This window comes from Schistocerca gregaria, chromosome 10, assembly GCF_023897955.1.
Source record: "Schistocerca gregaria isolate iqSchGreg1 chromosome 10, iqSchGreg1.2, whole genome shotgun sequence".
NCBI classification, from domain to species: domain Eukaryota; kingdom Metazoa; phylum Arthropoda; class Insecta; order Orthoptera; family Acrididae; genus Schistocerca; species Schistocerca gregaria.
In genome coordinates, this window is record NC_064929.1 from 51,926,205 (window position 1) to 52,070,383 (window position 144,179).

Here is a 144,179-nt window from a genome sequence, read left to right on the forward strand (position 1 = left end):
CAGTCTACGCTTTGATCGTTCCCTGGAATACCAGTAGTAGTTTCCGATGCACATATGGAGGCATTCTGTAATCTGTGGACCTTCAAAGTGTTGATGAAACACAGAAATTGCATCGGGAGTGAAAACAACAGTCACCATCAGCACTTTCATCCATGGGTGTAACGTCTGAAACAGTCTACGTTTTGATCGTTCCCAGGAAAACCAGTAGTAGTTTCCGATGCACATCTGGAGACAATCTGTAACCTGTGGACTATCAGAGTGTTGATGAAACACAGAAATTGTATCGGGATTGAATACAACATGCACCATGCGCACTTTCCTCCATGGGAGTAATGTCTCAAACAGTCTACGTTTTGATCGTTCCCAGGAAAACCAGTAGTAGTTTCCGATGCACATCTGGAGACAATCTGTAATCTGTGGACTATCAGAGTGTTGATGAAACACAGAAATTGCATCGGGATTGAATACAACATGCACCTTGCGCACTTTCCTCCATGGGAGTAATGTCTCAAACAGTCTACGCTTTGATCGTTCCCTGGAAGACCAGTAGTGGTTTCCGATGCACATCTGGTGGCATTCTGTAATATGTAGACTATCAGAGTGTTGATGAAACACAGAAATTGCATCGGGATTGATAACAACAGTCAACATGCGCACTTTCCTCCACGGGAGTTATGTCTCAAACAGTCTACGATTTGATCGTTCCCTGGAAGACCAGTGGTAGTTTCCGATGCACATCTGGTGGCATTCTGTAAGCTGTGGACTATCAGAGTGTTGATGAAACACAGAAATAGCATCGGGATTGAATACAACAGTCACCATGCTCACTTTCCTCCATGGGAGTTATGTCTCAAACAGTCTACGCTTTGATCGTTCCCTGGAAGAACAGTAGTAGTCTCAGATGCACATCTGGTGGCATTCTGTAATCTGTGGACTAACAGAGTGTTGATGAAACACAGAAATTGCATCGGGATTGAATACAAAAGTCAATATTGGCACTTTCCTCCATGTGAGTAAAGTCTCAAACAGTCTACGCTTTGATCGTTCCCTGGAAGACCAGTGGTGGTTTCCGATGCACAACTGGTGGCATTCTGTAATCTGTGGACTATCAGAGTGTTGATGAAACACAGAAAATGCATCGGGATTGAATACAACAATCACCATGCGCACTTTCCTCCACGGGAGTGATATCTCAAAAAGTCTACGCTTTAATCGTTCCCTGGAAGACCAGTAGTAGTCTCCGATGCACATCTCTTGGCATTCTGTAATCTGTGGGCTAACAGAGTGTTGATGAAACACAGAAATTGCATCGGGATTGAATATGTCAATATTGGCACGTTCCTAAATCGGAGTAATGTCTCAAACAGTCTACGATTTGATCGTTCCCTGGAAGACCAGTAGTAGTTACCGATGCACATCTGGTGGCATTCTGTAATCTGTGGACTATCAGAGTGTCGATGAAACACAGAAATTGCATCGGGATTGAATACAACAGTCACCATGCGCACTTTCCTCCATGAGAGTAATGTCTCAAACAGTCTACGCTTTGATCGTTCCCTGAAAGACCAGTAGTGGTTTCCGATGCACAACTGGTGGCATTCTGTAATCTGTGGACTATAAAAGTGTTGATGAAACACAGAAAATGCATCGGGATTGAATACAACAATCACCATGCGCACTTTCCTCCACGGGAGTGATATCTCAAACAGTCTACGCTTTGATCGTTCCCTGGAATACCAGTAGTAGTTTCCGATGCACATCTGGTGGCATTCTGTAATCTGTGGACTATCAGAGTGTTGATGAAACACAGAAATAGCATCGGGATTGAATACAACAGTCACCATGCTCACTTTCCTCATTGGGAGTTATGTCTCAAACAGTCTACGCTTTGATCGTTCCCTGGAAGACCAGTAGTAGTCTCAGATGCACATCTGGTGGCATTCTGTAATCTGTGGACTGTCAGAGTGTTGATGAAACACAGAAATTGAATCGTGTTTGACTACAACAGTCAGCATGCGCACTTTCCTCCATGGGAGTAATGTCTCAAACAGTCTACGCTTTGATTGTTCCCTGGAAGACCAGTAGCAGTTTGCGATGCACATCTGGTGGCATTCTGTAATCAATGGACTATCAGAGTGTTGATGAAACACAGAAACTGCATCGGGATTGATAACAACAGTCACCATGCGCAATTTCCTCCACAGGAGTAATGTCTCAAACAGTCTACGCTTTGATCGTTCCCTGGAAGACCATTAGTACTTTCCGGTGCACATCTGGAAGCATTCTGTAATCTGTGGACCTTCAAAATGTTGTTGAAACACAGAAATTGCATCGGGAGTGAAAACAACAGTCACCATCAGCACTTTCATCCATGGGAGTAACGTCTGAAACAGTCTACGTTTTGATCGTTCCCAGGAAAACCAGTACTAGTTTCCGATGCTCATCTGGAGACAATCTGTAATCTGTGGACTATCAGGGTGTTGATGAAACACAGAAATTGCATCGGGATTGAAGACAACAGTCACCATGCGCACTTTCCTCCATGGGAGTAATGTCTCAAACAGTCTACGCTTTGATCGTTCCCTGTAAGACCAGTAGTGGTTTCCGATGCACAACTTGTGGCATTCTGTCATCTGTGGACTACCAGAGTGTTGATGAAACACAGAAATAGCATCGGGATTGAATACAACAGACACCATGCGCACTTTCCTTCATGTTAGTAATGTCTCAAACAGTCTACGCTTTGATCGTTCTCTGGAAGACCAGTAGAATTTTCCGATGCACATCTGGTGGCATTCTGTAATCTGTGGACTATCAGAGTGTTGATGAAACACAGAAATTGCAACGGGATTGAATACAGCAGTCACCATACGCACTTTCCTCCATGGGAGTAATGTCGCAAACTGTCTACGATTTGATCGTTCCCTGGAAGGCCAGTAGTAGTTTCCGATGCACATCTGGTGGCAATCTGTAATCTATGGACTATCAGAGTATTGACTAAACACAGAAATTGCATCGGAATTGAATACAACAGTCACCATGCGCACTTTCCTCCATGAGAGTAATGTCTCAAACAGTCTACGCTTTGATCGTTCCCTGGAAGACCAGTAGTGGTTTCCGATGCACAACTGGTGGCATTCTGTAATCTGTGGACTATCAGAGTGTTGGTGAAACACAGAAAATGCATCGGGATTGAATACAACAATCACCATGCGCACTTTCCTCGACGGGAGTGGTACCTCAAACAGTCTACGCTGTGATCGTTAAGTGGAAGACCAGTAGTAGTCTCCGATGCACATCTGTTGGCATTCTGTAATCTGTGGACTAACAGAGTTTTGATGAAACACAGAAATTGCATCGGGATTGAATACGTCAATATTGGCACTTTCCTAAATCGGAGTAATATCTCAAACAGTCTACGATTTGATCGTTCCCTGGTAGACCAGTAGTAGTTTCCGATGCACATCTGGTGTCATTCTGTAATCTGTGGACAATCAGAGTGTCGATGAAACACAGAAATTGCATCATGATTGAGTACAACAGTCACCATGCGCACTTTCCTCCACAGGAGTGTTATCTCAAACAGTCTTCGCTTTGATCGTTCCCTGGAATACCAGTAGTAGTTTCCGATGCACATCTGGTGGCATTCTGTAATCTGTGGACTATCACAGTGTTGATGAAACACAGAAATAGCATCGGGATTGAATACAACAGTCACCATGCTCACTTTCCTCCATGGGAGTAATGTCTCAAGCAGTCTACGCTTTGATCGTTCCCTGGAAGACCAGTAGTAGTCTCAGATGCACATCTGGTGGCATTCAGTAATCTGTGGACTAACAGAGTGTTGATGAAACACAGAAATTGCATCGGGAAGGAATACAACATTCAATATTGGCACTTTCCTCAATTGGAGTAATGTCTCAAACAGTCTACGCTTTGATCGTTCCCTGGAAGACCAGTAGTAGTTTCCGATGCACATCTTTTGACATTCTGTAATCTGTGGACTATCAGAGTGTTGATGAAACACAGAAATAGCATCGGGATTGAATACAACAGTCACCATGCTCACTTTCCTCCATGGGAGTAATGTCTCAAGCAGTCTACGCTTTGATCGTTCCCTGGAAGACCAGTAGTAGTCTCAGATGCACATCTGGTGGCATTCTGTAATCTGTGGACTGTCAGAGTGTTGATGAAACACAGAAATTGAATCCTGTTTGACTACAACAGTCAGCATGCGCACTTTCCTAAATGGGAGTAATGTCTCAAACAGTCTACGCTTTGATCGTTCGCTGGAAGACCAGTAGCAGTTTCCGATGCACATCTGGTGTCATTCTGTAATCTGTGGACAATCAGAGTGTCGATGAAACACAGAAATTGCATCATGATTGAGTACAACAGTCACCATGCGCACTTTCCTCCACAGGAGTGATATCTCAAACAGTCTACGTTTTGATCGTTCCCTGGAATACCAGTAGTAGTTTCCGATGCACATCTGGTGGCATTCTGTAATCTGTGGACTATCACAGTGTTGATGAAACACAGAAATAGCATCGGGATTGAATACAACAGTCACCATGCTCACTTTCCTCCATGGGAGTAATGTCTCAAGCAGTCTACGCTTTGATCGTTCCCTGGAAGACCAGTAGTAGTCTCAGATGCACATCTGGTGGCATTCCGTAATCTGTGGACTAACAGAGTGTTGATGAAACAGAGAAATTGCATCGGGATTGAATACAACATTCAATATTGGCACTTTCCTCCATGGGAGTAATGTCTCAAACAGTCTACGCTTTGATAGCTAACTGGAAGACCAGTATTACTTTCCGATGCACATCTGGAGGCATTCTGTAATCTGTAGACTATCAGAGTGTTGATGAATCACAAAAATTGCATCGGGATTGAATACAACAGACACCATGCGCACTTTCCTCAATTGGAGTAATGTCTCAAACAGTCTACGCTTTGATCGTTCCCTGGAAGACCAGTAGTAGTTTCCGATGCACATCTTTTGACATTCTGTAATCTGTGGACTATCAGAGTGTTGATGAAACACAGAAATTGCATCGGGGTTTTAATACAACAGTCACCATGCGCACTTTCCTCCATGGGAGTAATGGCTCAAACAGTCTACGATATGATCTTACCCTGTAAGACCAGTGGTAGTTTCCGATGCACATCTGGTGGCATTCTGTAATCTGTGGACTCTCAGAGTGTTGATGAAAAACAGAAATTGCATCGGGATTGAATACAACACTCAATATTGGCACTTTCCTCCATGGGAGTAATGTCTCAAACAGTCTACGCTTTGATAGCTAACTGGAAGACCAGTAGTACTTTCCGATGCACATCTGGAGGCATTCTGTAATCTGTAGACTATAAGGGTGTTGATGAATCACAAAAATTGCATCGGGATTGAATACAACAGACACCATGCGCACTTTCCTCCATGGGAGTAAGGTCTCAAACAGTCTACGCTTTGATCGTTCCCTGGAAGACCAGTAGTAGTTTCCGATGCACATCTAATGGCATTCTGTAATCTGTGGACTATCAGAGTGTTGATGAAACACAGAAGTTTCATCGGGATTGAATGCAACAGTCACCATGCGCACTTTCCTCCATATAACTAATTCTCAAACATTCTACGCTTTGATCGTTTCCTGGAAAAACAGTAGTAGTTTCCGATGCACATCTGGTGGCATTCTGGAAACTGTTTACTATCAGAGTGTTGATGAAACACAGAAATTGCATCGGTCTTGAATACAACCGTCACCATGCGCACTTTCCTCCATGGGAGTAATGTCTCAAACAGTCTACGCTTTGATTGTTCCCTGGAAGACCAGTAGTGGTTTCCGATGCACAACTGGTGGCATTCTGTAATCTGTGGACTATAAAAGTGTTGATGAAACACAGAAAATGCATCGCGATTGAATACAACAATCACCATGCTCACTTTCCTCCACGGGAGTGATATCTCAAACAGTCTACGCTTTGATCGTTCCCTGGAATACCAGTAATAGTTTCCGATGCACATCTGGTGGCATTCTGTAATCTGTGGACTATCAGAGTGTTGATGAAACACAGAAATAGCATCGGGATGGAATACAACAGTCACCATGCTCACTTTCCTCCATGGGAGTTATGTCTCAAACAGTCTACTCTTTGATCGTTCCCTGGAAGACCAGTAGTTGTCTCAGATGCACATCTGGTGGCATTCTGTAATCTGTGGACTATCACAGTGTTGATGAAACACAGAAATTGCATCGGGATTGAATACAACAGTCAATATTGGCACTTTCCTCCATGTGAGTAAAGTCTCAAACAGTCTACGCTTTGGTAGCTCCCTGGAAGACCAGTAGTACTTTCCGATGCACATCTGGAGGCATTCTGTAATCTGTGGACTATCAGCGTGTTGATAAAACACAGAAGTAGCATCGGGATTGAATACAACAGTCAGCATGCCCACTTTCCTCCATGGGAGTGATATCTCAAACAGTCTACGCTTTGATCGTTCGCTGGAAGACCAGTAGCAGTTTCCGATGCACATCTGGTGGCATTCTGTAATCAATGGACTATCAGAGTGTTGATGAAACACAGAAATTGCATCGGGATTCATAACAACAGTCACCATGCGCACTTTCCTCCAAGGGAGTAATGTGTCAAACAGTCTACGCTTTGATCGTTCCCTGGAAGACCAGTGGTAGTTTCCGATGCACATCTGGAGGCATTCGGAAATTTGTGGACTATCAGAGTGTTGATGAGGCACAGAAATTGCATCGGGATTAAATACAACAGTCACCATGCGCACTTTTTTCCATGGGAGTAATGTCTCTAAAGGTCTACGCTTTGATCGTTCCCTGGAAGACCAGTAGTAGTTTCCGATGCACGTCTGGTGGCATTCTGTAATCTTTGGACTGTCAGAGTGTTGATGAAAAACAGAAATTGCATCGGGAGTGAATACAACAGTCACCGTCCGCACTTTTCACCATGGGAGTAATATCTGAAACAGTCTACGCTTTGATCGTTCCCTGGAATACCAGTAGTAGTTTCCGATGCACATCTTTTGGCATTCTGTAATCTGTGGACTATCAGAGTGTTGATGAAACACAGAAATTGCATCGGGGTTTTAATACAACAGTCACCATGCGCACTTTCCTCCATGGGAGTAATGTCTCAAACAGTCTACGCTTTGATCGTTCGCTGGAAGACCAGTAGCAGTTTCCGATGCACATCTGGTGGCATTCTCAAATCAATGGACTATCAGAGTGTTGATGAAACACAGAAATTGCATCGGGATTCATAACAACAGTCACCATGCGCACTTTCCTCCACAGGAGTAATGTCTCAAACAGTCTACGCTTTGATCGTTCCCTGGAAGGCCATTAGTACTTTCCGATGCACATCTGGAAGCATTCTGTAATCTGTGGACCTTCAAAATGTTGTTGAAACACAGAAATTGCATCGGGAGTGAAAACAACAGTCACCATCAGCACTTTCATCCATGGGAGTAACGTCTGAAACAGTCTACGTTTTGATCGTTCCCAGGAATACCAGTACTAGTTTCCGATGCACATCTGGAGACAATCTGTAATCTGTGGACTATCAGAGTATTGACTAAACACAGAAATTGCATCGGAATTGAATACAACAGTCACCATGCGCACTTTCCTCCATAGGACTAATTCTCAAACATTCTACGCTTTGATCGTTTCCTGGAAGACCAGTAGTAGTTTACGATGCACATCTGGTGGCATTCTGTAATCTGTGGACTATCACAGTGTTGATGAAACACAGAAATAGCATCGGGATTGAATACAACAGTCACCATGCTCACTTTCCTCCATGGGAGTAATGTCTCAAGCAGTCTACGCTTTGATCGTTCCCTGGAAGACCAGTAGTAGTCTCAGATGCACATCTGGTGGCATTCTGTAATCTGTGGACTAACAGAGTGTTGATGAAACACAGAAATTGCATTGGGATTGAATACAACACTCAATATTGGCACTTTCCTCCATGGGAGTAATGTCTCAAACAGTCTACGCTTTGATAGCTAACTGGAAGACCAGTAGTACTTTCCGATGCACATCTGGAGGCATTCTGTAATCTGTAGACTATAAGGTGTTGATGAATCACAAAAATTGCATCGGGATTGAATACAACAGACACCATGCGCACTTTCCTCCATGGGAGTAATGTCTCAAACAGTCTACGCTTTGATCGTTCCCTGGAAGACCAGTAGTAGTTTCCGATGCACATCTAATGGCATTCTGTAATCTGTGGACTATCAGAGTGTTGATGAAACACAGAAGTTTCATCGGGATTGAATGCAACAGTCACCATGCGCACTTTCCTCCATAGGACTAATTTTCAAACATTCTACGCTTTGATCGTTTCCTGGAAAAACAGTAGTAGTTTCCGATGCACATCTGGTGGCATTCTGCAATCTGTTTACTATCAGAGTGTTGATGAAACACAGAAATTGCATCGGTCTTGAATACAACCGTCACCATGCGCACTTTCCTCCATGGGAGTAATGTCTCAAACAGTCTACGCTTTGATCGTTCCCAGGAAGACCAGTAGTAGTTTCCGATGCACATCTGGAGACAATCTGTAATCTGTGGACTATCAGAGTGTTGATGAAACACAGAAATAGCATCGGGATTGAATACAACAGACACCATGCGCACTTTCCTTCATGTTAGTAATGTCTCAAACAGTCTACGCTTTGATCGTTCTCTGGAAGACCAGTAGAATTTTCCGATGCACATCTGGTGGCATTCTGTAATCTGTGGACTATCAGAGTGTTGATGAAACACAGAAATTGCAACGGGATTGAATACAGCAGTCACCATACGCACTTTCCTCCATGGGAGTAATGTCGCAAACTGTCTACGATTTGATCGTTCCCTGGAAGGCCAGTAGTAGTTTCCGATGCACATCTGGTGGCAATCTGTAATCTGTGGACTATCAGAGTATTGACTAAACACAGAAATTGCATCGGAATTGAATACAACAGTCACCATGCGCACTTTCCTCCATGAGAGTAATGTCTCAAACAGTCTACGCTTTGATCGTTCCCTGGAAGACCAGTAGTGGTTTCCGATGCACAACTGGTGGCATTCTGTAATCTGTGGACTATAAAAGTGTTGATGAAACACAGAAAATGCATCGGGATTGAATACAACAATCACCATGCTCACTTTCCTCCACGGGAGTGATATCTCAAACAGTCTACGCTTTGATCGTTCCCTGGAATACCAGTAATAGTTTCCGATGCACATCTGGTGGCATTCTGTAATCTGTGGACTATCAGAGTGTTGATGAAACACAGAAATAGCATCGGGATGGAATACAACAGTCACCATGCTCACTTTCCTCCATGGGAGTTATGTCTCAAACAGTCTACGCTTTGATCGTTCCCTGGAAGACCAGTAGTTGTCTCAGATGCACATCTGGTGGCATTCTGTAATCTGTGGACTATCACAGTGTTGATGAAACACAGAAATTGCATCGGGATTGAATACAACAGTCAATATTGGCACTTTCCTCCATGTGAGTAAAGTCTCAAACAGTCTACGCTTTGGTAGCTCCCTGGAAGACCAGTAGTACTTTCCGATGCACATCTGGAGGCATTCTGTAATCTGTGGACTATCAGCGTGTTGATAAAACGCAGAAGTAGCATCGGGATTGAATACAACAGTCAGCATGCCCACTTTCCTCCATGGGAGTGATATCTCAAACAGTCTACGCTTTGATCGTTCGCTGGAAGACCAGTAGCAGTTTCCGATGCACATCTGGTGGCATTCTGTAATCAATGGACTATCAGAGTGTTGATGAAACACAGAAATTGCATCGGGATTCATAACAACAGTCACCATGCGCACTTTCCTCCAAGGGAGTAATGTCTCAAACAGTCTACGCTTTGATCGTTCCCTGGAAGACCAGTGGTAGTTTCCGATGCACATCTGGAGGCATTCGGAAATTTGTGGACTATCACAGTGTTGATGAGGCACAGAAATTGCATCGGGATTAAATACAACAGTCACCATGCGCACTTTTTTCCATGGGAGTAATGTCTCTAAAGGTCTACGCTTTGATCGTTCCCTGGAAGACCAGTAGTAGTTTCCGATGCACGTCTGGTGGCATTCTGTAATCTTTGGACTGTCAGAGTGTTGATGAAATACAGAAATTGCATCGGGAGTGAATACAACAGTCACCGTCCGCACTTTTCACCATGGGAGTAATATCTGAAACAGTCTACGCTTTGATCGTTCCCTGGAATACCAGTAGTAGTTTCCGATGCACATCTTTTGGCATTCTGTAATCTGTGGACTATCAGAGTGTTGATGAAACACAGAATTGCATCGGGGTTTTAATACAACAGTCACCATGCGCACTTTCCTCCATGGGAGTAATGTCTCAAACAGTCTACGCTTTGATCGTTCGCTGGAAGACCAGTAGCAGTTTCCGATGCACATCTGGTGGCATTCTCAAATCAATGGACTATCAGAGTGTTGATGAAACACAGAAATTGCATCGGGATTCATAACAACAGTCACCATGCGCACTTTCCTCCACAGGAGTAATGTCTCAAACAGTCTACGCTTTGATCGTTCCCTGGAAGGCCATTAGTACTTTCCGATGCACATCTGGAAGCATTCTGTAATCTGTGGACCTTCAAAATGTTGTTGAAACACAGAAATTGCATCGGGAGTGAAAACAACAGTCACCATCAGCACTTTCATCCATGGGAGTAACATCTGAAACAGTCTACGTTTTGATCGTTCCCAGGAATACCAGTACTAGTTTCCGATGCACATCTGGAGACAATCTGTAATCTGTGGACTATCAGAGTATTGACTAAACACAGAAATTGCATCGGAATTGAATACAACAGTCACCATGCGCACTTTCCTCCATAGGACTAATTCTCAAACATTCTACGCTTTGATCGTTTCCTGGAAGACCAGTAGTAGTTTACGATGCACATCTGGTGGCATTCTGTAATCTGTGGACTATCACAGTGTTGATGAAACACAGAAATAGCATCGGGATTGAATACAACAGTCACCATGCTCACTTTCCTCCATGGGAGTAATGTCTCAAGCAGTCTACGCTTTGATCGTTCCCTGGAAGACCAGTAGTAGTCTCAGATGCACATCTGGTGGCATTCTGTAATCTGTGGACTAACAGAGTGTTGATGAAACACAGAAATTGCATCGGGATTGAATACAACAGTCACCATGCGCACTTTCCTCCATGAGAGTAATGTCTCAAACAGTCTACGCTTTGATCGTTCCCTGGAAGACCAGTAGTGGTTTCCGATGCACAACTGGTGGCATTCTGTAATCTGTGGACTATAAAAGTGTTGATGAAACACAGAAAATGCATCGGGATTGAATACAACAATCACCATGCTCACTTTCCTCCACGGGAGTGATATCTCAAACAGTCTACGCTTTGATCGTTCCCTGGAATACCAGTAATAGTTTCCGATGCACATCTGGTGGCATTCTGTAATCTGTGGACTATCAGAGTGTTGATGAAACACAGAAATAGCATCGGGATGGAATACAACAGTCACCATGCTCACTTTCCTCCATGGGAGTTATGTCTCAAACAGTCTACGCTTTGATCGTTCCCTGGAAGACCAGTAGTTGTCTCAGATGCACATCTGGTGGCATTCTGTAATCTGTGGACTATCACAGTGTTGATGAAACACAGAAATTGCATCGGGATTGAATACAACAGTCAATATTGGCACTTTCCTCCATGTGAGTAAAGTCTCAAACAGTCTACGCTTTGGTAGCTCCCTGGAAGACCAGTAGTACTTTCCGATGCACATCTGGAGGCATTCTGTAATCTGTGGACTATCAGCGTGTTGATAAAACGCAGAAGTAGCATCGGGATTGAATACAACAGTCAGCATGCCCACTTTCCTCCATGGGAGTGATATCTCAAACAGTCTACGCTTTGATCGTTCGCTGGAAGACCAGTAGCAGTTTCCGATGCACATCTGGTGGCATTCTGTAATCAATGGACTATCAGAGTGTTGATGAAACACAGAAATTGCATCGGGATTCATAACAACAGTCACCATGCGCACTTTCCTCCAAGGGAGTAATGTCTCAAACAGTCTACGCTTTGATCGTTCCCTGGAAGACCAGTGGTAGTTTCCGATGCACATCTGGAGGCATTCGGAAATTTGTGGACTATCACAGTGTTGATGAGGCACAGAAATTGCATCGGGATTAAATACAACAGTCACCATGCGCACTTTTTTCCATGGGAGTAATGTCTCTAAAGGTCTACGCTTTGATCGTTCCCTGGAAGACCAGTAGTAGTTTCCGATGCACGTCTGGTGGCATTCTGTAATCTTTGGACTGTCAGAGTGTTGATGAAATACAGAAATTGCATCGGGAGTGAATACAACAGTCACCGTCCGCACTTTTCACCATGGGAGTAATATCTGAAACAGTCTACGCTTTGATCGTTCCCTGGAATACCAGTAGTAGTTTCCGATGCACATCTTTTGGCATTCTGTAATCTGTGGACTATCAGAGTGTTGATGAAACACAGAATTGCATCGGGGTTTTAATACAACAGTCACCATGCGCACTTTCCTCCATGGGAGTAATGTCTCAAACAGTCTACGCTTTGATCGTTCGCTGGAAGACCAGTAGCAGTTTCCGATGCACATCTGGTGGCATTCTCAAATCAATGGACTATCAGAGTGTTGATGAAACACAGAAATTGCATCGGGATTCATAACAACAGTCACCATGCGCACTTTCCTCCACAGGAGTAATGTCTCAAACAGTCTACGCTTTGATCGTTCCCTGGAAGGCCATTAGTACTTTCCGATGCACATCTGGAAGCATTCTGTAATCTGTGGACCTTCAAAATGTTGTTGAAACACAGAAATTGCATCGGGAGTGAAAACAACAGTCACCATCAGCACTTTCATCCATGGGAGTAACATCTGAAACAGTCTACGTTTTGATCGTTCCCAGGAATACCAGTACTAGTTTCCGATGCACATCTGGAGACAATCTGTAATCTGTGGACTATCAGAGTATTGACTAAACACAGAAATTGCATCGGAATTGAATACAACAGTCACCATGCGCACTTTCCTCCATAGGACTAATTCTCAAACATTCTACGCTTTGATCGTTTCCTGGAAGACCAGTAGTAGTTTACGATGCACATCTGGTGGCATTCTGTAATCTGTGGACTATCACAGTGTTGATGAAACACAGAAATAGCATCGGGATTGAATACAACAGTCACCATGCTCACTTTCCTCCATGGGAGTAATGTCTCAAGCAGTCTACGCTTTGATCGTTCCCTGGAAGACCAGTAGTAGTCTCAGATGCACATCTGGTGGCATTCTGTAATCTGTGGACTAACAGAGTGTTGATGAAACACAGAAATTGCATCGGGATTGAATACAACACTCAATATTGGCACTTTCCTCCATGGGAGTAATGTCTCAAACAGTCTACGCTTTGATAGCTAACTGGAAGACCAGTAGTACTTTCCGATGCACATCTGGAGGCATTCTGTAATCTGTAGACTATAAGGTGTTGATGAATCACAAAAATTGCATCGGGATTGAATACAACAGACACCATGCGCACTTTCCTCCATGGGAGTAATGTCTCAAACAGTCTACGCTTTGATCGTTCCCTGGAAGACCAGTAGTAGTTTCCGATGCACATCTAATGGCATTCTGTAATCTGTGGACTATCAGAGTGTTGATGAAACACAGAAGTTTCATCGGGATTGAATGCAACAGTCACCATGCGCACTTTCCTCCATAGGACTAATTTTCAAACATTCTACGCTTTGATCGTTTCCTGGAAAACAGTAGTAGTTTCCGATGCACATCTGGTGGCATTCTGCAATCTGTTTACTATCAGAGTGTTGATGAAACACAGAAATTGCATCGGTCTTGAATACAACCGTCACCATGCGCACTTTCCTCCATGGGAGTAATGTCTCAAACAGTCTACGCTTTGATCGTTCCCAGGAAGACCAGTAGTAGTTTCCGATGCACATCTGGAGACAATCTGTAATCTGTGGACTATCAGAGTGTTGATGAAACACAGAAATAGCATCGGGATTGAATACAACAGACACCATGCGCACTTTCCTTCATGTTAGTAATGTCTCAAACAGTCTACGCTTTGATCGTTCTCTGGAAGACCAGTAGAATTTTCCGATGCACATCTGGTGGCATTCTGTAATCTGTGGACTATCAGAGTGTTGATGAAACACAGAAATTGCAACGGGATTGAATACAGCAGTCACCATACGCACTTTCCTCCATGGGAGTAATGTCGCAAACTGTCTACGATTTGATCGTTCCCTGGAAGGCCAGTAGTAGTTTCCGATGCACATCTGGTGGCAATCTGTAATCTGTGGACTATCAGAGTATTGACTAAACACAGAAATTGCATCGGAATTGAATACAACAGTCACCATGCGCACTTTCCTCCATGAGAGTAATGTCTCAAACAGTCTACGCTTTGATCGTTCCCTGGAAGACCAGTAGTGGTTTCCGATGCACAACTGGTGGCATTCTGTAATCTGTGGACTATCAGAGTGTTGGTGAAACACAGAAAATGCATCGGGATTGAATACAACAGTCACCATGCGCACTTTCCTCGACGGGAGTGATACCTCAAACAGTCTACGCTGTGATCGTTACCTGGAAGACCAGTAGTAGTCTCCGATGCACATCTGTTGGCATTCTGTAATCTGTGGACTAACAGAGTTTTGATGAAACACAGAAATTGCATCGGGATTGAATACGTCAATATTGGCACTTTCCTAAATCGGAGTAATGTCTCAAACAGTCTACGATTTGATCGTTCCCTGGAAGGCCAGTAGTAGTTTCCGATGCACATCTGGTGGCAATCTGTAATCTGTGGACTATCAGAGTATTGACTAAACACAGAAATTGCATCGGAATTGAATACAACAGTCACCATGCGCACTTTCCTCCATGAGAGTAATGTCTCAAACAGTCTACGCTTTGATCGTTCCCTGGAAGACCAGTAGTGGTTTCCGATGCACAACTGGTGGCATTCTGTAATCTGTAGACTATAAAAGTGTTGATGAAACACAGAAAATGCATCGGGATTGAATACAACAATCACCATGCTCACTTTCCTCCACGGGAGTGATATCTCAAACAGTCTACGCTTTGATCGTTCCCTGGAATACCAGTAATAGTTTCCGATGCACATCTGGTGGCATTCTGTTATCTGTGGACTATCAGAGTGTTGATGAAACACAGAAATAGCATCGGGATGGAATACAACAGTCACCATGCTCACTTTCCTCCATGGGAGTTATGTCTCAAACAGTCTACGCTTTGATCGTTCCCTGGAAGACCAGTAGTTGTCTCAGATGCACATCTGGTGGCATTCTGTAATCTGTGGACTATCACAGTGTTGATGAAACACAGAAATTGCATCGGGATTGAATACAACAGTCAATATTGGCACTTTCCTCCATGTGAGTAAAGTCTCAAACAGTCTACGCTTTGGTAGCTCCCTGGAAGACCAGTAGTACTTTCCGATGCACATCTGGAGGCATTCTGTAATCTGTGGACTATCAGCGTGTTGATAAAACGCAGAAGTAGCATCGGGATTGAATACAACAGTCAGCATGCCCACTTTCCTCCATGGGAGTGATATCTCAAACAGTCTACGCTTTGATCGTTCGCTGGAAGACCAGTAGCAGTTTCCGATGCACATCTGGTGGCATTCTGTAATCAATGGACTATCAGAGTGTTGATGAAACACAGAAATTGCATCGGGATTCATAACAACAGTCACCATGCGCACTTTCCTCCAAGGGAGTAATGTCTCAAACAGTCTACGCTTTGATCGTTCCCTGGAAGACCAGTGGTAGTTTCCGATGCACATCTGGAGGCATTCGGAAATTTGTGGACGATCACAGTGTTGATGAGGCACAGAAATTGCATCGGGATTAAATACAACAGTCACCATGCGCACTTTTTTCCATGGGAGTAATGTCTCTAAAGGTCTACGCTTTGATCGTTCCCTGGAAGACCAGTAGTAGTTTCCGATGCACGTCTGGTGGCATTCTGTAATGTTTGGACTGTCAGAGTGTTGATGAAATACAGAAATTGCATCGGGAGTGAATACAACAGTCACCGTCCGCACTTTTCACCATGGGAGTAATATCTGAAACAGTCTACGCTTTGATCGTTCCCTGGAATACCAGTAGTAGTTTCCGATGCACATCTTTTGGCATTCTGTAATCTGTGGACTATCAGAGTGTTGATGAAACACAGAAATTGCATCGGGGTTTTAATACAACAGTCACCATGCGCACTTTCCTCCATGGGAGTAATGTCTCAAACAGTCTACGCTTTGATCGTTCGCTGGAAGACCAGTAGCAGTTTCCGATGCACATCTGGTGGCATTCTCAAATCAATGGACTATCAGAGTGTTGATGAAACACAGAAATTGCATCGGGATTCATAACAACAGTCACCATGCGCACTTTCCTCCACAGGAGTAATGTCTCAAACAGTCTACGCTTTGATCGTTCCCTGGAAGGCCATTAGTACTTTCCGATGCACATCTGGAAGCATTCTGTAATCTGTGGACCTTCAAAATGTTGTTGAAACACAGAAATTGCATCGGGAGTGAAAACAACAGTCACCATCAGCACTTTCATCCATGGGAGTAACATCTGAAACAGTCTACGTTTTGATCGTTCCCAGGAATACCAGTACTAGTTTCCGATGCACATCTGGAGACAATCTGTAATCTGTGGACTATCAGAGTATTGACTAAACACAGAAATTGCATCGGAATTGAATACAACAGTCACCATGCGCACTTTCCTCCATAGGACTAATTCTCAAACATTCTACGCTTTGATCGTTTCCTGGAAGACCAGTAGTAGTTTACGATGCACATCTGGTGGCATTCTGTAATCTGTGGACTATCACAGTGTTGATGAAACACAGAAATAGCATCGGGATTGAATACAACAGTCACCATGCTCACTTTCCTCCATGGGAGTAATGTCTCAAGCAGTCTACGCTTTGATCGTTCCCTGGAAGACCAGTAGTAGTCTCAGATGCACATCTGGTGGCATTCTGTAATCTGTGGACTAACAGAGTGTTGATGAAACACAGAAATTGCATCGGGATTGAATACAACACTCAATATTGGCACTTTCCTCCATGGGAGTAATGTCTCAAACAGTCTACGCTTTGATAGCTAACTGGAAGACCAGTAGTACTTTCCGATGCACATCTGGAGGCATTCTGTAATCTGTAGACTATAAGGTGTTGATGAATCACAAAAATTGCATCGGGATTGAATACAACAGACACCATGCGCACTTTCCTCCATGGGAGTAATGTCTCAAACAGTCTACGCTTTGATCGTTCCCTGGAAGACCAGTAGTAGTTTCCGATGCACATCTAATGGCATTCTGTAATCTGTGGACTATCAGAGTGTTGATGAAACACAGAAGTTTCATCGGGATTGAATGCAACAGTCACCATGCGCACTTTCCTCCATAGGACTAATTTTCAAACATTCTACGCTTTGATCGTTTCCTGGAAAAACAGTAGTAGTTTCCGATGCACATCTGGTGGCAATCTGTAATCTGTGGACTATCAGAGTATTGACTAAACACAGAAATTGCATCGGAATTGAATACAACAGTCACCATGCGCACTTTCCTCCATGAGAGTAATGTCTCAAACAGTCTACGCTTTGATCGTTCCCTGGAAGACCAGTAGTGGTTTCCGATGCACAACTGGTGGCATTCTGTAATCTGTGGACTATCAGAGTGTTGGTGAAACACAGAAAATGCATCGGGATTGAATACAACAGTCACCATGCGCACTTTCCTCGACGGGAGTGATACCTCAAACAGTCTACGCTGTGATCGTTACCTGGAAGACCAGTAGTAGTCTCCGATGCACATCTGTTGGCATTCTGTAATCTGTGGACTAACAGAGTTTTGATGAAACACAGAAATTGCATCGGGATTGAATACGTCAATATTGGCACTTTCCTAAATCGGAGTAATGTCTCAAACAGTCTACGATTTGATCGTTCCCTGGTAGACCAGTAGTAGTTTCCGATGCACATCTGGTGTCATTCTGTAATCTGTGGACAATCAGAGTGTCGATGAAACACAGAAATTGCATCATGATTGAGTACAACAGTCACCATGCGCACTTTCCTCCACGGGAGTGATATCTCAAACAGTCTACGCTTTGATCGTTCCCTGGAATACCAGTAGTAGTTTCCGATGCACATCTGGTGGCATTCTGTAATCTGTGGACTATCACAGTGTTGATGAAACACAGAAATAGCATCGGGATTGAATACAACAGTCACCATGCTCACTTTCCTCCATGGGAGTAATGTCTCAAGCAGTCTACGCTTTGATCGTTCCCTGGAAGACCAGTAGTAGTCTCAGATGCACATCTGGTGGCATTCTGTAATCTGTGGACTAACAGAGTGTTGATGAAACACAGAAATTGCATCGGGATTGAATACAACATTCAATATTGGCACTTTCCTCCATGGGAGTAATGTCTCAAACAGTCTACGCTTTGATAGCTAACTGGAAGACCAGTATTACTTTCCGATGCACATCTGGAGGCATTCTGTAATCTGTAGACTATCAGAGTGTTGATGAATCACAAAAATTGCATCGGGATTGAATACAACAGTCACCATGCGCACTTTCCTCAATTGGAGTAATGTCTCAAACAGTCTACGCTTTGATCGTTCCCTGGAAGACCAGTAGTAGTTTCCGATGCACATCTTTTGACATTCTGTAATCTGTGGACTATCAGAGTGTTGATGAAACACAGAAATTGCATCGGGGTTTTAATACAACAGTCACCATGCGCACTTTCCTCCATGGGAGTAATGTCTCAAACAGTCTACGATATGATCTTACCCTGTAAGACCAGTGGTAGTTTCCGATGCACATCTGGTGGCATTCTGTAATCTGTGGACTCTCAGAGTGTTGATGAAAAACAGAAATTGCATTGGGATTGAATACAACAGTCACCGTCGGCACTTTTCTCCATGGGAGTTATATCTGAAACAGTCTACGCTTTGATCGATCAATGGAATACCAGTAGTAGTTTCCGATGCACATATGGAGGCATTCTGTAATCTGTGGACCTTCAAAGTGTTGATGAAACACAGAAATTGCATCGGGAGTGAATACAACACTCACAATCCTCACTTTCCTCCATGGGAGTAATGTCTGAAACAGTCTACGCTTTGATCGTTCCCTTGAAGACCAGTAGTAGTTTCCGAAGCACATCTGCTGGCATTCTGTAATCTGTGGACTGTCAGAGTGTTGATGAAACACAGAAATTGAATCGTGTTTGACTACAACAGTCAGCATGCGCACTTTCCTCCATGGGAGTAATGTCTCAAACAGTCTACGCTTTGATCGTTCGCTGGAAGACCAGTAGCAGTTTCCGATGCACATCTGGTGGCATTCTGTAATCAATGGACTATCAGAGTGTTGATGAAACACAGAAATTGCATTGGGATTCATAACAACAGTCACCATGCGCACTTTCCTCCACAGGAGTAATGTCTCAAACAGTCTACGCTTTGATCGTTCCCTGGAAGGCCATTAGTACTTTCCGATGCACATATGGAAGCATTCTGTAATCTGTGGACCTTCAAAATGTTGTTGAAACACAGAAATTGCATCGGGAGTGAAAACAACAGTCACCATCAGCACTTTCATCCATGGGAGTAACGTCTGAAACAGTCTACGTTTTGATCGTTCCCAGGAATACCAGTACTAGTTTCCGATGCACATCTGGAGACAATCTGTAATCTGTGGACTATCAGAGTATTGACAAAACACAGAAATTGCATCCTAATTGAATACAACAGTCACCATGCGCACTTTCCTCCATAGGACTAATTCTCAAACATTCTACGCTTTGATCGTTTCCTGGAAGACCAGTAGTAGTTTACGATGCACATCTGGTGGCATTCTGTAATCTGTGGACTATCACAGTGTTGATGAAACACAGAAATAGCATCGGGATTGAATACAACAGTCACCATGCTCACTTTCCTCCATGGGAGTAATGTCTCCAGCAGTCTACGCTTTGATCGTTCCCTGGAAGACCAGTAGTAGTCTCAGATGCACATCTGGTGGCATTCTGTAATCTGTGGACTAACAGAGTGTTGATGAAACACAGAAATTGCATCGGGATTGAATACAACACTCAATATTGGCACTTTCCTCCATGGGAGTAATGTCTCAAACAGTCTACGCTTTGATAGCTAACTGGAAGACCAGTAGTACTTTCCGATGCACATCTGGAGGCATTCTGTAATCTGTAGACTATAAGGGTGTTGATGAATCACAAAAATTGCATCGGGATTGAATACAACAGACACCATGCGCACTTCCCTCCATGGGAGTAATGTCTCAAACAGTCTACGCTTTGATCGTTCCCTGGAAGACCAGTAGTAGTTTCCGATGCACATCTAATGGCATTCTGTAATCTGTGGACTATCAGATTGTTGATGAAACACAGAAGTTTCATCGGGATTGAATGCAACAGTCACCATGCGCACTTTCCTCCATATAACTAATTCTCAAACATTCTACGCTTTGATCGTTTCCTGGAAAAACAGTAGTAGTTTCCGATGCACATCTGGTGGCATTCTGCAATCTGTTTACTATCAGAGTGTTGATGAAACACAGAAATTGCATCGGTCTTGAGTACAACCGTCACCATGCGCACTTTCCTCCATGGGAGTAATGTCTCAAACAGTCTACGCTTTGATCGTTCCCAGGAAGACCAGTAGTAGTTTCCGATGCACATCTGGAGACAATCTGTAATCTGTGGACTATCAGAGTGTTGATGAAACACAGAAATTGCATCGGGATTGAATACAACATGCACCATGCGCACTTTCCTCCATGGGAGTAATGTCTCAAACAGTCTACGCTTTGATCGTTCCCTGGAAGACCAGTAGTAGTCTCCGATGCACATCTGTTGGCATTCTGTAATCTGTGGGCTAACAGAGTGTTGATGAAACACAGAAATTGCATCGGGATTGAATACGTCAATATTGGCACGTTCCTAAATCGGAGTAATGTCTCAAACAGTCTACGATTTGATCGTTCCCTGGAAGACCAGTAGTAGTTACCGATGCACATCTGGTGGCATTCTGTAATCTGTGGACAATCAGAGTGTCGATGAAACACAGAAATTGCATCGGGATTGAATACAACAGTCACCATGCGCACTTTCCTCCATGAGAGTAATGTCTCAAACAGTCTACGCTTTGATCGTTCCCTGGAAGACCAGTAGTACTTTCCGATGCACATCTGGAGGCATTCTGTAATCTGTGGACTATCAGCGTGTTGATAAAACACAGAAGTAGCATCGGGATTGAATACAACAGTCAGCATGCCCACTTTCCTCCATGGGAGTGATATCTCAAACAGTCTACGCTTTGATCGTTCGCTGGAAGACCAGTAGCAGTTTCCGATGCACATCTGGTGGCATTCTGTAATCAATGGACTATCAGAGTGTTGATGAAACACAGAAATTGCATCGGGATTCATAACAACAGTCACCATGCGCACTTACCTCCACAGGAGTAATGTCTCAAACAGTCTACGCTTTGATCGTTCCCTGGAAGACCAGTGGTAGCTTCCGATGCACATCTGGAGGCATTCTGAAATTTGTGGACTATCAGAGTGTTGATGAGGCACAGAAATTGCATCGGGATTAAATACAACAGTCACCATGCGCACTTTTTTCATGGGAGTAACGTCTCTAAAGGTCTACGCTTTGATCGTTCCCTGGAAGACCAGTAGTAGTTTCCGATGCACGTCTGGTGGCATTCTGTAATCTTTGGACTATCAGAGTGTTGATGAAAAACAGAAATTGCATCGGGATTGAATACAACAGTCACCGTCCGCACTTTTCTCCATGGGAGTAATATCTGAAACAGTCTACGCTTTGATCGTTCCCTGGAATACCAGTAGTAGTTTCCGATGCACATCTTTTGGCATTCTGTAATCTGTGGACTATCAGAGTGTTGATGAAACACAGAAATTGCATCGGGGTTTTAATACAACAGTCCCCATGCGCACTTTCCTCCATAGGACTAATTCTCAAACATTCTACGCTTTGATCGTTTCCTGGAAAAACAGTAGTAGTTTCCGATGCACATCTGGTGGCATTCTGCAATCTGTTTACTATCAGAGTGTTGATTAAACACAGAAATTGCATCGGTCTTGAATACAACCGTCACCATGCGCACTTTCCTCCATGGGAGTAATGTCTCAAACAGTCTACGCTTTGATCGTTCCCAGGAAGACCAGTAGTAGTTTCCGATGCACATCTGGAGACAATCTGTAATCTGTTGACTATCAGAGTGTTGATGAAACACAGAAATTGCATCGGGATTGAATACAATAGTCACCATGACCACTTTCCTCCATAGGACTAATTCTCAAACATTCTACGCTTTGATCGTTCCCTGGAGGACCAGTAGTAGTTTCCGATGCACATCTGGTTGCATTCTGTAATCTATGGACTATCAGAGTGTTGATGAAACCCAGAAATTGCATCGGGATTGATAACAACAGTCAACATGCGCACTTTCCTCCACGGGAGTTGTGTCTCAAACAGTCTACGATTTGATCGTTCCCTGGAAGACCAGTGGTAGTTTCCGATGCACATCTGGAGGCATTCTGAAATTTGTGGACTATCAGAGTGTTGATGAGGCACAGAAATTGCATCGGGATTAAATACAACAGTCACCATGCGCACTTTTTTCCATGGGAGTAACGTCTCTAAAGGTCTATGCTTTGATCGTTCCCTGGAAGACCAGTAGTAGTTTCCGATGCACGTCTGGTGGCATTCTGTAATCATTGGACTATCAGAGTGTTGATGAAAAACAGAAATTGCATCGGGATTGAATACAACAGTCACCGTCCGCACTTTTCTCCATGGGAGTAATATCTGAAACAGTCTACACTTTGATCGTTCCCTGGAATACCAGTAGTAGTTTCCAATGCACATATGGAGGCATTCTGTAATCTGTGGACCTTCAAAGTGTTGATGAAACACAGAAATTGCATCGGGAGTGAAAACAACAGTCACCATCAGCACTTTCATCCATGGGTGTAACGTCTGAAACAGTCTACGTTTTGATCGTTCCCAGGAAAACCAGTAGTAGATTCCGACGCACATCTGGAGACAATCTGTAATCTGTGGACTATCAGAGTGTTGATGAAACACAGAATTTGCATCGGGATTGAATACAACATGCACCATGCGCACTTTCCTCCATGGGAGTAATGTCTCAAACAGTCTACGCTTTGATCGTTCCCTGGAAGACCAGTAGTAGTTTCCGATGCACATCTGGAGGCATACCGTAATCTGTGGACTACCAGAGTGTTGATGAAACACAGAGATAGCATCGGGATTGAATACAACAGACACCATGCGCACTTTCCTCCATGTTAGTAATGTCTCAACAGTCTACGCTTTGATCGTTCTCTGGAAGACCAGTAGAAGTTTCCGATGCACATCTGGTGGCATTCTGTAATCTGTGGACTATCAGAGTGTTGATGAGGCACAGAAATTGCATCGGAATTGAATACAACAGTCACCATGCGCACTTTCCTCCATGAGAGTAATGTCTCAAACAGTCTACGCTTTGATCGTTCCCTGGAAGTCCAGTGGTGGTTTCCGATGCACAACTGGTGGCATTCTGTAATCTGTGGACTATCAGAGTGTTGATGAAACACAGAAAATGCATCGGGATTGAATACAACAATCACCATGCGCACTTTCCTCCACGGGAGTGATATCTCAAACAGTCTACGCTTTGATCGTTCCCTGGAAGACCAGTAGTAGTCTCCGATGCACATCTGTTGGCATTCTGTAATCTGTGGGCTAACAGAGTGTTGATGAAACACAGAAATTGCATCGGGATTGAATACGTCAATATTGGCACGTTCCTAAATCGGAGTAATGTCTCAAACAGTCTACGATTTGATCGTTCCCTGGAAGACCAGTGGTAGTTACCGATGCACATCTGGTGGCATTCTGTAATCTGTGGACAATCAGAGTGTCGATGAAACACAGAAATTGCATCGGGATTGAATACAACAGTCACCATGCGCACTTTCCTCCATGAGTGTAATGTCTCAAACAGTCTACGCTTTGATCGTTCCCTGGAAGACCAGTAGTAGTTTCCGATGCACATCTAATGGCATTTTGTAATCTGTGGACTATCAGAGTGTTGATGAAACACAGAAGTTTCATCGGGATTGAATGCAACAGTCACCATGCGCACTTTCCTCCATAGGACTAATTCTCAAACATTCTACGCTTTGATCGTTTCCTGGAAAAACAGTAGTAGTTTCCGATGCACATCTGGTGGCATTCTGCAATCTGTTTACTATCAGAGTGTTGATGAAACACAGAAATTGCATCGGTCTTGAATACAACCGTCACCATGCGCACTTTCCTCCATGGGAGTAATGTCTCAAACAGTCTACGCTTTGATCGTTCCCAGGAAGACCAGTAGTAGTTTCCGATGCACATCTGGAGACAATCTGTAATCTGTGGACTATCAGAGTGTTGATGAAACACAGAAATTGCATCGGGATTGAATACAATAGTCACCATGACCACTTTCCTCCATAGGACTAATTCTCAAACATTCTACGCTTTGATCGTTCCCTGGAGGACCAGTAGTAGTTTCCGATGCACATCTGGTTGCATTCTGTAATCTATGGACTATCAGAGTGTTGATGAAACCCAGAAATTGCAGCGGGATTGATAACAACAGTCAACATGCGCACTTTCCTCCATGGCAGTTGTGTCTCAAACAGTCTACGATTTGATCGTTCCCTGGAAGACCAGTGGTAGTTTCCGATGCACATCTGGAGGCATTCTGAAATTTGTGGACTATCAGAGTGTTGATGAGGCACAGAAATTGCATCGGGATTAAATACAACAGTCACCATGCGCACTTTTTTCCATGGGAGTAACGTCTCTAAAGGTCTACGCTTTGATCGTTCCCTGGAAGACCAGTAGTAGTTTCCGATGCACGTCTGGTGGCATTCTGTAATCTTTGGACTATCAGAGTGTTGATGAAAAACAGAAATTGCATCGGGATTGAATACAACAGTCACCGTCCGCACTTTTCTCCATGGGAGTAATATCTGAAACAGTCTACGCTTTGATCGTTCCCTGGAATACCAGTAGTAGTTTCCGATGCACATATGGAGGCATTCTGTAATCTGTGGACCTTCAAAGTGTTGATGAAACACAGAAATTGCATCGGGAGTGAAAACAACAGTCACCATCAGCACTTTCATCCATGGGTGTAACGTCTGAAACAGTCTACGTTTTGATCGTTCCCAGGAAAACCAGTAGTAGTTTCCGATGCACATCTGGAGACAATCTGTAATCTGGTGACTATCAGAGTGTTGATGAAACACAGAAATTGCATCGGGATTGAATACAACATGCACCATGCGCACTTTCCTCCATGGGAGTAATGTCTCAAACAGTCTACGCTTTGATCGTTCCCTGGAAGACCAGTAGTAGTTTCCGATGCACATCTGGAGGCATACCGTAATCTGTGGACTACCAGAGTGTTGATGAAACACAGAGATAGCATCGGGATTGAATACAACAGACACCATGCGCACTTTCCTCCATGTTAGTAATGTCCCAACAGACTACGCTTTGATCGTTCTCTGGAAGACCAGTAGAAGTTTCCGATGCACATCTGGTGGCATTCTGTAATCTGTGGACTATCAGAGTGTTGATGAGGCACAGAAATTGCATCGGAATTGAACACAACAGTCACCATGCGCACTTTCCTCCATGAGAGTAATGTCTCAAACAGTCTACGCTTTGATCGTTCCCTGGAAGTCCAGTGGTGATTTCCGATGCACAACTGGTGGCATTCTGTAATCTGTGGACTATCAGAGTGTTGATGAAACACAGAAAATGCATCGGGATTGAATACAACAATCACCATGCGCACTTTCCTCCACGGGAGTGATATCTCAAACAGTCTACGCTTTGATCGTTCCCTGGAAGACCAGTAGTAGTCTCCGATGCACATCTGTTGGCATTCTGTAATCTGTGGGCTAACAGAGTGTTGATGAAACACAGAAATTGCATCGGGATTGAATACGTCAATATTGGCACGTTCCTAAATCGGAGTAATGTCTCAAACAGTCTACGATTTGATCGTTCCCTGGAAGACCAGTATTAGTTACCGATGCACATCTGGTGGCATTCTGTAATCTGTGGACAATCAGAGTGTCGATGAAACACAGAAATTGCATCGGGATTGAATACAAAAGTCACCATGCGCACTTTCCTCCATGAGAGTAATGTCTCAAACAGTCTACGCTTTGATCGTTCCCTGGAAGACCAGTAGTGGTTTCCGATGCACAACTGTTGGCATTCTGTAATCTGTGGACTATAAAAGTGTTGATGAAACACAGAAAATGCATCGGGATTGAATACAACAATCACCATGCGCACTTTCCTCCACGGGAGTGATATCTCAAACAGTCTACGCTTTGATCGTTCCCTGGAATACCAGTAGTAGTTTCCGATGCACATCTGGTGGCATTCTGTAATCTGTGGACTATCAGAGTGTTGATGAAACACAGAAATAGCATCGGGATTGAATACAACAGCCACCATGCTCACTTTCCTCCATGGGAGTTATGTCTCAAACAGTCTACGCTTTGATCGTTCCCTGGAAGACCAGTAGTTGTCTCAGATGCACATCTGGTGGCATTCTGTAATCTGTGGACTAACAGAGTGTTGATGAAACACAGAAATTGCATCGGGATTGAATACAACAGTCAATATTGGCACTTTCCTCCATGTGAGTAAAGTCTCAAACAGTCTACGCTTTGATAGCTCCCTGGAAGACCAGTATTACTTTCCGATGCACATCTGGAGGCATTCTGTAATCTGTGGACTGTCAGAGTGTTGATGAAACACAGAAATTGAATCGTGTTTGAATACAACAGCCAGCATGCCCACTCTCCATGGGAGTAATATCTGAAACAGTCTACGCTTTGATCGATCAATGGAATACCAGTAGTAGTTTCCGATGCACATATGGAGGCATTCTGCAATCTGTGGACCTTCAAAGTGTTGATGAAACACAGAAATTGCATCGGTAGTGAATACAACACTCACAATCCGCACTTTACTCCATGGGAGTAATGTCTGAAACAGTCTACGCTTTGATCGTTCCCTTGAAGACCAGTAGTAGTTTCCGAAGCACATCTGCTGGCATTCTGTAATCTGTGGACTGTCAGAGTGTTGATGAAACACAGAAATTGAATCGTGTTTGACTACAACAGTCAGCATGCGCACTTTCCTCCATGGGAGTTATGTCTCAAACAGTCTACGCTTTGATCGTTCGCTGGAAGACCAGTAGCAGTTTCCGATGCACATCTGGTGGCATTCTGTAATCAATTGACTATCAGAGTGTTGATGAAACACAGAAATTGCATCGGGATTCATAACAACAGTCACCATGCGCACTTTCCTCCACAGGAGTAATGTCTCAAACAGTCTACGCTTTGATCGTTCCCTGGAAGGCCATTAGTACTTTCCGATGCACATCTGGAAGCATTCTGTAATCTGTGGACCTTCAAAATGTTGTTGAAACACAGAAATTGCAACGGGAGTGAAAACAACAGTCACCATCAGCACTTTCATCCATGGGAAGTAACGTCTGAAACAGTCTACGTTTTGATAGTTCCCAGGAATACCAGTACTAGTTTCCGATGCACATCTGGAGACAATCTGTAATCTGTGGACTATCAGAGTATTGACTAAACACAGAAATTGCATCGGAATTGAATACAACAGTCACCATGCTCACTTTCCTCCATGAGAGTAATGACTCAAACAGTCTACGCTTTGATCGTTCCCTGGAAGACCAGTAGTGGTTTCCGATGCACAACTGGTGGCATTCTGTAATCTGTGGACTATCAGAGTGTTGGTGAAACACAGAAAATGCATCGGGATTGAATACAACAATCACCATGCGCACTTTCCTCCACGGGAGTGATACCTCAAACAGTCTACGCTTTGATCGTTACCTGGAAGACCAGTAGTAGTCTCCGATGCACATCTGTTGGCATTCTGTAATCTGTGAACTAACAGAGTTTTGATGAAACACAGAAATTGCATCGGGATTGAATACGTCAATATTGGCACTTTCCTAAATCGGAGTAATGTCTCAAACAGTCTACGATTTGATCGTTCCCTGGAAGACCAGTAGTAGTTTCCGATGCACATCTGGTGGCATTCTGTAATCTGTGGACTATCAGAGTGTTGATGATACACAGAAAATGCATCGGGATTGAATACAAAAATCACCATGCGCACTTTCCTCCACGGGAGTGATATCTCAAACAGTCTACGCTTTGATCGTTCCCTGGAATACCAGTCGTAGTTTCCGATGCACATCTGGTGGCATTCTGTAATCTGTGGACTATCACAGTGTTGATGAAACACAGAAATAGCATCGGGATTGAATACAACAGTCACCATGCTCACTTTCCTCCATGGGAGTAATGTCTCAAGCAGTCTACGCTTTGATCGTTCCCTGGAAGACCAGTAGTAGTCTCAGATGCACATCTGGTGGCATTCTGTAATCTGTGGACTAACAGAGTGTTGATGAAACACAGAAATTGCATCGGGATTGAATACAACACTCAATATTGGCACTTTCCTCCATGGGAGTAATGTCTCAAACAGTCTACGCTTTGATAGCTAACTGGAAGACCAGTAGTACTTTCCGATGCACATCTGGAAGCATTCTGTAATCAGTAGACTATAAGGGTGTTAATGAATCACAAAAATTTCATCGGGATTGAATACAACAGACACCATGCGCACTTTCCTCCATGGGAGTAATGTCTCAAACAGTCTACGCTTTGATCGTTCCCTGGAAGACCAGTAGTAGTTTCCGATGCACATCTGGTGGCATTCTGTAATCTGTGGACTATCAGTGTGTCGATGAAACACAGAAATTGCATCATGATTGAATAAAACAGTCACCATCCGCACTTTCCTCCATGAGAGTAATGTCTCAAACAGTCTACGCTTTGATCGTTCCCTGGAAGACCAGTAGTAGTTTCCGATGCACATCTGGAGGCATACTGTAGTCTGTGGACTATCAGAGTGTTGATGATACACAGAAAATGCATCGGGATTGAATACAAAAATCACCATGCGCACTTTCCTCCACGGGAGTGATATCTCAAACAGTCTACGCTTTGATCGTTCCCTGGAATACCAGTCGTAGTTTCCGATGCACATCTGGTGGCATTCTGTAATCTGTGGACTATCACAGTGTTGATGAAACACAGAAATAGCATCGGGATTGAATACAACAGTCACCATGCTCACTTTCCTCCATGGGAGTAATGTCTCAAACAGTCTACGCTTTGATAGCTAACTGGAAGACCAGTAGTACTTTCCGATGCACATCTGGAAGCATTCTGTAATCTGTAGACTATAAGGGTGTTAATGAATCACAAAAATTTCATCGGGATTGAATACAACAGACACCATGCGCACTTTCCTCCATGGGAGTAATGTCTCAAACAGTCTACGCTTTGATCGTTCCCTGGAAGACCAGTAGTAGTTTCCGATGCACATCTGGTGGCATTCTGTAATCTGTGGACTATCAGAGTGTTGATGAAACACAGAAATTGCATCGGGATTGAATACAATAGTCACCATGACCACTTTCCTCCATAGGACTAATTCTCAAACATTCTACGCTTTGATCGTTCCCTGGAGGACCAGTAGTAGTTTCCGATGCACATCTGGTTGCATTCTGTAATCTATGGACTATCAGAGTGTTAATGAAACACAGAAATTGCATCGGGATTGATAACAACATGCACCATGCGCACTTTCCTCCATGGGAGTAATGTCTCAAACAGTCTACGCTTTGATCGTTCCCTGGAAGACCAGTAGTAGTTTCCGATGCACATCTGGAGGCATACTGTAGTCTGTATCCTACCAGAGTGTTGATGAAACACAGAGATAGCATCGGGATTGAATACAACAGACACCATGCGCACTTTCCTCCATGTTAGTAATGTCTCAAACAGTCTACGCTTTGATCGTTCTCTGGAAGACCAGTAGAAGTTTCCGATGCACATCTGGTGGCATTCTGTAATCTGTGGACTATCAGAGTGTTGATGAGGCACAGAAATTGCATCGGAATTGAATACAACAGTCACCATGCGCACTTTCCTCCATGAGAGTAATGTCTCAAACAGTCTACGCTTTGATCGTTCTCTGGAAGACCAGTGGTGGTTTCCGATGCACAACTGGTGGCATTCTGTAATCTGTGGACTATGAGAGTGTTGATGAAACACAGAAAATGCATCGGGATTGAATACAATAGTCACCATGCGCACTTTCCTCCATAGGACTAATTCTCAAACATTCTACGCTTTGATCGTTTCCTGGAAAAACAGTAGTAGTTTCCGATGCACATCTGGTGGCATTCTGCAATCTGTTTACTATCAGAGTGTTGATGAAACACAGAAATTGCATCGGTATTGAATACAACCGTCATCATGCGCACTTTCCTCCATGGGAGTAATGTCTCAAACAGTCTACGCTTTGATCGTTCCCAGGAAGACCAGTAGTAGTTTCCGATGCACATCTGAAGACAATCTGTAATCTGTGGACTATCAGAGTGTTGATGAAACACAGAAATTGCATCGGGATTGAATACAATAGTCACCATGACCACTTTCCTCCATAGGACTAATTCTCAAACATTCTACGCTTTGATCGTTCCCTGGAGGACCAGTAGTAGTTTCCGATGCACATCTGGTTGCATTCTGTAATCTATGGACTATCAGAGTGTTAATGAAACACAGAAATTGCATCGGGATTGATAACAACATGCACCATGCGCACTTTCCTCCATGGGAGTAATGTCTCAAACAGTCTACGCTTTGATCGTTCCCTGGAAGACCAGTATTAGTTTCCGATGCACATCTGGAGGCATACTGTAATCTGTGGACTACCAGAGTGTTGATGAAACACAGAGATAGCATCGGGATTGAATACAACAGACACCATGCGCATTTTCCTCCATGTTAGTAATGTCTCAAACAGTCTACGCTTTGATCGTTCTCTGGAAGACCAGTAGAAGTTTCCGATGCACATCTGGTGGCATTCTGTAATCTGTGGACTATCAGAGTGTTGATGAGGCACAGAAATTGCATCGGAATTGAATACAACAGTCACCATGCGAACTTTCTTCCATGAGAGTAATGTCTCAAACAGTCTACGCTTTGATCGTTCCCTGGAAGACCAGTGGTGGTTTCCGATGCACAACTGGTGGCATTCTGTAATCTGTGGACTATGAGAGTGTTGATGAAACACAGAAAATGCATCGGGATTGAATACAACAATCACCATGCGCACTTTCCTCCACGGGAGTGATATCTCAAACAGTCTACGCTTTGATCGTTCCCTGGAAGACCAGTAGTAGTCTCCGATGCACATCTGTTGGCATTCTGTAATCTGTGGGCTAACAGAGTGTTGATGAAACACAGAAATGGCATCGGGATTGAATACGTCAATATTGGCACGTTCCTAAATCGGAGTAATGTCTCCAACAGTCTACGATTTGATCGTTCCCTGGAAGACCAGTAGTAGTTACCGATGCACATCTGGTGGCATTCTGTAATCTGTGGACAATCAGAGTGTCGATGAAACACAGAAATTGCATCGGGATTGAATACAACAGTCACCATGCGCACTTTCCTCCATGAGAGTAATGTCTCAAACAGTCTACGCTTTGATCGTTCCCTGGAAGACCAGTAGTAGTTTCCGATGCACAACTGGTGGCATTCTGTAATCTGTGGACTATAAAAGTGTTGATGAAACACAGAAAATGCATCGGGATTGAATACAACAATCACCATGCGCACTTTCCTCCATGGGAGTGATATCTCAAACAGTCTACGCTTTGATCGTTCCCTGGAATACCAGTAGTAGTTTCCGATGCACATCTGGTGCCATTCTGTAATCTGTGGACTATCAGAGTCTTGATGAAACACAGAAATAGCATCGTAATTGAATACAACAGTCACCATGCTCACTTTCCTCCATGGGAGTTATGTCTCAAACATTCTACGCTTTGATCGTTCCCTGGAAGACCAGTAGTAGTCTCAGATGCACATCTGGTGGCATTCTGTAATCTGTGGACTAACAGAGTGTTGATGAAACACAGAAATTGCATCGGGATTGAATACAACAGTCAATATTGGCACTTTCCTCCATGTGAGTAAAGTCTCAAACAGTCTACGCTTTGATAGCTCCCTGGAAGACCAGTAGTACTTTCCGATGCAAATCTGGAGGCATTCTGTAATCTGTGGACTATCAGAGTGTTGATAAAACACAAAAGTAGCATCGGGATTGAATAAAACAGTCAGCATGCCCACTTTCCTCCATGGGAGTGATATCTCAAACAGTCTACGCTTTGATCGTTCCCTGGAATACCAGTAGTAGTTTCCGATGCACATCTTTTGGCATTCTGTAATCTGTGGACTATCAGAGTGTTGATGAAACACAGAAATTGCATCGGGATTGAATACAACAGTCAATATTGGCACTTTCCTCCATGTGAGTAAAGTCTCAAACAGTCTACGCTTTGATAGCTCCCTGGAAGACCAGTAGTACTTTCCGATGCACATCTGGAGGCATTCTGTAATCTGTGGACTATCAGAGTGTTGATAAAACACAAAAGTAGCATCGGGATTGAATAAAACAGTCAGCATGCCCACTTTTCTCCATGGGAGTAATATCTGAAACAGTCTACGCTTTGATCGTTCAATGTAATACCAGTAGTAGTTTCCGATGCACATATGGAGGCATTCTGTAATCTGTGGACCTTCAAAGTGTTGATGAAACACAGAAATTGCATCGGGAGTGAATACATCACTAACAATCCGCACTTTCCTCCATGGGAGTAATGTCTAATACAGTCTACGCTTTGATCGTTCCCAGGAAGACCAGTAGTAGTTTCCGATGCACATCCGGTGGCATTCTGTAATCTCTGGACTATCAGAGTGTTGATGAAACACTCAAATTGCATCGGGATTGAATACAACAGTCACCATCCGCACTTTAGTCCATGGAAATAACGTCTGAAACAGTCTACGCTTTGATCGTTCCCTTGAAGACCAGTAGTAGTTTCCGAAGCACATCTGCTGGCATTCTGTAATCTGTGGACTGTCAGAGTGTTGATGAAACACAGAAATTGAATCGTGTTTGACTACAACAGTCAGCATGCGCACTTTCCTCCATGGGAGTAATGTCTCAAAAAGTCTACGTTTTGAACGTTCCCTGGAAGACCAGTAGCAGTTTCCGATGCACATCTGGTGGCATTCTGTAATCAATGGACTATCAGAGTGTTGATGAAACACAGAAATTGCATCGGGATTGATAACAACAGTCACCATGCGCACTTTCCTCCACAGGAGTAATGTCTCAAACAGTCTACGCTTTCATCGTTCCCTGGAAGACCATTAGTACTTTCCGGTGCACATCTGGAAGCATTCTGTAATCTGTGGACCTTCAAAATGTTGTTGAAACACAGAAATTGCATCGGGAGTGAAAACAACAGTCACCATCAGCACTTTCATCCATGGGAGTAACGTCTGAAACAGTCTACGTTTTGATCGTTCCCAGGAAAACCAGTACTAGTTTCCGATGCACATCTGGAGACAATCTGTAATCTGTGGACTATCAGGGTGTTGATGAAACACAGAAATTGCATCGGGATTGAAGACAACAGTCACCATGCGCACTTTCCTCCATGAGAGTAATGTCTCAAACAGTCTACGCTTTGATCGTTCCCTGGAAGACCAGTAGTGGTTTCCGATGCACAACTGGTGGCATTCTGTAATCTGTGGACCTTCAAAATGTTGTTGAAACACAGAAATTGCTTCGGGAGTGAAAACAACAGTCACCATCAGCACTTTCATCCATGGGAGTAACGTCTGAAACAGTCTACGTTTTGATCGTTCCCAGGAAAACCAGTACTAGTTTCCGATGCACATCTGGAGACAATCTGTAATCTGTGGACTCTCAGAGTGTTGATGAAACACAGAAATTGCATCGGGATTGAATACAACAATCACCATGCGCACTTTCCTCGACGGGAGTGATACCTCAAACAGTCTACGCTGTGATCGTTACCTGGAAGACCAGTAGTAGTCTCCGATGCACATCTGTTGGCATTCTGTAATCTGTGGACTAACAGAGTTTTGATGAAACACAGAAATTGCATCGGGATTGAATACGTCAATATTGGCACTTTCCTAAATCGGAGTAATGTCTCAAACAGTCTACGATTTGATCGTTCCCTGGAAGACCAGTAGTAGTTTCCGATGCACATCTGGTGTCATTCTGTAATCTGTGGACAATCAGAGTGTCGATGAAACACAGAAATTGCATAATGATTGAGTACAACAGTCACCATGCGCACTTTCCTCCACGGGAGTGATATCTCAAACAGTCTACGCTTTGATCGTTCCCTGGAATACCAGTAGTAGTTTCCGACGCACATCTGGTGGCATTCTGTAATCTGTGGACTATCACGGTGTTGATGAAACACAGAAATAGCATCGGGATTGAATACAACAGTCACCATGCTCACTTTCCTCCATGGGAGTAATGTCTCAAGCAGTCTACGCTTTGATCGTTCCCTGGAAGACCAGTAGTAGTCTCAGATGCACATCTGGTGGCATTCAGTAATCTGTGGACTAACAGAGTGTTGATGAAACACAGAAATTGCATCGGGATTGAATACAACATTCAATATAGGCACTTTCCTCCATGGGAGTAATGTCTCAAACAGTCTACGCTTTGATAGCTAACTGGAAGACCAGTAGTACTTTCCGATGCACATCTGGAGGCATTCTGTAATCTGTAGACTATAAGGGTGTTGATGAATCACAAAAATTGCATCGGGATTGAATACAACAGACACCATGCGCACTTTCCTCCATGGGAGTAATGTCTCAAACAGTCTACGTTTTGATCGTTCCCTGGAGGACCAGTAGTAGTTTCCGATGCACATCTGGTTGCATTCTGTAATCTATGGACTATCAGAGTGTTAATGAAACACAGAAATTGCATCGGGATTGATAACAACATGCACCATGCTAACTTTCCTCCATGTTAGTAATGTCTCAAACAGTCTACGCTTTGATCGTTCTCTGGAAGACCAGTAGAAGTTTCCGATGCACATCTGGTGGCATTCTGTAATCTGTGGACTATCAGAGTGTTGATGAGGCACAGAAATTGCATCGGAATTGAATACAACAGTCACCATGCGCACTTTCCTCCATGAGAGTAATGTCTCAAACAGTCTACGCTTTGATCGTTCCCTGGAAGACCAGTGGTGGTTTCCGATGCACAACTGGTGGCATTCTGTAATCTGTGGACTATGAGAGTGTTGATGAAACACAGAAAATGCATCGGGATCGAATACAACAGTCACCATGCGCACTTTCCTCCATAGGACTAATTCTCAAACATTCTACGCTTTGATCGTTTCCTGGAAAAACAGTAGTAGTTTCCGATGCACATCTGGTGGCATTCTGCAATCTGTTTACTATCAGAGTGTTGATGAAACACAGAAATTGCATCGGTATTGAATACAACCGTCACCATGCGCACTTTCCTCCATGGGAGTAATGTCTCAAACAGTCTACGCTTTGATCGTTCCCAGGAAGACCAGTAGTAGTTTCCGATGCACATCTGGAGACAATCTGAAATCTGTGGACTATCAGAGTGTTGATGAAACACAGAAATTGCATCGGGATTGAATACAATAGTCACCATGACCACTTTCCTCCATAGGACTAATTCTCAAACATTCTACGCTTTGATCGTTCCCTGGAGGACCAGTAGTAGTTTCCGATGCACATCTGGTTGCATTCTGTAATCTATGGACTATCAGAGTGTTAATGAAACACAGAAATTGCATCGGGATTGATAACAACATGCACCATGCGCACTTTCCTCCATGGGAGTAATGTCTCAAACAGTCTACGCTTTGATCGTTCCCTGGAAGACCAGTAGTAGTTTCCGATGCACATCTGGAGGCATACTGTAATCTGTGGACTACCAGAGTGTTGATGAAACACAGAGATAGCATCGGGATTGAATACAACAGACACCATGCGCACTTTCCTCCATGTTAGTAATGTCTCAAACAGTCTACGCTTTGATCGTTCTCTGGAAGACCAGTAGAAGTTTCCGATGCACATCTGGTGGCATTCTGTAATCTGTGGACTATCAGAGTGTTGATGAGGCACAGAAATTGCATCGGAATTGAATACAACAGTCACCATGCGCACTTTCCTCCATGAGAGTAATGTCTCAAACAGTCTACGCTTTGATCGTTCCCTGGAAGACCAGTGGTGGTTTCCGATGCACAACTGGTGGCATTCTGTAATCTGTGGACTATGAGAGTGTTGATGAAACACAGAAAATGCATCGGGATCGAATACAACAGTCACCATGCGCACTTTCCTCCATAGGACTAATTCTCAAACATTCTACGCTTTGATCGTTTCCTGGAAAAACAGTAGTAGTTTCCGATGCACATCTGGTGGCATTCTGCAATCTGTTTACTATCAGAGTGTTGATGAAACACAGAAATTGCATCGGTATTGAATACAACCGTCACCATGCGCACTTTCCTCCATGGGAGTAATGTCTCAAACAGTCTACGCTTTGATCGTTCCCAGGAAGACCAGTAGTAGTTTCCGATGCACATCTGGAGACAATCTGAAATCTGTGGACTATCAGAGTGTTGATGAAACACAGAAATTGCATCGGGATTGAATACAATAGTCACCATGACCACTTTCCTCCATAGGACTAATTCTCAAACATTCTACGCTTTGATCGTTCCCTGGAGGACCAGTAGTAGTTTCCGATGCACATCTGGTTGCATTCTGTAATCTATGGACTATCAGAGTGTTAATGAAACACAGAAATTGCATCGGGATTGATAACAACATGCACCATGCGCACTTTCCTCCATGGGAGTAATGTCTCAAACAGTCTACGCTTTGATCGTTCCCTGGAAGACCAGTAGTAGTTTCCGATGCACATCTGGAGGCATACTGTAATCTGTGGACTACCAGAGTGTTGATGAAACACAGAGATAGCATCGGGATTGAATACAACAGACACCATGCGCACTTTCCTCCATGTTAGTAATGTCTCAAACAGTCTACGCTTTGATCGTTCTCTGGAAGACCAGTAGAAGTTTCCGATGCACATCTGGTGGCATTCTGTAATCTGTGGACTATCAGAGTGTTGATGAGGCACAGAAATTGCATCGGAATTGAATACAACAGTCACCATGCGCACTTTCCTCCATGAGAGTAATGTCTCAAACAGTCTACGCTTTGATCGTTCCCTGGAACACCAGTGGTGGTTTCCGATGCACAACTGGTGGCATTCTGTAATCTGTGGACTATGAGAGTGTTGATGAAACACAGGAAATGCATCGGGATTGAATACAACAATCACCATGCGCACTTTCCTCCACGGGAGTGATATCTCAAACAGTCTACGCTTTGATCGTTCCCTGGAAGACCAGTAGTAGTCTCCGATGCACATCTGTTGGCATTCTGTAATCTGTGGGCTAACAGAGTGTTGATGAAACACAGAAATTGCATCGGGATTGAATACGTCAATATTGGCACGTTCCTAAATCGGAGTAATGTCTCCAACAGTCTACGATTTGATCGTTCCCTGGAATACCAGTAGTAGTTACCGATGCACATCTGGTGGCATTCTGTAATCTGTGGACAATCAGAGTGTCGATGAAACACGGAAATTGCATCGGGATTGAATATAACAGTCACCATGCGCACTTTCCTCCATGAGAGTAATGTCTCAAACAGTCTACGCTTTGATCGTTCCCTGGAAGACCAGTAGTGGTTTCCGATGCACAACTGGTGGCATTCTGTAATCTGTGGACTATAAAAGTGTTGATGAAACACAGAAAATGCATCGGGATTGAATACAACAATCACCATGCGCACTTTCCTCCATGGGAGTGATATCTCAAACAGTCTACGCTTTGATCGTTCCCTGGAATACCAGTAGTAGTTTCCGATGCACATCTGGTGGCATTCTGTAATCTGTGGACTATCAGAGTGTTGATGAAACACAGAAATAGCATCGGGATTGAATACAACAGTCACCATGCTCACTTTCCTCCATATGAGTTATGTCTCAAACAGTCTACGCTTTGATCGTTCCCTGGAAGACCAGTAGTAGTCTCAGATGCACATCTGGTGGCATTCTGTAATCTGTGGACTAACAGAGTGTTGATGAAACACAGAAATTGCATCGGGATTGAATACAACAGTCAATATTGGCACTTTCCTCCATGTGAGTAAAGTCTCAAACAGTCTACGCTTTGATAGCTCCCTGGAAGACCAGTAGTACTTTCCGATGCACATCTGGAGGCATTCTGTAATCTGTGGACTATCAGAGTGTTGATAAAACACAGAAGTAGCATCGGGATTGAATAAAACAGTCAGCATGCCCACTTTCGTCCATGGGAGTGATGTCTCAAACAGTCTACGCTTTCATCGTTCCCTGGAATACCGGTAGTAGTTTCCGATGCACATCTTTTGGCATTCTGTAATCTGTGGACTATCAGAGTGTTGATGAAACACAGAAATTGCATCGGGGTTTTAATACAACAGTCACCATGCGCACTTTCCTCCATGGGAGTAATGTCTCAAACAGTCTACGATATGATCTTTCCCTGTAAGACCAGTGGTAGTTTCCGATGCACATCTGGTGGCATTCTGTAATCTGTGGACTATCAGAGTGTTGATGAAAAACAGAAATTGCATTGGGATTGAATACAACAGTCACCGTCCGCACTTTTCTCCATGGGAGTAATATCTGAAACAGTCTACGCTTTGATCGTTCAATGTAATACCAGTAGTAGTTTCCGATGCACATATGGAGGCATTCTGTAATCTGTGGACCTTCAAAGTGTTGATGAAACACAGAAATTGCATCGGGAGTGAATACAACACTCACAATCCGCACTTTCCTCCATGGGAGTAATGTCTAATACAGTCTACGCTTTGATCGTTCCCAGGAAGACCAGTAGTAGTTTCCGATGCACATCTGGTGGCATTCTGTAATCTCTGGACTATCAGAGTGTTGATGAAACACTCAAATTGCATCGGGATTGAATACAACAGTCACCATCCGCACTTTCCTCCATGGAAATAACGTCTGAAACAGTCTACGCTTTGATCGTTCCCTTGAAGACCAGTAGTAGTTTCCGATGCACATCTGGAGACAATCTGTAATCTGTGGACTATCAGGGTGTTGATGAAACACAGAAATTGCATCGGGATTGAAGACAACAGTCACCATGCGCACTTTCCTCCATGAGAGTAATGTCTCAAACAGTCTACGCTTTGATCGTTCCCTGGAAGACCAGTAGTGGTTTCCGATGCACATCTGGTGGCATTCTGTAATCTGTGGACCTTCAAAATGTTGATGAAACACAGAAATTGCATCGGGATTGAAGACAACAGTCACCATGCGCACTTTCCTCCATGGGAGTAATGTCTCAAACAGTCTACGCTTTGATCGTTCCCTGGAAGACCAGTAGTGGTTTCCGATGCACAACTGGTGGCATTCTGTAATCTGTGGACTATCAGAGTGTTGGTGAAACACAGAAAATGCATCGGGATTGAATACAACAATCACCATGCGCACTTTCCTCGACGGGAGTGATACCTCAAACAGTCTACGCTGTGATCGTTACCTGGAAGACCAGTAGTGGTCTCAGATGCACATCTGTTGGCATTCTGTAATCTGTGGACTAACAGAGTTTTGATGAAACACAGAAATTGCATCGCGATTGAATACGTCAATATTGGCACTTTCCTAAATCGGAGTAATGTCTCAAACAGTCTACGATTTGATCGTTCCCTGGAAGACCAGTAGTAGTTTCCGATGCACATCTGGTGTCATTCTGTAATCTGTGGACAATCAGAGTGTCGATGAAACACAGAAATTGCATCATGATTGAGTACAACAGTCACCATGCGCACTTTCCTCCACGGGAGTGATATCTCAAACAGTCTACGCTTTGATCGTTCCCTGGAATACCAGTAGTAGTTTCCGATGCACATCTGGTGGCATTCTGTAATCTGTGGACTATCACAGTGTTGATGAAACAGAGAAATAGCATCGGGATTGAATACAACAGTCACCATGCTCACTTTCCTCCATGGGAGTAATGTCTCAAGCAGTCTACGCTTTGATCGTTCCCTGGAAGACCAGTAGTAGTCTCAGATGCACATCTGGTGGCATTCTGTAATCTGTGGACTAACAGAGTGTTGATGAAACACAGAAATTGCATCGGGATTGAATACAACATTCAATATTGGCACTTTCCTCCATGGGAGTAATGTCTCAAACAGTCTACGCTTTGATAGCTAACTGGAAGACCAGTAGTACTTTCCGATGCACATCTGGAGGCATTCTGTAATCTGTAGACTATCAGAGTGTTGATGAATCACAAAAATTGCATCGGGATTGAATAAAACAGACACCATGCGCACTTTCCTCAATGGGAGTAATGTCTCAAACAGTCTACGATTTGATCGTTCCCTGGAAGACCAGTAGTAGTTTCCGATGCACATCTTTTGACATTCTGTAATCTGTGGACTATCAGAGTGATGATGAAACACAGAAATTGCATCGGGGTTTTAATACAACAGTCACCATGCGCACTTTCCTCCATGGGAATAATGTCTCAAACAGTCTACGATATGATCTTACCCTGTAAGACCAGTGGTAGTTTCCGATGCACATCTGGTGGCAATCTGTAATCTGTGGACTATCAGAGTGTTGATGAAAAACAGAAATTGCATTGGGATTGAATACAACAGTCACCGTCCGCACTTTTCTCCATGGGAGTAATATCTGAAAAAGTCTAAGCTTTGATCGATCAATGGAATACCAGTAGTAGTTTCCGATGCACATATGGAGGCATTCTGTAATCTGTGGACCTTCAAAGTGTTGATGAAACACAGAAATTGCATCGGGAGTGAATACAACACTCACAATCCGCACTTTCCTCCATGGGAGTAATGTCTGAAACAGTCTACGCTTTGATCGTTCCCTTGAAGACCAGTAGTAGTTTCCGAAGCACATCTGCTGGCATTCTGTAATCTGTGGACTGTCAGAGTGTTGATGAAACACAGAAATTGAATCGTGTTTGACTACAACAGTCAGCATGCGCACTTTCCTCCATGGGAGTAATGTCTCAAACAGTCTACGCTTTGATCGTTCGCTGGAAGACCAGTAGCAGTTTCCGATGCACATCTGGTGGCATTCTGTAATCTGTGGACTATCAGAGTGTTGATGAAACACAGAAGTTTCATCGGGATTGAATACAACAGTCACCATGCGCACTTTCCTCCATAGGACTAATTCTCAAACATTCTACGCTTTGATCGTTTCCTGGAAAAACAGTAGTAGTTTCCGATGCACATCTGGTGGAATTCTGCAATCTGTTTACTATCAGAGTGTTGATGAAACACAGAAATTGCATCGGTATTGAATACAACCGTCACCATGCGCACTTTCCTCCATGGGAGTAATGTCTCAAACAGTCTACGCTTTGATCGTTCCCAGGAAGACCAGTAGTAGTTTCCGATGCACATCTGGAGACAATCTGTAATCTGTGGACTATCAGAGTGTTGATGAAACACAGAAATTGCATCGGGATTGAATACAACAGTCACCATCCGCTCTTTCCTCCATGGGAGTAACGTCTGAAACAGTCTACGCTTTGATCGTTCCCTGGTAGACCAGTGGTAGTTTCCGATGCACGTCTGGTGGCATTCTGCAATCTGTGGACTATCAGAGTGTTAATGAAAATCAGAAATTGCATCGGGATTAAATACAACAGTCACCATGCGCACTTCCCTCCACGGTAGTAATGTCTCAAACAGTCTACGCTTTGATTGTTTGATCGATGACCAGTAGCAGTTCCCGATCCACATCTGGAGGCATTCTGTAACCTGTGGACTATCAGAGCGTTGATGAAAATCAGAAATTGCATCGGGATTGAATACAACAGTCACCATGCGCACTTCCCTCCATGCTAGGAATGTCTCAAACAGTCTACGCATTGATCGTTCGCTGGAAGACCAGTGGTAGTTTCCGATGCACATCTGGAGGAATTCTGTAATCTGTGGACTATCAGAGTGTTGATGAGGCACAGAAATTGCATCGGGATTGAATACAACATTCACCATGCGCACTTTCTTCCATGGGGGTAATGTCTCTAACGGTCTACGCTTTGATCGTTCCCTGGAAGACCAGTAGTAGTTTCCGATGCACGTCTGATGGCATTCTGTCACCTGTGGACTATCAATGTGTTGATGAAAAACAGAAAGTGCATCGGCATTGAATACAACAGTCACAGTGTGCACTTTCCTCCACGGAAGTAATGTCTCAAACAGTCTACGATTTGATCGTTGCCTGGAAGACCAGTAGTAGTTTCCGATGCACATCTGGTGGCATTCTGCAATCTGTTTACTATCAGAGTGTTGATGAAACACAGAAATTGCATCGGTATTGAATACAACCGTCACCATGCGCACTTTCCTCCATGGGAGTAATGTCTCAAACAGTCTACGCTTTGATCGTTCCCAGGAAGGCCAGTAGTAGTTTCCGATGCACATCTGGAGACAATCTGTAATCTGTGGACTATCAGAGTGTTGATGAAACACAGAAATTGCATCGGGATTGAATACAACAGTCACCATCCGCTCTTTCCTCCATGGGGGTAATGTCTGAAACAGTATACGCTTTGATCGTTCCCTGGAAGACCAGTAGTATTTTCCGATGCACATCTGGTGGCATTCTGTATTCTGTGGACAATCAGAGTGTTGATGAAACACAGAAATTGGATCGGGATTGAATACAACAGGCACCATGCGCTCTTTCCTCCACAAGAGTAATGTCTCAAACAGTCTACGCTTTGATCGTTCCCGGGAAGACCAGTAGTAGTTTCCGATGCAAATCTGGTGGCATTCTGTAATCTGTGGACTATCAGAGTGTTGATGAAACACAGAAATTGCATCGGGATTGAATACAACAGTCACCATCCGCCCTTTCCTCCATGGGAGTAATGTCTCAAACAGTCTACGCTTTGATCGCTCCCTGGAAGACAAGTAGTAGTTTCCGGTGCACATCTGGTGGCATTCTGTAATCTGTGGACGATCAGAGTGTTGATGAAACACTGAAATTGCATCGGGATTGAATACAACAGTCACCATCCGCTCTTTCCTCCATGGGAGCAATGTCTCGAACAGTCTGCGCTTTGATCGTTCCCTTGTAGACCAGTAGTAGTTTCCGATACACATCTGGAGGCATTCTGTAATCTGTGGACCTTCAAAGTGTTGATGAAACACAGAAATTGCATCAGGTTTGAATACAACAGTCACCATGTGCACTTTCCTCCATTTGAGTAATGTCGCATACAGTCTACGGTTTCATCGTTCCCAGAAAGACCAATAGTAGTTTCCGATGCATATCTGGAGGCAATCTGTAATCTGTGGACTATCAGAGTGTTGATGAAACATAGAAATTGCATCGGGAGTGAATACAACAGTCACAATCCGCACTTTCCTCCATGGGAGTAATGTCTGAAACAGTCTAAACCATGATCGTTCCCTGGAAGACCAGTAGTAGTTTCCGATGCACATCTGGAGGCAATCTGTAATCTGTGGACCTTCAAAGTGTTGATGAAACACAGAAATTGCATTGGGATTGAATACAACAGTCACCATGCACACTTTCCTCAATGGGAATAATCTCTCAAAGAGTCTAAGCTTTGATCGTTCCCAGGAAGACCACTATTAGTTTCCGATGCACATCTGGAGGCAATCTGTAATCTGTGGACTATCAGAGTGTTGATGAATCATAGAAATTGCATCGGGATTGAATACAGCGGTCACCATCCGCACATTCCTTCATAGGAGTAATGTCTGAAACAGTCTACGCTTTTATTGTTAACTGGAAGACGAGTAGTAGCTTCCGATGCACATCTGGAGGCATTCTATAATCTGTGGACCTTCAAAGTGTCGACGAAACACAGAAATTCATCGCGAGTGAATACAACAGTCACAATCCACTCTTTCCTCCATAGGAGTAATGTCTCAAACAGTTTACGATTTGATCGTTCCCTGGAAGACTAATAGTAGTTTCCGATGCACATCTGGTGGCATTCTATGACCTGTGGACTATCAGAGTGTTGATGAAACACAGAAATTGCATCGGGATTGAATACAACAGTCACCATGCGCACTTTCCTTCATGGGAGTAATGTCTCAAACAGTCTACGCTTTGATGGCTCACTGGAAGACAAGTAGTAGTTTCCCTTGAACTCCTGGTGGCATTCTGTAATCTGTGGACCATCAGAGTGTTGATAAAACACAGAAATTGCATCGGGATTGAATACAACAGTCACCATCCGCACTTTCCTCCATGGGAGTAATGTCTCAAACAGTCTACGCCTTGATCGTTCCCTGGAAGACCAGTAGTAGTTTCCGATGCACATCTGGAGGCATTCTGAAGTCTGTGGACTAACTGAGTGTTGATGAATCACTGAAATTGCATCAGGTTTGAATACAACAGTCACCATGCGCACTTTCTCCGTTTGAGTAATGTCTCATACAGTCTACGCTTTGATCGTTTCCAGGAAGACCGGTAGTAGTTTCCGATGGATATCTGGAGGCAATCTGTAATCTGTGGAATATCAGAGTGTTGATGAATCTTAGGAATTGCAACGGGATTGAATACAACGGTCACCATCCGCACATTCCTTCATGGGAGTAATGTCTGAAACAGTCTACGCTTTGATTGTAGCTGGAAGACCAGTAGTAGTTTCCGATGCACATCTGGAGGCATTCTGTAATCTGTAGACCTTCAAAGTGTTGATGAAACACAGAAATTGCGTAGGGATTGAATACAACAGTCACCATGCACACTTTCCTCCATGGGAATAATGTCTCAAACAGTCTAAGCTTTGATCGTTCCCAGGAAGACCAGTAGTAGTTTCCGATGCACATCTGGAGGCATTCTGTAATCTGTGGACCTTCAAAGTGTTGATGAAACACAGATATTGCATCGGGTTTGAATACAACAGTCACCATGTGCACTTTCCTCCATTTGAGTAATGTCTCATACAGTCTACGCTTTGATCGTTCCCAGGAAGACCAGTAGTAATTTCCGATGCACATCTGGAGTCTATCTGAAATCTGTGGACTATCAGAGTGTTGATGAAACACAGATATTGCATCGGGATTCAATACAACAGTCACCATGCGCACTTTCCTCCATGGGAGTAATGTCTCAAAAAGTTTACGATTTGATCGTTCCCATTAAGACCAGTAGTAGTTTCCGATGCAAATCTGGAGGCTATCTGTAATCTGTGGACTATCAGAGTGTTGATGAAACATAGAAATTGCATCGGGATTGAATACAACAGTCACCATGCGCACTATCCTCCATGTGAGTAATGTCTCAAACAGTCTACGTTTTGATCGTTCCCTGGAACACCAGTAGTAGTTTCCGATGCACATCTGGAGGCATTCTGTAATCTGTGGACCTTCAAAGTGTTGATGAAACACAGACAGTGCATCGGGATTGTATACAACAGGCACCATGCAGGCTTTTCTCCATGGGAGTAATGTCTCAAACAGTTTACGCTTTGATCGTTCCCTTGAAGACCAGTAGTAGTTTCCGATGCACATCTGGAGGCATTCTGTAATCTGTGGACTATCAGAGTGTTGATGAAACACAGGTATTGCATCGGGATTGAAAACAACAGTCACCATGCGCACTTTCCTCCATGGGAGTAATGTCTCAAACAGTCTAAGTTTTGATCGTTCCCTGGAAGACCTGTAGTAGTTTCCAATGCACATCTGGAGGCATTTTGTAATATGTGGACGATGAGAGTGTTGATGAAACACAGAAATTGCATCGGGATAGAATACAACAGTCACCATGTGCAATTTTCTCCATGGGAGTAATGTCTCAAACAGTTTACGCTTTGATCGTTCCCTGGAAGTCCAGTAGTAGTTTCCGATGCACATCTGGGGGCATTCTACAATGTGTGGACTATCAGAGTGTTGATGAAACACAGAAATTGCATCAGGATTGAATACAACAGTCATCATGCGCACTTTCCTTTATGGGAGTAATGTCTCAAACAGTCTACGCTTTGATCGTTCCGTGCAAGACCAGTAGTAGATTCCGATGCACATCTGGAGGCATTCTGTAATCTGTGGACCTTCAAAGTGTTGATGAAACACAGAATTTGCATGGCGATTGTATACAACAGTCACCATGCGCACTTTCCTCCATGGGAGTAATGTCTCAAACAGTCTACGATTTGATCGTTCCCTGCAAGACCAGTAGTAGTTCCCGATGCACATCTGGAGGCATTCTGTAATCTGTGGACCTTCAAAGTGTTGATGAAACACAGAAATTGCCTCGGGATTGAATACAACAGTCATCAATCGCATTTCCCTCCATGGGAGTAATGTCTCAAACTGTCTACGTTTTGATCGTTCCCTGGAACACCAGTAGTAGTTTCCGATGCACATCTGGAGGCATTCTGTAATCTGTGGACCTTCAAAGTGTTGATGAAACTCAGAAATTGCATCAAAATTGAATACAACAGCCACCTTGCGCACTCTCCTCCAGGTGAGTAATGTCTAAACAGTCAACGCTTTGATCGTTCCCTGGAAGACCAGTAGTAGTTTCCGATGCACATCTGGAGGCATTCTGTAATCTGTGGACCTTCAAAGCGTTGATGAAACACAGAAATTGCATCGCGATTGAATACAACAGTCCTCGTTCGCTCTTTCCTCCATGGGAGTAATGTCTCAAACAGTCTACGCTTTGATCGTTCCCTGGATGACCAGTAGTAGTTTCCGATGCACATCTGGAGGCATTCTGTAATCTGTGGACTATATGAGTCTTGATGAAACACAGAAATTGCATCGGGATTGAATACAACAGTCACGATGCGCACTTTCCTCCATTGGTGTAATGTCTCAAACAGTTTACGCTTTGATCGTTCCCTGGAAGACCAGTAGTAGTTTCCGATGCACATCTGGAGACATTCTGTAATCTGTGTACCTTCAAAGTGTTGATAAAACACAGAAATTGCATCGGTATGCAATACAACAGTCACCATGCGCACTTTCCTCCATGGGAGTAATGTCTCAAACTGTCTACGTTTTGATCGTTCCCTGGAAGACCAGTAGTAGTTTCCGATGGACATCTGGAGGCATTCTGTAATCTGTGGACCTTCAAAGTGTTGATGAAACACAGAAATTGCATCGGGATTGAATACAACAGTCACCAGGTGCACTTTTCTCCATGGGAGTAATGTCTCAAACAGTTTACGCTTTGATAGTTCCCTGGAAGACCAGTAGTAGTTTCCGATGCACATCTGGGGGCATTCTATAATGTGGGGACTATCAGAGTGTTGATGATACACAGAAATTGCATCAGGATTGAATACAACAGTGACCATGCGCACTTACCTCCATGGGAGTAATGTCTCAAACAGTCTACGGTTTGATCGTTCCCTGCAAGACCAGTAGTAGTTTCCGATTCACATCTGGAGGCATTCTGTAATCTGTGGACCTTAAAAGTGTTGATGAAACACAGAAATTACATCTTGATTGAATACAACAGCCACCTTGCGCACTTTCCTCCATGTGAGTGATGTCTCAAACAGTTTACGCTTTGATCGTTCCCTGGAAGACCAGTAGTAGTTTCCGATGCACATCTGGAGTCATTCTGTAATCTGCGGACCTTTAAAGTGTTGATGAAAAACAGAAATTGCATCGGGATTGAATACAACAGTCACCATGCGCACTTTCCTCCATATGGGTAATATCACAAACAGTCTACGTTTTGAACGTTCCCTGGAAGACCAGTAGTAGTTTCCGATGCACATCTGGAAGCATTCTGTAATCTGTGGACTATCAGAGTGTTGATGAAACACAGAAATTGCATCGGGATTGAATAAAACAGTCACCATGCCCACTTTCTTCCATGGGAGTAATGTCGCAAAAAGTCTACGATTTGATCGTTCCCTGGAAGACCAGTAGTAGCTTCCGATGCACATCTGGAGGCATTTTGTAATCTGTGGACTATCTGAGTGTTGATGAAACACAGAAATTGCATCGGGATTGAATACAACAGTCTCCATGCCCAATTTCCTCCATGGGAGTAATGTCGCAAACAGTCTACGCTTTGATCATTCCCTGGAAGACCAGTAGTAGTTTCCGATGCATATCTGGAGGCATTCTGTAATCTGTGGACCTTCAAAGTGTTGATGAAACACAGAAATTGCATCGGGATGGAATACAACAGTCACCAATCGCACTTTCCTCCGTGGGAGTAATGTCTCAAATTGTCTACGTTTTGATCGTTCCCTGGAAGACCAGTAGTAGTTTCCGATGCACATCTGGAGGCATTCTGTAATCTGTGTACCTTCAAAGTGTTGATGAAACACAGAAAATGCGTCGGGATTGAATACAACAGTCACCATGCGCACTATCCTCCATGTGAGTAATGTCTCAAACAGTCTACGCTTTGATCGTTCCCTGGAAGACCAGTAGTAGTTTCCGATGCACATCTGGAGGCATTCTGTAATATGTGGACTATATGAGTCTTGATGAAACACAGGAATTGCATCAGGATTGAATACAACAGTCACCATGCGCACTTTCTTCCATTGGTGTAATGTCTCAAACAGTTTACGCTTTGATCGTTCCCTGGAAGACCAGTAGTAGTTTCCGATGCACATCTGGAGGCATTCTGTAATCAGTGCACTATCACAGTGTTGATGAAACACAGATATTGCATTGGGATTGAATACAACAGTCACCATGCGCACTTTCCTCCGTGGGAGTAATGTCTCAAACTGTCTACGTTTTGACCGTTCCCTGGAAGACCAGTAGTAGTTTCCGATGCACATCTGGAGGCATTCAGTAATCTGTGGACTATATGAGTCTTGATGAAACACAGAAATTGCATCGGGATTGAATACAACAGTCACCATGCGCACTTTCCTCCATTGGTGTAATGTCTCAAACAGTTTACGCTTTGATCGTTCATTGGAAGACCAGCAGTAGTTTCCGATGCACATCTGGAAACATTCTGTAATCTGTGTACCTTCAAAGATTTGATGAAACACAGAAATTGCATCGGGATTGAATACAACAGTCACCATGCGCACTATCCTCCATGTGAGTAATGTCTCAAACTGTCTACGCTTTGATCGTTCCCTGGAAGACCAGCAGTTGTTTCCGATGCACATCTGGAGGCATTCTGTAATCTGTGGACTATCAGAGTCTTGATGAGACACAGAAATTGCATCGGGATTGAATACAACAGTCACCATGCGCACTTTCCTCCATGGGTGTAATGTCTCAAAGAGTTTACGCTTTGATCGTTCCCTGGAAGACCAGCAGTTGTTTCCGATGCACATCTGGAGGCATTCTGTAATCTGTGGACCTTCAAAGTGTTGATGAAACACAGAAATTGCATCGGGATTGAATACAACAGTCACCATGCGCACTTTCCTCTATATGAGTAATGTCACAAACAGTCTACGTTTTGATCGTTCCCTGGAAGACCAGTAGTAGTTTCCGATGCACATCTTTAGGCATTCTGTAATCTGTGGACTATCAGAGAGTTGATGAAACACAGAAATTGCATCGGGATTTAATACAACTGTCACCATGCGCACTTTCCTCCATGGGAGTTATGTCTCAAACAGTTTACGCTTTGATCGTTCCCTGGAAGACCAGTAGTAGTTTCCGATGCACATCTGGAGTCATTCTGTAATCTGCGGACCTTCAAAGTGTTGATGAAACACAGAAATTGCATCGGGATTGAATACAACAGTCACCATGCGCACTTTCCTCCATATGGGTAATATCACAAACAGTCTACGTTTTGAACGTTCCCTGGAAGACCAGTAGTAGTTTCCGATGCACATCTGGAAGCATTCTGTAATCTGTGGACTATCAGAGTGTTGATGAAACACAGAAATTGCATCGGGATTGAATACAACAGTCACCATGCCCACTTTCTTCCATGGGAGTAATGTCGCAAACAGTCTACGATTTGATCGTTCCCTGGAAGACCAGTAGTAGCTTCCGATGCACATCTGGAGGCATTCTGTAATCTGTGGACTATCTGAGTGTTGATGAAACACAGAAATTGCATCGGGATTGAATAAAACAGTCTCCATGCCCAATTTCCTCCATGGGAGTAATGTCGCAAACAGTCTACGCTTTGATCATTCCCTGGAAGACCAGTAGTAGTTTCCGATGCACATCTGGAGGCATTCTGTAATCTGTGGACCTTCAAAGTGTTGATGAAACACAGAAATTGCATCGGGATGGAATACAACAGTCACCAATCGCACTTTCCTCCGTGGGAGTAATGTCTCAAATTGTCTACGTTTTGATCGTTCCCTGGAAGACCAGTAGTAGTTTCCGATGCACATCTGGAGGCATTCTGTAATCTGTGTACCTTCAAAGTGTTGATGAAACACAGAAAATGCATCGGGATTGAATACAACAGTCACCATGCGCACTATCCTCCATGTGAGTAATGTCTCAAACAGTCTACGCTTTGATCGTTCCCTGGAAGACCAGTAGTAGTTTCCGATGCACATCTGGAGGCATTCTGTAATCTGTGGACCTTCAAATGTTGATGAAACACAGAAATTGCATCGCGATTGAATACAACAGTCACCATGCGCACTTTCCTCCATGTTAGTAATGTCTCAATCAATCTACGCTTGATCGTTCCCTGGAGGACCTGTCTTAGTTTCCGATGCACACCTGGAGGCATTTTGTAATCTGTGGACTATCAGAGTCTTGATGAGACACAGAAATTGCATCGGGATTGAATAGAACAGTCACCATGTGCACTTTTCTCCATGGGAGTAATGTCTCAAACATTTTACGCTTTGATCGTTACCTTGAAGACCAGTAGTAGTTTCCGATGCACATCTGGAGCATTCTGTAATCTGTGGACTATCAGAGTGTTGATGAAACAAAGAAATTGCATCGGGATTGAATACAACAGTCACCATGAGCAATTTCCTCCATGTGAGTAATGACTAAAACAGTCTACACTTAGATCGTTCCCTGGAAGTCAATGTAATAGTTTCCGATGCACATCTGGAGGCATTCTGTAATCTGTGGACTATCAGAGTGTTGATGAGACACAGAAACTGCATCGGGATTGAATACAACAGTCACCATGAGCACTTTCCTCCATAGGAGTAATGTCTCAAACAGTCTACGCTTTGATCGTTCCCTGGGAGACCAGTAGTAGTTTCCGATGCACATCTGGAGGCATTCTGTAATCTGTGGATCTTCAAAGTGTTGATGAAACACAGAAATTGCATCGGTATGGGATACAACAGTCACCATGCGCACTTTCCTCCATGGGAGTAATGTCTCAAACTGTCTACGTTTTGATCGTTCCCTGGAAGACCAGTAGTAGTTTCCGATGCACATCTGGAGGCATTCTGTAACCTGTCGACCTTCAAAGTGTTGTTGTAACACAGAAATTGCATCGGATTTGAATACAACAGCCATCTTGCGCACTTTCCTCCATGTGAGTAATGTCTCAAACTGTCTACAATTTGATCGTTCCCTGGAAGACCAGTAGTAGTTTCCGATGCACATCTGGAGGCATTCTGTAATCTGTGGACCTTCAAATGTTGATGAAACACAGAAATTGCATCGCGATTGAATACAACAGTCACCATGCGCACTTTCCTCCATGTTAGTAATGTCTCAAACAGTCTACTCTTTGATCGTTCCCTGGAAGACCTGTAGTAGTATCCGATGCACATCTGGAGGCATTCTGTAATCTGTGGATCTTCAAAGTGTTGATGAAACACAGAAATTGCATCGAGATTGAATACAACAGTCACCATGCGCACTTTCCTCCATGGGAGTAATGTATCAAACAGTCTACGCTTTGATCGTTCCCTGGAAGACCTGTAGTTGTTTCCGATGCACATAAGGAGGCATTTTGTAATCTGTGGACTATCAGAGTGTTGATGAAACCCAGAAATTGCATCGGGATTGAATACAACAGTCACAATGCGCACTTTCCTCCATGGGAGTAATGTCTCAAACAGTCTACGGTTTGATCGTTATCTGCAAGACCAGTAGTAGTTTCCGATGCACATCTGGAGGCATTCTGTAATCTGTGGACTATCAGAGTCTTGATGAGACACAGAAATTGCATCGGGATTGAATACAACAGTCACCATGCGCACTTTCCTCCATGGGAGTAATGTCTCAAACAGTCTATGCTTTGATCGTTCCCTGGAAGTCAATGTAATAGTTTCCGATGCACATCTGGAAGCATTCTGTAATCTGTGGACTATCAGAGTATTGATGAAACACAGAAATTGCATCGGGATTGTATACAACAGTCACCATGTGAACTTTCCTCCATGGGAGTAATGTCTCAAACAGTCTACGCTTTAATCGTTCCCTGGAAGACCAGTAGTGGTTTCCGATGTACATCTGGGGGCATTCTGTAAGCTGTGGACCTTCAAAGTGTTGATGAAACACAGAATTTGCATCGGGATTGAATACAACAGTCATCATTCGCATTTTCCTCCATGGGAGTAATGTCTCAAACTGTCTACGTTTTGATCGTTCCCTGGAACACCAGTAGTAGTTTCCGATGCACATCTGGAGGCATTCTGTAATCTGTGGACCTTCAAAGTGTTGATGAAACACAGAAAGTGCATCGGGATTGTATACAACAGGCACCATGCAGGCTTTTCTCCATGGGAGTAATGTCTCAAACAGTTTACGCTTTGATCGTTCCCTTGTAGACCAGTAGTAGTTTCCGATGCACATCTTGAGGCGTTCTGTAATCTGTGGACTATCAGAGTGTTGATGAATCACAGAAATTGCATCGGGATTGAATACAACAGTCACCATGCGCAATTTCCTCCATGGGAGTAATGTCTCAAACAGTCTACGCTTTGATCGTTCCCTGGAAGTCAATGTAATAGTTTCCGATGCACATCTGGAAGCATTCTGTAATCTGTGGACTATCAGAGTATTGATGAAACACAGAAATTGCATCGGGATTGTATACAACAGTCACCATGTGAACTTTCCTCCATGGGAGTAATGTCTCAAACAGTCTACGCTTTAATCGTTCCCTGGAAGACCAGTAGTGGTTTGCGATGTACATCTGGGGGCATTCTGTAAGCTGTGGACCTTCAAAGTGTTGATGAAACACAGAATTTGCATCGGGATTGAATACAACAGTCATCATTCGCATTTTCCTCCATGGGAGTAATCTCTCAAACAATCTACGCTTTGATCGTTCCCTGGAAGACCTGTAGTAGTTTCCGATGCACATAAGGAGGCATTTTGTAATCTGTGGACTATCAGAGTGTTGATGAAACCCAGAAATTGCATCGGGATTGAATACAACAGTCACCATGTGCACTTTTCTCCATGGGAGTAATGTCTCAAACAGTTTACGCTTTGATCGTTCCCTGGAAGACCAGTAGTAGTTTCCGATGCACATCTGGGGGCATTCTATAATGTGTCGACTATCAGAGTGTTGATGAAACACCGAAATTGCATCAGGATTTAATACAACAGTCACAATGCGCACTTTCCTCCATGGGAGTAATGTCTCAAACAGTCTACGGTTTGATCGTTATCTGCAAGACCAGTAGTAGTTTCCGATGCACATCTGGAGGCATTCTGTAATCTGTGGACTATCGGAGTCTTGATGAGACACAGAAATTGCATCGGGAATGAATACAACAGTCACCATGCGCACTTTCCTCCATGGGAGTAATGTCTCAAACAGTCTATGCTTTGATCGTTCCCTGGAAGTCAATGTAATAGTTTCCGATGCACATCTGGTAGCATTCTGTAATCTGTGGACTATCAGAGTATTGATGAAACACAGAAATTGCATCGGGATTGTATACAACAGTCACCATGTGAACTTTCCTCCATGGGAGTAATGTCTCAAACAGTCTACGCTTTAATCGTTCCCTGGAAGACCAGTAGTGGTTTGCGATGTACATCTGGGGGCATTCTGTAAGCTGTGGACCTTCAAAGTGTTGATGAAACACAGAATTTGCATCGGGATTGAATACAACAGTCATCATTCGCATTTTCCTCCATGGGAGTAATGTCTCAAACTGTCTACGTTTTGATCGTTCCCTGGAACACAGTAGTAGTTTCCGATGCACATCTGGAGGCATTCTGTAATCTGTGGACCTTCAAAGTGTTGATGAAACACAGAAAGTGCTTCGGGATTGTATACAACAGGCACCATGCAGGCTTTTCTCCATGGGAGTAATGTCTCAAACAGTTTACGCTTTGATCGTTCCCTTGACGACCAGTAGTAGTTTCCGATGCACATCTTGAAGCGTTCTGTAATCTGTGGACTATCAGAGTGTTGATGAATCACAGAAATTGCATCGGGATTGAATACAACAGTCACCATGAGCAATTTCCTCCATGGGAGTAATGTCTCAAACAGTCTACGCTTTGATCGTTCCCTGGAAGTCAGTGTAATAGTTTGCGATGCACATCTGGAAGCATTCTGTAATCTGTGGACTATCAGAGTATTGATGAAACACAGAAATTGCATCGGGATTGTATACAACAGTCACCATGTGAACTTTCCTCCATGGGAGTAATGTCTCAAACAGTCTACGCTTTAATCGTTCCCTGGAAGACCAGTAGTGGTTTCCGATGTACATCTGGGGGCATTCTGTAAGCTGTGGACCTTCAAAGTGTTGATAAAACACAGAAGATGCATCGGGATTAAATACAACAGTCTCTATGCGCACTTTCCTCCATGAGAGTAATGTCTCAAACAGTCTACGATTAGATCGTTCCCTGGAAGACCAGTAGTAGTTTCCGATGCACATCTGGAGGCATCCTGTAATCGTTGGACTATCTGAGTGTTGATGAAACACAGAAACTGCATCGGGATTGAATACAACAGTCACCATGCGCAATTTCCTCCATGGGAGTAATGTCTCAAACAGTGTACACTTTGATCGTTCCCTGAAAGTCAATGTAATAGTTTCCGATGCACATCTGGTTGCATTCTGTAATCTGTGGACTATCAGAGTGTTGATGAAACACAGAAACTGCATCGGGATTGATACAACTGTCACCATGAGCACTTTCCTCCATTGGAGTAATGTCTCAAACAGGCTACGCTTTGATCGTTCCCTGGAAGACCGGTAGTAGTTTCCGATGCACATCTGGAGGCATTCTGTAATCTGTGGATCTTCAAAGTGTTGATGAAACACATAAATTTCATCGGTATGGAATACAACAGTCACCATGCGCACTTTCCTCCATGGGAGTAATGTCTCAAACTGTCTACGTTTTGATCGTTCCCTGAAAGACCAGTAGTAGTTTCCGATGCACATCTGGAGGCATTCTGTAACCTGTCGACCTTCAAAGTGTTGTTGTAACACAGAAATTGCATCGGAATTGAATACAACAGCCACCTTGCGCACTTTCCTCCATGTGAGTAATGTCTCAAACAGTCTACGCTTTGATCGTTCCCTGGAAGACTAGTAGTAGTTTCCGATGCACATCTGGAGGCATTCTGTAATCTGTGGACCTTCAAAGTGTTGATGAAACACAGAAATTGCATCGCCATTGAATACAACAGTCACCATGCGCACTTTCCTCCATGTTAGTAATGTCTCAAACAGTCTACTCTTTGATCGTTCCCTGGAAGACCTGTAGTAGTTTCCGATGCACATCTGGAGGCATTTTGTAATCTGTGGACTATCAGAGTGTTGATGAAACACAGAAATTGCATCGGGATTGAATACAAAAGTCACCATGTGCACTTTTCTCCATGGGAGTAATGTCTCAAACAGTTTACGATTTGATCGTTCTCTGGAAGACCAGTAGTAGTTTCCGATGCACATCTGGGGGCATTCTAAAATGTGTGGACTATCAGAGTGTTGATGAAACACAGAAATTGCATCAGGATTGAATACAACAGTCACCATGCGCACTTTCCTCCATGGGAGTAATGTCTCAAACAGTCTACGCTTTGATCGTTCCCTGCAAGACCAGTAGTAGCTTCCGATGCACATCTGGAGGCGTTCTGTAATCTGTGGACCTTCAAAGTGTTGATGAAACACAGAAATTGCCTCGGGATTGAATACAACAGTCATCATTCGCATTTTCCTCCATGGGAGTAATGTCTCAAACTGTCTACGTTTTGATCGTTCCCTGGAACACCAGTAGTAGTTTCCGATGCACATCTGTAGGCATTCTGTAATCTGTGAACCTTCAAAGTGTTGATGAAACACAGAAAGTGCATCGGGATTGTATACAACAGGCACCATGCAGGCTTTTCTCAATGGGAGTAGTGTCTCAAACAGTTTACGCTTTGTTCGATCCCTTGAAGTCCAGTAGTACTTCCGATGCACATCTGGAGGCATTCTGTAATCTGTGGACTATCAGAGTGTTGATAAAACACAGAAATTGCATCGGGATTGAATACAACAGTCACCATGCGCACTTTCCTCCATGGGAGTAATGTCTCAAACAGTCTATGCTTTGATCGTTCCCTGGAAGTCAATGTAATAGTTTCCGATGCACATCTGGAAGCATTCTGTAATCTGTGGACTATCAGAGTATTGATGAAACACAGAAATTGCATCGGGATTGTATACAACAGTCACCATGTGAACTTTCCTCCATGGGAGTAATGTCTCAAACAGTCTACGCTTTAATCGTTCCCTGGAAGACCAGTAGTGGTTTCCGATGTACATCTGGGGGCATTCTGTAAGCTGTGGACCTTCAAAGTGTTGATGAAACACAGAATTTGCATCGGGATTGAATACAACAGTCATCATTCGCATTTTCCTCCATGGGAGTAATGTCTCAAACTGTCTACGTTTTGATCGTTCCCTGGAACACCAGTATTAGTTTCCGATGCACATCTGGAGGCATTCTGTAATCTGTGGACCTTCAAAGTGTTGATGAAACACAGAAAGTGCATCGGGATTGTATACAACAGGCACCATGCAGGCTTTTCTCCATGGGAGTAATGTCTCAAACAGTTTACGCTTTGATCGTTCCCTTGTAGACCAGTAGTAGTTTCCGATGCACATCTTGAGGCGTTCTGTAATCTGTGGACTATCAGAGTGTTGATGAATCACAGAAATTGCATCGGGATTGAATACAACAGTCACCATGCGCAATTTCCTCCATGGGAGTAATGTCTCAAACAGTCTACGCTTTGATCGTTCCCTGGAAGTCAATGTAATAGTTTCCGATGCACATCTGGAAGCATTCTGTAACCTGTGGACTATCAGAGTATTGATGAAACACAGAAATTGCATCGGGATTGTATACAACAGTCACCATGTGAACTTTCCTCCATGGGAGTAATGTCTCAAACAGTCTACGCTTTAATCGTTCCCTGGAAGACCAGTAGTGGTTTGCGATGTACATCTGGGGGCATTCTGTAAGCTGTGGACCTTCAAAGTGTTGATGAAACACAGAATTTGCATCGGGATTGAATACAACAGTCATCATTCGCATTTTCCTCCATGGGAGTAATGTCTCAAACAATCTACGCTTTGATCGTTCCCTGGAAGACCTGTAGTAGTTTCCGATGCACATAAGGAGGCATTTTGTAATCTGTGGACTATCAGAGTGTTGATGAAACCCAGAAATTGCATCGGGATTGAATACAACAGTCACCATGTGCACTTTTCTCCATGGGAGTAATGTCTCAAACAGTTTACGCTTTGATCGTTCCCTGGAAGACCAGTAGTAGTTTCCGATGCACATCTGGGGGCATTCTATAATGTGTCGACTATCAGAGTGTTGATGAAACACCGAAATTGCATCAGGATTTAATACAACAGTCACAATGCGCACTTTCCTCCATGGGAGTAATGTCTCAAACAGTCTACGGTTTGATCGTTATCTGCAAGACCAGTAGTAGTTTCCGATGCACATCTGGAGGCATTCTGTAATCTGTGGACTATCGGAGTCTTGATGAGACACAGAAATTGCATCGGGATTGAATACAACAGTCACCATGCGCACTTTCCTCCATGGGAGTAATGTCTCAAACAGTCTATGCTTTGATCGTTCCCTGGAAGTCAATGTAATAGTTTCCGATGCACATCTGGAAGCATTCTGTAATCTGTGGACTATCAGAGTATTGATGAAACACAGAAATTGCATCGGGATTGTATACAACAGTCACCATGTGAACTTTCCTCCATGGGAGTAATGTCTCAAACAGTCTACGCTTTAATCGTTCCCTGGAAGACCAGTAGTGGTTTGCGATGTACATCTGGGGGCATTCTGTAAGCTGTGGACCTTCAAAGTGTTGATGAAACACAGAATTTGCATCGGGATTGAATACAACAGTCATCATTCGCATTTTCCTCCATGGGAGTAATGTCTCAAACTGTCTACGTTTTGATCGTTCCCTGGAACACAGTGGTAGTTTCCGATGCACATCTGGAGGCATTCTGTAATCTGTGGACCTTCAAAGTGCTGATGAAACACAGAAAGTGCATCGGGATTGTATACAACAGGCACCATGCAGGCTTTTCTCCATGGGAGTAATGTCTCAAACAGTTTACGCTTTGATCGTTCCCTTGACGACCAGTAGTAGTTTCCGATGCACATCTTGAAGCGTTCTGTAATCTGTGGACTATCAGAGTGTTGATGAATCACAGAAATTGCATCGGGATTGAATACAACAGTCACCATGAGCAACTTCCTCCATGGGAGTAATGTCTCAAACAGTCTACGCTTTGATCGTTCCCTGGAAGTCAATGTAATAGTTTGCGATGCACATCTGGAAGCATTCTGTAATCTGTGGACTATCAGAGTATTGATGAAACACAGAAATTGCATCGGGATTGTATACAACAGTCACCATGTGAACTTTCCTCCATGGGAGTAATGTCTCAAACAGTCTACGCTTTAATCGTTCCCTGGAAGACCAGTAGTGGTTTCCGATGTACATCTGGGGGCATTCTGTAAGCTGTGGACCTTCAAAGTGTTGATAAAACACAGAAGTTGCATCGGGATTAAATACAACAGTCTCTATGCGCACTTTCCTCCATGAGAGTAATGTCTCAAACAGTCTACGATTAGATCGTTCCCTGGAAGACCAGTAGTAGTTTCCGATGCACATCTGGAGGCATCCTGTAATCGTTGGACTATCTGAGTGTTGATGAAACACAGAAACTGCATCGGGATTGAATACAACAGTCACCATGCGCAATTTCCTCCATGGGAGTAATGTCTCAAACAGTGTACACTTTGATCGTTCCCTGAAAGTCAATGTAATAGTTTCCGATGCACATCTGGTTGCATTCTGTAATCTGTGGACTATCAGAGTGTTGATGAAACACAGAAACTGCATCGGGATTGATACAACTGTCACCATGAGCACTTTCCTCCATTGGAGTAATGTCTCAAACAGTCTACGCTTTGATCGTTCCCTGGAAGACCGGTAGTAGTTTCCGATGCACATCTGGAGGCATTCTGTAATCTGTGGATCTTCAAAGTGTTGATGAAACACATAAATTGCATCGGTATGGAATACAACAGTCACCATGCGCACTTTCCTCCATGGGAGTAATGTCTCAAACTGTCTACGTTTTGATCGTTCCATGAAAGACCAGTAGTAGTTTCCGATGCACATCTGGAGGCATTCTGTAACCTGTCGACCTTCAAAGTGTTGTTGTAACACAGAAATTGCATCGGAATTGAATACAACAGCCACCTTGCGCACTTTCCTCCATGTGAGTAATGTCTCAAACAGTCTACGCTTTGATCGTTCCCTGGAAGACTAGTAGTAGTTTCCGATGCACATCTGGAGGCATTCTGTAATCTGTGGACCTTCAAAGTGTTGATGAAACACAGAAATTGCATCGCCATTGAATACAACAGTCACCATGCGCACTTTCCTCCATGTTAGTAATGTCTCAAACAGTCTACTCTTTGATCGTTCCCTGGAAGACCTGTAGTAGTTTCCGATGCACATCTGGAGGCATTTTGTAATCTGTGGACTATCAGAGTGTTGATGAAACACAGAAATTGCATCGGGATTGAATACAAAAGTCACCATGTGCACTTTTCTCCATGGGAGTAATGTCTCAAACAGTTTACGATTTGATCGTTCTCTGGAAGACCAGTAGTAGTTTCCGATGCACATCTGGGGCATTCTAAAATGTGTGGACTATCAGAGTGTTGATGAAACACAGAAATTGCATCAGGATTGAATACAACAGTCACCATGCGCACTTTCCTCCATGGGAGTAATGTCTCAAACAGTCTACGCTTTGATCGTTCCCTGCAAGACCAGTAGTAGCTACCGATGCACATCTGGAGGCGTTCTGTAATCTGTGGACCTTCAAAGTGTTGATGAAACACAGAAATTGCCTCGGGATTGAATACAACAGTCATCATTCGCATTTTCCTCCATGGGAGTAATGTCTCAAACTGTCTACGTTTTGATCGTTCCCTGGAACACCAGTAGTAGTTTCCGATGCACATCTGGAGGCATTCTGTAATCTGTGAACCTTCAAAGTGTTGATGAAACACAGAAAGTGCATCGGGATTGTATACAACAGGCACCATGCAGGCTTTTCTCAATGGGAGTAGTGTCTCAAACAGTTTACGCTTTGTTCGATCCCTTGAAGTCCAGTAGTACTTCCGATGCACATCTGGAGGCATTCTGTAATCTGTGGACTATCAGAGTGTTGATAAAACACAGAAATTGCATCGGGATTGAATACAACAGTCACCATGCGCAATTTCCTCCATGGGAGTAATGTCTCAAACAGTGTACACTTTGATCGTTCCCTGGAAGTCAATGTAATAGTTTCCGATGCACATCTGGAGGCATTCTGTAATCTGTGGACTATCAGAGTGTTGATGAAACACAGAAACTGCATCGGGATTGATACAACTGTCACCATGAGCACTTTCCTCCATTGGAGTAATGTCTCAAACAGTCTACGCTTTGATCGTTCCCTGGAAGACCGGTAGTAGTTTCCGATGCACATCTTGAGGCATTCTGTAATCTGTGGATCTTCAAAGTGTTGATGAAACACATAAATTGCATCGGTATGGAATACAGCAGTCACCATGCGCACTTTCCTCCATGGGAGTAATGTCTCAAACTGTCTACGCTTTGATCGTTCCCTGAAAGACCAGTAGTAGTTTCCGATGCACATCTGGAGGCATTCTGTAACCTGTCGACCTTCAAAGTGTTGTTGTAACACAGAAATTGCATCGGAATTGAATACAACAGCCACCTTGCGCACTTTCCTCCATGTGAGTAATGTCTCAAACAGTCTACGCTTTGATCGTTCCCTGGAACACCAGTAGTAGTTTCCGATGCACATCTGGAGGCATTCTGTAATCTGTGGACCTTCAAAGTGCTGATGAAACACAGAAAGTGCATCGGGATTGTATACAACAGGCACCATGCAGGCTTTTCTCCATGGGAGTAATGTCTCAAACAGTTTACGCTTTGATCGTTCCCTTGACGACCAGTAGTAGTTTCCGATGCACATCTTGAAGCGTTCTGTAATCTGTGGACTATCAGAGTGTTGATGAATCACAGAAATTGCATCGGGATTGAATACAACAGTCACCATGAGCAACTTCCTCCATGGGAGTAATGTCTCAAACAGTCTACGCTTTGATCGTTCCCTGGAAGTCAATGTAATAGTTTGCGATGCACATCTGGAAGCATTCTGTAATCTGTGGACTATCAGAGTATTGATGAAACACAGAAATTGCATCGGGATTGTATACAACAGTCACCATGTGAACTTTCCTCCATGGGAGTAATGTCTCAAACAGTCTACGCTTTAATCGTTCCCTGGAAGACCAGTAGTGGTTTCCGATGTACATCTGGGGGCATTCTGTAAGCTGTGGACCTTCAAAGTGTTGATAAAACACAGAAGTTGCATCGGGATTAAATACAACAGTCTCTATGCGCACTTTCCTCCATGAGAGTAATGTCTCAAACAGTCTACGATTAGATCGTTCCCTGGAAGACCAGTAGTAGTTTCCGATGCACAACTGGAGGCATCCTGTAATCGTTGGACTATCTGAGTGTTGATGAAACACAGAAACTGCATCGGGATTGAATACAACAGTCACCATGCGCAATTTCCTCCATGGGAGTAATGTCTCAAACAGTGTACACTTTGATCGTTCCCTGAAAGTCAATGTAATAGTTTCCGATGCACATCTGGTTGCATTCTGTAATCTGTGGACTATCAGAGTGTTGATGAAACACAGAAACTGCATCGGGATTGATACAACTGTCACCATGAGCACTTTCCTCCATTGGAGTAATGTCTCAAACAGTCTACGCTTTGATCGTTCCCTGGAAGACCGGTAGTAGTTTCCGATGCACATCTGGAGGCATTCTGTAATCTGTGGATCTTCAAAGTGTTGATGAAACACATAAATTGCATCGGTATGGAATACAACAGTTACCATGCGCACTTTCCTCCATGGGAATAATGTCTCAAACTGTCTACGTTTTGATCGTTCCTTGAAAGACCAGTAGTAGTTTCCGATGCACATCTGGAGGCATTCTGTAACCTGTCGACCTTCAAAGTGTTGTTGTAACACAGAAATTGCATCGGAATTGAATACAACAGCCACCTTGCGCACTTTCCTCCATGTGAGTAATGTCTCAAACAGTCTACGCTTTGATCGTTCCCTGGAAGACTAGTAGTAGTTTCCGATGCACATCTGGAGGCATTCTGTAATCTGTGGACCTTCAAAGTGTTGATGAAACACAGAAATTGCATCGCCATTGAATACAACAGTCACCATGCGCACTTTCCTCCATGTTAGTAATGTCTCAAACAGTCTACTCTTTGATCGTTCCCTGGAAGACCTGTAGTAGTTTCCAATGCACATCTGGAGGCATTTTGTAATCTGTGGACTATCAGAGTGTTGATGAAACACAGAAATTGCATCGGGATTGAATACAAAAGTCACCATGTGCACTTTTCTCCATGGGAGTAATGTCTCAAACAGTTTACGATTTGATCGTTCTCTGGAAGACCAGTAGTAGTTTCCGATGCACATCTGGGGGCATTCTAAAATGTGTGGACTATCAGAGTGTTGATGAAACACAGAAATTGCATCAGGATTGAATACAACAGTCACCATGCGCACTTTCCTCCATGGGAGTAATGTCTCAAACAGTCTGCGCTTTGATCGTTCCCTGCAAGACCAGTAGTAGCTTCCGATGCACATCTGGAGGCGTTCTGTAATCTGTGGACCTTCAAAGTGTTGATGAAACACAGAAATTGCCTCGGGATTGAATACAACAGTCATCATTCGCATTTTCCTCCATGGGAGTAATGTCTCAAACTGTCTACGTTTTGATCGTTCCCTGGAACACCAGTAGTAGTTTCCGATGCACATCTGGAGGCATTCTGTAATCTGTGAACCTTCAAAGTGTTGATGAAACACAGAAAGTGCATCGGGATTGTATACAACAGGCACCATGCAGGCTTTTCTCAATGGGAGTAGTGTCTCAAACAGTTTACGCTTTGTTCGATCCCTTGAAGTCCAGTAGTACTTCCGATGCACATCTGGAGGCATTCTGTAATCTGTGGACTATCAGAGTGTTGATAAAACACAGAAATTGCATCGGGATTGAATACAACAGTCACCATGCGCAATTTCCTCCATGGGAGTAATGTCTCAAACAGTGTACACTTTGATCGTTCCCTGGAAGTCAATGTAATAGTTTCCGATGCACATCTGGAGGCATTCTGTAATCTGTGGACTATCAGAGTGTTGATGAAACACAGAAACTGCATCGGGATTGATACAACTGTCACCATGAGCACTTTCCTCCATTGGAGTAATGTCTCAAACAGTCTACGCTTTGATCGTTCCCTGGAAGACCGGTAGTAGTTTCCGATGCACATCTTGAGGCATTCTGTAATCTGTGGATCTTCAAAGTGTTGATGAAACACATAAATTGCATCGGTATGGAATACAGCAGTCACCATGCGCACTTTCCTCCATGGGAGTAATGTCTCAAACTGTCTACGCTTTGATCGTTCCCTGAAAGACCAGTAGTAGTTTCCGATGCACATCTGGAGGCATTCTGTAACCTGTCGACCTTCAAAGTGTTGTTGTAACACAGAAATTGCATCGGAATTGAATACAACAGCCACCTTGCGCACTTTCCTCCATGTGAGTAATGTCTCAAACAGTCTACGCTTTGATCGTTCCCTGGAAGACCAGTAGTAGTTTCCGATGCACATCTGGAGGCATTCTGTAATCTGTGGACCTTCAAAGTGTTGATGAAACACAGAAATTGCATCGCCATTGAATACAACAGTCACCATGCGCACTTTCCTCCATGTTAGTAATGTCTCAAACAGTCTACTCTTTGATCGTTCCCTGGAAGACCTGTAGTAGTTTCCGATGCACATCTGGAGGCATTTTGTAATCTGTGGACTATCAGAGTGTTGATGAAACACAGAAATTGCATCGGGATTGAATACAAAAGTCACCATGTGCACTTTTCTCCATGGGAGTAATGTCTCAAACAGTTTACGATTTGATCGTTCTCTGGAAGACCAGTAGTAGTTTCCGATGCACATCTGGGGGCATTCTATAATGTGTGGACTATCAGAGTGTTGATGAAACACAGAAATTGCATCAGGATTGAATACAACAGTCACCATGCGCACTTTCCTCCATGGGAGTAATGTCTCAAACAGTCTACGCTTTGATCGTTCCCTGCAAGACCAGTAGTAGCTTCCGATGCACATCTGGAGGCGTTCTGTAATCTGTGGACCTTCAAAGTGTTGATGAAACACAGAAATTGCCTCGGGATTGAATACAACAGTCATCATTCGCATTTTCCTCCATGGGAGTAATGTCTCAAACTGTCTACGTTTTGATCGTTCCCTGGAACACCAATAGTAGTTTCCGATGCACATCTGGAGGCATTCTGTAAACTGTGAACCTTCAAAGTGTTGATGAAACACAGAAAGTGCATCGGGATTGTATACAACAGGCACCATGCAGGCTTTTCTCAATGGGAGTAGTGTCTCAAACAGTTTACGCTCTGATCGTTCCCTTGAAGTCCAGTAGTAGTTTCCAATGCACATCTGGAGGCATTCTGTAATCTGTGGACCTTCAAACTGTTGTTGAAACACAGAAATTGCCTCGGGATTAAATACAACAGTCATCATTCGCATTTTCCTCCATGGGAGTAATGTCTCAAACAGTTTACGATTTGATCGTTCACTGGAAGACCAGTAGTAGTTTCCAATGCACATCTGGGGGCATTCTATAATGTGTGGACTATCAGAGTGTTGATGAAACACAGATATTGCATCATGATTGAATACAACAGTCACCATGCCCACTTTCCTCCATGGGAGTAATGTCTCAAACAGTCTACGGTTTGATCGTTCCCTGCAAGACCAGTAGTAGTTTACGATGCACATCTGGAGGCATTCTGTAATCTGTGGACCTTCAAAGTGTTGTTGAAATACAGAAATTGCCTCGGGATTGAACACAACAGTTATCATTCGCATTTTCTTCCATGGGAGTAATGTCTCAAACTGTCTACGTTTTGATCGTTCCCTGGAACACCAGTAGTAGTTTCCGATGCACATCTGGAGGCATTCTGTAATCTGTGGACCTTCAAAGTGTTGATGAAACACAGAAAGTGCATCGGGATTGTATACAACAGGCACCATGAAGGCTTTTCTCCATGGGAGTAATGTCTCAAACCGTTTACGCATTGATCGTTGCCTTGAAGACCAGTAGTAGTTTCCGATGTACATCTGGGGGCATTCTGTAATCTGTGGACCTTCAAAGTGTTCATGAAACACAGAAATTGAATCGAGATTGAATACAACAGTCACCATGCGCACTTTCCTCCATGGGAGTAATGTCTCAAACAGTCTACGCTTTCATCGTTCCCTGAAAGACCTGTAGTAGTTTCCGATGCACATCAGGAGGCATTTTGTAATCTGTGGACTATCAGAGTGTTGATGAAACACAGAAATTGCATCGGGATTGAATACAACAGTCACCATGCGCACTTTTCTCCATGGGAGTAATGTCTCAAATAGTTTACGCTTTGATCGTTACCTTGAAGACCAGTAGTAGTTTCCGATGCACATCTGGAGCATTCTGTAATCTGTGGACTATCAGAGTGTTGATGAAACACAGAAATTGCATCGGGATTGAATACAACAGTCACCATGCGCAATTTCCTCCATGGGAGTAATGTCTCAAACAGTGTACACTTTGATCGTTCCCTGGAAGTCAATGTAATAGTTTCTGATGCACATCTGGAGGCATTCTGTATTCTGTGGACTATCAGAGTGTTGATGAAACACAGAAACTGCATCGGGATTGATACAACTGTCACCATGAGCACTTTCCTCCATAGGAGTAATGTCTCAAACAGTCTACGCTTTAATCGTTCCCTGGAAGACCAGTAGTAGTTTCCGATGCACATCTGGAGGCATTCTGTAATCTGTGGATCTTCAAAGTGTTGATGAAACACAGAAATTGCATCGGTATGGAATACAACAGTCACCATGCGCACTTTACTCCATGGAAGTAATGTCTCAAACTGTCTACGTTTTGATCGTTCCCTGGAAGACCAGTAGTAGTTTCCGATGCACATCTGGAGGCATTCTGTAACCTGTCGACCTTCAAAGTGTTGTTGTAACACAGAAATTGCATCGGATTTGAATACAACAGCCATCTTGCGCACTTTCCTCCATGTGAGTAATGTCTCAAACTGTCTACAATTTGATCGTTCCCTGGAAGACCAGTAGTAGTTTCCGATGCACATCTGGAGGCATTCTGTAATCTGTGGACCTTCAAATGTTGATGAAACACAGAAATTGCATCGCGATTGAATACAACAGTCACCATGCGCACTTTCCTCCATGTTAGTAATGTCTCAAACAGTCTACTCTTTGATCGTTCCCTGGAAGACCTGTAGTAGTTTCCGATGCACATCTGGAGGCATTCTGTAATCTGTGGATCTTCAAAGTGTTGATGAAACACAGAAATTGCATCGAGATTGAATACAACAGTCACCATGCGCACTTTCCTCCATGGGAGTAATGTCTCAAACAGTCTACGCTTTGATCGTTCCCTGGAAGACCTGTAGTAGTTTCCGATGCACATAAGGAGGCATTTTGTAATCTGTGGACTATCAGAGTGTTGATGAAACCCAGAAATTGCATCGGGATTGAATACAACAGTCACCATGTGCACTTTTCTCCATGGGAGTAATGTCTCAAACAGTTTACGCTTTGATCGTTCCCTGGAAGACCAGTAGTAGTTTCCGATGCACATCTGGGGGCATTCTATAATGTGTCGACTATCAGAGTGTTGATGAAACACCGAAATTGCATCAGGATTTAATACAACAGTCACAATGCGCACTTTCCTCCATGGGAGTAATGTCTCAATCAGTCTACGGTTTGATCGTTATCTGCAAGACCAGTAGTAGTTTCCGATGCACATCTGGAGGCATTCTGTAATCTGTGGACTATCAGCGTCTTGATGAGACACAGAAATTGCATCGGGATTGAATACAACAGTCACCATGCGCACTTTCCTCCATGGGAGTAATGTCTCAAACAGTCTATGCTTTGATCGTTCCCTGGAAGTCAATGTAATAGTTTCCGATGCACATCTGGAAGCATTCTGTAATCTGTGGACTATCAGAGTATTGATGAAACACAGAAATTGCATCGGGATTGTATACAACAGTCACCATGTGAACTTTCCTCCATGGGAGTAATGTCTCAAACAGTCTACGCTTTAATCGTTCCCTGGAAGACCAGTAGTGGTTTCCGATGTACATCTGGGGGCATTCTGTAAGCTGTGGACCTTCAAAGTGTTGATGAAACACAGAATTTGCATCGGGATTGAATACAACAGTCATCATTCGCATTTTCCTCCATGGGAGTAATGTCTCAAACTGTCTACGTTTTGATCGTTCCCTGGAACACCAGTAGTAGTTTCCGATGCACATCTGGAGGCATTCTGTTATCTGTGGACCTTCAAAGTGTTGATGAAACACAGAAAGTGCATCGGGATTGTATACAACAGGCACCATGCAGGCTTTTCTCAATGGGAGTAGTGTCTCAAACAGTTTACGCTTTGTTCGATCCCTTGAAGTCCAGTAGTACTTCCGATGCACATCTGGAGGCATTCTGTAATCTGTGGACTATCAGAGTGTTGATAAAACACAGAAATTGCATCGGGATTGAATACAACAGTCACCATGCGCAATTTCCTCCATGGGAGTAATGTCTCAAACAGTGTACACTTTGATCGTTCCCTGGAAGTCAATGTAATAGTTTCCGATGCACATCTGGAGGCATTCTGTAATCTGTGGACCTTCAAAGTGTTGATGAAACACAGAAATTGCATCGAGATTGAATACAACAGTCACCATGCGCACTTTCCTCCATGGGAGTAATGTCTCAAACAGTCTACGCTTTGATCGTTCCCTGGAAGTCAATGTAATAGTTTCCGATGCACATCTGGAGGCATTCTGTAATCTGTGGACTATCAGTGTGTTGATGAAACACAGAAAATGCTTCGGGATTGAATACAACAGTCACCATGAGCACTTTCCTCCATAGGAGTAATGTCTCAAACAGTCTACGCTTTGTTCGTTCCCTGGAAGACCAGTAGTAGTTTCCGATGCACTTCTGGATACATTCTGTAACCTGTCGACCTTCAAAGTCTTGATGAAACACAGAAATTGCATCGGGATTGAATACAACACCCACCTTGCGCACTTTCCTACATGTGAGTAATGTCTCAAACAGTCTACGCTTTGATCGTTCCCTGGAAGACCAGTAGTAGTTTCCGATGCACATCTGGAGGCATTCTGTAATCTGTGGACCTTCAAAGTGTTGATGAAACACAGAAATTGCATCGCCATTGAATACAACAGTCACCATGCGCACTTTCCTCCATGTTAGTAATGTCTCAAACAGTCTACTCTTTGATCGTTCCCTGGAAGACCTGTAGTAGTTTCCGATGCACATCTGGAGGCATTTTGTAATCTGTGGACTATCAGAGTGTTGATGAAACACAGAAATTGCATCGGGATTGAATACAAAAGTCACCATGTGCACTTTTCTCCATGGGAGTAATGTCTCAAACAGTTTACGATTTGATCGTTCTCTGGAAGACCAGTAGTAGTTTCCGATGCACATCTGGGGGCATTCTATAATGTGTGGACTATCAGAGTGTTGATGAAACACAGAAATTGCATCAGGATTGAATACAACAGTCACCATGCGCACTTTCCTCCATGGGAGTAATGTCTCAAACAGTCTACGCTTTGATCGTTCCCTGCAAGACCAGTAGTAGCTTCCGATGCACATCTGGAGGCGTTCTGTAATCTGTGGACCTTCAAAGTGTTGATGAAACACAGAAATTGCCTCGGGATTGAATACAACAGTCATCATTCGCATTTTCCTCCATGGGAGTAATGTCTCAAACTGTCTACGTTTTGATCGTTCCCTGGAACACCAATAGTAGTTTCCGATGCACATCTGGAGGCATTCTGTAAACTGTGAACCTTCAAAGTGTTGATGAAACACAGAAAGTGCATCGGGATTGTATACAACAGGCACCATGCAGGCTTTTCTCAATGGGAGTAGTGTCTCAAACAGTTTACGCTCTGATCGATCCCTTGAAGTCCAGTAGTAGTTTCCAATGCACATCTGGAGGCATTCTGTAATCTGTGGACCTTCAAAGTGTTGTTGAAACACAGAAATTGCCTCGGGATTGAATACAACAGTCATCATTCGCATTTTCCTGCATGGGAGTAATGTCTCAAACAGTTTACGATTTGATCGTTCACTGGAAGACCAGTAGTAGTTTCCAATGCACATCTGGGGGCATTCTATAATGTGTGGACTATCAGAGTGTTGATGAAACACAGATATTGCATCATGATTGAATACAACAGTCACCATGCCCACTTTCCTCCATAGGAGTAATGTCTCAAACAGTCTACGGTTTGATCGTTCCCTGCAAGACCAGTAGTAGTTTACGATGCACATCTGGAGGCATTCTGTAATCTGTGGACCTTCAAAGTGGTGTTGAAATACAGAAATTGCCTCGGGATTGAACACAACAGTTATCATTCGCATTTTCCTCCATGGGAGTAATGTCTCAAACTGTCTACGTTTTGATCGTTCCCTGGAACACCAGTAGTAGTTTCCGATGCACATCTGGAGGCATTCTGTAATCTGTGGACCTTCAAAGTGTTGATGAAACACAGAAAGTGCATCGGGATTGTATACAACAGGCACCATGAAGGCTTTTCTCCATGGGAGTAATGTCTCAAACCGTTTACGCATTGATCGTTGCCTTGAAGACCAGTAGTAGTTTCCGATGTACATCTGGGGGCATTCTGTAATCTGTGGACCTTCAAAGTGTTGATGAAACACAGAAATTGAATCGAGATTGAATACAACAGTCACCATGCGCACTTTCCTCCATGGGAGTAATGTCTCAAACAGTCTACGCTTTCATCGTTCCCTGAAAGACCTGTAGTAGTTTCCGATGCACATCAGGAGGCATTTTGTAATCTGTGGACTATCATAGTGTTGATGAAACACAGAAATTGCATCGGGATTGAATACAACAGTCACCATGCGCACTTTTCTCCATGGGAGTAATGTCTCAAATAGTTTACGCTTTGATCGTTACCTTGAAGACCAGTAGTAGTTTCCGATGCACATCTGGAGCATTCTGTAATCTGTGGACTATCAGAGTGTTGATGAAACACAGAAATTGCATCGGGATTGAATACAACAGTCACCATGCGCAATTTCCTCCATGGGAGTAATGTCTCAAACAGTGTACACTTTGATCGTTCCCTGGAAATCAATGTAATAGTTTCCGATGCACATCTGGAGGCATTCTGTATTCTGTGGACTATCAGAGTGTTGATGAAACACAGAAACTGCATCGGGATTGATACAACTGTCACCATGAGCACTTTCCTCCATGTGAGTAATGTCTCAAACTGTCTACAATTTGATCGTTCCCTGGAAGACCAGTAGCAGTTTCCGATGCACATCTGGAGGCATTCTGTAATCTGTGGACCTTCAAATGTTGATGAAACACAGAAATTGAATCGCGATTGAATACAACAGTCACCATGCGCACTTTCCTCCATGTTAGTAATGTCTCAAACAGTCTACTCTTTGATCGTTCCCTGGAAGACCTGCAGTAGCTTCCGATGCACATCTGGAGGCATTCTGTAATCTGTGGATCTTCAAAGTGTTGATGAAACACAGAAATTGCATCGAGATTGAATACAACAGTCACCATGCGCACTTTCCTCCATGGGAGTAATGTCTCAAACAGTCTACGCTTTGATCGTTCCCTGGAAGACCTGTAGTAGTTTCCGATGCACATAAGGAGGTATTTTGTAATCTGTGGACTATCAGAGTGTTGATGAAACCCAGAAATTGCATCGGGATTGAATACAACAGTCACCATGCGCACTTTTCTCCATGGGAGTAATGTCTCAAACAGTTTACGCTTTGATCGTTCCCTGGAAGACCAGTAGTAGTTTCCGATGCACATCTGGGGGCATTCTATAATGTGTCGACTATCAGAGTGTTGATGAAACACCGAAATTGCATCAGGATTTAATACAACAGTCACAATGCGCACTTTCCTCCATGGGAGTAATGTCTCAAACAGTCTACGGTTTGATCGTTATCTGCAAGACCAGTAGTAGTTTCCGATGCACATCTGGAGGCATTCTGTAATCTGTGGACTATCAGCGTCTTGATGAGACACAGAAATTGCATCGGGATTGAATACAACAGTCACCATGCGCACTTTCCTCCATGGGAGTAATGTCTCAAACAGTCTATGCTTTGATCGTTCCCTGGAAGTCAATGTAATAGTTTCCGATGCACATCTGGAAGCATTCTGTAATCTGTGGACTATCAGAGTATTGATGAAACACAGAAATTGCATCGGGATTGTATACAACAGTCACCATGTGAACTTTCCTCCATGGGAGTAATGTCTCAAACAGTCTACGCTTTAATCGTTCCCTGGACGACCAGTAGTGGTTTCCGATGTACATCTGGGGGCATTCTGTAAGCTGTGGACCTTCAAAGTGTTGATGAAACACAGAATTTGCATCGGGATTGAATACAACAGTCATCATTCGCATTTTCCTCCATGGGAGTAATGTCTCAAACTGTCTACGTTTTGATCGTTCCCTGGAACACCAGTAGTAGTTTCCGATGCACATCTGGAGGCATTCTGTAATCTGTGGACCTTCAAAGTGTTGATGAAACACAGAAAGTGCATCGGGATTGTATACAACAGGCACCATGCAGGCTTTTCTCCATGGGAGTAATGTCTCAAACAGTTTACGCTTTGATCGTTCCCTTGAAGACCAGTAGTAGTTTCCGATGCACATCTTGAGGCGTTCTGTAATCTGTGGACTATCAGAGTGTTGATGAATCACAGAAATTGCATCGGGATTGAATACAACAGTCACCATGCGCAATTTCCTCCATGGGAGTAATGTCTCAAACAGTCTACGCTTTGATCGTTCCCTGGAAGTCAATGTAATAGTTTCCGATGCACATCTGGAAGCATTCTGTAATCTGTGGACTATCAGAGTATTGATGAAACACAGAAATTGCATCGGGATTGTATACAACAGTCACCATGTGAACTTTCTTCCATGGGAGTAATGTCTCAAACAGTCTACGCTTTAATCGTTCCCTGGAAGACCAGTAGTGGTTTCCGATGTACATCTGGGGGCATTCTGTAAGCTGTGGACCTTCAAAGTGTTGATAAAACACAGAAGATGCATCGGGATTAAATACAACAGTCTCTATGCGCACTTTCCTCCATGAGAGTAATGTCTCAAACAGTCTACGATTAGATCGTTCCCTGGAAGACCAGTAGTAGTTTCCGATGCACATCTGGAGGCATCCTGTAATCGTTGGACTATCTGAGTGTTGATGAAACACAGAAATTGCATCGGGATTGAATACAACAGTCACCATGCGCAATTTCCTCCATGGGAGTAATGTCTCAAACAGTGTACACTTTGATCGTTCCCTGGAAGTCAATGTAATAGTTTCCGATGCACATCTGGAGGCATTCTGTAATCTGTGGACTATCAGAGTGTTGATGAAACACAGAAACTGCATCGGGATTGATACAACTGTCACCATGAGCACTTTCCTCCATTGGAGTAATGTCTCAAACAGTCTACGCTTTGATCGTTCCCTGGAAGACCGGTAGTAGTTTCCGATGCCCATCTGGAGGCATTCTGTAATCTGTGGATCTTCAAAGTGTTGATGAAACACATAAATTGCATCGTTATGGAATACAACAGTCACCATGCGCACTTTCCTCCATGGGAGTAATGTCTCAAACTGTCTACGTTTTGATCGTTCCCTGAAAGACCAGTAGTAGTTTCCGATGCACATCTGGAGGCATTCTGTAACCTGTCGACCTTCAAAGTGTTGTTGTAACACAGAAATTGCATCGGAATTGAATACAACAGCCACCTTGCGCACTTTCCTCCATGTGAGTAATGTGTCAAACAGTCTACGCTTTGATCGTTCCCTGGAAGACCAGTATTAGTTTCCGATGCACATCTGGAGGCATTCTGTAATCTGTGGACCTTCAAAGTGTTGATGAAACACAGAAATTGAATCGAGATTGAATACAACAGTCACCATGCGCACTTTCCTCCATGGGAGTAATGTCTCAAACAGTCTACGCTTTCATCGTTCCCTGAAAGACCTGTAGTAGTTTCCGATGCACATCAGGAGGCATTTTGTAATCTGTGGACTATCATAGTGTTGATGAAACACAGAAATTGCATCGGGATTGAATACAACAGTCACCATGCGCACTTTTCTCCATGGGAGTAATGTCTCAAATAGTTTACGCTTTGATCGTTACCTTGAAGACCAGTAGTAGTTTCCGATGCACATCTGGAGCATTCTGTAATCTGTGGACTATCAGAGTGTTGATGAAACACAGAAATTGCATCGGGATTGAATACAACAGTCACCATGCGCAATTTCCTCCATGGGAGTAATGTCTCAAACAGTGTACACTTTGATCGTTCCCTGGAAATCAATGTAATAGTTTCCGATGCACATCTGGAGGCATTCTGTATTCTGTGGACTATCAGAGTGTTGATGAAACACAGAAACTGCATCGGGATTGATACAACTGTCACCATGAGCACTTTCCTCCATGTGAGTAATGTCTCAAACTGTCTACAATTTGATCGTTCCCTGGAAGACCAGTAGCAGTTTCCGATGCACATCTGGAGGCATTCTGTAATCTGTGGACCTTCAAATGTTGATGAAACACAGAAATTGAATCGCGATTGAATACAACAGTCACCATGCGCACTTTCCTCCATGTTAGTAATGTCTCAAACAGTCTACTCTTTGATCGTTCCCTGGAAGACCTGCAGTAGCTTCCGATGCACATCTGGGGGCATTCTGTAATCTGTGGATCTTCAAAGTGTTGATGAAACACAGAAATTGCATCGAGATTGAATACAACAGTCACCATGCGCACTTTCCTCCATGGGAGTAATGTCTCAAACAGTCTACGCTTTGATCGTTCCCTGGAAGACCTGTAGTAGTTTCCGATGCACATAAGGAGGTATTTTGTAATCTGTGGACTATCAGAGTGTTGATGAAACCCAGAAATTGCATCGGGATTGAATACAACAGTCACCATGCGCACTTTTCTCCATGGGAGTAATGTCTCAAACAGTTTACGCTTTGATCGTTCCCTGGAAGACCAGTAGTAGTTTCCGATGCACATCTGGGGGCATTCTATAATGTGTCGACTATCAGAGTGTTGATGAAACACCGAAATTGCATCAGGATTTAATACAACAGTCACAATGCGCACTTTCCTCCATGGGAGTAATGTCTCAAACAGTCTACGGTTTGATCGTTATCTGCAAGACCAGTAGTAGTTTCCGATGCACATCTGGAGGCATTCTGTAATCTGTGGACTATCAGCGTCTTGATGAGACACAGAAATTGCATCGGGATTGAATACAACAGTCACCATGCGCACTTTCCTCCATGGGAGTAATGTCTCAAACAGTCTATGCTTTGATCGTTCCCTGGAAGTCAATGTAATAGTTTCCGATGCACATCTGGAAGCATTCTGTAATCTGTGGACTATCAGAGTATTGATGAAACACAGAAATTGCATCGGGATTGTATACAACAGTCACCATGTGAACTTTCCTCCATGGGAGTAATGTCTCAAACAGTCTACGCTTTAATCGTTCCCTGGACGACCAGTAGTGGTTTCCGATGTACATCTGGGGGCATTCTGTAAGCTGTGGACCTTCAAAGTGTTGATGAAACACAGAATTTGCATCGGGATTGAATACAACAGTCATCATTCGCATTTTCCTTCATGGGAGTAATGTCTCAAACTGTCTACGTTTTGATCGTTCCCTGGAACACCAGTAGTAGTTTCCGATGCACATCTGGAGGCATTCTGTAATCTGTGGACCTTCAAAGTGTTGATGAAACACAGAAAGTGCATCGGGATTGTATACAACAGGCACCATGCAGGCTTTTCTCCATGGGAGTAATGTCTCAAACAGTTTACGCTTTGATCGTTCCCTTGAAGACCAGTAGTAGTTTCCGATGCACATCTTGAGGCGTTCTGTAATCTGTGGACTATCAGAGTGTTGATGAATCACAGAAATTGCATCGGGATTGAATACAACAGTCACCATGCGCAATTTCCTCCATGGGAGTAATGTCTCAAACAGTCTACGCTTTGATCGTTCCCTGGAAGTCAATGTAATAGTTTCCGATGCACATCTGGAAGCATTCTGTAATCTGTGGACTATCAGAGTATTGATGAAACACAGAAATTGCATCGGGATTGTATACAACAGTCACCATGTGAACTTTCTTCCATGGGAGTAATGTCTCAAACAGTCTACGCTTTAATCGTTCCCTGGAAGACCAGTAGTGGTTTCCGATGTACATCTGGGGGCATTCTGTAAGCTGTGGACCTTCAAAGTGTTGATAAAACACAGAAGATGCATCGGGATTAAATACAACAGTCTCTATGCGCACTTTCCTCCATGAGAGTAATGTCTCAAACAGTCTACGATTAGATCGTTCCCTGGAAGACCAGTAGTAGTTTCCGATGCACATCTGGAGGCATCCTGTAATCGTTGGACTATCTGAGTGTTGATGAAACACAGAAATTGCATCGGGATTGAATACAACAGTCACCATGCGCAATTTCCTCCATGGGAGTAATGTCTCAAACAGTGTACACTTTGATCGTTCCCTGGAAGTCAATGTAATAGTTTCCGATGCACATCTGGAGGCATTCTGTAATCTGTGGACTATCAGAGTGTTGATGAAACACAGAAACTGCATCGGGATTGATACAACTGTCACCATGAGCACTTTCCTCCATTGGAGTAATGTCTCAAACAGTCTACGCTTTGATCGTTCCCTGGAAGACCGGTAGTAGTTTCCGATGCCCATCTGGAGGCATTCTGTAATCTGTGGATCTTCAAAGTGTTGATGAAACACATAAATTGCATCGTTATGGAATACAACAGTCACCATGCGCACTTTCCTCCATGGGAGTAATGTCTCAAACTGTCTACGTTTTGATCGTTCCCTGAAAGACCAGTAGTAGTTTCCGATGCACATCTGGAGGCATTCTGTAACCTGTCGACCTTCAAAGTGTTGTTGTAACACAGAAATTGCATCGGAATTGAATACAACAGCCACCTTGCGCACTTTCCTCCATGTGAGTAATGTGTCAAACAGTCTACGCTTTGATCGTTCCCTGGAAGACCAGTATTAGTTTCCGATGCACATCTGGAGGCATTCTGTAATCTGTGGACCTTCAAAGTGTTGATGAAACACAGAAATTGCATCGCCATTGAATACAACAGTCACCATGCGCACTTTCCTCCATGTTAGTAATGTCTCAAACAGTCTACTCTTTGATCGTTCCCTGGAAGACCTGTAGTAGTTTCCGATGCACATCTGGAGGCATTTTGTAATCTGTGGACTATCAGAGTGTTGATGAAACACAGAAATTGCATCGGGATTGAATACAAAATTCACCATGTGCACTTTTCTCCATGGGAGTAATGTCTCAAACAGTTTACGATTTGATCGTTCTCTGGAAGACCAGTAGTAGTTTCCGATGCACATCTGGGGGCATTCTATAATGTGTGGACTATCAGAGTGTTGATGAAACACAGAAATTGCATCAGGATTGAACACAACAGTCACCATGCGCACTTTCCTCCATGGGAGTAATGTCTCAAACAGTCTACGCTTTGATCGTTCCCTGCAAGACCAGTAGTAGCTTCCGATGCACATCTGGAGGCGTTCTGTAATCTGTGGACCTTCAAAGTGTTGATGAAACACAGAAATTGCCTCGGGATTGAATACAACAGTCATCATTCGCATTTTCCTCCATGGGAGTAATGTCTCAAACTGTCTACGTTTTGATCGTTCCCTGGAACACCAGTAGTAGTTTCCGATGCACATCTGGAGGCATTCAGTAATCTGTGAACCTTCAAAGTGTTGATGAAACACAGAAAGTGCATCGGGATTGTATACAACAGGCACCATGCAGGCTTTTCTCAATGGGAGTAGTGTCTCAAACAGTTTACGCTTTGATCGATCCCTTGAAGTCCAGTAGTACTTCCGATGCACATCTGGAGGCATTCTGTAATCTGTGGACTATCAGAGTGTTGATAAAACACAGAAATTGCATCGGGATTGAATACAACAGTCACCATGCGCAATTTCCTCCATGGGAGTAATGTCTCAAACAGTGTACACTTTGATCGTTCCCTGGAAGTCAATGTAATAGTTTCCGATGCACATCTGGAGGCATTCTGTAATCTGTGGACTATCAGAGTGTTGATGAAACACAGAAACTGCATCGGGATTGATACAACTGTCACCATGAGCACTTTCCTCCATTGGAGTAATGTCTCAAACAGTCTACGCTTTGATCGTTCCCTGGAAGACCGGTAGTAGTTTCCGATGCACATCTTGAGGCATTCTGTAATCTGTGGATCTTCAAAGTGTTGATGAAACACATAAATTGCATCGGTATGGAATACAACAGTCACCATGCGCACTTTCCTCCATGGGAGTAATGTCTCAAACTGTCTACGTTTTGATCGTTCCCTGAAAGACCAGTAGTAGTTTCCGATGCACATCTGGAGGCATTCTGTAACCTGTCGACCTTCAAAGTGTTGTTGTAACACAGAAATTGCATCGGAATTGAATACAACAGCCACCTTGCGCACTTTCCTCCATGTGAGTAATGTCTCAAGTAGTCTACGCTTTGATCGTTCCCTGGAAGACCAGTAGTAGTTTCCGATGCACATCTGGAGGCATTCTGTAATCTGTGGACCTTCAAAGTGTTGATGAAACACAGAAATTGCATCGCCATTGAATACAACAGTCACCATGCGCACTTTCCTCCATGTTAGTAATGTCTCAAACAGTCTACTCTTTGATCGTTCCCTGGAAGACCTGTAGTAGTTTCCGATGCACATCTGGAGGCATTTTGTAATCTGTGGACTATCAGAGTGTTGATGAAACACAGAAATTGCATCGGGATTGAATACAAAAGTCACCATGTGCACTTTTCTCCATGGGAGTAATGTCTCAAACAGTTTACGATTTGATCGTTCTCTGGAAGACCAGTAGTAGTTTCCGATGCACATCTGGGGGCATTCTATAATGTGTGGACTATCAGAGTGTTGATGAAACACAGAAATTGCATCAGGATTGAATAAAACAGTCACCATGCGTAATTTCCTCCATGGGAGTAATGTCTCAAACAGTCTACGCTTTGATCGTTCCCTGCAAGACCAGTAGTAGCTTCCGATGCACATCTGGAGGCGTTCTGTAATCTGTGGACCTTCAAAGTGTTGATGAAACACAGAAATTGCCTCGGGATTGAATACAACAGTCATCATTCGCATTTTCCTCCATGGGAGTAATGTCTCAAACTGTCTACGTTTTGATCGTTCCCTGGAACACCAGTAGTAGTTTCCGATGCACATCTGGAGGCATTCTGTAATCTGTGAACCTTCAAAGTGTTGATGAAACACAGAAAGTGCATCGGGATTGTATACAACAGGCACCATGCAGGCTTTTCTCAATGGGAGTAGTGTCTCAAACAGTTTACGCTCTGATCGATCCCTTGAAGTCCAGTAGTAGTTTCCAATGCACATCTGGAGGCATTCTGTAATCTGTGGACCTTCAAAGTGTTGTTGAAACACAGAAATTGCCTCGGGATTGAATACAACAGTCATCATTCGCGTTTTCCTCCATGGGAGTAATGTCTCAAACAGTTTACGATTTGATCGTTCACTGGAAGACCAGTAGTAGTTTCCGATGCACATCTGGGGGCATTCTATAATGTGTGGACTATCAGAGTGTTGATGAAACACAGATATTGCATCATGATTGAATACAACAGTCACCATGCCCACTTTCCTCCATGGGAGTAATGTCTCAAACAGTCTACGGTTTGATCGTTCCCTGCAAGACCAGTAGTAGTTTACGATGCACATCTGGAGGCATTCTGTAATCTGTGGACCTTCAAAGTGTTGTTGAAACACAGAAATTGCCTCGGGATTGAATACAACAGTTATCATTCGCATTTTCCTCCATGGGAGTAATGTCTCAAACTGTCTACGTTTTGATCGTTCCCTGGAACACCAGTAGTAGTTTCCGATGCACATCTGGAGGCATTCTGTAATCTGTGGACCTTCAAAGTGTTGATGAAACACAGAAAGTGCATCGGGATTGTATACAAAAGGCACCATGAAGGCTTTTCTCCATGGGAGTAATGTCTCAAACCGTTTACGCATTGATCGTTGCCTTGAAGACCAGTAGTAGTTTCCGATGTACATCTGGGGGCATTCTGTAATCTGTGGACCTTCAAAGTGTTCATGAAACACAGAAATTGAATCGAGATTGAATACAAAAGTCACCATGCGCACTTTCCTCCATGGGAGTAATGTCTCAAACAGTCTACGCTTTCATCGTTCCCTGAAAGACCTGTAGTAGTTTCCGATGCACATCAGGAGGCATTTTGTAATCTGTGGACTATCAGAGTGTTGATGAAACACAGAAATTGCATCGGGATTGAATACAACAGTCACCATGCGCACTTTTCTCCATGGGAGTAATGTCTCAAATAGTTTACGCTTTGATCGTTACCTTGAAGACCAGTAGTAGTTTCCGATGCACATCTGGAGCATTCTGTAATCTGTGGACTATCAGAGTGTTGATGAAACACAGAAATTGCATCGGTATGGAATACAACAGTCACCATGCGCACTTTCCTCCATGGGAGTAATGTCTCAAACTGTCTACGTTTTGATCGTTCCCTGATAGACCAGTAGTAGTTTCCGATGCACATCTGGAGGCATTCTGTAAACTGTCGACCTTCAAAGTGTTGTTGTAACACAGAAATTGCATCGGAATTGAATACAACAGCCACCTTGCGCACTTTCCTCCATGTGAGTAATGTCTCAAACAGTCTACGCTTTGATCGTTCCATGGAAGACCAGTAGTAGTTTCCGATGCACATCTGGAGGCATTCTGTAATCTGTGGACCTTCAAAGTGTTGATGAAACACAGAAATTGCATCGCCATTGAATACAACAGTCACCATGTGCACTTTTCTCCATGAGAGTAATGTCTCAAACAGTTTACGATTTGATCGTTCTCTGGAAGACCAGTAGTAGTTTCCGATGCACATCTGGAGGCATTTTGTAATCTGTGGACTATCAGAGTGTTGATGAAACACAGAAATTGCATCGGGATTGAATACAACAGTCACCATGCAGGCTTTTCTCCATGGGAGTAATGTCTCAAACAGTTTACGCATTGATCGTTCCCTTGTAGACCAGTAGTAGTTTCCGATGTACAACTGGGGGCATTCTGTAATCTGTGGACCTTCAAAGTGTTCATGAAACACAGAGATTGCATCGAGATTGAATACAACAGTCACCATGCGCACTTTCCTCCATGGGAGTAATGTCTCAAACAGTCTACGCTTTCATCGTTCCCTGAGAGACCTGTAGTAGTTTCCGATGCACATCAGGAGGCATTTTGTAATCTGTGGACTATCAGAGTGTTGATGAAACACAGAAATTGCATCGGTATTGAATACAAAAGTCACCATGTGCATTTTTCTCCATGAGAGTAATGTCTCAAACAGTTTACGATTTGTTCGTTCCCTGGAAGACCAGTATTAGTTTCCGATGCACATCTGGAGGCATTCTGTAATCTGTGTACCTTCAAAGTGTTCATGAAACACAGAGATTGCATCGAGATTGAATACAACAGTCACCATGCGCACTTTCCTCCATGGGAGTAATGTCTCAAACAGTCTACGCTTTCATCGTTCCCTGAAAGACATGTAGTAGTTTCTGATGCACATCAGGAGGCATTTTGTAATCTGTGGACTATCAGAGTGTTGATGAAACACAGAATTTGCATCGGGATTGAATACAACAGTCACCATGTGCAATTTTCTCCATGGGAGTAATGTCTCAAACAGTTTACGCTTTGATCGTTCCCTGGAAGAGCAGTAGCAGTTTCCGATGCACATCTGGGGGCATTCTATAATGTGTGGACTATCAGAGTGTTGATGGAACACAGAAATTGCATCAGGATTGAATACAACAATCACCATGCGCACTTTCCTCCATGGGAGTAATGTCTCAAACAGTCTACGGTTTGATCGTTCCCTGCAAGACCAGTAGTAGTTTCCGATGCACATCTGGAGGCATTCTGTAATCTGTGGACCTTCAAAGTGTTGATGAAACACAGAAATTGCCTCGGGATTGAATACAACAGTCATCATTCCCATTTGCCTCCATGGGAGTAATGTCTCAAACTGTCTACGTTTTGATCGTTCCCTGGAACACCAGTAGTAGTTTCCGATGCACATCTGGAGGCATTCTGCAATCTATGGACCTTCAAAGTGTTGATGAAACACAGAAAGTGCATCGGGATTGTATACAACAGGCACCATGCAGGCTTTTCCCCATGGGAGTAATGTCTCAAATAGTTTACGCTTTGATCGTTCCCTTGAAGACCAGTAGTAGTTTCCGATGTACATCTGGGGGCATTCTGTAAGCTGTGGACCTTCAAAGTGTTGATAAAACACAGAAGGTGCATCGAGATTGAATACAACAGCCACCATGCGCAATTTCCTCCATGGGAGTAATGTCTCAAACAGTCTACGCTTTGATCGTTCCCTGGAAGTCAATGTAATAGTTTCCGATGCACATCTGGCGGCATCTGTAATCTGTGGACCTTCAAAGTGTTGATGAAACACAGAAATTGCATCGAGATTGAATACAACAGTCACCATGCGCACTTTCCTCCATGGGAGTAATGTCTCAAACAGTCTACGCTCTGATCGTTCCCTGGAAGACCTGTAGTAGTATCAGATGCACATCAGGAGGCATTTTGTAATCTGTGGACAATCAGAGTGTTGATGAAACCCAGAAATTCCATCGGGATTGAATACAACAGTCACCATCTGCACTTTTCTCCTTGGGAGTAATGTCTCAAACAGTCTACGGTTTGATCGTTCCCTGCAAGACCAGAAGTAGTTTCCGATGCACATCTGGAGGCATTCTGTAATCTGTGGACCTTCAAAGTGTTGATGAAACACAGAAATTGCATCGGGATTGAATACAACAGTCATCATTCGCATTTTCCTCCATGGGAGTAATGTCTCAAACAGTCTACGCTTTGATCGTTCCCTGGAAGTCAATGTAATAGTTTCAGATGCACAGCTGGAAGCATTCTGTAATCTGTGGACTATCAGAGTATTGATGAAACACAGAAATTGTATCGGGATTGTAAACAACAATCACCATGTGAACTTTTCTCCATGGGAGTAATATCTCAAACAGTCTACGCTTTAATCGTTCCCTGGAAGACCAGTAGTGGTTTCCGATGTACATCTGGGGGCATTCTGTAAGCTGTGGACCTTCAAAGTGTTGATAAAACACAGAAGATGCATCGGGATTAAATACAACAGTCACTATGCGAACTTTCCTCCATGAGAGTCATGTCTCAAACAGTCTACGATTTGATCGTTCCCTGGAAGACCAGTAGTAGTTTCCGATGCACATCTGGAGGCATTCTGTAATCTGTGGACTATATGAGCCTTGATGAAACAAGGAAATTGCATCGGGATTGAATACAACAGTCACCATGCGCACTTTCCTCCATTGGTGTAATGTCTCAAACAGTTTACGCTTTGATCGTTCCCTGGAAGACCAGTAGTAGTTTCCGATGCACATCTGGAGGCATTCTGTAATCTGTGGACCTTCAAAGTGTTGATGAAACACAGAAATTGCATCGAGTTTGAATACAACAGTCACCATGCGCACTTTCCTCCATGGGAGTAATGTCTCAAACAGTCTACGCTTTGATCGTTCCCTGGAAGACCAGTAGTAGCTTCCGATGCACATCTGGGTCATTCCATAATGTGTGGACTATAAGAGTGTTGATGAAATACAGAAATTGCATCAGGATTGAATACAACAGTGGCCATGCGCACTTTCCTCCATGGGAGTAATGTCTCAAACAGTCTACGGTTTGATCGTTCACTGCAAGGAAAGTAGTAGTTTCCGATGCACATCTGGAGGCATTCTGTAATCTGTGGACCTTCAAAGTGTTGATGAAACACAGAAATTGCCTCGGGATTGAATCCAACTGTCATCCTTCGCATTTTCCTCCATGGGAGTTATGTCTCAAGCTGTCTACGTTTTGATCGTTCCCTGGAACACCAGTAGTAGTTTCCGATGCACATCTGGAGGCATTCTGTAATCTGTGAACCTTCAAAGTGTTGATGAAAGACAGAAAGTGCATCGGGATTGTATACAACAGGCACCATGCAGGCTTTTCTCAATGGGAGTAATGTCTCAAACAGTTTACGCTTTGATCGTTCCCTTGAAGTCCAGTAGTGCTTCCGATGCACATCTGGAGGCATTCTGTAATCTGTGGACTATCAGAGTGTTGATGAAACACAGAAATTGCATCGGGATTGAATACAACAGTCACCATGAACAATTTCCTCCATGGGAGTAATGTCTCAAACAGTCTACGATTTGATCGTTCCCTGGAAGTCAATGTAATAGTTTCTGATGCACATCTGGAGGCATTCTGTAATCTGTGGACTATCAGTGTGTTGATGAAACACAGAAATTGCATCGGGATTGAATACAACAGTCATCATTCGCATTTTCCTCCATGGGAGTAATGTCTAAAACTGTCTACGTTTTGATCGTTCCCTGGAAGACCAGTAGTAGTTTCCGATGCACATCTGGAGGCATTCTGTAGTCTGTGGACCTTCAAAGTGTTGATGAAACACAGAAAGTGCATCGGGATTGTATACAACAGGCACCATGCAAGCTTTTCTCCATGGGAGTAACGCCTCAAACAGTTTACGCTATGATCGTTCCCTTGAAGACCAGTAGTAGTTTCCGATGCACATCTGGAGGCATTCTGTAATCTGTGGACTATCAGAGTGTTGATGAAACACAGAAATTGCATCGTGATTGAACACAACAGTCACCATGCGCAATTTCCTCCATGGGAGTAATGTCTCAAACAGTCTACGCTTTGATCGTTCCCTGGAAGTCAATGTAATAGTTTCAGATGCACAGCTGGAAGCATCCTGTAATCTGTGGACTATCAGAGTGTTGATGATACACAGAAATTGCATCAGGATTGAATACAACAGTGACCATGCGCACTTTCCTCCATGGGAGTAATGTCTCAAACAGTCTACGGTTTGATCGTTCACTGCAAGGAAAGTAGTAGTTTCCGATGCACATCTAGAGGCATTCTGTAATCTGTGGACCTTCAAAGTGTTGATGAAACACAGAAATTGACTCGGGATTGAATCCAACAGTCATCCTTCGCATTTTCCTCCATGGGAGTTATGTCTCAAACTGTCTACGTTTTGATCGTTCCCTGGAACACCAGTAGTAGTTTCCGATGCACATCTGGATGCATTGTGTAATCTGTGGACAATCTGAGTGTTAATGAAACATAGAAATTGCGTCGGGATTGAATACAACAGTCACCATGCGCACTTTCCTCCATGGGAGTAATGTCTCAAACAGTTTACGCTTTGATCGTTCCCTTGAAGACCAGTAGTAGTTTCCGATGCACATCTGGAGGCATTCTGTAATCAGTGGACTATCAGAGTGTTGATGAAACCCAGAAATTGCATCGGGATTGAATACAACAGCCACCATGCGCAGTTTCCTCCATGGGAGTAATGTCTCAAACAGTCTACGCTTTGATCGTTCCCTGGAAGTCAATGTAATAGTTTCCGATGCACATCTGGAGGCATTCTGTAATCAGTGGACCTTCAGAGTGTTGATGAAACACAGAAGCTGCATCGGGATTGAATACAACAGTCACCATGAGCACTTTCCTCCATAGGAGTAATGTCTCAAACAGTCTACGTTTTGATCGTTCCCTGGAAGACTAGTAGTAGTTTCCGATGCACATCTGGAGGCATTCTGTAATCTGTGGATCTTCAAAGTGTTGATGAAACACAGAAATTGCATCGGTATGGAATACAACAATCACCATGCGCACTTTCCTCCATGGGAGTAATGTCTCAATCTGCCTACGTTTTGATCGTTCCCTGGAAGAGCAGTAGTAGTTTCCGATGCACATCTGGAGGCATTCTGTAGTCTGTGGACCTTCAAAGTGTTGATGATACACAGAAATTGCATTGGGATTGAATACAACAGCCACCTTGCGCACTTTCCTCCATGGGAGTAATGTCTCAAAAAGTCTACGCTTTGATCGTTCCCTGGAAGACCAGTAGTAGTTTCCGATGCACATCTGGCGGCATTCTGTAATCTGTGGACCTTCAAAGTGTTGATGAAACACAGAAATTGCATCGAGATTGAATACAACAGTCACCATGCGCACTTTCCTCCATGGGAGTAATGTCTCAAACAGTCTACGCTTTGATCATTCCCTGGAAGACCTGTAGTAGTATCCGATGCACATCAGGAGGCATTTTGTAATCTGTGGACTATCAGAGTGTTGATGAAACCCAGAAATTGCATCGGGATTGAATATAACAGTCACCATGTGCACTTTTCTCCATGGGAGTAATGTCTCAAACAGTTTACGCTTTGATCGTTCCCTGGAAGACCAGTAGTAGTTTCCGATGCACATCTGGGGGCATTCTATAATGTGTGGACTATCAGAGTGTTGATGAAACACAGAAATTGCATCAGGATTTAATACAACAGTGAGCATGCGCACTTTCCTCCATGGGAGTAAAGTCTCAAACAGTCTACATTTTGATCGTTCCCTGCAAGACCAGTAGTAGTTTCCGATGCACATCTGGAGGCATTCTGTAATCTGTGGACCTTCAAAGTGTTGATGAAACACAGAAATTGCATCGGGATTGAATGCAACAGTCATCATTCGCATTTTCCTCCATGGGAGTAATGTCTCAAACTGTCTACGTTTTTATCGTTCCCTGGAACACCAGTAATAGTTTCCGATGCACATCTGGAGGCATTCTGTAATCTGTGGACCTTCAAAGTGTTGATGAAACACAGAAAGTGCATCGGGATTGTATACAACAGGCACCATGCAGGCTTTTCTCCATGGGAGTAATGTCTCAAAGAGTTTACGCTTTGATCGTTCCCTTGAAGACCAGTAGTAGTTTCCGATGCACATCTGGAGGCATTCTGTAATCTGTGGACTATCAGAGTGTTGATGAAACACAGAAATTCATCGGGATTGAACACAACAGTCACCATGCGCAATTTCCTCCATGGGAGTAATGTCTCAAACAGTCTACGCTTTGATCGTTCCCTGGAAGTCAATGTAATAGTTTCCGATGCACATCTGGTAGCATTCTGTAAACTGTGGACTATCAGAGTATTGATGAAACACAGAAATTGCATCGGGATTGTAAACAACCATTACCATGTGAAATTTCCTCCATGGGAGTAATGTCTCAAACAGTCTACGCTTTAGTCGTTCCCTGGAAGACCAGTAGAGGTTTCCGATGTACATCTGGGGGCATTCTGTAAGCTGTGAACCTTCAAAGTGTTGATAAAACACAGAAGATGCATGGGTATTAAATACAACAGTCACTATGCGCACTTTCCTCCATGAGAGTCATGTCTCAAACAGTCTACGATTTGTTCGTTCCCTGGAAGACCAGTAGAAGTTTCCGATGCACATCTGGAGGCATTCTGTAATCTGTGTACCTTCAAAGTGTTGATATAACACAGAAATTGCATCGGGATTGAATACAACATTCACCATGCGCACTATCCTCCATGTGAGTAATGTCTCAAACAGTCTACGCTTTGATCGTTCCCTGGAAGACCAGTAGTAGTTTCCGATGCACATCTGGAGGCATTCTGTTATCTGTGGACTATATGAGCCATGATGAAACACAGAAATTGCATCGGGATTGAATACAACAGTCACCATGCGCACTTTCCTCCATTGGTGTAATGTCTCAAACAGTTTACGCTTTGATCGTTCCCTGGAAGACCAGTAGTAGTTTCCGATGCACATCTGGAGGCATTCTGTAACCTGTCGACCTTCAAAGTCTTGATGAAACACAGAAATTGCATCGGGATTGAATACAACAGCCACCTTGCGCACTTTCCTCCATGTGAGTAATGTCTCAATCAGTCTACGCTTATATCGTTCCCTGGAAGACCAGTAGTAGTTTCCGATGCACATCTGGAGGCATTCTGTAATCTGTGGACCTTCAAAGTGTTGATGAAACACAGAAATTGCATCGCGATTGAATACAATATTCACCATGCGCACTTTCCTCCATGGGAGTAATGTCTCAAACAGTCTACGGTTTGATCGTTCCCTGCAAGACCAGTAGTAGTTTCCGATGCACATCTGGAGGCATTCTGTAATCTGTGGACCTTCAAAGTATTGTTGAAACACAGAAATTGCCTCGGGATTGAATACAACAGTCATCATTCGCATTTTCCTCCATGGGAGTAATGTCTCAAACAGTTTACGATTTGATCGTTCCCTGGAAGACCAGTAGTAGTTTCCGACGCACATCTGGGGGCATTCTATAATGTGTGCACTATCAGAGTGTTGATGAAACACCGAAATTGCATCATGATTGAATACAACAGTCACCATGCGCACTTTGCTCCATGGGAGTAATGTCTCAAACAGTCTACGGTTTGATCGTTCCCTGCAAGACCAGTAGTAGTTTCCGATGCACATCTGGAGGCATTCTGTAATCTGTGGACCTTCAAAGTGTTGTTGAAACACAGAAATTGCCTCGGGTTTGAATACAACAGTCATCATTCTCATTTTCCTCCATTTGAGTAATGTCTCAAACTGTCTACGTTTTGATCGTTCCCTGGAACACTAGTAGTAGTTTCCGATGCACATCTGGATGCGTTGTGTAATCTGTGGACAATCTGAGTGTTAATGAAACATAGAAATTGCGTCGGGATTGAATACAACAGTCACCATGCGCACTTTCCTCCATGGGAGTAATGTCTCAAACAGTTTACGCTTTGATCGTTCCCTGGAAGACCAGTAGTAGTTTCCGATGCACATCTGGAGGCATTCTGTAATCTGTGGACCTTCAAAGTGTTGATGAAACACAGAAATTGCATCGAGATTGAATACAACAGTCACCATGCGCACTTTCCTCCATGGGAGTAATGTCTCAAACAGTCTACGCTTTGATCGTTCCCTGGAAGTCCTGTAGTAGTTTCCGATGCACATCAGGAGGCATTTTGTAAGCTGTGGACTATCTGAGTGTTGATGAGACCCAGAAATTGCATCGGGATTGAATACAATAGTCACCATGTGTACTTTTCTCCATGGGAGTAATGTCTCAAATAGTTTACGCTTTGATCGTTCCCTGGAAGACCAGTAGTAGTTTACGATGCACATCTGGGGCATTCTATAATGTGTGGACTATCAGGGTGTTGATGAAACACAGAAATTGCATCAGGATTGAATACAACAGTCACCATGCGCACTTTCCTCCAAGGGAGTAATGTCTCAAACAGTCTACGGTTTGATTGTTCCCTGCAAGGAAAGTAGTAGATTCCGATGCACATCCGGAGGCATTCTGTAATCTGTGAACCTTCAAAGTGTTGATGAAACACAGAAAGTGCATCGGGATTGTATACAACAGGCACCATGCAGGCTTTTCTCAATGGGAGTAATGTCTCAAACAGTTTACGCTTTGATCGTTCCCTTGAAGTCCAGTAGTACTTCCGATGCACATCTGGAGGCATTCTGTAATCTGTGGAAAATCAGAGTGTTGATGAAACACAGAAATTGCATCGGGATTGAATACAACAGTCACCATGAGCAATTTCCTCCATCGGAGTAATGTCTCAAACAGTCTACGCTTTGATCTTTCCCTGGAAGTCAATGTAATAGTTTCCGATGCACATCTGGAGGCATTCTGTAATCAGTGGACCTTCAGAGTGTTGATGAAACACAGACGCTGCATCGGGATTGAATACAACAGTCACCATGAGCACTTTCCTCCATAGGAGTAATGTCTCAGACAGTCTACGTTTTGATCGTTCCCTGGAAGACTAGTAGTAGTTTCCGATGCACATCTGGAGGCATTCTGTAATCTGTGGATCTTCAAAGTGTTGATGAAACACAGAAATTGCATCGGTATGGAATACAACAATCACAATGCGCACTTTCCTCCATGGGAGTAATGTCTCAAACTGCCTACGTTTTGATCGTTCCCTGGAAGAGCAGTAGTAGTTTCCGATGCACATCTGGCGGCATTCTGTAATCTGTGGACCTTCAAAGTGTTGATGAAACACAGAAATTGCATCGAGATTGAATACAACAGTCACCATGCGCACTTTCCTGCATGTGAGTAATGTCTCAAACAGTCTACGCTTTGATCATTTCCTGGAAGACCTGTAGTAGTATCCGATGCACATCAGGAGGCATTTTGTAATCTGTGGACTATCAGAGTGTTGATGAAACCCAGAAATTGCATCGGGATTGAATATAACAGTCACCATGTGCACTTTTCTCCATGGGAGTAATGTCTCAAACAGTTTACGCTCTGATCGTTCCCTGGAAGACCAGTAGTAGTTTCCGATGCACATCTGGAGGCATTCTATAATGTGTGGACTATCAGAGTGTTGATGAAACACAGAAATTGCATCAGGATTTAGTACAACAGTGACCATGCGCACTTTCCTCCATCGGAGTAATGTCTCAAACTGTCTACGTTTTGATCGTTCCCTGTAACACCAGTAGTAGTTTCCGATGCACATCTGAAGGCATTCTCTAATCTGTGGACCTTCAAAGTGTTGATAAAACACAGAAGATGCATGGGTATTAAATACAACAGTCACTATGCGCACTTTTCTCCATGAGAGTCATGTCTCAAACAGTCTACGATTTGTTCGTTCCCTGGAAGACCAGTAGTAGTTTCCGATGCACATCTGGAGGCATTCTGTAATCTGTGTACCTTCAAAGTGTTGATTAAACACAGAAATTGCATCGGGATTGAATACAACACTCACCATGCGTACTATCCTCCATGTGAGTAATGTCTCAAACAGTCTACGCTTTGATCGTTCCCTGGAAGACCAGTAGTAGTTTCCGATGCACATCTGGAGGCATTCTGTTATCTGTGGACTATATGAGCCTTGATGAAACACAGAAATTGCTTCGGGATTGAATACAACAGTCACCATGCGCACTTTCCTCCGGTGGTGTAATGTCTCAAACAGTTTACGCTTTGATCGTTCCCTGGAAGACCAGTAGTAGTTTCCGATGCACATCTGGAGGCATTCTGTAATCTGTGGACCTTCAAAGTGTTGATGAAACACAGAAATTTCATCGAGATTGAATACAACAGTCACCATGCGCACTTTCCTCCATGGGAGTAATGTCTCAAACAGTCTACGCTTTGATCGTTCCCTGGAAGTCCTGTAGTAGTTTCCGATGCACATCAGGAGGCATTTTGTAAGCTGTGGACTATCTGAGTGTTGATGAGACCCAGAAATTGCATCGGGATTGAATACAATAGTCACCATGTGTACTTTTCTCCATGGGAGTAATGTCTCAAATAGTTTACGCTTTGATCGTTCCCTGGAAGACCAGTAGTAGTTTACGATGCACATCTGGGGCATTCTATAATGTGTGGACTATCAGGGTGTTGATGAAACACAGAAATTGCATCAGGATTGAATACAACAGTCACCATGCGCACTTTCCTCCAAGGGAGTAATGTCTCAAACAGTCTACGGTTTGATTGTTCCCTGCAAGGAAAGTAGTAGATTCCGATGCACATCCGGAGGCATTCTGTAATCTGTGAACCTTCAAAGTGTTGATGAAACACAGAAAGTGCATCGGGATTGTATACAACAGGCACCATGCAGGCTTTACTCAATGGGAGTAATGTCTCAAACAGTTTACGCTTTGATCGTTCCCTTGAAGTCCAGTAGTACTTCCGATGCACATCTGGAGGCATTCTGTAATCTGTGGAAAATCAGAGTGTTGATGAAACACAGAAATTGCATCGGGATTGAATACAACAGTCACCATGAGCAATTTCCTCCATCGGAGTAATGTCTCAAACAGTCTACGCTCTGATCGTTCCCTGGAAGTCAATGTAATAGCTTCCGATGCACATCTGGAGGCATTCTGTAATCTGTGGACTATCAGTGTGTTGATGAAACACAGAAAATGCTTCGGGATTGAATACAACAGTCACCATGAGCACTTTCCTCCATAGGAGTAATGTCTCAAACAGTCTACGCTTTGTTCGTTCCCTGGAAGACCAGTAGTAGTTTCCGATGCACATCTGGATACATTCTGTAACCTGTCGACCTTCAAAGTCTTGATGAAACACAGAAATTGCATCGGGATTGAATACAACAGCCACCTTGCGCACTTTCCTCCATGTGAGTAATGTTTCAAACAGTCTACGCTTATATCGCTCCCTGGAAGACCAGTAGTAGTTTCCGATGCACATCTGGAGGCATTCTGTAATCTTTGGACCTTCGAAGTGTTGATGAAATACAGAAATTGCATCGCGATTGAATACAACAGTCACCATGCGCACTTTCCTCCATGGGAGTAATGTCTCAAACAGTCTACGGTTTGATCGTTCCCTGCAAGACCAGTAGTAGTTTCCGATGCACATCTGGAGGCATTCTGTAATCTGTGGACCTTCAAAGAGTTGTTGAAACACAGAAATTGCCTCGGGATTGAATACAACAGTCATCATTCGCATTTTCCTCCATGGGAGTAATGTCTCAAACAGTTTACGATTTGATCGTTCCCTGGAAGACCAGTAGTAGTTTCCGATGCACATCTGGGGGCATTCTATAATGTGTGGACTATCAGAGTGTTGATGACACAGAAATTGCATCATGATTGAATACGACGGTCACCATGTGCACTTTCCTCCATGGGAGTAATGTCTCAAACAGTCTACGGTTTGATCGTTCCCTGCAAGACCAGTAGTAGTTTCCGATGCACATCTGAAGGCATTCTGCAATCTGTGGACCTTCAAAGTGTTGTTGAAACACAGAAATTGCCTCGGGATTGAATACAACAGTCATCATTCGCATTTTCCTCCATGGGAGTAATGTCTCAAACTGTCTACGTTTTGATCGTTCCCTGGAACACCAGTAGTAGTTTCCGATGCTCATCTGGAAGCATTGTGTAATCTGTGGACAATCTGAGTGTTAATGAAACATAGGAATTGCGTCGGGATTGAATACAACAGTCACCATTCGCACTTTCCTCCATGGGAGTAATGTCTCAAACAGTTTACACTTTGATCGTTCCCTTGAAGACCAGTAGTAGTTTCCGATGCACATCTGGAGGCATTCTGTAATCAGTGGACTATCAGAGTGTTGATGAAACACAGAAATTGCATCGGGATTGAATACAACAGTCACCATGCCCACTTCCTTCCATGGGTGTAATGTCGCAAACAGTCTACGACTTGATCGTTCCCTGGATGACCAGTAGTATTTTCCGATGCACATCTGGAGGCATTCTGTAATCTGTAGACTATCTGAGTGTTGATGAAACAAAGAAATTGCAACGGGATTGAATACAACAGTCTCCATGCCCACTTTCCTCCATGGGAGTAATGTCGCAAACAGTCTACGCTTTGATCATTCCCTGGAAGACCAGTAGTAGTTTCCGATGCACATCTGGAGGCATTCTGTAATCTGTGGACCTTTACAGTGTTGATGAAACACAGAAATTGCGTCGGGATGGAATACAACAGTCACCATGTGCACTTTCCTCCGTGGGAGTAATGTCTCAAACTGTCTACACTTTGATCGTTCCCTGGAAGACCAGTAGTAGTTTCCGACGCACATCTGGAGGCATTTTGTAATCTGTGTACCTTCAAACTGTTGATGAAACACAAAAATTGCATCGGGATTGAATACAACAGTCACCATGCGCACTATCCTCCATGTAAGTAATGTCTCAAACAGTCTACGCTTTGATCGTTCCCTGGAAGACCAGTAGTCATTTCCGATGCACATCTGGAGGCATTCTGTAGTCTGTGGACTATATGAGTCTTGATGAAACACAGAAATTGCATCGGGATTGAATACAACAGTCACCATGCGCAGTTTCCACCATGGGAGTAAAGTCTCAAACAGTTTACGGTTTGATCGTTCCCTGGAAGACCAGTAGTAGTTTCCGATGCACATCTGGAGGCATTCTGTAATCTGTGGACCTTCAAAGTGTTGTTGAAACACAGAAATTGCCTCGGGAATGAATACAACAGTCATCATTCGCATTTTCCTCCATGGGAGTAATGTCTCAAACTGTCTACGTTTTGATCGTTCCCTGGAACACCAGTAGTAGTTTCCGATGCTCATCTGGATGCATTGTGTAATCTGTGGTCAATCTGAGTGTTAATGAAACATAGAAATTGCGTCGGGATTGAATACAACAGTCACCATGCGCACTTTCCTCCATGGGAGTAATGTCTCAAACAGTTTACGCTTTGATCGTTCCCTTGAAGACCAGTAGTAGTTTCCGATGCACATCTGGAGGCATTCTGTAATCAGTGGACTATCAGAGTGTTGATGAAACACAGAAATTGCATCGGGATTGAATACAACAGTCACCATGCCCACTTTCTTCCATGGGAGTAATGTCGCAAACAGTCTACGATTTGATCGTTCCCTGGATGACCAGTAGTAGTTTCCGATGCACATCTGGAGGCATTCTGTAATCTGTAGACTATCTGAGTGTTGATGAAACACAGAAATTGCATCGGGATTGAATACAACAGTCTCCATTCCCACTTTCCTCCATGGGAGTAATGTCGCAAACAGTCTACGCGTTGATCATTCCCTGGAAGACCAGTAGTAGTTTCCGATGCACATCTGGAGGCATTCTGTAATCTGTGGACCTTGAAAGTGTTGATGAAACACAGAAATTGCGTCGGGATGGAATACAACAGTCACCATGCGCACTTTCCTCCGTGGGAGTAATGTCTCAAACTGTCTACGATTTGATCGTTCCCTGGAAGACCAGTAGTAGTTTCCGACGCACATCTGGAGGCATTCTGTAATCTGTGGACCTTCAAAGTGTTGATGAAACACAGATATTGCATCGGGATTGAATAGAACAGTCACTATGCGCACTTTCCTCCATATGAGTAATGTCACAAACAGTCTACGTTTTGATCGTTCCCAGAAGACCAGTAGTAGTTTCCTATGCACATCTGGAGGCATTCTGTAATCTGTGGACTATCAGAGTGTTGATGAAACACAGAAATTGCATTGGGATTGAATACAACAGTCACAAAGCTCACTTTCTTCCATGGGAGTAATGTCGCAAACAGTCTACGATTTGACTGTTCCCTGGAAGACCAGTAGTAGTTTCCGATGCACATCTGGAGGCATTCTTTAATCTGTGGACTATCTGAGTGTTGATGAAACAAAGAAATTGCATCGGGATTGAATACAACAGTCTCCATGCCCACTTTCCTCCATGGGAGTAATGTCGCAAACAGTCTACGCTTTGATCATTCCCTGGAAGACCAGTAGTAGTTTCCGATGCACATCTGGAGGCATTCTGTAATCTGTGGACCTTCAAAGTGTTGATGAAACACAGATATTGCATCGGGATGAAATACAACAGTCACCATGCGCACCTTCCTCCATGGGTGTAATGTCTCAAACAGTTTATGCTTTGATCGCTCCCTGGAAGACCAGTAGTAGTTTCCGATGCACATCTGGAGGCATTCTGTAATCTGTGGACTGTCAGAGTGTTGATGAAACACAGAAAATGCATCGGGATTGAATACTACAGTCACCAAGCGAACTTTCCTCCATGGGAGTAATGTCGCAAACAGTCGACGCTTTAATAGTTCCCTGGAAGACCAGTAGTAGTTTCCGATGCACATCTGGAGGCATTCTGTTATCTGTGGACCTTCAAAGTGTTGATGAAACACAGATTGCGTCGGGATTGAATACAACAGTCACCATGCGCACTTTCCTCCATATGAGTAATGTCACAAACAGTCTACGTTTTGATCGTTCCCTGGAAGACCAGTAGTAGTTTCCGATGCACATCTGGAGGCATTCTGTAATCTGTGGACTATCAGTGTGTTGATGAAACACAGAAATTGCATCGGGATTGAATACAACAGTCACCATGCGCACTTTCCTCTATGGGTGTAATGTCTCAAACAGTTTACGCTTCGATCGTTCATTGGAAGACCAGTAGTAGTTTCCGATGAACATCTTCTGACATTTTGTAATGTGTGGACTATCAGAGTGTTGATGAAACACAGAAATTGCATCAGGATTGAATACAGCAGTCACCATGCGCACTTTCCACAATGGGAGTAATGTCTCAACCAATTTACGCTTTGATCGTTCCCTGGAAGACCAGTAGTAGTTTCCGATGCACATCTGTGGGCATTCTGTAATGTGTGGACTATCAGAGTGTTGATGAAACACAGAAATTGCATAGGCATGAATACAACAGTCACCATGCCCACTTTCCTCCATGGGAGTAATGTCGCAAACAGTCTACGCTTTGATCTTTCCCTGGAAGACCAGTAGTAGTTTCCGATGCACATCTGGAGGCATTCTGTAATCTGTGGACTATCAGAGTGTTGATAAAACACAGAAATTGCATCGGGATTGAATACGACAGTCACCATGCGCACATTCTCCATGGGAGTAATGTCTCAAACAGTGTATGCTTTGATCGTTCCCTGGAAGACCAGTAGTAGTTTCTGATGCACATCTTGAGGCATTCTGTAAACTGTGGACCTTCAAAGTGTTGATGAAACACAGAAATTGCATCGAGATTGTACACACCATTCACAATGTGAACTTTCCTCCATGGAAGTAATGTCTCAAACAGTCTACGCTTTAATCGTTCCCTGGAAGACCAGTAGTAGTTTCCGATGTAAATCTGGGGGCATTCTGTAAGCTGTGGACCTTCAAAGTGTTGATAAAACACAGAAGTTGCATATGGATTGAATACAACAGTCACTATGCGCACTTTCCTCCATGAGAGTAATGTCTCAAACTGTCTACGCTTTGATCGTTCCCTGGAAGACCAGTAGTATTTTCCGATGCACATCTGGAGGCATCCTGTAATCTGTGGACTATCTGAGTGTTGATGAAACACAGAAATTGCATCGGGATTGAATACTGCAGTCACCATGCGCACTTTCCTCCATGGGAGTAGTGTCTCAAACAGTCTACGCTTTGATGGTTCCCTGGAAGACCAGTAGTAGTTTCCGATTCTCATCTGGAGGCATTCTGTACTCTGTGGACTATCAGAGTGTTGATGAAACACAGATATTGCATCGGGATTGAATACAACAGTCACCATGCGCAATTTCCTTCATGGGAGTCATGTCTCAAATAGTCTACGCTTTGATCGTTCACTGGAAGACAATGTAATAGTTTCCGATGCACATCTGGAGGCATTCTGTAATCTGTGGACCTTCAGAGTGTTGATGAAACACAGAAACTGCATCGGGATTTAATACACCAGTCACCATGAGCACTTTCCTCCATAGGAGTAATGTCTCAAGCAGTCTACGCTTTGATCGTTCCCTGGAAGACCAGCAGTAGTTTCCGATGCACATCTGGAGGCATTCTGTAATCTGTGGACCTTCAAAGTGTTGATGAAACACAGAAATTGCATCGGGATTGAATACAACAGCCACCATGCGCAATTTCCTCCATGGGAGTAATGTCTCAAACAGTCTACGCTTTGATCGTTCCCTGGAAGTCAATGTAATAGTTTCCGATGCACATCTGGAGGCATTCTGTAATCTGTGGACCTTCAAAGTGTTAATGAAACATAGAAATTGCGTCGGGATTGAATACAACAGTCACCATGCGCACTTTCCTCCATGGGAGTAATGTCTCAAACAGTTTACGCTTTGATCGTTCCCTTGAAGACCAGTAGTAGTTTCCGATGCACATCTGGAGGCATTCTGTAATCAGTGGACTATCAGAGTGTTGATGAAACCCAGAAATTGCATCGGGATTGAATACAACACCCACCATGCGCAATTTCCTCCATGGGAGTAATGTCTCAAACAGTCTACGCTTTGATCGTTCCCTAGAAGTAATTGTAATAGTTTCCGATGCACATCAGGAGACATTTTGTAATCTGTGGACTATCAGAGTGTTGATGAAACCCAGAAATTGCATCGGGATTGAATATAACAGTCACCATGTGCATTTTTCTCCATGGGAGTAATGTCTCAAACAGTTTACGCTCTGATCGTTCCCTGGAAGACCAGTAGTAGTTTCCGATGCACATCTGGGGGCATTCTATAATGTGTGGACTATCAGAGTGTTGATGAAACACAGAAATTGCATCAGGATTTAATACAACAGTGACCATGCGCACTTTCCTCCATCGGAGTAATGTCTCAAACTGTCTACGTTTTGATCGTTCCCTGTAACACCAGTAATAGTTTCCGATGCACATCTGGAGGCATTCTCTAATCTGTGGACCTTCAAAGTGTTGATGAAACACAGAAAGTGCATCGGGATTGTATACAACAGGCACCATGCAGGCTTTTCTCCATGGGAGTAATGTCTCAAACAGTTTACGCTTTGATCGTTCCCTTGAAGACCAGTAGTAGTTTTCGATGCACATCTGTAGGCGTTCTGTAATCTGTGGACTATCAGAGTGTTGATGAAACACAGAAATTGCATCGGGATTGAACACAACAGTCACCATGCGCAATTTCCTCCATGGGAGTAATGTCTCAAACAGTCTACGCTTTGATCGTTCCCTGGAAGTCAATGTAATAGTTTCCGATGCACATATGGAAGCATTCTGTAATCTGTGGACTATCAGAGTATTGATGAAACACAGAAATTTCATCGGGATTGTAAACAACAATCACCATGTGAACTTTCCTCCATGGGAGTAATGTCTCAAACAGTCTACGCTTTAGTCGTTCCCTGGAAGACTAGTTGTGGTTTCCGATGTACATCTAGGGGCATTATGTAAGCTGTGGACCTTCAAAGTGTTGATAAAACACAGAAGATGCATGGGTATTAAATACAACAGTCACTATGCGCACTTTCCTCCATGAGAGTCATGTCTCAAACAGTCTACGATTTGTTCGTTCCCTGGAAGACCAGTAGTAGATTCCGATGCACATCTGGTGGCATTCTGTAATCTGTGTACCTTCAAAGTGTTGATATAACACAGAAATTGCATCGGGATTGAATACAACAGTCACCATGCGCACTTTCCTCCATTGGTGTAATGTCTCAAACAGTTTACGCTTTGATCGTTCCCTGGAAGACCAGTAGTAGTTTCCGATGCACATCTGGAGGCATTCTGTAATCTGTGGACCTTCAAAGTGTTGATGAAACACAGAAATTGCATCGAGATTGAATACAACAGTCACCATGCGCACTTCCCTCCATGGGAGTAATGTCTCAAACAGTCTACGCTTTGATCGTTCCCTGGAAGTCAATGTAATAGTTTCCGATGCACAACTGGAGGCATTCTGTAATCTGTGGACTATCAGTGTGTTGATGAAACACAGAAAATGCTTCGGGATTGAATACAACAGTCACCATGAGCACTTTCCTCCATAGGAGTAATGTCTCAAACAGTCTACGCTTTGTTCGTTCCCTGGAAGACCAGTAGTAGTTTCCGATGCACTTCTGGATACATTCTGTAACCTGTCGACCTTCAAAGTCTTGATGAAACACAGTAATTGCATCGGGATTGAATACAACAGTCACCATTCGCACTTTCCTCCATGGGAGTAATGTCTCAAACGGTTTACACTTTGATCGTTCCCTTGAAGACCAGTAGTAGTTTCCGATGCACATCTGGAGGCATTCTGTAATCAGTGGACTATCAGAGTGTTGATGAAACACAGAAATTGCATCGGGATTGAATACAACAGTCACCATGCCCACTTTCTTCCATGGGAGTAATGTCGCAAACAGTCTACGACTTGATCGTTCCCTGGATGACCAGTAGTATTTTCCGATGCACATCTGGAGGCATTCTGTAATCTGTAGACTATCTGAGTGTTGATGAAACACAGAAATTGCAACGGGATTGAATACAACAGTCTCCATGCCCACTTTCCTCCATGGGAGTAATGTCGCAAACAGTCTACGCTTTGATCATTCCCTGGAAGACCAGTAGTAGCTTCCGATGCACATCTGGAGGCATTCTGTAATCTGTGGACCTTTAAAGTGTTGATGAAACACAGAAATTGCGTCGGGATGGAATACAACAGTCACCATGTGCACTTTCCTCCGTGGGAGTAATGTCTCAAACTGTCTACACTTTGATCGGTTCCTGGAAGACCAGTAGTAGTTTCCGACGCACATCTGGAGGCATTCTGTAATCTGTGTACCTTCAAAGTGTTGATGAAACACAAAAATTGCATCGGGATTGAATACAACAGTCACCATGCGCACTATCCTCCATGTGAGTAATGTCTCAAACAGTCTACGCTTTGATCGTTCCCTGGAAGACCAGTAGTCGTTTCCGATGCACATCTGGAGGCATTCTGTAATCTGTGGACTATATGAGTCTTGATGAAACACAGAAATTGCATCGGGATTGAATACAACAGTCACCATGCGCACTTTCCACCATGGGAGTAAAGTCTCAAACAGTTTACGGTTTGATCGTTCCCTGGAAGACCAGTCGTAGTTTCCGATGCACATCTGGAGGCATTCTGTAATCTGTGGACCTTCAAAGTGTTGATGAAACACAGAAATTTAATCGGGATTGATTAGAACAGTCACCATGCGCACTTTCCTCCATATGAGTAATGTCACAAACAGTCTACGTTTTGATCGTTCCCAGAAGACCAGTAGTAGTTTCCTATGCACATCTGGAATCATTCTGTAATCTGTGGACTATCAGAGTGTTGATGAAACACAGAAATTGCATCGGGATTGAATACAACAGTCACAAAGCCCACTTTCTTCCATGGGTGTAATGTCGCAAACAGTCTACGATTTGATCGTTCCCTGGAAGACCAGTAGTAGTTTCCGATGAACGTCTGGAGGCATTCTGTAATCTGTGGACTATCTGAGTGTTGATGAAACAAAGAAACTGCATAGGGATTGAATACAACAGTCTCCATGCCCACTTTCCTCCATGGGTGAAATGTCTCAAACAGTTTATGCTCTGATCGCTCCCTGGAAGACCAGTAGTAGTTTCCGATGCACATCTGGAGGCATTCTGTAATCTGTGGACCTTCAAAGTGTTGTTGAAACACAGAAATTGCCTCGGGAATGAATACAACAGTCATCATTCGCATTTTCCTCCATGGGAGTAATGTCTCAAACTGTCAACGTTTTGATCGTTCCCTGGAACACCAGTAGTAGTTTCCGATGCTCATCTGGATGCATTGTGTAATCTGTGGACAATCTGAGTGTTAATGAAACATAGAAATTGCGTCGGGATTGAATACAACAGTCACCATTCGCACTTTCCTCCATGGGAGTAATGTCTCAAACAGTTTACACTTTGATCGTTCCCTTGAAGACCAGTAGTAGTTTCCGATGCACATCTGGAGGCATTCTGTAATCAGTGGACTATCAGAGTGTTGATGAAACACAGAAATTGCATCGGGATTGAATACAACAGTCACCATGCCCACTTTCTTCCATGGGAGTAATGTCGCAAACAGTCTACGACTTGATCGTTCCCTGGATGACCAGTAGTATTTTCCGATGCACATCTGGAGGCATTCTGTAATCTGTAGACTATCTGAGTGTTGATGAAACACAGAAATTGCAACGGGATTGAATACAACAGTCTACATGCCCACTTTCCTCCATGGGAGTAATGTCGCAAACAGTCTACGCTTTGATCATTCCCTGGAAGACCAGTAGTAGTTTCCGATGCACATCTGGAGGCATTCTGTAATCTGTGGACCTTTAAAGTGTTGATGAAACACAGAAATTGCGTCGGGATGGAATACAACAGTCACCATGTGCACTTTCCTCCGTGGGAGTAATGTCTCAAACTGTCTACACTTTGATCGGTTCCTGGAAGACCAGTAGTAGTTTCCGACGCACATCTGGAGGCATTCTGTAATCTGTGTACCTTCAAAGTGTTGATGAAACACAAAAATTGCATAGGGATTGAATACAACAGTCACCATGCGCACTATCCTCCATGTGAGTAATGTCTCAAACAGTCTACGCTTTGATCGTTCCCTGGAAGACCAGTAGTCGTTTCCGATGCACATCTGGAGGCATTCTGTAATCTGTGGACTATATGAGTCTTGATGAAACACAGAAATTGCATCGGGATTGAATACAACAGTCACCATGCGCACTTTCCACCATGGGAGTAAAGTCTCAAACAGTTTACGGTTTGATCGTTCCCTGGAAGACCAGTCGTAGTTTCCGATGCACATCTGGAGGCATTCTGTAATGTGTGGACCTTCAAAGTGTTGATGAAACACAGAAATTTAATCGGGATTGAATAGAACAGTCACCATGCGCACTTTCCTCCATATGAGTAATGTCACAAACAGTCTACGTTTTGATCGTTCCCAGAAGACCAGTAGTAGTTTCCTATGCACATCTGGAGGCATTCTGTAATCTGTGGACTATCAGAGTGTTGATGAAACACAGAAATTGCATCGGGATTGAATACAACAGTCACAAAGCCCACTTTCTTCCATGGGAGTAATGTCGCAAACAGTCTACGATTTGATCGTTCCCTGGAAGACCAGTAGTAGTTTCCGATGAACGTCTGGAGGCATTCTGTAATCTGTGGACTATCTGAGTGTTGATGAAACAAAGAAACTGCATAGGGATTGAATACAACAGTCTCCATGCCCACTTTCCTCCATGGGTGAAATGTCTCAAACAGTTTATGCTTTGATCGCTCCCTGGAAGACCAGTAGTAGTTTCCCATGCACATCTGGAGGCATTCTGTAATCTGTGGACCTTCAAAGTGTTGTTGAAACACAGAAATTGCCTCGGGAATGAATACAACAGTCATCATTCGCATTTTCCTCCATGGGAGTAATGTCTCAAACTGTCTACGTTTTGATCGTTCCCTGGAACACCAGTAGTAGTTTCCGATGCACATCTGGGGGCATTCTATAATGTGTGGACTATCAGAGTGTTGATGACACAGAAATTGCATCATGATTGAATACGACGGTCACTATGCGCACTTTCCTCCATGGGAGTAATGTCTCAAACAGTCTACGGTTTGATCGTTCCCTGCAAGACCAGTAGTAGTTTCCGATGCACATCTGAAGGCATTCTGCAATCTGTGGACCTTCAAAGTGTTGTTGAAACACAGAAATTGCCTCGGGATTGAATACAACAGTCATCATTCGCATTTTCCTCCATGGGAGTAATGTCTCAAACTGTCTACGTTTTGATCGTTCCCTGGAACACCAGTAGTAGTTTCCGATGCTCATCTGGAAGCATTGTGTAATCTGTGGACAATCTGAGTGTTAATGAAACATAGGAATTGCGTCGGGATTGAATACAACAGTCACCATTCGCACTTTCCTCCATGGGAGTAATGTCTCAAACAGTTTACACTTTGATCGTTCCCTTGAAGACCAGTAGTAGTTTCCGATGCACATCTGGAGGCATTCTGTAATCAGTGGACTATCAGTGTGTTGATGAAACACAGAAATTGCATCGGGATTGAATACAACAGTCACCATGCCCACTTTCTTCCATGGGAGTAATGTCGCAAACAGTCTACGACTTGATCGTTCCCTGGATGACCAGCAGTATTTTCCGATGCACATCTGGAGGCATTCTGTAATCTGTAGACTATCTGAGTGTTGATGAAACACAGAAATTGCAACGGGATTGAATACAACAGTCTCCATGCCCACTTTCCTCCATGGGAGTAATGTCGCAAACAGTCTACGCTTTGATCATTCCCTGGAAGACCAGTAGTAGTTTCCGATGCACATCTGGAGGCATTCTGTAATCTGTGGACCTTTAAAGTGTTGATGTAACACAGAAATTGCGTCGGGATGGAATACAACAGTCACCATGTGCACTTTCCTCCGTGGGAGTAATGTCTCAAACTGTCTACACTTTGATCGGTTCCTGGAAGACCAGTAGTAGTTTCCGACGCACATCTGGAGGCATTCTGTAATCTGTGTACCCTCAAAGTGTTGATGAAACACAAAAATTTAATCGGGATTGAATAGAACAGTCACCATGCGCACTTTCCTCCATATGAGTAATGTCACAAACAGTCTACGTTTTGATCGTTCCCAGAAGACCAGTAGTAGTTTCCGATGCACATCTGGAGGCATTCTGTAATGTGTGGACCTTCAAAGTGTTGATGAAACACAGAAATTTAATCGGGATTGAATAGAACAGTCACCATGCGCACTTTCCTCCATATGAGTAATGTCACAAACAGTCTACGTTTTGATCGTTCCCAGAAGACCAGTAGTAGTTTCCTATGCACATCTGGAGGCATTCTGTAATCTGTGGACTATCAGAGTGTTGATGAAACACAGAAATTGCATCGGGATTGAATACAACAGTCACAAAGCCCACTTTCTTCCATGGGAGTAATGTCGCAAACAGTCTACGATTTGATCGTTCCCTGGAAGACCAGTAGTAGTTTCCGATGAACGTCTGGAGGCATTCTGTAATCTGTGGACTATCTGAGTGTTGATGAAACAAAGAAACTGCATAGGGATTGAATACAACAGTCTCCATGCCCACTTTCCTCCATGGGTGAAATGTCTCAAACAGTTTATGCTTTGATCGCTCCCTGGAAGACCAGTAGTAGTTTCCCATGCACATCTGGAGGCATTCTGTAATCTGTGGACCTTCAAAGTGTTGTTGAAACACAGAAATTGCCTCGGGAATGAATACAACAGTCATCATTCGCATTTTCCTCCATGGGAGTAATGTCTCAAACTGTCTACGTTTTGATCGTTCCCTGGAACACCAGTAGTAGTTTCCGATGCACATCTGGGGGCATTCTATAATGTGTGGACTATCAGAGTGTTGATGACACAGAAATTGCATCATGATTGAATACGACGGTCACTATGCGCACTTTCCTCCATGGGAGTAATGTCTCAAACAGTCTACGGTTTGATCGTTCCCTGCAAGACCAGTAGTAGTTTCCGATGCACATCTGAAGGCATTCTGCAATCTGTGGACCTTCAAAGTGTTGTTGAAACACAGAAATTGCCTCGGGATTGAATACAACAGTCATCATTCGCATTTTCCTCCATGGGAGTAATGTCTCAAACTGTCTACGTTTTGATCGTTCCCTGGAACACCAGTAGTAGTTTCCGATGCTCATCTGGAAGCATTGTGTAATCTGTGGACAATCTGAGTGTTAATGAAACATAGGAATTGCGTCGGGATTGAATACAACAGTCACCATTCGCACTTTCCTCCATGGGAGTAATGTCTCAAACAGTTTACACTTTGATCGTTCCCTTGAAGACCAGTAGTAGTTTCCGATGCACATCTGGAGGCATTCTGTAATCAGTGGACTATCAGTGTGTTGATGAAACACAGAAATTGCATCGGGATTGAATACAACAGTCACCATGCCCACTTTCTTCCATGGGAGTAATGTCGCAAACAGTCTACGACTTGATCGTTCCCTGGATGACCAGCAGTATTTTCCGATGCACATCTGGAGGCATTCTGTAATCTGTAGACTATCTGAGTGTTGATGAAACACAGAAATTGCAACGGGATTGAATACAACAGTCTCCATGCCCACTTTCCTCCATGGGAGTAATGTCGCAAACAGTCTACGCTTTGATCATTCCCTGGAAGACCAGTAGTAGTTTCCGATGCACATCTGGAGGCATTCTGTAATCTGTGGACCTTTAAAGTGTTGATGTAACACAGAAATTGCGTCGGGATGGAATACAACAGTCACCATGTGCACTTTCCTCCGTGGGAGTAATGTCTCAAACTGTCTACACTTTGATCGGTTCCTGAAAGACCAGTAGTAGTTTCCGACGCACATCTGGAGGCATTCTGTAATCTGTGTACCCTCAAAGTGTTGATGAAACACAAAAATTGCATCGGGATTGAATACAACAGTCACCATGCGCACTATCCTCCATGTGAGTAATGTCTCAAACAGTCCACGCTTTGATCGTTCCCTGGAAGACCAGTAGTCGTTTCCGATGCACATCTGGAGGCATTCTGTAATCTGTGGACTATATGAGTCTTGATGAAACACAGAAATTGCATTGGGATTGAATACAACAGTCACCATGCGCACTTTCCACCATGGGAGTAAAGTCTCAAACAGTTTACGGTTTGATCGTTCCCTGGAAGACCAGTCGTAGTTTCCGATGCACATCTGGAGGCATTCTGTAATCTGTGGACCTTCAAAGTGTTGATGAAACACAGAAATTTAATCGGGATTGAATAGAACAGTCACCATGCGCACTTTCCTCCATATGAGTAATGTCACAAACAGTCTACGTTTTGATCGTTCCCAGAAGACCAGTAAAAGTTTCCTATGCACATCTGGAGGCATTCTGTAATCTGTGGACTATCAGAGTGTTGATGAAACACAGAAATTGCATCGGGATTGAATACAACAGTCACAAAGCCCACTTTCTTCCATGGGAGTAATGTCGCAAACAGTCTACGATTTGATCGTTCCCTGGAAGACCAGTAGTAGTTTCCGATGAACGTCTGGAGGCATTCTGTAATCTGTGGACTATCTGAGTGTTGATGAAACACAGAAATTGCATCGGGATTGAATACAACAGTCTCCATGCCCACTTTCTTCCATGGGAGTAATGTCGCAAACAGTCTACGATTTGATCGTTCCCTGGATGACCAGTAGTAGTTTACGATGCACATCTGGAGGCATTCTGTAATCTGTAGACTATCTGAGTGTTGATGAAACACAGAAATTGCATCGCGATTGAATACAACAGTCTCCATGCCCACTTTCCTCCATGGGAGTAATGTCGCAAACAGTCTACGCTTTGATCATTCCCTGGAAGACCAGTAGTAGTTTCCGATGCACATCTGGAGGCATTCTGTAATCTGTGGACCTTGAAAGTGTTGATGAAACACAGAAATTGCGTCGGGATGGAATACAACAGTCACCATGCGCACTTTCCTCCGTGGGAGTAATGTCTCAAACTGTCTACGATTTGATCGTTCCCTGGAAGACCAGTAGTAGTTTCCGACGCACATCTGGAGGCATTCTGTAATCTGTGGACCTTCAAAGTGTTGATGAAACACAGAAATTGCATCGGGATTGAATAGAACAGTCACCATGCGCACTTTCCTCTATATGAGTAATGTCACAAACAGACTACGTTTTGATCGTTCCCAGAAGACCAGTAGTAGTTTCCTATGCACATCTGGAGGCATTCTGTAATCTGTGGACTATCAGAGTGTTGATGAAACACAGAAATTGCATCGGGATTGAATACAACAGTCACAAAGCTCACTTTCTTCCATGGGAGTAATGTCGCAAACAGTCTACGATTTGACCGTTCCCTGGAAGACCAGTAGTAGTTTCCGATGCACATCTGGAGGCATTCTTTAATCTGTGGACTATCTGAGTGTTGATGAAACAAAGAAATTGCATCGGGATTGAATACAACAGTCTCCATGCCCACTTTCCTCCATGGGAGTAATGTCGCAAACAGTCTACGCTTTGATCATTCCCTGGAAGACCAGTAGTAGTTTCCGATGCACATCTGGAGGCATTCTGTAATCTGTGGATCTTCAAAGTGTAGATGAAACGCAGATATTGCATCGGGATGAAATACAACAGTCACCATGCGCACCTTCCTCCATGGGTGTAATGTCTCAAACAGTTTATGCTTTGATCGCTCCCTGGAAGACCAGTAGTAGTTTCCGATGCACATCTGGAGGCATTCTGTAATCTGTGGACTGTCAGAGTGTTGATGAAACACAGAAAATGCATCGGGGTTGAATACTACAGTCACCAAGCGAACTTTCCTCCATGGGAGTAATGTCGCAAACAGTCGACGCTTTAATAGTTCCCTGGAAGACCAGTAGTAGTTTCCGATGCACATCTGGAGGCATTCTGTTATCTGTGGACCTTCAAAGTGTTGATGAAACACAGATTGCGTCGGGATTGAATACAACAGTCACCATGCGCACTTTCCTCCATATGAGTAATGTCACAAACAGTCTACGTTTTGATCGTTCCCTGGAAGACCAGTAGTAGTTTCCGATGCACATCTGGAGGCATTCTGTAATCTGTGGACTATCAGTGTGTTGATGAAACACAGAAATTGCATCGGGATTGAATACAACAGTCACCATGCGCACTTTCCTCTATGGGTGTAATGTCTCAAACAGTTTACGCTCTGATCGTTCATTGGAAGACCAGTAGTAGTTTCCGATGAACATCTTCTGACATTTTGTAATGTGTGGACTATCAGAGTGTTGATGAAACACAGAAATTGCATCAGGATTGAATACAGCAGTCACCATGCGCACTTTCCACAATGGGAGTAATGTCTCAACCAATTTACGCTTTGATCGTTCCCTGGAAGACCAGTAGTAGTTTCCGATGCACATCTGTGGGCATTCTGTAATGTGTGGACTATCAGAGTGTTGATGAAACACAGAAATTGCTTCGGGATTGAATACAACAGTCACCATGCGCACATTCCTCCATGATAGTAATGTCTCAAACAGTCTACGCTTTGATCATTCATTGCAAGACCAGTAGTAGTTTCCGATGCACATCTGGAGGCATTCTGTAATCTGTGGCCCTTCAAAGTGTTGATGAAACACAGAAATTGCATCGGGATTGAATACAACAGTCACCATACGCACTTTCCTCTATGTTAGTAATGTCTCAAACAGTTTACGCTTTGATCGTTCATTGGAAGGCCAGTAGTAGTTTCCGATGCGCATCTTCTGTCATTTTGTAATGTGTGGACTATCAGAGTGTTGATGAAAGACAGAAATTGCAACAGGATTGAATACAAAAGTCACCTTGTGCACTTTCCACCATGGGAGTAATGTCTCAAACAGTTTACGCTTTGATCGTTCCCTGGAAGACCAGTAGTAGTTTCCGATGCACATCTGTGGGCATTCTGTAATGTGTGGACTATCAGAGTGTTGATGAAACACAGAAATTGCATAGGCATGAATACAACAGTCACCATGCCCACTTTCCTCCATGGGAGTAATGTCGCAAACAGTCTACGCTTTGATCTTTCCCTGGAAGACCAGTTGTAGTTTCCGATGCACATCTGGAGGCATTCTGTAATCTGTGGACTATCAGAGTGTTGATAAAACACAGAAATTCCATCGGGATTGAATACGACAGTCACCATGCGCACATTCTCCATGGGAGTAATGTCTCAAACAGTGTACGCTTTGATCGTTCCCTAGAAGACCAGTAGTAGTTTCTGATGCACATCTTGAGGCATTCTGTAAACTGTGGACCTTCAAAGTGTTGATGACACACAGAAATTGCATCGAGATTGTACACACCATTCACAATGTGAACTCTCCTCCATGGAAGTAATGTCTCAAACAGTCTACGCTTTAATCGTTCCCTGGAAGACCAGTAGTAGTTTCCGATGTAAATCTGGGGGCATTCTGTAAGCTGTGGACCTTCAAAGTGTTGATAAAACACAGAAGTTGCATATGGATTGAATACAACAGTCACTATGCGCACTTTCCACCATGAGAGTAATGTCTCAAACTGTCTACGCTTTGATCGTTCCCTGGAAGACCAGTAGTAGTTTCCGATGCACATCTGGAGGCATCCTGTAATCTGTGGACTATCTGAGTGTTGATGAAACACAGAAATTGCATCGGGATTGAATACTGCAGTCACCATGCGCACTTTCCTCAATGGGAGTAGTATCTCAAAGAGTCTACGCTTTGATGGTTCCCTGGAAGACCAGTAGTAGTTTCCGATTCTCATCTGGAGGCATTCTGTAATCTGTGGACTATCAGAGTGTTGATGAAACACAGATATTGCATCGGGATTGAATACAACAGTCACCATGCGCAATTTCCTCCATGGGAGTCATGTCTCAAATAGTCTACGCTTTGATCGTTCACTGGAAGACAATGTAATAGTTTCCGATGCACATCTGGAGGCATTCTGTAATCTGTGGACCTTCAGAGTGTTGATGAAACACAGAAACTGCATCGGGATTTAATACACCAGTCACCAAGAGCACTTTCCTCCATAGGAGTAATGTCTCAAGCAGTCTACGCTTTGATCGTTCCCTGGAAGACCAGTAGTAGTTTCCGATGCACATCTATAGGCATTCTGCAATCTGTGGACTATCAGAGTGTTGATGAAACACAGAAATTGCATCAGGATTGAATACAACAGTGACCATGCGCACTTTCCTCCTTGGGAGTAATGTCTCAAACAGTCTACGGTTTCATCGTTCCCTGGAAGACCAGTAGTAGTTTCCGATGCACATCTGGAGGCATTCTGTAATCTGTGGACCTTCAAAGTGTTGATGAAATCCAGAAATTGCCTCGGGATAGAATACAACAGTCATCATTCGCATTTTCCTCCATGGGAGTAATGTCTCAAACTGTCTACGTTTTGATCGTTCCCTGGAACACCAGTAGTAGTTTCCGATGCACATCTGGAGGCATTCTGTAAACTGTGGACCTTCAAAGTGTTGATGAACACAGAAATTGCATCGGGATTGTATACAACATTCACCATGTGAACTTTCCTCCATGTAAGTAATGTCTCAAACAGTCTACGCATTAGTCGTTCCCTGGAAGACCAGTAGTAGTTTCCGATGTACATCTGGGGGCATTCTGTAAGCTGTAGACCTTCAAAGTGTTGATAAAACACAGAAGTTGCATCGGGATTGAATACAACAGTCACTATGCTCACTTTCCTCCATGAGAGTAATGTCTCAATCAGTCTACGCTTAGATCGTTCCCTGGAAAACCAGTCGTAGTTTCCGATGCACATCTGGGGTCATTCTATAATGTGTGGACCATCAGAGTGTTGATGAAACACAGAAATTGCATCAGGATTGAATACAACAGTGACCATGCGCACTTTCCTCCTTGTGAGTAATGTCTCAAACAGTCTACGGTTTGATCATTCCCTGGAAGACCAGTAGTAGTTTCCGATGCACATCTGGAGGCATTCTGTAATCTGTGGACCTTCAGAGTTTTGATGAAACACAGAAACTGCATCGGGATTGAATACAACAGCCACCATGAGCACTTTCCTCCATAGGAGTAATGTCTCAAGCAGTCTACGCTTTGATCGTTCCCTGGAAGACCAGTAGTAGTTTCCGGTGCACATCTGGAGGCATTCTGTAATCTGTGGACCTTCAAAGTGTTGATGAAACACAGAAATTGCATCGGGATTGAATACAACAGCCACCTTGCGGACGTTCCTGCATGTGAGTAATGTCTCAAACAGTCTACGCTTTGATCGTTCCCTGGAAGACCAGTAGTAGTTTCCGATGCACATCTGGAGGCATTCTGTAATCTGTGGACCTTCAAAGTGTTGATGAAACACAGAAATTGCATCGAGATTGAATACAACAGTCACCATGCGCACTTTCCTCCATGGGAGTAATGTCTCAAACAGTCTACGTTTTGATCGTTCCCTGGAAGACCTGTAGTAGTTTCCGATGCACATCAGGAGGCATTTTGTAATCTGTGGCTATCAGAGTGTTGATGAAACACAGAAATTGCATCGGGATTGAATACAACAGTCACCATGTGCACTTTTGTCCATGGGAGTAATGTCTCAATCAGTCTACGATTTGATCGTTCCCTGGAAGACCAGTCGTAGTTTCCGATGCACATCTGGGGTCATTCTATAATGTGTGGACTATCAGAGTGTTGATGAAACACAGAAATTGCATCAGGATTGAATACAACAGTGACCATGCGCACTTTCCTCCTTGGGAGTAATGTCTCAAACAGTCTACGGTTTCATCGTTCCCTGGAAGACCAGTAGTAGTTTCCGATGCACATCTGGAGGCATTCTGTAATCTGTGGACCTTCAAAGTGTTGATGAAATCCAGAAATTGCCTCGGGATTGAATACAACAGTCATCATTCGCATTTTCCTCCATGGGAGTAATGTCTCAAACTGTCTACGTTTTGATCGTACCCTGGAACACCAGTAGTAGTTTCCGATGCACATCTGGAGGCATTCTGCAATCTGTGGACCTTCAAAGTGTTGATGAAACACAGAAAGTGCATCGGGATTGTATACAACAGGCACCATGCAGGCTTTTCTCAATGGGATTAATGTCTCAAACAGTTTACGCTTTGATCGTTCCCTGGAAGACCAGTAGTAGTTTCTGATGCACATCTTGAGGCATTCTGTAAACTGTGGACCTTCAAAGTGTTGATGAACACAGAAATTGCATCGGGATTGTATACAACATTCACCATGTGAACTTTCCTCCATGTAAGTAATGTCTCAAACAGTCTACGCATTAATCGTTCCCTGGAAGACCAGTAGTAGTTTCCGATGTACATCTGGGGGCATTCTGTAAGCTGTAGACCTTCAAAGTGTTGATAAAACACAGAAGTTGCATCGGGATTGAATACAACAGTCACTATGCGCACTTTCCTCCATGAGAGTAATGTCTCAATCAGTCTACGCTTAGATCGTTCCCTGGAAAACCAGTCGTAGTTTCCGATGCACATCTGGGGTCATTCTATAATGTGTGGACTATCAGAGTGTTGATGAAACACAGAAATTGCATCAGGATTGAATACAACAGTGACCATGCGCACTTTCCTCCTTGTTAGTAATGTCTCAAACAGTCTACGGTTTGATCGTTCCCTGGAAGACCAGTAGTAGTTTCCGATGCACATCTGGAGGCATTCTGTAATCTGTGGACCTTCAGAGTTTTGATGAAACACAGAAACTGCATCGGGATTGAATACAACAGCCACCATGAGCACTTTCCTCCATAGGAGTAATATCTCAAGCAGTCTACGCTTTGATCGTTCCCTGGAAGACCAGTAGTCGTTTCCGGTGCACATCTGGAGGCATTCTGTAATCTGTGGACCTTCAAAGTGTTGATGAAACACAGAAATTGCATCGGGATTGAATACAACAGCCACCTTGCGGACGTTCCTGCATGTGAGTAATGTCTCAAACAGTCTACGCTTTGATCGTTCCCTGGAAGACCAGTAGTAGTTTCCGATGCACATCTGGAGGCATTCTGTAATCCGTGGACCTTCAAAGTGTTGATGAAACACAGAAATTGCATCGAGACTGAATACAACAGTCACCATGCGCACATTCCTCCATGGGAGTAATGTCTCAAACAGTCTACGTTTTGATCGTTCCCTGGAAGACCTGTAGTAGTTTCCGATGCACATCAGGAGGCATTTTGTAATCTGTGGCTATCAGAGTGTTGATGAAACACAGAAATTGCATCGGGATTGAATACATCAGTCACCATGTGCACTTTTCTCCATGGGAGTAATGTCTCAAACAGTTTACGCTTTGATCGTTCCCTGGAAGACCAGTCGTAGTTTCCGATGCACATCTGGGGGCATTCTATAATGTGTGGACTATCAGAGTGCTGATGAAGCACAGAAATTGCATCAGGATTGAATACAATAGTGACCATGCGCACTTTCCTCCATGGGAGTATTGTCTCAAACAGTCTACGGTTTGATCGTTCCCTGCAAGACCAGTAGTAGCTTCCGATGCACAACTGGAGGCATTCTGTAATCTGTGGACCTTCAAAGTGTTGATGAAACACAGAAATTGCCTCGGGATTGAATACAACAGTCATCATTCGCATTTTCCTCCATGAGCGTAATGTCTTAAACAGTCTACGTTTTGATCGTTCCCTGGAACAACAGTAGTAGTTTCCGATGCACATCTGGAGGCATTCTGTAATCTGTGGCCCTTCAAAGTGTTGATGAAACACAGAAAGTGCATCGGGATTGTATACAACAGTCACCATGTGAACTTTCCTCTATGTAAGTAATGTCTCAAACAGTCTACAAATTAATCGTTCCCTGGAAGACCAGTAGTAGTTTCCGATATACTTCTGGGGGCATTCTGTAAGCTGTGGACCTTCAAAGTGTTGATAAAACACAGAAGTTGCATCGGGATTGAATACAACAGTCACTATGCGCACTTTCCTCCATGAGAGTAATGTCTCAAACAGTCTACGCTTTGATCGTTCCCTGGAAGACCAGTAGTAGTTTCCGATGCACATCTGGAGGCATTCTGTAATCTGTGGACCTTCAGAGTGTTGATGAAACACAGAAACTGCATCGGGATTTAATACACCAGTCACCATGAGCACTTTCCTCCATAGGAGTAATGTCTCAAGCAGTCTACGCTTTGATCGTTCCCTGGAAGACCAGCAGTAGTTTCCGATGCACATCTGGAGGCATTCTGTAATCTGTGGACCTTCAAAGTGTTGATGAAACACAGAAATTGCATCGGGATTGAATACAACAGCCACCTTGCGCACGTTCCTGCATGTGAGTAATGTCTCAAACACTCTACGCTTTGATCGTTCCCTGGAAGACCAGTAGTAGTTTCCGATGCACATCTGGAGGCATTCTGTAATCTGTGGACTATCAGAGGGTTGATGAAACCCAGAAATTGCATCGGGATTGAATACAACAGTCACCATGTGCACTTTTCTCCATGGGAGTAATGTCTCAATCAGTCTACGATTTGATCGTTCCCTGGAAGACCAGTCGTAGTTTCCGATGCACATCTGGGGTCATTCTATAATGTGTGGACTATCAGAGTGTTGATGAAACACAGAAATTGCATCAGGATTGAATACAACAGTGACCATGCGCACTTTCCTCCTTGGGAGTAATGTCTCAAACAGTCTACGGTTTCATCGTTCCCTGGAAGACCAGTAGTAGTTTCCGATGCACATCTGGAGGCATTCTGTAATCTGTGGACCTTCAAAGTGTTGATGAAATCCAGAAATTGCCTCGGGATTGAATACAACAGTCATCATTCGCATTTTCCTCCATGGGAGTAATGTCTCAAACTGTCTACGTTTTGATCGTTCCCTGGAACACCAGTAGTAGTTTCCGATGCACATCTGGAGGCATTCTGCAATCTGTGGACCTTCAAAGTGTTGATGAAATCCAGATATTGCCTCGGGATTGAATACAACAGTCATCATTCGCATTTTCCTCCATGGGAGTAATGTCTCAAACAGTCTACGGTTTGATCGTTCCCTGGAAGACCAGTAGTAGTTTCCGTTGCACATCTGGAGGCATTCTGTAATCTGTGGACCTTCAGAGTTTTGATGAAACACAGAAACTGCATCGGGATTGAATACAACAGCCACCATGAGCACTTTCCTCCATAGGAGTAATGTCTCAAGCAGTCTACGCTTTGATCGTTCCCTGGAAGACCAGTAGTCGTATCCGGTGCACATCTGGAGGCATTCTGTAATCTGTGGACCTTCAAAGTGTTGATGAAACACAGAAATTGCATCGGGATTGAATACAACAGCCACCTTGCGGACGTTCCTGCATGTGAGTAATGTCTCAAACAGTCTACGCTTTGATCGTTCCCTGGAAGACCAGTAGTAGTTTCCGATGCACATCTGGAGGCATTCTGTAATCCGTGGACCTTCAAAGTGTTGATGAAACACAGAAATTGCATCGAGATTGAATACAACAGTCACCATGCGCACTTTCCTCCATGGGAGTAATGTCTCAAACAGTCTACGATTTGATCGTTCCCTGGAAGACCTGTAGTAGTTTCCGATGCACATCAGGAGGCATTTTGTAATCTGTGGCTATCAGAGTGTTGATGAAACACAGAAATTGCATCGGGATTGAATACAACAGTCACCATGTGCACTTTTCTCCATGGGAGTAATGTCTCAAACAGTTTACGCTTTGATCGTTCCCTGGAAGACCAGTCGTAGTTTCCGATGCACATCTGGGGGCATTCTATAATGTGTGGACTATCAGAGTGCTGATGAAGCACAGAAATTGCATCAGGATTGAATACAACAGTGACCATGCGCACTTTCCTCCATGGGAGTATTGTCTCAAACAGTCTACGGTTTGATCGTTCCCTGCAAGACCAGTAGTAGCTTCCGATGCACAACTGGAGGCATTCTGTAATCTGTGGACCTTCAAAGTGTTGATGAAACACAGAAATTGCCTCGGGATTGAATACAACAGTCATCATTCGCATTTTCCTCCATGGGCGTAATGTCTTAAACAGTCTACGTTTTGATCGTTCCCTGGAACAACAGTAGTAGTTTCCGATGCACATCTGGAGGCATTCTGTCATCTGTGGCCCTTCAAAGTGTTGATGAAACACAGAAAGTGCATCGAGATTGAATACAACAGTCATCATTCGCATTTTCCTCCATGGGCGTAATGTCTTAAACAGTCTACGTTTTGATCGTTCCCTGAAAGACCAGTAGTAGTTTCCGATGTACTTCTGGGGGCATTCTGTAAGCTGTGGACCTTCAAAGTGTTGATAAAACACAGAAGTTGCATCGGGATTGAATACAACAGTCACTATGCGCACTTTCCTCCATGAGAGTAATGTCTCAAACAGTCTACGCTTTGATCGTTCCCTGGAAGACCAGTAGTAGTTTCCGATGCACATCTGGAGGCATTCTGTAATCTGTGGACCTTCAGAGTGTTGATGAAACACAGAAACTGCATCGGGATTTAATACACCAGTCACCATGAGCACTTTCCTCCATAGGAGTAATGTCTCAAGCAGTCTACGCTTTGATCGTTCCCTGGAAGACCAGCAGTAGTTTCCGATGCACATCTGGAGGCATTCTGTAATCTGTGGACCTTCAAAGTGTTGATGAAACACAGAAATTGCATCGGGATTGAATACAACAGCCACCTTGCGCACGTTCCTGCATGTGAGTAATGTCTCAAACACTCTACGCTTTGATCGTTCCCTGGAAGACCAGTAGTAGTTTCCGATGCACATCTGGAGGCATTCTGTAATCTGTGGACTATCAGAGGAATGATGAAACCCAGAAATTGCATCGGGATTGAATACAACAGTCACCATGTGCACTTTTCTCCATGGGAGTAATGTCTCAATCAGTCTACGATTTGATCGTTCCCTGGAAGACCAGTCGTAGTTTCCGATGCACATCTGGGGTCATTCTATAATGTGTGGACTATCAGAGTGTTGATGAAACACAGAAATTGCATCAGGATTGAATACAACAGTGACCATGCGCACTTTCCTCCTTGGGAGTAATGTCTCAAACAGTCTACGGTTTCATCGTTCCGTGGAAGACCAGTAGTAGTTTCCGATGCACATCTGGAGGCATTCTGTAATCTGTGGACCTTCAAAGTGTTGATGAAATCCAGAAATTGCCTCGGGATTGAATACAACAGTCATCATTCGCATTTTCCTCCATGAGAGTAATGTCTCAAACTGTCTACGATTTGATCGTTCCCTGGAACACCAGTAGTAGTTTCCGATGCACATCTGGAGGCATTCTGCAATCTGTGGACCTTCAAAGTGTTGATGAAATCCAGATATTACCTCGGGATTGAATACAACAGTCATCATTCGCATTTTCCTCCATGGGAGTAATGTCTCAAACTGTCTACGCTTTGATCGTTCCCTGGAAGACCAGTAGTAGTTTCCGATGCTCATCTGGAGGCATCCTGTAATCTGTGGACCTTCAAAGTGTTGATGAAATACAGAAATTGCCTCGGGATTGAATACAACAGTCATCATTCGCATATTCCTCCATGGGAGTAATGTCTCAAACTGTCTACGTTTTGATCGTTCCCTGGAACACCAGTAGTAGTTTCCGATGCACATCTGGAGGCATTCTGCAATCTGTGAACCTTCAAAGTGTTGATGAAATCCAGAAATTGCCTCGGGATTGAATACAACAGTCATCATTCGCATTTTCCTCCATGGGAGTAATGTCTCAAACTGTCTACGCTTTGATCGTTCCCTGGAAGACCAGTAGTAGTTTCCGATGCACATCTGGAGGCATCCTGTAATCTGTGGACCTTCAAAGTGTTGATGAAATCCAGAAATTGCCTCGGGATTGAATACAACAGTCATCATTCGCATTTTCCTCCATGGGAGTAATGTCTCAAGCAGTCTACGCTTTGATCGTTCCCTGGAAGACCAGCAGTAGTTTCCGATGCACATCTGGAGGCATTCTGTAATCTGTGGACCTTCAAAGTGTTGATGAAACACAGAAATTGCATCGGGATTGAATACAACAGCCACCTTGCGCACGTTCCTGCATGTGAGTAATGTCTCAAACACTCTACGCTTTGATCGTTCCCTGGAAGACCAGTAGTAGTTTCCGATGCACATCTGGGGTCATTCTATAATGTGTGGACTATCAGAGTGTTGATGAAACACAGAAATTGCATCAGGATTGAATACAACAGTGACCATGCGCACTTTCCTCCTTGGGAGTAATGTCTCAAACAGTCTACGGTTTCATCGTTCCCTGGAAGACCAGTAGTAGCTTCCGATGCACATCTGGAGGCATTCTGTAATCTGTGGACCTTCAAAGTGTTGATGAAATCCAGAAATTGCCTCGGGATTGAATACAACAGTCATCATTCGCATTTTCCTCCATGGGAGTAATGTCTTAAACTGTCTACGTTTTGATCGTTCCCTGGAACACCAGTAGTAGCTTTCGATGCACATCTGGAGGCATTCTGCAATCTGTGGACCTTCAAAGTGTTGATGAAACACAGAAAGTGCATCGGGATTGTATACAACAGGCACCATGCAGGCTTTTCTCAATGGGATTAATGTCTCAAACAGTTTACGCTTTGATCGTTCCCTGGAAGACCAGAAGTAGTTTCTGATGCACATCTTGAGGCATTCTGTAAACTGTGGACCTTCAAAGTGTTGATGAACACAGAAATTGCATCGGGATTGTATACAACATTCACCATGTGAACTTTCCTCCATGTAAGTAATGTCTCAAACAGTCTACGCATTAATCGTTCCCTGGAAGACCAGTAGTAGTTTCCGATGTACATCTGGGGGCATTCTGTAAGCTGTAGACCTTCAAAGTGTTGATAAAACACAGAAGTTGCATCGGGATTGAATACAACAGTCACTATGCGCACTTTCCTCCATGAGAGTAATGTCTCAATCAGTCTACGCTTAGATCGTTCCCTGGAAAACCAGTCGTAGTTTCCGATGCACATCTGGGGTCATTCTATAATGTGTGGACTATCAGAGTGTTGATGAAACACAGAAATTGCATCAGGATTGAATACAACAGTGACCATGCGCACTTTCCTCCTTGTGAGTAATGTCTCAAACAGTCTACGGTTTGATCGTTCCCTGGATGACCAGTAGTAGTTTCCGATGCACATCTGGAGGCATTCTGTAATCTGTGGACCTTCAAAGTGTTGATGAAACACAGAAATTGCATCGGGATTGAATACAACAGCCACCTTGCGGACGTTCCTGCATGTGAGTAATGTCTCAAACAGTCTACGCTTTGATCGTTCCCTGGAGACCAGTAGTAGTTTCCGATGCACATCTGGAGGCATTCTGTAATCTGTGGACCTTCAAAGTGTTGATGAAACACAGAAATTGCATCGAGATTGAATACAACAGTCACCATGCGCACTTTCCTCCATGGGAGTAATGTCTCAAACAGTCAACGTTTTGATCGTTCCCTGGAAGACCTGTAGTAGTTTCCGATGCACATCACGAGGCATTTTGTAATCTGTGGCTATCAGAGTGTTGATGAAACACAGAAATTGCATCGGGATTGAATACAACAGTCACCATGTGCACTTTTCTCCATGGGAGTAATGTCTCAAACAGTTTACCCTTTGATCGTTCCCTGGAAGACCAGTCGTAGTTTCCGATGCACATCTGGGGGCATTCTATAATGTGTGGACTATCAGAGTGCTGATGAAGCACAGAAATTGCATCAGGATTGAATGCAACAGTGACCATGCGCACTTTCCTCCATGGGAGTATTGTCTCAAACAGTCTACGGTTTGATCGTTCCCTGCAAGACCAGTAGTAGTTTCCGATGCACAACTGGAGGCATTCTGTAATCTGTGGACCTTCAAAGTGTTGATGAAACACAGAAATTGCCTCGGGATTGAATACAACAGTCATCATTCGCATTTTCCTCCATGGGAGTAATGTCTTAAACAGTCTACGTTTTGATCGTTCCCTGGAACAACAGTAGTAGTTTCCGATGCACATCTGGAGGCATTCTGTAATCTGTGGCCCTTTAAAGTGTTGATGAAACACAGAAAGTGCATCGGGATTGTATACAACAGTCACCATGTGAACTTTCCTCCATGTAAGTAATGTCTCAAACAGTCTACAAATTAATCGTTCCCTGGAAGACCAGTAGTAGTTTCCGATGTACTTCTGGGGGCATTCTGTAAGCTGTGGACCTTCAAAGTGTTGATAAAACACAGAAGTTGCATCAGGATTGAACACAACAGTCACTATGCGCACTTTCCTCCATGAGAGTAATGTCTCAAACAGTCTACGCTTTGATCGTTCCCTGGAAGACCAGTAGTAGTTTCCGATGCACATCTGGAGGCATTCTGTAATCTGTGGACCTTCAGAGTGTTGATGAAACACAGAAACTGCATCGGGATTTAATACACCAGTCACCATGAGCACTTTCCTCCATAGGAGTAATGTCTCAAGCAGTCTACGCTTTGATCGTTCCCTGGAAGACCAGCAGTAGTTTCCGATGCACATCTGGAGGCATTCTGTAATCTGTGGACCTTCAAAGTGTTGATGAAACACAGAAATTGCATCGGGATTGAATACAACAGCCACCTTGCGCACGTTCCTGCATGTGAGTAATGTCTCAAACACTCTACGCTTTGATCGTTCCCTGGAAGACCAGTAGTAGTTTCCGATGCACATCTGGAGGCATTCTGTAATCTGTGGACTATCAGAGGGTAGATGAAACCCAGAAATTGCATCGGGATTGAATACAACAGTGACCATGCGCACTTTCCTCCTTGGGAGTAATGTCTCAAACAGTCTACGGTTTCATCGTTCCCTGGAAGACCAGTCGTAGTTTCCGATGCACATCTGGGGTCATTCTATAATGTGTGGACTATCAGAGTGTTGATGAAACACAGAAATTGCATCAGGATTGAATACAACAGTGACCATGCGCACTTTCCTCCTTGGGAGTAATGTCTCAAACAGTCTACGGTTTCATCGTTCCCTGGAAGACCAGTAGTAGTTTCCGATGCACATCTGGAGCCATTCTGTAATCTGTGGACCTTCAAAGTGTTGATGAAATCCAGAAATTGCCTCGGGATTGAATACAACGGTCATCATTCGCATTTTCCTCCATGGGAGTAATGTCTCAAACTGTCTACGTTTTGATCGTTCCCTGGAACACCAGTAGTAGTTTCCGATGCACATCTGGAGGCATTCTGCAATCTGTGGACCTTCAAAGTGTTGATGAAATCCAGAAATTGCCTCGGGATTGAATACAACAGTCATCATTCGCATTTTCCTCCATGGGAGTAATGTCTCAAACTGTCTACGCTTTGATCGTTCCCTGGAAGACCAGTAGTAGTTTCCGATGCACATCTGGAGGAATCCTGTAATCTGTGGACTATATGAGTGTTGATGAAACACAGAAATTGCATCGGGATTGAATACTGCAGTCACCATGCGCACTTTCCTCCATGGGAGTAGTGTCTCAAACAGTCTACGCTTTGATGGTTCCCTGGAAGACCAGTAGTAGTTTCCGATTCTCATCTGGAAGCATTCTGTAATCTGTGGACTATCAGAGTGTTGATGAAACACAGATATTGCATCGGGATTGAATACAACAGTCACCATGCGCAATTTCCTCCATGGGAGTCATGTCTCAAATAGTCTACGCTTTGATCGTTCACTGGAAGACAATGTAATAGTTTCCGATGCACATCTGGAGGCATTCTGTAATCTGTGGACCTTCAGAGTGTTGATGAAACACAGAAACTGCATCGGGATTTAATACACCAGTCACCATGAGCACTTTCCTCCATAGGAGTAATGTCTCAAGCAGTCTACGCTTTGATCGTTCCCTGGAAGACCAGCAGTAGTTTCCGATGCACATCTGGAGGCATTCTGTAATCTGTGGACCTTCAAAGTGTTGATGAAACACAGAAATTGCATCGGGATTGAATACAACAGCCACCTTGCGCACGTTCCTGCATGTGAGTAATGTCTCAAACACTCTACGCTTTGATCGTTCCCTGGAAGACCAGTAGTAGTTTCCGATGCACATCTGGAGGCATTCTGTAATCTGTGGACTATCAGAGGGTTGATGAAACCCAGAAATTGCATCGGGATTGAATACAACAGTCACCATGTGCACTTTTCTCCATGGGAGTAATGTCTCAATCAGTCTACGATTTGATCGTTCCCTGGAAGACCAGTAGTAGTTTCCGATGCACATCTGGGGTCATTCTATAATGTGTGGACTATCAGAGTGTTGATGAAACACAGAAATTGCATCAGGATTGAATACAACAGTGACCATGCGCACTTTCCTCCTTGGGAGTAATGTCTCAAACAGTCTACGGTTTCATCGTTCCCTGGAAGACCAGTAGTAGCTTCCGATGCACATCTGGAGGCATTCTGTAATCTGTGGACCTTCAAAGTGTTGATGAAATCCAGAAATTGCCTCGGGATTGAATACAACAGTCATCATTCGCATTTTCCTCCATGGGAGTAATGTCTCAAACTGTCTACGTTTTGATCGTTCCCTGGAAGACCAGTAGTAGTTTCCGATGCACATCTGGAGGCATTCTGCAATCTGTGGACCTTCAAAGTGTTGATGAAACACAGAAAGTGCATCGGGATTGTATACAACAGGCACCATGCAGGCTTTTCTCAATGGGATTAATGTCTCAAACAGTTTACGCTTTGATCGTTCCCTGGAAGACCAGTAGTAGTTTCTGATGCACATCTTGAGGCATTCTGTAAACTGTGGACCTTCAAAGTGTTGATGAACACAGAAATTGCATCGGGATTGTATACAACATTCACCATGTGAACTTTCCTCCATGTAAGTAATGTCTCAAACAGTCTACGCATTAATCGTTCCCTGGAAGACCAGTAGTAGTTTCCGATGTACATCTGGGGGCATTCTGTAAGCTGTAGACCTTCAAAGTGTTGATAAAACACAGAAGTTGCATCGGGATTGAATACAACAGTCACTATGCGCACTTTCCTCCATGAGAGTATTGTCTCAAACAGTCTACGGTTTGATCGTTCCCTGCAAGACCAGTAGTAGTTTCCGATGCACAACTGGAGGCATTCTGTAATCTGTGGACCTTCAAAGTGTTGATGAAACACAGAAATTGCCTCGGGATTGAATACAACAGTCATCATTCGCATTTTCCTCCATGGGAGTAATGTCTCAATCAGTCTACGCTTAGATCGTTCCCTGGAAAACCAGTCGTAGTTTCCGATGCACATCTGGGGTCATTCTATAATGTGTGGACTATCAGAGTGTTGATGAAACACAGAAATTGCATCAGGATTGAATACAACAGTGACCATGCGCACTTTCCTCCTTGTGAGTAATGTCTCAAACAGTCTACGGTTTGATCGTTCCCTGGAAGACCTGTAGTAGTTTCCGATGCACATCTGGTGGCATTCTGTAATCTGTGGACTATCAGAGTGTTGATGAAACACAGAAATTGCATCGGGATTGAATACAACAGTCACCATGTTTACTTTTCTCCATGGGAGTAATGTCTCAAACAGTTTACGCTTTGATCGTTCCCTGGAAGACCAGTCGTAGTTTCCGATGCACATCTGGGGGCATTCTATAATGTGTGGACTATCAGAGTGCTGATGAAGCACAGAAATTGCATCAGGATTGAATGCAACAGTGACCACGCGCACTTTCCTCCATGGGAGTATTGTCTCAAACAGTCTACGGTTTGATCGTTCCCTGCAAGACCAGTAGTAGTTTCCGATGCACAACTGGAGGCATTCTGTAATCTGTGGACCTTCAAAGTGTTGATGAAACACAGAAATTGCCTCGGGATTGAATACAACAGTCATCATTCGCATTTTCCTCCATGGGAGTAATGTCTTAAACAGTCTACGTTTTGATCGTTCCCTGGAACAACAGTAGTAGTTTCCGATGCACATCTGGAGGCATTCTGTAATCTTTGGCCCTTTAAAGTGTTGATGAAACACAGAAAGTGCATCGGGATTGTATACAACAGTCACCATGTGAACTTTCCTCCATGTAAGTAATGTCTCAAACAGTCTACAAATTAATCGTTCCCTGGAAGACCAGTAGTAGTTTCCGATGTACTTCTGGGGGCATTCTGTAAGCTGTGGACTATATGAGTGTTGATGAAACACAGAAATTGCATCGGGATTGAATACTGCAGTCACCATGCGCACTTTCCTCCATGGGAGTAGTGTCTCAAACAGTCTACGCTTTGATGGTTCCCTGGAAGACCAGTAGTAGTTTCCGATTCTCATCTGGAGGCATTCTGTAATCTGTGGACTATCAGAGTGTTGATGAAACACAGATATTGCATCGGGATTGAATACAACAGTCACCATGCGCAATTTCCTCCATGGGAGTCATGTCTCAAATAGTCTACGCTTTGATCGTTCACTGGAAGACAATGTAATAGTTTCCGATGCACATCTGGAGGCATTCTGTAATCTGTGGACCTTCAGAGTGTTGATGAAACACAGAAACTGCATCGGGATTTAATACACCAGTCACCATGAGCACTTTCCTCCATAGGAGTAATGTCTCAAGCAGTCTACGCTTTGATCGTTCCCTGGAAGACCAGCAGTAGTTTCCGATGCACATCTGGAGGCATTCTGTAATCTGTGGACCTTCAAAGTGTTGATGAAACACAGAAATTGCATCGGGATTGAATACAACAGCCACCTTGCGCACGTTCCTGCATGTGAGTAATGTCTCAAACACTCTACGCTTTGATCGTTCCCTGGAAGACCAGTAGTAGTTTCCGATGCACATCTGGAGGCATTCTGTAATCTGTGGACTATCAGAGGGTTGATGAAACCCAGAAATTGCATCGGGATTGAATACAACAGTCACCATGTGCACTTTTCTCCATGGGAGTAATGTCTCAATCAGTCTACGATTTGATCGTTCCCTGGAAGACCAGTCGTAGTTTCCGATGCACATCTGGGGTCATTCTATATTGTGTGGACTATCAGAGTGTTGATGAAACACAGAAATTGCATCAGGATTGAATACAACAGTGACCATGCGCACTTTCCTCCTTGTGAGTAATGTCTCAAACAGTCTACGGTTTCATCGTTCCCTGGAAGACCAGTAGTAGCTTCCGATGCACATCTGGAGGCATTCTGTAATCTGTGGACCTTCAAAGTGTTGATGAAATCCAGAAATTGCCTCGGGATTGAATACAACAGTCATCATTCGCATTTTCCTCCATGGGAGTAATGTCTCAAACTGTCTACGTTTTGATCGTTCCCTGGAAGACCAGTAGTAGTTTCCGATGCACATCTGGAGGCATTCTGCAATCTGTGGACCTTCAAAGTGTTGATGAAACACAGAAAGTGCATCGGGATTGTATACAACAGGCACCATGCAGGCTTTTCTCAATGGGATTAATGTCTCAAACAGTTTACGCTTTGATCGTTCCCTGGAAGACCAGTAGTAGTTTCTGATGCACATCTTGAGGCATTCTGTAAACTGTGGACCTTCAAAGTGTTGATGAACACAGAAATTGCATCGGGATTGTATACAACATTCACCATGTGAACTTTCCTCCATGTAAGTAATGTCTCAAACAGTCTACGCATTAATCGTTCCCTGGAAGACCAGTAGTAGTTTCCGATGTACATCTGGGGGCATTCTGTAAGCTGTAGACCTTCAAAGTGTTGATAAAACACAGAAGTTGCATCGGGATTGAATACAACAGTCACTATGCGCACTTTCCTCCATGAGAGTAATGTCTCAATCAGTCTACGCTTAGATCGTTCCCTGGAAAACCAGTCGTAGTTTCCGATGCACATCTGGGTTCATTCTATAATGTGTGGACTATCAGAGTGTTGATGAAACACAGAAATTGCATCAGGATTGAATACAACAGTGACCATGCGCACTTTCCTCCTTGTGAGTAATGTCTCAAACAGTCTACGGTTTGATCGTTCCCTGGAAGACCTGTAGTAGTTTCCGATGCACATCTGGTGGCATTCTGTAATCTGTGGACTATCAGAGTGTTGATGAAACACAGAAATTGCATCGGGATTGAATACAACAGTCACCATGTTTACTTTTCTCCATGGGAGTAATGTCTCAAACAGTTTACGCTTTGATCGTTCCCTGGAAGACCAGTCGTAGATTCCGATGCACATCTGGGGGCATTCTATAATGTGTGGACTATCAGAGTGCTGATGAAGCACAGAAATTGCATCAGGATTGAATGCAACAGTGACCATGCGCACTTTCCTCCATGGGAGTATTGTCTCAAACAGTCTACGGTTTGATCGTTCCCTGCAAGACCAGTAGTAGTTTCCGATGCACAACTGGAGGCATTCTGTAATCTGTGGACCTTCAAAGTGTTGATGAAACACAGAAATTGCCTCGGGATTGAATACAACAGTCATCATTCGCATTTTCCTCCATGGGAGTAATGTCTTAAACAGTCTACGTTTTGATCGTTCCCTGGAACAACAGTAGTAGTTTCCGATGCACATCTGGAGGCATTCTGTAATCTTTGGCCCTTTAAAGTGTTGATGAAACACAGAAAGTGCATCGGGATTGTATACAACAGTCACCATGTGAACTTTCCTCCATGTAAGTAATGTCTCAAACAGTCTACAAATTAATCGTTCCCTGGAAGACCAGTAGTAGTTTCCGATGTACTTCTGGGGGCATTCTGTAAGCTGTGGACTATATGAGTGTTGATGAAACACAGAAATTGCATCGGGATTGAATACTGCAGTCACCATGCGCACTTTCCTCCATGGGAGTAGTGTCTCAAACAGTCTACGCTTTGATGGTTCCCTGGAAGACCAGTAGTAGTTTCCGATTCTCATCTGGAGGCATTCTGTAATCTGTGGACTATCAGAGTGTTGATGAAACACAGATATTGCATCGGGATTGAATACAACAGTCACCATGCGCAATTTCCTCCATGGGAGTCATGTCTCAAATAGTCTACGCTTTGATCGTTCACTGGAAGACAATGTAATAGTTTCCGATGCACATCTGGAGGCATTCTGTAATCTGTGGACCTTCAGAGTGTTGATGAAACACAGAAACTGCATCGGGATTTAATACACCAGTCACCATGAGCACTTTCCTCCATAGGAGTAATGTCTCAAGCAGTCTACGCTTTGATCGTTCCCTGGAAGACCAGCAGTAGTTTCCGATGCACATCTGGAGGCATTCTGTAATCTGTGGACCTTCAAAGTGTTGATGAAACACAGAAATTGCATCGGGATTGAATACAACAGCCACCTTGCGCACGTTCCTGCATGTGAGTAATGTCTCAAACACTCTACGCTTTGATCGTTCCCTGGAAGACCAGTAGTAGTTTCCGATGCACATCTGGAGGCATTCTGTAATCTGTGGACTATCAGAGGGTTGATGAAACCCAGAAATTGCATCGGGATTGAATACAACAGTCACCATGTGCACTTTTCTCCATGGGAGTAATGTCTCAATCAGTCTACGATTTGATCGTTCCCTGGAAGACCAGTCGTAGTTTCCGATGCACATCTGGGGTCATTCTATAATGTGTGGACTATCAGAGTGTTGATGAAACACAGAAATTGCATCAGGATTGAATACAACAGTGACCATGCGCACTTTCCTCCTTGGGAGTAATGTCTCAAACAGTCTACGGTTTCATCGTTCCCTGGAAGACCAGTAGTAGCTTCCGATGCACATCTGGAGGCATTCTGTAATCTGTGGACCTTCAAAGTGTTGATGAAATCCAGAAATTGCCTCGGGATTGAATACAACAGTCATCATTCGCATTTTCCTCCATGGGAGTAATGTCTCAAACTGTCTACGTTTTGATCGTTCCCTGGAACACCAGTAGTAGTTTCCGATGCACATCTGGAGGCATTCTGCAATCTGTGGACCTTCAAAGTGTTGATGAAACACAGAAAGTGCATCGGGATTGTATACAACAGGCACCATGCAGGCTTTTCTCAATGGGATTAATGTCTCAAACAGTTTACGCTTTGATCGTTCCCTGGAAGACCAGTAGTAGTTTCTGATGCACATCTTGAGGCATTCTGTAAACTGTGGACCTTCAAAGTGTTGATGAACACAGAAATTGCATCGGGATTGTATACAACATTCACCATGTGAACTTTCCTCCATGTAAGTAATGTCTCAAACAGTCTACGCATTAATCGTTCCCTGGAAGACCAGTAGTAGTTTCCGATGTACATCTGGGGGCATTCTGTAAGCTGTAGACCTTCAAAGTGTTGATAAAACACAGAAGTTGCATCGGGATTGAATACAACAGTCACTATGCGCACTTTCCTCCATGAGAGTAATGTCTCAATCAGTCTACGCTTAGATCGTTCCCTGGAAAACCAGTCGTAGTTTCCGATGCACATCTGGGGTCATTCTATAATGTGTGGACTATCAGAGTGTTGATGAAACACAGAAATTGCATCAGGATTGAATACAACAGTGACCATGCGCACTTTCCTCCTTGTGAGTAATGTCTCAAACAGTTTACGCTTTGATCGTTCCCTGGAAGACCAGTCGTAGTTTCCGATGCACATCTGGGGGCATTCTATAATGTGTGGACTATCAGAGTGCTGATGAAGCACAGAAATTGCATCAGGATTGAATGCAACAGTGACCATGCGCACTTTCCTCCATGGGAGGATTGTCTCAAACAGTCTACGGTTTGATCGTTCCCTGCAAGACCAGTAGTAGTTTCCGATGCACAACTGGAGGCATTCTGTAATCTGTGGACCTTCAAAGTGTTGATGAAACACAGAAATTGCCTCGGGATTGAATACAACAGTCATCATTCGCATTTTCCTCCATGGGAGTAATGTCTTAAACAGTCTACGTTTTGATCGTTCCCTGGAACAACAGTAGTAGTTTCCGATGCACATCTGGAGGCATTCTGTAATCTTTGGCCCTTTAAAGTGTTGATGAAACACAGAAAGTGCATCGGGATTGTATACAACAGTCACCATGTGAACTTTCCTCCATGTAAGTAATGTCTCAAACAGTCTACAAATTAATCGTTCCCTGGAAGACCAGTAGTAGTTTCCGATGTACTTCTGGGGGCATTCTGTAAGCTGTGGACCTTCAAAGTGTTGATAAAACACAGAAGTTGCATCGGGATTGAATACAACAGTCACTATGCGCACTTTCCTCCATGAGAGTAATGTCTCAAACAGTCTACGCTTTGATCGTACCCTGGAAGACCAGTAGTAGTTTCCGATGCACATCTGGAGGCATTCTGTAATCTGTGGACCTTCAGAGTGTTGATGAAACACAGAAACTGCATCGGGATTTAATACACCAGTCACCATGAGCACTTTCCTCCATAGGAGTAATGTCTCAAGCAGTCTACGCTTTGATCGTTCCCTGGAAGACCAGCAGTAGTTTCCGATGCACATCTGGAGGCATTCTGTAATCTGTGGACCTTCAAAATGTTGATGAAACACAGAAATTGCATCGGGATTGAATACAACAGCCACCTTGCGCACGTTCCTGCATGTGAGTAATGTCTCAAACACTCTACGCTTTGATCGTTCCCTGGAAGACCAGTAGTAGTTTCCGATGCACATCTGGAGGCATTCTGTAATCTGTGGACTATCAGAGGGATGATGAAACACAGAAATTGCATCGGGATTGAATACAACAGTGACCATGCGCACTTTCCTCCTTGGGAGTAATGTCTCAAACAGTCTACGGTTTCATCGTTCCCTGGAAGACCAGTCGTAGTTTCCGATGCACATCTGGGGTCATTCTATAATGTGTGGACTATCAGAGTGTTGATGAAACACAGAAATTGCATCAGGATTGAATACAACAGTGACCATGCGCACTTTCCTCCTTGGGAGTAATGTCTCAAACAGTCTACGGTTTCATCGTTCCCTGGAAGACCAGTAGTAGTTTCCGATGCACATCTGGAGCAATTCTGTAATCTGTGGACCTTCAAAGTGTTGATGAAATCCAGAAATTGCCTCGGGATTGAATACAACAGTCATCATTCGCATTTCCCTCCACGGGAGTAATGTCTCAAACTGTCTACGTTTTGATCGTTCCCTGGAACACCAGTAGTAGTTTCCGATGCACATCTGGAGGCATTCTGCAATCTGTGGACCTTCAAAGTGTTGATGAAATCCAGAAATTGCCTCGGGATTGAATACAACAGTCATCATTCGCATTTTCCTCCATGGGAGTAATGTCTCAAACTGTCTACGCTTTGATCGTTCCCTGGAAGACCAGTAGTAGTTTCCGATGAACATCTGGAGGCATCCTGTAATCTGTGGACTATCTGAGTGTTGATGAAACACAGAAATTGCATCGGGATTGAATACTGCAGTCACCATGCGCACTTTCCACCATGGGAGTAGTGTCTCAAACAGTCTACGCTTTGATGGTTCCCTGGAAGACCAGTAGTAGTTTCCGATTCTCATCTGGAGGCATTCTGTAATCTGTGGACTATCAGAGTGTTGATGAAACACAGATATTGCATCGGGATTGAATACAACAGTCACCATGCGCAATTTCCTCCATGGGAGTCATGTCTCAAATAGTCTACGCTTTGATCGTTCACTGGAAGACAATGTAATAGTTTCCGATGCACATCTGGAGGCATTCTGTAATTTGTGGACCTTCAGAGTGTTGATGAAACACAGAAACTGCATCGGGATTTAATACACCAGTCACCATGAGCACTTTCCTCCATAGGAGTAATGTCTCAAGCAGTCTACGCTTTGATCGTTCCCTGGAAGACCAGCAGTAGTTTCCGATGCACATCTGGAGGCATTCTGTAATCTGTGGACCTTCAAAGTGTTGATGAAACACAGAAATTGCATCGGGATTGAATACAACAGCCACCTTGCGCACGTTCCTGCATGTGAGTAATGTCTCAAACACTCTACGCTTTGATCGTTCCCTGGAAGACCAGTAGTAGTTTCCGATGCACATCTTGAGGCATTCTGTAAACTGTGGACCTTCAAAGTGTTGATGAACACAGAAATTGCATCGGGATTGTATACAACATTCACCATGTGAACTTTCCTCCATGTAAGTAATGTCTCAAACAGTCTACGCATTAATCGTTCCCTGGAAGACCAGTAGTAGTTTCCGATGTACATCTGGAGGCATTCTGTAAGCTGTAGACCTTCAAAGTGTTGATAAAACACAGAAGTTGCATCGGGATTGAATACAACAGTCACTATGCGCACTTTCCTCCATGAGAGTAATGTCTCAATCAGTCTACGCTTAGATCGTTCCCTGGAAGACCAGTCGTAGTTTCCGATGCACATCTGGGGTCATTCTATAATGTGTGGACTATCAGAGTGTTGATGAATCACAGAAATTGCATCAGGATTGAATACAACAGTGACCATGCGCACTTTCCTCCTTGTGAGTAATGTCTCAAACAGTCTACGGTTTGATCGTTCCCTGGAAGACCAGTAGTAGTTTCCGATGCACATCTGGAGGCATTCTGTAATCTGTGGACCTTCAGAGTTTTGATGAAACACAGAAACTGCATCGGGATTGAATACAACAGCCACCATAAGCACTTTCCTCCATAGGAGTAATGTCTCAAGCAGTCTACGCTTTGATCGTTCCCTGGAAGACCAGTAGTAGTTTCCGGTGCACATCTGGAGGCATTCTGTAATCTGTGGACCTTCAAAGTGTTGATGAAACACAGAAATTGCATCGGGATTGAATACAACAGCCACCTTGCGGACGTTCCTGCATGTGAGTAATGTCTCAAACAGTCTACGCTTTGATCGTTCCCTGGAAGACCAGTAGTAGTTTCCGATGCACATCTGGAGGCATTCTGTAATCTGTGGACCTTCAAAGTGTTGATGAAACACAGAAATTGCATCGAGATTGAATACAACATTCACCATGCGCACTTTCCTCCATGGGAGTAATGTCTCAAACAGTCTACGTTTTGATCGTTCCCTGGAAGACCTGTAGTAGTTTCCGATGCACATCAGGAGGCATTTTGTAATCTGTGGCTATCAGAGTGTTGATGAAACACAGAAATTGCATCGGGATAGAATACAACAGTCACCATGTGCACTTTTCTCCATGGGAGTAATGTCTCAAACAGTTTACGCTTTGATCGTTCCCTGGAAGACCAGTCGTAGTTTCCGATGCACATCTGGGTGCATTCTATAATGTGTGGACTATCAGGGTGCTGATGAAGCACAGAAATTGCATCAGGATTGAATACAACAGTGACCATGCGCACTTTCCTCCATGGGAGTATTGTCTCAAACAGTCTACGGTTTGATCGTTCCCTGCAAGACCAGTAGTAGTTTCCGATGCACAACTGGAGGCATTCTGTAATCTGTGGACCTTCAAAGTGTTGATGAAACACAGAAATTGCCTCGGGATTGAATACAACAGTCATCATTCGCATTTTCCTCCATGGGAGTAATGTCTTAAACAGTCTACGTTTTGATCGTTCCCTGGAACAACAGTAGTAGTTTCCGATGCACATCTGTAGGCATTCTGTAATCTGTGGCCCTTCAAAGTGTTGATGAAACACAGAAAGTGCATCGGGATTGTATACAACAGTCACCATGTGAACTTTCCTCCATGTAAGTAATGTCTCAAACAGTCTACAAATTAATCGTTCCCTGGAAGACCAGTAGTAGTTTCCGATGTACTTCTGGGGGCATTCTGTAAGCTGTGGACCTTCAAAGTGTTGATAAAACACAGAAGTTGCATCGGGATTGAATACAACAGTCACTATGCGCACTTTCCTCCATGAGAGTAATGTCTCAAACAGTCTACGCTTTGATCGTTCCCTGGAAGACCAGTAGTAGTTTCCGATGCACATCTGGAGGCATTCTGTAATCTGTGGACTATCAGAGTGTTGATAAAACACAGAAATTGCATCGGGATTGAATACAACAGTCACCATGCGCACATTCTCCATGGGAGTAATGTCTCAAACAGCGTACGCTTTGATCGTTCCCTGGAAGACCAGTAGTAGTTTCAGATGCACATCTTGAGGCATTCTGTAAACTGTGGACCTTCAAAGTGTTGATAAAACACAGAAGTTGCATCGGGATTGAATACAACAGTCACTATGCGCACTTTCCTCCATGAGAGTAATGTCTCAAACAGTCTACGCTTTGATTGTTCCCTGGAAGACCAGTAGTAGTTTCCGATGCACATCTGGAGGCATCCTGTAATCTGTGGATTATCTGAGTGTTGATGAAACACAGAAATTGCATCGGGATTGAATACAGCAGTCACCATGCGCACTTTCCTCCATGTGTGTAGTGTCTCAAACAGTCTACGCTTTGATGGTTCCCTGGAAGACCAGTAGTAGTTTCCGATTCTCATCTGGAGGCATTCTGTAATCTGTTTTCTATCAGAGTGTTGATGAAACACAGATATTGCATCGGGATCGAATACAACAGTCACCATGCGCAATTTCCTCCATGGGAGTCATGTCTCAAATAGTCTACGCTTTGATCGTTCCCTGGAAGTCAATGTAATAGTTTCCGATGCACGTCTGGAAGCATTCTGTAATCTGTGGACCTTCAGAGTGTTGATGAAACACAGAAACTGCATCGGGATTGAATACAACAGTCACCATGAGCACTTTCCTCCATAGGAGTAATGTCTCAAGCAGTCTACGCTTTGATAGTTCCCTGGAAGACCAGTAGTAGTTTCCGATGCACATCTGGAGGCATTCTGTAATCTGTGGCCTATCAGAGGGTTGATGAAACCCAGAAATTGCATCGGGATTGAATACAACAGTCACCATGTGCACTTTTCCCCATGGGAGTAATGTCTCAATCAGTCTACGCTTTGATCGTTCCCTGGAAGACCAATCTTAGTTTCCGATGCACATCTGGGGTCATTCTATAATGTGTGGACTATCAGAGTGTTGATGAAACACAGAAATTGCATCAGGACTGAATACAACAGTGACCATGCGCACTTTCCTCCATGGGAGTAATGTCTCAAACAGTCTACGCTTCGATGGTTCCCTGGAAGACCAGTAGTAGTTTCCGATTTTCATCTGGAGGCATTCTGTGATCTGTGGACTATCAAAGTGTTGATTAAACACAGATATTGCATCGGGATTGAATACAACAGTCATCATTAGCATTTTCCTCCATGGGAGTAATGTCTCAAACTGTCTACGTTTTGATCGTTCCCTGGAACACCAGTAGTAGTTTCCGATGCACATCTGGAGGCATTCTGTAATCTGTGGACCTTCAAAGTGTTGATGAAAAACAGAAATTGCATCGGGATTGTATGCAACATTCACCATGTGAACTTTCTTCCATGTAAGTAATGTCTCAAACAGTCTACGCTTTAATCGTTCCCTGGAAGACCAGTAGTAGTTTCCGATGTACATCTGGGGGCATTCTGTAAGCTGTAGACCTTCAAAGTGTTGATAAAACACAGAAGTTGCATCGGGATTGAATACAACAGTCACTATGCGCACTTTCCTCCATGAGAGTAATGTCTCAATCAGTCTACGCTTTGATCGTTCCCTGGAAGACCAGTAGCAGTTTTCGATGCACATCTGGAGGCATTCTGTAATCTGTGGACTATCTGAGTGTTGATGAAACACAGATATTGCATCGGGATTGAATACAACAGTCACCATGCGCACTTTCCTCCATGGGAGTAATGTCTCAAACAGTCTACGCTTTGATGGTTCCCTGGAAGACCAGTAGTAGTTTCCGATTCTCATCTGGAAGCATTCTGCAATCTGTGGACTATCAAAGTGTTGATTAAACACAGATATTGCATCGGGATTGAATACAACATTCACCATGCGCAATTTCCTCCATGGGAGTAATGTCTCAAACAGTCTACGCTTTGATCGTTCCCAGGAAGTCAATGTAATAGTTTCCGATGCACATCTGGAGGCATTCGGTAATCTGTGGACCTTCAGAGTTTTGATGAAACACAGAAACGGCATCGGAATTGAATTCAACAGCCACCATGAGCACTTTCCTCCATAGGAGTAATGTCTCAAGCAGTCTACGCTTTGATCTTTCCCTGGAGACCAGTAGTAGTTTCCGGTGCACATCTGGAGGCATTCTGTAATCTGTGGACCTTCAAAGTGTTGATGAAACACAGAAATTGCATCGGGATAGAATACAACAGCCACCTTGCTGACGTTCCTGCATGTGAGTAATGTGTCAAACAGTCTACGCTTTGATCGTTCCCTGGACGACCAGTATTAGTTTCCGATGCACATCTGGAGGCATTCTGTAATCTGTGGACCTTCAAAGTGTTGATGAAACACAGAAATTGCATCGAGATTGAATACAACAGACATCATGCGCACTTTCCTCCATGTGAGTAATGTCTCAAACAGTCTACGTTTTGATCGTTCCCTGGAAGACCTGTAGTAGTTTCCGATGCACATCAGGAAGCATTTTGTAATCTGTGGACTATCAGAGTGTTGATGAAACACAGAAATTGCATCGGGATTGAATACAACAGTCACCATGTGCACTTTTCTCCATGGAAGTAATCTCTCAAACAGTTCACGCTTTGATCGTTCCCTGGAAGACCAGTCGTAGTTTCCGATGCACATCTGGGGGCATTCTATAATGTGTGGACTATCAGAGTGTTGATGAAGCACAGAAATTGCATCAGGATTGAATACAACAGTGACCACGCGCACTTTCCTCCATGGGAGTAATGTCTCAAACAGTCTACGTTTTGATCGTTCCCTGGAAGACCTGTAGTAGTTTCCGATGCACATCAGGAAGCATTTTGTAATCTGTGGACTATCAGAGTGTTGATGAAACACAGAAATTGCATCGGGATTGAATACAACAGTCACCATGTGCACTTTTCTCCATGGAAGTAATGTCTCAAACAGCGTACGCTTTGATCGTTCCCTGGGAGACCAGTAGTAGTTTCAGATGCACATCTTGAGGCATTCTGTAAACTGTGGACCTTCAAAGTGTTGATAAAACACAGAAGTTGCATCGGGATTGAATACAACAGTCACTATGCGCACTTTCCTCCATGAGAGTAATGTCTCAAACAGTCTACGCTTTGATCTTTCCCTGGAGACCAGTAGTAGTTTCCGGTGCACATCTGGAGGCATTCTGTAATCTGTGGACCTTCAAAGTGTTGATGAAACACAGAAATTGCATCGGGATAGAATACAACAGCCACCTTGCTGACGTTCCTGCATGTGAGTAATGTGTCAAACAGTCTACGCTTTGATCGTTCCCTGGACGACCAGTATTAGTTTCCGATGCACATCTGGAGGCATTCTGTAATCTGTGGACCTTCAAAGTGTTGATGAAACACAGAAATTGCATCGAGATTGAATACAACAGACATCATGCGCACTTTCCTCCATGGGAGTAATGTCTCAAACAGTCTACGTTTTGATCGTTCCCTGGAAGACCTGTAGTAGTTTCCGATGCACATCAGGAAGCATTTTGTAATCTGTGGACTATCAGAGTGTTGATGAAACACAGAAATTGCATCGGGATTGAATACAACAGTCACCATGTGCACTTTTCTCCATGGAAGTAATCTCTCAAACAGTTTACGCTTTGATCGTTCCCTGGAAGACCAGTCGTAGTTTCCGATGCACATCTGGGGGCATTCTATAATGTGTGGACTATCAGAGTGTTGATGAAGCACAGAAATTGCATCAGGATTGAATACAACAGTGACCACGCGCACTTTCCTCCATGGGAGTAATGTCTCAAACAGTCTACGTTTTGATCGTTCCCTGGAAGACCTGTAGTAGTTTCCGATGCACATCAGGAAGCATTTTGTAATCTGTGGACTATCAGAGTGTTGATGAAACACAGAAATTGCATCGGGATTGAATACAACAGTCACCATGTGCACTTTTCTCCATGGAAGTAATCTCTCAAACAGTTTACGCTTTGATCGTTCCCTGGAAGACCAGTCGTAGTTTCCGATGCACATCTGGGGGCATTCTATAATGTGTGGACTATCAGAGTGTTGATGAAGCACAGAAATTGCATCAGGATTGAATACAACAGTGACCACGCGCACTCTCCTCCATGGGAGTATTGTCTCAAACAGTCTACGGTTTGATCGTTCCCTGCAAGACCAGTAGTAGTTTCCGATGTACAACTGGAGGCATTCTGTAATCTGTGGACTTTCAAAGTGTTGATGAAACACAGAATTGCATCGGTATGGAATACAACAGTCACCATGCTCACTTTCCTCCATGGGAGTAATGTCTCAAACAGTCTACGCTTTGATCGTTCCCTGGAAGTCAATGTAATAGTTTCCGATGCACATCTGGAGGCATTCTGTAATCTGTGAACTATCTGAGTGTTGATGAAACACAGAAACTGCATCGGGATTGAATACAACAGTCACCATGCGCACTTTCCTCCATGGGAGTAATGTCTCAAACTGTTTACGATTTGATCGTTCCCTGGAAGACCAGTAGTAGTTTCCGATGCACATCGGGAGGCATTCTGTAACCTGTCGACCTTCAAAGTGTTGATGAAACACAGAAATTGCATCGGGATTGAATACAACAGCCAACTTGCGCACTTTCCTCCATGTGAGTAATGTCTTAAACAGTCTACGCTTTGATCGTTCCCTGGAAGACCAGTAGTAGTTTCCGATGCACATCTGGAGGCATTCTGTAATCTGTGGACCTTCAAAGTGTTGATGAAACACAGAAATTGCATCGCGATTGAATACAACAGTCACCATGCGCACTTTCCTCCATGGGAGTAATGTCTCAAACAGTCTACGCTTTTAACGTTCCCTGGAAGACCTGTAGTAGTTTCCGATGCACATCTGGAAGCATATTGTAATCTGTGGACTATCAGAGTCTTGATGAAACACAGAAATTGCATGGGGATTAAATACAACAATCACCATGTGCACTTTTCTCCATGGGAGTAATGTCTCAAACAGTTTACGCTTTGATCGTTCCCTGGAAGACCAGTAGTAGTTTCCGATGCACATCTTTGGGCATTCTATAATGTATGGACTATCAGAGTGTTGATGAAACACAGAAATTGCATCAGGATTGAATACAACAGTCCCCATGCGCACTTTCCTCAATGGGAGTAATGTCTCAAACTGTCTACGTTTTGATCGTTCCTTGGAAGACCAGTAGTAGTTTCCGGTGCACATCTGGAGGCATTCTGTAATCTGTGGACCTTCAAAGTGTTGATGAAACACAGAAATTGCATCGGGATAGAATACAACAGCCACCTTGCGGACGTTCCTGCATGTGAGTAATGTCTCAAACAGTCTACGCTTTGATCGTTCCCTGGAAGACCAGTAGTAGTTTCCGATGCACATCTGGAGGCATTCTGTAATCTGTGGCCCTTCAAAGTGTTGATGAAACACAGAAAGTGCATCGGGATTGTATACAACAGTCACCATGTGAACTTTCCTCCATGTAAGTAACGTCTCAAACAGTCTACAAATTAATCGTTCCCTGGAAGACCAGTAGTAGTTTCCGATGTACTTCTGGGGGCATTCTGTAAGCTGTGGACCTTCAAAGTGTTGATAAAACACAGAAGTTGCATCGGGATTGAATACAACAGTCACTATGCGCACTTTCCTCCATGAGAGTAATGTCTCAAACAGTCTACGCTTTGATCGTTCCCTGGAAGACCAGTAGTAGTTTTCGATGCACATCTGGAGGCATTCTGTAATCTGTGGACTATCAGAGTGTTGATAAAACACAGAAATTGCATCGGGATTGAATACAACAGTCACCATGCGCACATTCTCCATGGGAATAATGTCTCAAACAGTCTACGCTTTGATTGTTCCCTGGAAGACCAGTAGTAGTTTCCGATGCACATCTGGAGGCATTCTGTAATCTGTGGACCTTCAAAGTGTTGATGAAACACAGAAATTGCATCGAGATTGAATACAACAGTCACCATGTGCACTTTTCTCCATGGAAGTAATGTCTCAAACAGTTTACGCTTTGATCGTTCCCTGGAAGACCAGTCGTAGTCTCCGATGCACATCTGGGGGCATTCTATAATGTGTGGACTATCAGAGTGTTGATGAAGCACAGAAATTGCATCAGGATTGAATACAACAGTGACTATGCGCACTTTCCTCCATGGGAGTATTGTCTCAAACAGTCTACGGTTTGATCGTTCCCTGGAACAACAGTAGTAGTTTCCGATGCACAACTGGAGGCATTCTGTAATCTGTGGACCTTCAAAGTGTTGATGAAACACAGAAAGTGCATCGGGATTGTATACAACAGTCACAATGTGCACATTCCTCCATGGGGGTAATGTCTCCCACAGTTTACGCTTTGATCGTTCCCTTGAAGACCAGTAGTAGTTTCCGATGCACATCTGGAGGCATTCTGTAATCTGTGGATCTTCAAAGTGTTGATGAAACACAGAATTGCATCGGTATGGCCCTTCAAAGTGTTGATGAAACACAGAAAGTGCATCGGGATTGTATACAACAGTCAACATGTGCACATTCCTCCATGGGGGTAATGTCTTCAACAGTTTACGCTTTGATCGTTCCCTTGAAGACCAGTAGTAGTTTCCGATGCACATCTGGAGGCATTCTGTAATCTGTGGATCTTCAAAGTGTTGATGAAACACAGAATTGGATCGGTATGGAATACAACAGTCACCATGCTCACTTTCCTCCATGGGAGTAATGTCTCAAACAGTCTACGCTTTGATCGTTCCCTGGAAGTCAATGTAATAGTTTCCGATGCACATCTGGAGGCATTCTGTAATCTGTGAACTATCTGAGTGTTGATGAAACACAGAAACTGCATCGGGATTGAATACAACAGTCACCATGCGCACTTTCCTCCATGGGAGTAATGTCTCAAACTGTTTACGATTTGATCGTTCCCTGGAAGACCAGTAGTAGTTTCCGATGCACATCTGGAGGCATTCTGTAACCTGTCGACCTTCAAAGTGTTGATGAAACACAGAAATTGCATCGGGATTGAATACAACAGCCACCTTGCGCACTTTCCTCCATGTGAGTAATGTCTCAAACAGTCTACGCTTTGATCGTTCCCTGGAAGACCAGTAGTAGTTTCCGATGCACATCTGGAGGCATTCTGTAATCTGTGGACCTTCAAAGTGTTGATGAAACACAGAAATTGCATCGCGATTGAATACAACAGTCACCATGCGCACTTTCCTCCATGGGAGTAATGTCTCAAACAGTCTACGATTTTAACGTTCCCTGGAAGACCTGTAGTAGTTTCCGATGCACATCTGGAAGCATTTTGTAATCTGTGGACTATCAGAGTCTTGATGAAACACAGAAATTGCATGGGGATTAAATACAACAATCACCATGTGCACTTTTCTCCATGGGAGTAATGTCTCAAACAGTTTACGCTTTGATCGTTCCCTGGAAGACAAGTAGTAGTTTCCGATGCACATCTTTGGGTATTCTATAATGTGTGGACTATCAGAGTGTTGATGAAACACAGAAATTGCATCGGGATTGAATACAACAGTCACCATGACCACTTTCCTCCATGGGAGTAATGTTGCAAACAGTCTACGATTTGATCGTTCCCTGGAGGACCAGTAGTAGTTTCCGATGAACGTCTGGAAGCATTCTGTAATCTGTGGACTATCTGAGTGTTGATGAAACACAGAAATTGCATCGGGATTGAATACAACAGTCTCCATGCCTACTTTCCTCCAAGGGAGTAGTGTCGCAAACAGTCTACGCTTTGATCATTCCCTGGAAGAACAGTAGTAGTTTCCGATGCACATCTGGAGGTATTCTGTAATCTGTGGACCTTCAAAGTGTTGATGAAACACAGAAATTGCCTCGGGATGGAATACAACAGTCACCATGCGCACTTTCCTCCATGGGAGTAATGTCTCAAACTGTCTACGCTTTGATCGTTCCCTGGAAGATCAGTAGTAGTTTCCGATGCACATGTTGAGGCATTCTGTAATCTGTGTACCTTCAAAGTGTTGATGAAACACAGAAATTGCATCGGGATTGAATACAACAGTCACCATGCGCACTATCCTCCATTGGAGTAATGTCTCAAACAGTTTACGCTCTGATCGTTCCCTGGAAGACCAGTAGTAGTTTCCGATGCACATCTGGAGGCATTCTGTAATCTGTGGACTATATGAGTCTTGATGAAACACAGAAATAGCATCGGGATTGAATACAACAGTCACCATGCGCACTTTCCTCCATTGGTGTAATGTCTCAAACAGTTTACGCTTTGATCGTTCCCTGGAAGACCAGTAGTAGTTTCCGATGCACATCTGGAGGCATTCTGTAATCTGTGTATCTTCAAAGTTTTGATGAAACACAGAAATTGCATCGGGATTGTATACAACTGTCACCATGCGCACTATCCTCCATGTGAGTAATGTCTCAACAGTCTACGCTTTGATCGTTCCCTGGAAGACCAGTCATAGTTTAAGATGCACATCTGGAGGCATTCTGTAATCTGTGGACTATCAGAGTCTTGATGAAACGCAGAAATTGCATCGGGATTGAATACAACAGTCACCATGCGCACTTTCCTCCATTGGTGTAATGTCTCAAACAGTTTACGCTTTGATCGTATCCTGGAAGACCAGTAGTAGTTTCCGATGCACATCTGGGGGCATCCTGTAATCTGTGGACTATCTGAGTGTTGATGAAACACAGAAATTGCATCGGGATTGAATATAACAGTCACCATGCGCACTTTCCTCCATGGGAGTAATGTCTCAAACAGTCTACGCTTTGATGGTTCCCTGGAAGACCAGTAGTAGTTTCCGATTCTCATCTGGAGGCATTCTGTAATCTGTGGACCTTCAAAGTGTTGATGAAACACAGAAATTGCATCGGGATTGAATTCAACAGCCACCTTGCGGACGTTCCTGCATGTGAGTAATGTCTCAAACAGTCTACGCTTTGATCGTTCCCTGGAAGACCAGTAGTAGTTTCCGATGCACATCTGGAGGCATTCTGTAATCTGTGGACTATCAGGGTGTTGATGAAACACAGATATTGCATTGGGATTGAATACAACAGTCACCATGCGCACTTTCCTCCATGGTTGTAATGTCTCAAACAGTTTACGCTTTGATCGTTCCCTGGAAGACCAGTAGTAGTTTCCGATGCACATATGGAGGCATACTGTAACCTGCGGACTATCAGAGTGTTGATGAAACACAGAAAATGCATCGGGATTGAATACAACAGTCACCTTGCGCACTTTCCTCCATATTGGTAATGTCACAAACAGTCTACATTTTGATCGTTCCCTGGAAGACCAGTAGTAGTTTCCGATGCACATCTGGACGCATTCTGTAATCGGTGGACTATCAGGGTGTTGATGAAACACAGAAATTGCATCGGGATTGAATACAACAGTCACCATGCGCACTTTCCTCCATGGGAGTAATGTCTCAAAGAGTTTACGCTTTGATCGTTCCCTTTAAGACCAGTAGTAGTTTCCGATGCACATTTTCTGACTTTCTGTAATGTGTGGACCATCAGAGTGTTGATGAAACACAGAAATTGCATCGGGATTGAATACAACAGTCACCATGCGCACTTCCCTCCATGGGAGTAATGTCTCAAACAGTCTACGCTTTGATCGTTCATTGCAAGACCAGTAGTAGTTTCCGATGCACATCTGGAGGCATTCTGTAATCTGTGGACCTTCAAAGTGTTGATGAAACACAGAAATTGCATCGGGATGGAATACAACAGTCACCATGCGCACTTCCCTCCGTGGGTGTAATGTCTCAAACTGTCTACGCTTTGATAGTTCCCTGGAAGACCAGTAGTAGTTTCCGATGCACATCTGGAGGCATTCTGTGATCTGTGTACCTTCAAAGTGTTGATGAAACACAGAAATTGCATCGGGATTGAATACAACGGTCACCATGCGCACTATCCTCCATTGTTGTAATGTCTCAAACAGTTTACGCTCTGATCGTTCCCTGGAAGACCAGTAGTAGTTTCCGATGGACATCTGGAGGCATTCTGTAATCTGTGTACCTTCAAAGTGTTGATGAAACACAGAAATTGCATCGGGATTGAATACAACTGTCACCATGCGCACTATCCTCCATGTGAGTAATGTCTCAAACAGTCTACGCTTTGATCGTTCCCTGGAAGACCAGTAGTATTTTCCGATGCACATCTGGAGGCATTCTGTAATCTGTAGACTATATGAGCCTTGATGAAACACAGAAATTGCATCGGGATTGAATACAACAGTCACCATGCGCACTTTCCTCCATGGGGTAATGTCTCAAACAATTTACGCATTGATCGTTCCCTGGAAGACCAGTAGTAGTTTCCGATGACATCTGGAGGCATTCTGTAATCTGTGTACCTTCAAAGTGTTGATGAAACACAGAAATTGCATCGGGATTGAATACAACTGTCACCATGCGCACTATCCTCCATGTGAGTAATGTCTCAAACAGTCTACGCTTTGATCGTTCCCTGGAAGACCAGTAGTAGTTTCCGATGCACATCTGGAGGCATTCTGTAATCTGTGGACTATCAGGGTATTGATGAAACACAGATATTGCATTGGGATTGAATACAACAGTCACCATGCGCACTTTCCTTTATGGTTGTAATGTCTCAAACAGTTACGCTTTGATCGTTCCCTGGAAGACCAGTAGTAGTTTCCGATGCACATCTGGAGGCATACTGAAATCTGCGGACTATCAGAGTGTTGATGAAACACAGAAAATGCATCGGGATTGAATACTACAGTCACCATGCCCACTTTCCTCCATGGGAGTAATGTCTCAAAGAGTTTACGCTTTGATCGTTACCTTTAAGACCAGTAGTAGTTTCCGATGCACATTTTCTGACATTCTGTAATGTGTGGACCATCAGAGTGTTGATGAAACACAGAAATTGCATCGGGATTGAATACAACAGTCACCATGCGCACTTTCCTCCATGGGAGTAATGTCTCAAACAGTCTACGCTTTGATCGTTCATTGCAAGACCAGTAGTAGTTTCCGATGCACATCTGGAGGCATTCTGTAATCTGTGGACCTTCAAAGTGTT